This window comes from Coptis chinensis, chromosome 1 (assembly GCF_015680905.1).
Source record: "Coptis chinensis isolate HL-2020 chromosome 1, ASM1568090v1, whole genome shotgun sequence".
Taxonomy (NCBI): Eukaryota; Viridiplantae; Streptophyta; class Magnoliopsida; order Ranunculales; family Ranunculaceae; genus Coptis; species Coptis chinensis.
In genome coordinates, this window is record NC_141456.1 from 24,955,206 (window position 1) to 25,099,384 (window position 144,179).

The 144,179-nt window shown below is 36.4% G+C and overlaps 8 protein-coding genes, 1 long non-coding RNA gene and 1 pseudogene across 39 annotated transcripts in view; 4 read left to right on the top strand and 6 right to left on the bottom strand.

Annotated features, from left to right (window-relative positions):
* The window catches only part of LOC147523108 (protein NRT1/ PTR FAMILY 5.8-like), a 3,175-nt gene extending 461 nt beyond the window's left edge, over positions 1-2,714 (top strand). The window contains exons 2-4 of the mRNA XM_086596939.1: positions 207-424; positions 644-1,158; positions 1,727-2,714. Of these exons, the coding sequence (XP_086453065.1) occupies positions 207-424; positions 644-1,158; positions 1,727-2,555 (1,562 nt within the window). The 3' untranslated portion in view covers positions 2,556-2,714. The remainder of the gene's footprint in view (positions 1-206; positions 425-643; positions 1,159-1,726) is intronic.
* Positions 2,715-11,003: 8,289 nt separating this feature from the next.
* On the top strand, positions 11,004-11,685 carry LOC147523109 (uncharacterized). The gene has a single exon (XM_086561392.1). The coding sequence runs from the start codon at positions 11,025-11,027 to the stop codon at positions 11,682-11,684; it is 660 nt and encodes a 219-aa protein (XP_086417518.1). The 5' UTR covers positions 11,004-11,024; the 3' UTR covers position 11,685.
* Positions 11,686-12,068: 383 nt separating this feature from the next.
* LOC147523110 (F-box only protein 13-like) lies at positions 12,069-13,896 on the bottom strand. 2 transcript variants are annotated; one of them, XM_086596960.1, is made up of 2 exons: positions 13,771-13,896; positions 12,069-13,468 (listed from the first exon to the last, which is right to left on the bottom strand). In XM_086596960.1, exon 2 carries the CDS (start codon positions 13,426-13,428, stop codon positions 12,211-12,213), a length of 1,218 nt encoding a protein of 405 aa, XP_086453086.1. In that variant the 5' UTR covers positions 13,429-13,468; positions 13,771-13,896; the 3' UTR covers positions 12,069-12,210. The 2 variants fall into 2 exon arrangements, with proteins under 2 accessions (XP_086453086.1, XP_086453074.1); XM_086596948.1 differs by lacking the exon at positions 13,771-13,896 and adding an exon at positions 13,611-13,747.
* Positions 13,897-27,086: 13,190 nt separating this feature from the next.
* LOC147523111 (alpha-N-acetylglucosaminidase-like) lies at positions 27,087-40,393 on the bottom strand. The gene is made up of 19 exons (XM_086596968.1): positions 39,904-40,393; positions 39,756-39,832; positions 39,451-39,662; positions 39,223-39,344; positions 37,933-38,018; positions 37,751-37,845; positions 36,996-37,077; positions 36,637-36,743; positions 36,452-36,482; positions 33,579-33,696; positions 33,317-33,364; positions 33,045-33,154; positions 32,595-32,697; positions 31,876-31,974; positions 29,760-29,870; positions 28,710-28,954; positions 27,916-28,153; positions 27,539-27,617; positions 27,087-27,452 (listed from the first exon to the last, which is right to left on the bottom strand). The coding sequence occupies exons 1-19, from the start codon at positions 40,105-40,107 to the stop codon at positions 27,196-27,198; spliced, it is 2,424 nt and encodes an 807-aa protein (XP_086453094.1). The 5' UTR covers positions 40,108-40,393; the 3' UTR covers positions 27,087-27,195.
* Positions 40,394-40,846: 453 nt separating this feature from the next.
* Positions 40,847-46,371, bottom strand: LOC147523112 (protein PTST, chloroplastic-like). 29 transcript variants are annotated; one of them, XM_086597008.1, is made up of 8 exons: positions 45,199-46,371; positions 44,541-44,660; positions 44,027-44,079; positions 42,974-43,142; positions 42,589-42,648; positions 41,771-41,863; positions 41,314-41,486; positions 40,847-41,208 (listed from the first exon to the last, which is right to left on the bottom strand). In XM_086597008.1, exons 2-8 carry the CDS (start codon positions 44,583-44,585, stop codon positions 41,106-41,108), a joined length of 696 nt encoding a protein of 231 aa, XP_086453134.1. In that variant the 5' UTR covers positions 44,586-44,660; positions 45,199-46,371; the 3' UTR covers positions 40,847-41,105. The 29 variants fall into 29 exon arrangements, with proteins under 29 accessions (XP_086453134.1, XP_086453124.1, XP_086453193.1 ...); XM_086596998.1 differs by having other exon boundaries at positions 44,811-46,370; XM_086597067.1 differs by lacking the exon at positions 44,541-44,660 and adding an exon at positions 44,162-44,322 and having other exon boundaries at positions 45,853-46,369.
* Positions 46,372-53,724: 7,353 nt separating this feature from the next.
* On the top strand, positions 53,725-54,114 carry LOC147523113 (uncharacterized). Its single transcript, XM_086569577.1, has one exon. The coding sequence runs from the start codon at positions 53,725-53,727 to the stop codon at positions 54,112-54,114; it is 390 nt and encodes a 129-aa protein (XP_086425703.1).
* Positions 54,115-59,268: 5,154 nt separating this feature from the next.
* Positions 59,269-64,781, bottom strand: LOC147523114 (uncharacterized). 2 transcript variants are annotated; one of them, XM_086561407.1, is made up of 10 exons: positions 64,495-64,781; positions 63,166-64,206; positions 62,286-63,010; positions 61,794-62,180; positions 61,547-61,708; positions 61,183-61,368; positions 60,985-61,071; positions 60,554-60,903; positions 60,344-60,448; positions 59,269-60,226 (listed from the first exon to the last, which is right to left on the bottom strand). In XM_086561407.1, exons 4-10 carry the CDS (start codon positions 61,905-61,907, stop codon positions 60,214-60,216), a joined length of 1,017 nt encoding a protein of 338 aa, XP_086417533.1. In that variant the 5' UTR covers positions 61,908-62,180; positions 62,286-63,010; positions 63,166-64,206; positions 64,495-64,781; the 3' UTR covers positions 59,269-60,213. The 2 variants fall into 2 exon arrangements, with proteins under 2 accessions (XP_086417533.1, XP_086417537.1); XM_086561411.1 differs by lacking the exons at positions 62,286-63,010; positions 63,166-64,206; positions 64,495-64,781 and having other exon boundaries at positions 61,794-62,275.
* A 9,586-nt stretch (positions 64,782-74,367) lies between these two features.
* On the bottom strand, positions 74,368-76,202 carry LOC147523115 (uncharacterized). Its single transcript, XR_015195979.1, has 4 exons — positions 75,843-76,202; positions 75,160-75,744; positions 74,674-74,743; positions 74,368-74,533 (listed from the first exon to the last, which is right to left on the bottom strand). It is a non-coding gene; the product is annotated as an uncharacterized LOC147523115 (long non-coding RNA).
* Positions 76,203-82,731: 6,529 nt separating this feature from the next.
* Positions 82,732-84,107, bottom strand: LOC147523116 (large ribosomal subunit protein uL4 pseudogene; annotated as a pseudogene).
* Positions 84,108-96,893: 12,786 nt separating this feature from the next.
* LOC147523117 (uncharacterized) lies at positions 96,894-97,765 on the top strand. The gene is made up of 3 exons (XM_086561435.1): positions 96,894-97,096; positions 97,178-97,252; positions 97,475-97,765. The coding sequence occupies exons 1-3, from the start codon at positions 96,910-96,912 to the stop codon at positions 97,606-97,608; spliced, it is 396 nt and encodes a 131-aa protein (XP_086417561.1). The 5' UTR covers positions 96,894-96,909; the 3' UTR covers positions 97,609-97,765.
* The last annotated feature ends 46,414 nt before the right edge of the window (positions 97,766-144,179 follow it).

Sequence of the window (144,179 nt, forward strand, 5' to 3'; positions counted from 1 at the left end):
TGGTGAGCTAGAAGACTCAACAGTGCATTAGCTCAAAATCACGTTTGAACATTGTTCATATATACGAAAGATACTCTTTCTGGTTCTTTTATATTCTCTTTTCTGTTTGATTTTCGTCATGATTCACATGGTGGTGAAGTATAGTAGCTAGATCAAATCATGTGTACACATTGTTCATTACTATATCATGTTGGTTTTTTGTGTAGTGGTGGCTGGTGTGGAGAGGTTTGCATTCAAAGGGGTGGCATCAAACCTAGTGACTTATCTAACCGAAGTGGTGAAAATGAGCAACTCATCGGCAGCTAAAACTGTGAATAGTTGGTGTGGCGTGTCGTTCTTGCTTCCTTTGTTAGGAGCATTTCTTGCTGATTCGTTTTTAGATAGATATTCAACGATATTAGCATCTTCTTTTCTCTATGTTGTGGTGAATACTGATGCACCTCAATCTCATTCAAATCATTGTAGAAACTTTTGGCATGAGTTAAGGGAGTTGTACGTTTTAATTATGTTTCTCAAGTATTTTGACTGTTTCAACGATTTTGCAAAACTAAGAGATGAACATGATTTGCTTGTGGACATGCATTTATACATTGCCATCATGGGGCATAGTCCTAATAAAATTGTTGTCCTGTTTTCCTCCTAGGGTCTTCTAGCATTGACTGCAACAGCATTCACCTGGGACTTGTTGCCATCAAGCAAATCAAGCTGTTTTCTTCTGCTTCTGTCTCTCCTTTTAATTTCCTTAGGCCAAGGAGGATATAATCCATGCTTGCAAGCATTTGGAGCAAGTCAACTCGACATTGATGACGAGTTGCCCTGTAGTAAAGACGATCAAACGTCTAGTAAGAAGAAAAATTCCTTCTTTACATGGTGGTACTTTGGAATCTGTAGTGGTAGCCTCCTGGGAGTTTCTTTGATGTCTTACCTTCAGGATACATTTGGTTGGGGACTAGGATTTGCTATCCCTACAATTGCGATGGCCATATCTGTTTTACCCTTCTTATGTGGAAATCAGTTCTTTTATATACACGAGGAGCATAAGGGAGGAGGGAATAAGCGTGTCCATAACTTAATCCAAGCAATCAAGGCAACTGCATCAAAAGTGATAAATGGAAAAATTATTTTATCAGCAAAAGAATCTGATGTCGTCGAACTTGAGTGAGTTCTCCTAAAAGCTTATTTTTCTCTGCTCCTCTTACATGCAATCACTTACTTATTGGAAATTACAACCTACGTACCTGCTAGAAGACAACTATTTATGCTATTTTTTGTGTGAAAAGGTCATTCTTAGTGTAGATCAAATGACAACTGTGAAAAATGTGGAAGAATTGCAGTTTCAGACCAGGATTCCTAGGTACCTAACAATCTAATTTTGCTTTGCATTATTAGGGCCTCAGTATAATCTGCAGAACGATACCAGTGGATCGGAGTTCCATATTTACTTTCTGGAACTTAATTAGTTGGCTGCAAAGTTCTGATGAAATGAAATCAAATTGTTCCATCTATATCTTATACATGCATTTTTGCAGTGCCATTAAGAAATCATAGAGATGCCCTGAACTAGCTAACACATTGCTCTCCAATCTTTCATGATGAACAGGTGCCACCATTACATGCGCCACTACACATTATTTTATAGTTCCCCTTATTTTTACTTCATTTTCACACCATACATGCTACAACATTGTGGATATATTCTTATGCAAGTTATGCTTGATAATAATAGGCTAGAAGAGAAACCGCTCTGCAGTCAGAATTTCAAGTGCAGTGAAAGCTTAGATGAGAAATCTGACAATGTGGCCAATCTGATTAGTGATGCAAAAGCTGTGTTAAGGCTCTTACCCATATGGACAATGCTTCTTATGTTCGCAATTATCTTCCAACAACCGGCCACTTTCTTCACAAAACAAGGGGTGACAATGAAGCGAAATATAGGGAAGAATTTTCTGATCCCACCAGCGACATTACAAAGTGCCATAAACATCTCTGTAATAACCTTAATGCCTTTATATGACAAGATAGTAAATCCCATTTTACGTATTATCACTCGTGATGACAAAGGGATTAATGTAACACAGAGGATGGGGATTGGGATGTTCCTTTCAGTCATTGCTATGATATTTGCAGCAGTTGTTGAGACAAAGAGGCTTGAGATTAGTAGAAGAACAGAAGTTGTTCTACTGCCAGCAGGAACAGTGCCATTAAGCATCTTCTGGCTGCTGCCTCAGTACATTCTCTTGGGCTTTTCCGACGTTTTTACTGTTGTTGGAATGCAGGAATTTTTCTACACTGAAGTACCAAGTAGAATGAAAACTATGGGCATGGCTTTACATCTGAGTGTTTTTGGTGTAGGCAGCTTTCTTAGTGCAATTCTAATATCAGTCATTGAGTTTGTCACAAGTGATGGACAGGGAAGACATAGCTGGTTCTCTGATGATATGAGAGAAGCTCAGCTTGACAAGTATTACTGGTTTCTGGCCTTGTTAAGCACCTTAAGCTTGATGGTCTTTGCACATTTATGTAAACATTACAATAGAAACGAAAACTGTAAATGAGTTCCCTTTTTGAGTTAACTCCAGTCTTACAGAAAGTGAGAGTCATGCTGTTGAGTCACTGGCAAATGTGGGTCTATTTCATGCTAAAATAGTGACTTGTAGAAACAACTGAGTATCTGAGTACCGCAGAGTGTTCAGTGAATGAAACAAGAGTTCATATATGAATCTTCTTCCTTGCGCTGTGGTCTCTTGGCAATTAAACATACATGAAAAACCAATACATGTAGAGCTATAGGTATAACATGTCTAAGAGCCTGAAAAGCACAATCAATACCTTATTCAATTTTTCGATGGAAAAGAGACCTATCAGTTACTGGAATGTGTGTTCGGCATGATAGAATATGCAGTTACAAATTTCATTGACATATTCGATCCACACGTGCTGGTACGGCGGCCCAGACATCTTCCACAACGTTGTTTGTCACCACATCGCGAATGTTGTGATCCTGGCACGACAAATAGCCCATAATCTAATCTTCATGCCCTGCACTATTGATGTCAGGTTAAGTTCTGTGCTTATTCATCTTTTAGACATGTTTCGTGGCAATTTGTGTAACACGTCTCCGTCGATTCTCATCATGCTTGAACCCTGACAATTGAAAAAGGTATTACATCTTTAGAAGAACAAGATGATGAAATTAGAAAGTAGGTGTGGTTAGATACTTAGATGGCACGGATTTGCCATGTAGTCGAGTCCGGTTTTGCAATAGAGTCGCAATCTTAATTAATTCTATGGTTATATTGATATACCCCTCCCACCACTAGTTGCAATTAGCCCCCCCTCTTCAAATTTGACAGTCAAAAAGAGTCAACTAACAGTGGCCGTCAGTTGACTAGTCAAGGATTATGAATTGTCCTAAATATTCTTTTTCTGTGAAAATTATGAAATTTGCCATTGATACTGTTCAAAGCCCAAATTCGAAATTATACACTGTTTAAAGCCCACAACTCGAGCCCACAACTCGAAATTAGACATACAGTTTACGTCCGATGAAAGTTTGCTCTATTCGGTGGTTTTAAACGGGAAGAATGGTGTTGTGCTGCCATTGTTATGCACTGAGATAAAAATACTGGAAAAAATGATAATTGCTTGATGGAAACTTTTCATTGAATTAATACTGGTAAGAAATTATCAAAATTGTATCAAAGCACTTGCTGGACGAGATGCAAATGATCATGCTGGAGATCGATTCAGTATTGCATCTCTGATGCATTCTCAAAAGAACTCTGACCATAAAAAGGTATTGTGACAGTAAAATAAAAACTTCCCTAAAAACTTTAACTAAAAAAACTGATGGTGCCAACAGCTAAGCACCGGCAGTGCTCTCCTAGTTAACAGTGGTGAGAATTTGAAAGGCAAAGAAGGAAAAGAGTTTCACAATTAGTACATCACTAACAAAGGCAAGACATAAAATTTTGGTCATGATTAAGTCGCCAGTGATGATCGTAAGCAACAAGTGAGTTGGAAACAGTAATTTAGGTCTTGATGATGTTTGCAAAGCAAAAGTATCTAACAACACCAAGCTGTGTCAGTTCTTTCCTTTGCAAAAGTTAAGAGAGTGAAATTTATAAAAGTAGTAAAATGCAAAGCCAATCAGACAAGGGGACAACACCTAATCATTATGATATTGACTCCCAACTGGTTCCCAGCCTAGCTACTATCCATTATTTGCATAAATCCCATAGACTAGTCGTTGTTGCCTGAGCTTATGGTAGGTTACTGATTCCTCCACTGGAGACTCCCAACTATATTAAAAACACAATACCTAAAGCGAAAAGCAATTGGGTTGCATCCATAGGATCCTTGGCTTAGGCTGATTGATTAGCTGCTCTTTTTCTTAAAAAGAGATTGGTCATTTTGTCAACGAACATGTCTCAGGCCGGATTGACTAATCTAACCCTTAAGGAGGCTCACAAAGTCATTTTCTAGTTTTAATATACTGTAAACCATGTACATAGACTGCCAAGGAACCTTATCTTGTTATCTCTCTTTCAGACAATAGACAACTCTCTTGAAATCTGAAGCAATAATAACTCTTTCAATAACCAATGCTCTGCACAACCTGACTCAGCTCCTACCAAGATATGATACACTACTGAGACCTTTTTGGCGTTGAACTGCATAAGCAGCACACTCAAAACCATCAAAAGCACTTACAATGCCTCCATGGCCAGATCTTTTTTGGAAAATAAAAGATGTTTCTCAGTTTTAAAGCCAATGGTAAGGTGACTACGACGCATAACCTAGGGGGCCCTAAACTACAAAAAAAATGTGTGTAATCTTAAACGAGGAAACTAGCAATCAACTGGCTCATCAAGGGTGCATGCCGCACCTTTAAGTTCATCCAATATCCCCTGAAGACTAACTATGGCTTCAGTTAGAAGACCTTATACAAACCACCACATGATAGCTGCAGCACCTCAGATGTTTTACTATTCTGCCTGAGTATCTGCTTAATCCAAATCCTTTCTTTTCTAAAATTTTATGACCTTGGGAACACGACGATTAATAACCTTGGACAAACCTCACCCATCTCTCAATGTATGAGCATCATACCAATATTTATAAAGGCGTTTAGGCGATGCATTTGACCGCAATGCCTCGAGAAATAACCACGAACCTCGGGATGCATTGCATTTGACCAAGGAAATGCCACGAACCTCGGGAATAGGAAACAGATGGAAAATTCATCTTTCAGATTCAGTATCTCGCAACAGAAAATGTTCGGTGCGACTGTTAGAGCATTCAGAAACTCCAAAGTTACTACAATCACAAACTCTCCCTTATTCCAATCACAAACTAAACTAGATGCTAGACGTTATTTGGAGTAATCCAGATTGGTGGTGGTAACGTCTGTAAGCATCCATCCTCCAAGCTAAACACTCCCATGTCTGAACCTGCTACTTCTGGAAATTTTAAAAGCTGAGCAATATGCCTGTGGCTAAGGTCATCAGTGAAATAAATACAATTCTCTTTCCATGGACAAGGTGTACTGCGATATGACAAAGCTCTCATTTTTATCTCAGTGCATAACAGTGGCAGCACAACACCATTCTTCCCGCTTAAAACCACCGAGCAAGCTTTCATCGGACGTAAACTCTAGGTCTAATTTTGAGTTGTGGGCTTGAGTTGTGGACTTTGAACACTGTCAATGGCAAATTTCGTAATTTCCACAGAAAAAGAATATTTAGAACAATTCATGATTCTTGACTAGTCAACTGACAATTGTTGGTTGACTCCTTTTGACTGTCAAGTTACGAGAGAAATCCTAATTTCAATTTTTATGGGGGGTAATCCTAATTTCAGCTAGTGGTGGGGGGTATGTCAATCTTTAGATATATATTATAGTTGTACCCTCTTCGCTCTATTTTTTGAGCATTTACAGACTCTCTAATATTTCTAAAACTGTTTGACTAATTACTAAAAAATAGGAGACTAATATGAAAAATCAGACAATTGGAGCATTGGACTCCAGTTTTTTCTAAACTCTATTACTAATTAGTAAAAAAATATGATATAAAGAAGTAAACAATCCCATCTATATTTTCATAGATTCTCCAACTTTTTCTAAATACTATAGCTAATTATGAAAAAATATGAGACAAAAAACTAAATTGCTAAAAACAATAATTTCCACCGAAAACGATTTTCCTAAAATCCTTACGCCACGAAGAATAGTTTATACACTAATCTTAGGTGAAGTTTAACATAACAAAGTTTTTTTTTTAGAAAAAGACAATGAAATAACGAAGGAAAAAATAAATTGAGTTGCCTGAATATTTATTTTCTACATTTGTTAACCACACATGTGACTGGGACAAAAAGGAAAAATAAAAGTCAACTAATCATAAAATAAATAACATTGTACACTCAAAACTAAGCGGATAACAAATAAAATTGTATTGTATGCACTATATGTCTATATGGGCCTAAACAAATAAAGTTGGATAGATTTAATGCATCATCCACTTTGGGATTTAGACAACATCGTTAAGGATTTCAAAAATCACAGTAATTATAACATATTCCAATTAAATTTTTGAATTTATAATTTTTTTTTTCAACACTATAATGTAATTTCTAATTTTATAATATATATATATACCAAACCAAAACAAATTACAGTGGAAAAATAAATTATATAAAAAATAACATCACAAAACATATAATAGAAAATTTTGCATTCATTCTAATGCAAGCTCACATGTATAAAAAAAATTTTAAAAAAATAACGTCAAACCAATAATGACAAATATTTTAAAATATATATAATACTACATGAAACTAAGCTCAAAGAACAATTAATGGAAAACCGAAAACTGGATGCAAATGCATCGAACTAACCTCAAATAATATTTAACTGGAAATTAGAAACTTGATGCAAATGAAAACATTAAACTAATCTTAAAAAGTAATTAATGGGAAATCGGACTATGGATACAACTGCATTAAACTAATCTCAAAGAATAATTAATGGGAAATCAAAACTTTGATGCAAATACATCGAATTAACATAAAAAAAATAATTATTGGGAAATCGAAAACTGGTTGGAAATGCATTGAACTAACCCTCAATGATTAAATTAATGGAAAATCAGAAACTGGATGCAACTGCATTGAACTAACATCAAAGAAAAATTAAATATAAATTGGGAACAAGATGCAAATGCGTAGAACTAATTTTAAATAATAATTAATGGGAAATCGGAAACCGGATGCAACTGCATTGAACTAATCTAAAAAAATAAACTGGATACAAATACATTGAACTAACCTTAAGAAATTATTAACAGAAAATCGAAAACTGGATGCAAATTCATTGAATTAACCTCAAACAATAATTAACGAGAAATCGGAAACTAAATGCAAATACAACCTTATCGAATAATAAACGAGAAATTAAAAACTGGATGCAAATGCATTAAAATAATCTCAAAGAATAATTAACGGAAAATTGAAAATTGGATGCAAATTCATTGAACTGACGTCAAAGAACAATTAATAGGAAATTTGATGCAAATGCATTGAACTAACTGTATTGAACTAACCTCAAAAAATAAATAATGGGAAATCGAAAACTAAATGCAACTGCATTGAACTAACATAAAAAAATAAATAATGGAATTGAAAATCAGAAACTGGATGCAAATGCATTAAACTAACCTTTTTTTTTGCTCGGTAAGTGTAAATTGAATTAAGGAAAGAAACGAAATAAAAGAACTGTACAGGAGTGGTAGAATATGGAACCTCTCATTCATATAGCCATGGGGGGTCTGCCATTTGATACAAAAGCCTCATTCTCAGCTAAGAAAGATCCAAATTTTGCCGCCTGGTCTGCGACTAGGTTAGCCTTTCTCCAGTTGTGCTACACATTCAAGCTTTGCACCTTCGTCGTGCAAAATTTTCGTCTACATAGGAGTTGCCAAGGGATGCCCCATGAGTTAAAAGCTGTGACAGCTGCTGCCAAATCTGATTCCACCCAGAGATTGCTTCATCCTTTTGAAAGGGCAAGCTCCACACTCTCCAATATAACCATGCACTCAACTGTATAGTTGTTTGCAATTCCGATACCTCTTGCTCAAGAGTAAGACAAACTCACCATGAATATTTCAAAAGGATCCACCCAACCAAGCTAAACCTGGGTTCTCTCTAGAAGCCCCATCTATGTTGACCTTAATTTGATCACCAATTGAAGGAATCATTAAACTAACCTCAAAACATAGTTGTGTTATATGTTATAGGAATGTCTCGATAAGTATAGTTTTGCATTTAAAATAGTGTTTATCTTATCTCTTTTCGTATGATTGGGAACGCCATGCTATTCAAGTAACTTCAATATGAACTTCGCCTTATTAGGCAATCTCACAAAATTTTAATCAAACTTCTATTATTAAACAACAAAATGAAGTTGAAGGGTTTTATCAAGGGTAAGTTCTTTTTTTTTTAATGGATAGTGGGGTTTTCACGTTATAAGACATTTGAATGAGTGATCAATATAATATTCATATATAATAGTTTTGCATATATAGTTGCAAATATTTTTCAGAATAATTAATATAACATCACACATTCGTAGATAATCTTTGAAGATCCCACATAGTGAGTAATGTATAATTTAAAGAATAATTAACTGGAAATCGTGAACTATATAATTTTTTATGATCCCATATAGTAAATCAAACATAATTTATTTTTATGTCCTGTTTGAAGTTGATATTACACACCACATTAGATAATTAAAAGGAAATCAGAAAGTGGATTCAAATACATTGAACTGAGCTCAAAGAGTAATTAAAAGGAAATCAGAAACTTTATGTAAATACAATAAACCAGACTCAAAAAGTAATTAACTAAAAATTAGAAACTGGATGTAACTGCATTAAACTGACGTCAGAAAATAACTAACGATAAATTAGAAATTGGATGCAAATCCTTGAAAATTATTTAATCGAAAATTAGAAACAGTATGCAAATACATCAAAAAAACTTCAAATAATAATTAACAGGAAATAAAAAACTGGATGCAAATGCATTGAACTAATCTAAAAAAATAATTAATAGAAAATCAAAAATCGAATGCAACTGCGTTGAACTAACCTCATAGAATAATTAACGGGAAATCAGAAACTAGATGCAAATGCATTGAAATAACCTCAAAGAATAGTTAACAAAAAATCAGAAACTGGATGTAATTGCATCGAACTAACCTCAAAGCATAAATAATCAAAAATTAGATGCATATATATATATATATATATATATATATATATATATATATATATATATATATATATATATATATATATATATATATATATTTTTTTTTTTTTTTTTTTTTTTTTTTATGGTTGATGCATATATATTGAACTAACCTCAAAGAGTTATTAACGGGAAGTCAGAAATTGTATGCAAATGCAATGAACTAATCTCAAAGACTAATTAACGAAATATTGAAAAATGAATGCAACTGCACTAAACTAATCTCAATGAATAATTAATAGAAAAGCATAAATTTGATGCAACTACATTGAACTAACCTCAAAAAATAATTAACGAAAAATCGAAAACTTGATATTGAACTAACCTCAAAGAACAATTAACTAGAAATCGAAAATTGGATGCAACTACATTGAGCTAACCTCAAAGAATAATTAATAGAAAATCAGAAACTGGATGCAATTGCATAAAACTAAAATCAGAGATTAACTAATGGTAAATTAGAAATTGGATGCAATATCTTGAGGAATATTTAACAGGAAATCAAAAACTTGATACAAATGCATTGAAATAACCTCAAAGAATAGTTAACTAGAAATCAGAAATCGGATGTAACTGGTCGAACTAACTTCAAAGCATAAATAACCAGAAATTTGAAACTAGATGCAAATACATTGAACATCGAACTAACCTCTAAAAATAATTAACTAGAAATCAGAAACTGGATGCAGATGTATTGAACTAATATGAAAGAGTAATTAATGAGAAATTGGAACCTAGATGGAAATGCAATGAACTAATCTTAAAAACTAATTAAAGAAACATAAAAAACTGGATGCAACTGCACCAAATTAACCTTAATGAATAACTAACGAGAAATCATAAACTTGATGCAACTACACTGAATTAACCTCAAAGAATAATTAACGGGAAATCGAAAACTTGATGCAACTGCATTGAACTAACCTCAAAGAATAATTAATGGAAAATCGAAAACTAGATGCAATAATTACATTGAACTAACCTCAATGAATAATTAACATAAAATCGGAAACTTGATGCAAATGCATTTAACTAACCTCGAAACATAATTGTATTATTTGTAGGGGGAATATAATGTCTCAACAAGTATAGTTTTGCATTTTAAATAGTGTTTATCATAATTCTTTTATTATGATTGAGAGTGTCTTACTACTCAAATAGTTTCAATATCATCTTCGCCACATTGAGCATTTTCATAAAACTTCAATCAAACTTTAATTGTTAAACCTAACAGCTAAAAGAAGTCAATATGTTTTATCAAGGTTTGGTGTTTTCTTTTTATTGAGAGTTGTGCAAGAAATTTGAATGAGTGATTAATATAATTATCATATATATCTCATAGCTATGTCATAGTTCGTGATTCCGAACGAAACTCCGGATTCCGTTCGGAATTTCGGTTTTCCAAAAAAACGGAATTCCAAATATAGTGTCGAAATAATCGAAATTCCAAAAGAATTCGAAATTCCGAATATAATAGGATCGAAATTTACTGGATTACTATGAGCTATGTATAATTAATAATATTTTTTAGAATAATTTAATATAAGGGTACCCGTTCGTACGGGTTCGAAAACTAGTATAACTCTTAATTCTATTTCGAGAAGATGTCTTATTTGGAAAGGTGTATTGCCCTATATATATATTTATGAGACAAGGGAAAGAGAGGTACACAGACATAAGAACAAAAATAACGCACAGATCAAGCAAACATGTCTGCATTAGTTCTTCGTCAAAAGAGAAGCTTGTTCGAAGAATCAGCAATACCAACTTATTCGAAGAAGAAGAGTAGATACAACAACAAACCGACCGGAAACTACAAAAACCCTTTTTCTCAACCTGCACCCCTTTCGTCTACTGCAAAGCCTGTTGCTTCAGCGATTGATCATGGTGTAAATAATACTGGAGCAGCAAGGGTTGTTGTAAGTTCTGAAAGTATACCACCAGTGAACAACAACAATGTTCCAAAGAATGGTGCAGAGTGGGTCGAGTTTTTTGTGAACGAGATGACAACCGCATCTAGTATTGACGATGCGAAAGCTCGTACGTCAAGGCTACTCGAGGTTTTGGTGAAGTGTATCACTACCGAGGCTAATGGTGCTATGGCAGAGGCAGCTGACAAATTGCACAAGGAGAAAGTGTTGCTGGAGGAACAGATGGAAGAACTGAGTAATAAGTACAATGTGGTTGCCAAGCATGCTGTGATTATTCATAAACGGGTCAAAGAAGCGGATGCCCGATACCAAGAGATTCAGACTTTACAGGAGTTAGTAACAAAGCTCAAGTCCGAGAACTACACGCTCCAGTTTCACTTGAATCAGGCACAGCAAAAAAATCCACTAATGGATCGTTTTTATCCAGATGTTTACTAATACAAAGGGATGGATTTATTTCATTGTAATTTCAAATCTTGATAAAAAAACACTGCATTATCTTCTTTTTCATTTTCTCTATGGTAATGTCACTATTGTCGATGGTTTATGCTGGCTGGCTACGTCAAAGGCTTATTGCACGGTTTTGCATTAGTAATACCACTAAATCACTAATGCCTTTTCCCTTATTACAAATTTTAGCCTCTTTTACGCAAGGCTCTTAACTAATGAATTTCAAGGCCTACTTTCAAGCATGACTGCAGAAGGATGAAGTGGCTATAGATGACCAAACGCCAGGGCTTTTGTTTTAGATGAGGACATGAGGTCCCAACCGCCCAACACTGAAATCGGTCAAGAAGACTAATACTAGAATGGCCCTCAAAGTTTGAAACAATTAACAATGTAATTGATTTGGATATATTACTGACTTACCATATTGAATTGAACTTATAATTAATTTGCCAATTCTTTCTACATTTTATCTTTTCAACCTAAGATCAAAATGCAACACAAGTTCTTCTGTTAGCTAGACATGAGAATGTAGGTCTGGCATAATTGCATACGATTTTACAAAAAATTTGTTATCACCACTTAAGCGATCCTCACATGTAGGCACTTGGTCCCAGACATCCTCATCCATGTTGTATGTCACAACATCATAAAGGTCCTCTGTCTCAGAAAAGATACAGGTCATCATGTAATCACCATATCCAGCACAATTGATCTCAATATCTGTGTCGTCGTAATTTTTAGACATGTCTTCTGGCATCTCAGTTAGAAGTCTCCATCCTCTCTCATGGTCAAGCTCAAAAACCTGAAACGCTACACGACTTTCATGGGCTTCATCCCCACCAGGGGGTTCATCTGCATCACGGGGTACATCCACATCTGCGAGAACTGCAATAAGTATGCGATCCCCACACTCTACCAAGTCAAAAGCACACTCCTCGTGATTGAGGAAAGCTGGTGTGTATGTATATGCTACACCTTCTTTAGTATCACATCCTACTAAAAGACCCTTCGCCGTAAAGTAGTATACCACAACACTTCCACAGTCATTGATACTAGTTTTACCTGCATATTTCTCAAGTGTGATTATTCCACGCTCGATGTCGATGCTGTCCTTGTTGGTGTCTTGACTTTGCACATTTTGAATCACTGTTAGTGACATTGAAGTCCAAGTATTGCCTTCTGATGAATATACCTTCATTTGAAGATCACTTGATTTCTTAAGCACCACAAAAACTTTATAATATGATGCCCAGGAACGCATAGTGATTGCCTCAACAGTTTCATCTATGTTGAAATCTTGTATCAAACGCATTGATCCTGTGAATGGATTGCAAACCATGAGAGTACCTATTCCTGTAATGAAACACATCAAACCATTGGAAGAAGCAACTGGAGTTCTCCGCAACTCCTCCATAATATTATGTAGTGGGAAACCACCTTGACGCCATACATCTGCTTCCATGTCGTAGGCTGCACTAATAGAGGACTCTTCATCGACCATGAAAAACCACGGAAGGCGGTTGACAAGTTGTTGAGATGTGGTTCTAAAAGTAGGAGAGCGGATGATTGTTCCCCATTTCTTACAAACAAGTTGGCAGCAGAAGTATTCAGTCACAAGAAGTCTAGCTAAAATGACCTCCATTATATCATCACCAAGTTTGTCCCATGGATCCATGCCTAAACTTCTCCTCTTAGAGCTTGCAGTCCCGGACTTCCCACCCTTGGCATCCATTGAAGTTACGATGTGAAATTTCCTCTTGACTCAAGTATCACTGCAACATGATAAGAAGATCAAGAGATGCAGTTTACAATTTACATTATAATTGACAGCTAAATCCAACAACATTCAGAGAATGCCATACCACTCATCTTAATACATTGAAACATTACACTATGAAGCCTTAAATTAATTACCACATTTACTAACTAGGAACGGAAAAGATGTTTCAAAAGCCAGATCTACAACACATTAATTTATTATTCAATGGGTGGAGCAAAGCAGTTGGACCAGCTTGTGCTGTTTGGTATTCTATAAATCTATAATGTTGATCAAGAGCTTGAAAGAGAAGTGTACCTACGAGGCTACGACTACCCAAAATATCTAGTCAACACAAAATTTGAAAACAGGGACCAATGGCCCCATGAAATACCCCCACGAAAAAGTGAAATACACATAGTTGAGGAAAAAATTTAAAGAGACAAAAGGTAATGAAATTGGTCGGTATTTATTGGGTGAATTGGCATCTTTTCCCCTTATCTTAGAAAAATTGGCATCTATTCGACTATTCCTATTATCTAAAAAAAATTGGCATATATTCCTAATATTCTGGTATATATTATCGAAATTTACAAATTTATTTAGATATTTCTGGTAACCGGTATATTTTGGCTGCCACATCATCCTTCGTTAAAAAAATTGGATGGTCATGGAATAATAACGGTAGACTAAATAAAAACACAATTTATTTTGATGGTTATTGCAAACATGATTGCAATATTGTAGGTGCCTACTAGTAAAGTTGGTAAAACCTTTGAGTGATTATACCAAATGTTTAGGGTTCGAACCCCGCCACATTAATGAATTATTAATTTTATTTAAAAATAGGCTTGCCAATAAAAAATAAATAAATAATTGCAATATTGTCGTACAAAAGTAGTTTCGTCTAATAATTCTCCAATCATTTTCTATAAGGTATAATTTTATAGTCCTATCACTAAAGAAGTTGCTTGCGTTATTGCCTACCATGAACGCATACCATGACAGCGAGGATCTAAAGTTCGTTGCCAAAAATTGATTTGACTAATAATGTATAGTATGTAGAAATCAAGTCAAGTACGCACAATCAAATTTAGCGTAGTACAGGAGTATTTGATTTTATATTCTCAAGACAAAAAATAACAACAACAACAACTAAAAAGATATGCATAGAAAAAGTGGAGGAAAAGAAAATCAGAACATATGGAATTTTTTTTTTACATAAATAAGCATTTCGTGGAGCAATAGAAATTCAAACCTTTGGAGGATGCACAAGAAAAGAAAGAAAATGCTGATTAAACTGACTGATTTTTTATTTTTTTTATTTTTTTTTTGAAGTTTATGTGATATTAGTTCACATATGACTAAAGATTGAGTAGATTATATAGAGCGGAAGTATTATTATTGGACTTTTTTTTAAAAAAAATATTCAATTTGCGAAGAATATTTGCTTTGGCGTCCTTCATTAATGTTATGAATAAAAGAAGCAAGATATTTACAAGAGATTAAGAGACTTGACAAATTTAAGTTTTATCAATAAATATTAAGTTATGGTATTTCTATAAAACCAGATTGATTAAAATTACAAAAAAATTGGTTAAAAAACATTATACAATTGACTTTTGACAATAGAAAAAAGACTTTGTCTTTTTTTTTTTTTTTTTTTTTTAGCTAAGTTTACATAATATTCCAACTGCTTGATCTGTTAGGGCATCACAAATGCAAGCCCTCAAAATAGAGGGCCACATCAGCCTTTTCAATGTGTGTATAGGGGAGACAATGGACATAGATGACCCTTGTGTTTTGGTTTATAGAATTAAGACCTTTATATTCAATGGTAAATCTGGCATATGTTTTCAACTGATGTGAAATTGGTACGGTGGAAGTGTGTATAACTTGTGACCGTACGTTCTGAGTTCGAGTCCTGTGGTGCTAGAAGTCCATTTTTGTATTGGTTCCTCAAATTTAAAGATAGAGGGGCATATAAAGGACTTTGTAGTGAGTTACATGAATACTCTATGAGTCAAGTTTGAGTTAGGCCTAAAATATCACCGATATTTTTTGAAATATTGCTGATATATATCGTTTTTTGGGTACCCAATATAGAAATATTCGATATATCTCCACCAAGTATTGTAGTTTTTTTTTGCCGATATATATCCCATTTTCCGATTTATATCTTATATATTGGTAATATATTTGATATATATTGTTTGATTTTTTTTTTTTTTTTTTTTTTATTGTTTGACCGATTTGTTTGATTGTTTGACTGATATTTCTAATATATAGTGATAATTTGACCGGTTCACCAAAAAATATATATATCTCCGATATTTTCAATATTTCTAATATATATCGGTTTTTGGGTACAAGATATATAACTTGATAGGAAAATTTCTGCCTTTAGCTTGAGAATGAAATAAAGTTTGAGTAGAATTTGAATTTGACTGGAGCTCTATTAAAAAAAGGCTAAATCTATGATGCGCAGGTCGTATGGTATGCTATCAAATCTGGGCCACTCATACCAAGGGGTGCGTGTGTATTGCATGACAAAAGTACTGATCCAAAGGCCCACATTACCTGCGCACCATACATCTCGCGCACTGAAGACATGCTCTTAAAAAAAACACAGTGTTAGTGGTAGGACAACTTTGTATTGAGAATTCTCCCTCTAACGATCATATTTCTTAGAGAGGCATGTAACTCTTTGAAGTTTAATCAACAGATACGGGTTTGCGTATGCAGTTTTGCCTCAACCATCACTGTTTCAAAAAAAAGAAAAAAAAAATTGAACTGAGCTATTGGAATACTCAATGAGTCAAGATTGAGCACAAAAAAAAACCTTGAGTAGAATTTGAATTTAACTGGAGCTAAACTCTAAAAAAACACACGAGCTGAGCTTGAACACCCCCTAAAACTTGACCTTGATAATCCAACCGTTTAAGGATCAGTCAAGCAAATTGAAGCCCATATAGCCCACCCACAGTGGGCCGAAAGCCACACTTTGTATAGCGCAGATTGATAGTAAGCCCACTTACGTATAAGCCCAAACTCACCACTTAAGTACAAGCCCAAAGTAAGGGCCACCAATCCACCAGGTTGCCCCACTCATCCCGAGTTGCAGTCACTGTGGGCTGAGGGCCCGGGCACCCACTTGTAAGTCCCATATAAATATTTAACTACATTTTCGATATTACGGTAAAATATATGTATTGGGCCCCCAAGTTCCTGAAGCGTTCTTTTTGGCAAATTCGGGAAAGCAAGTGAAGAATTGTTTTGTGTGTTTCCAATTTCCACAGTCAAACTTGGTAAACAACGTCACCAGTGATGAAAAGTTGAAAACCACACACAACAAATTTCCAACCCCTGTATTTAGATGCAACTCGGTCAATAGCCAAGTCACCAAGTTCTCAATAAACTACCTATAGACTATAGTTAATGTATTATAAGTTTATAACAAGATAATCAAAGTAAGGAATAATCAGAGATATACATAGCTCTCAAGTAAAAACAAGAACAAATTCAATTAACTACAAGAGATGTTTCTATGATATTTACAAATAGATAGGAAAAAAAAGTAGTCAACAACAAATCGAGTCCCAAACAATCTATAGAATAAGAAGTAGAGATAAAAGAAATATGAATTCTAGAGCACCCGGCCACTTAATCAATAAATTCAAAACTCTCAGTTCTTTTGGTTCCTCTTGTTATACTTTTCTTTAACCCAATTAAAACCCAAAGTGGTTCCTTCTTTCACCTTCTTCATTCCTGTTGACGCCACTGCTTTGGTTTTATCAAAACCTTCTCCTACCTTCTTTCCATATTTATTGCTTGTACCACTTTTCTTCTTGTTTGGGTCTTCAGTATGGACTGGGTCTGGATTGCTGTAGTCCCATTGATCTGCCCATGAAGCTCCATAAGAGTTGCTTTTCTCCATATATGTAGATGAATTTTTCTTTTTCAAGAAAAAAAACAGTGATTTGTTGATAGGATTGAAAGAGAGACTAGCGGTGTTTCTGAGATATATAATTGGATATCTGTGTTTAACAGAAGATAGAGAGGTGGTGAGCGGGCTATTTATATAGTTCATGAAATTAACACGTTAACTTGACAATATAAGTTTGGGCATTCAACGAACGGCTTCCCACGTGGGCTTCTAATATGAATTGTATATGTCTTCTAGTTTCTAAAAGGACCAAAGTGCCCTTAGTCAACGAAAACTTGTCTGGCCGTGTTAAAGAAAATCAAGATGTTGATAGTTGTCAGAAAAGAAGGGTGATTTAGTAATGTTGTGGACGGCGTTTAAAGAATATTGACTGAAAACTGCATGCCGCGTGACATGTCCATTGTTTATCAAGAAGCATCGTCGAAGTTGCCTTGCCCATCTAGAGAGTTTTGTTTCCTAATCAGTTAGGAATTTGATTATTTCACGACTACAAAAATGGCCATAGATAGCTTTTATTTAATTGCATTTGTAAAAAAATGCTATGCTAAAATAGGCATTGCACTTGGTAAACCTAGCGCTATCCTAACTAGGTACGTTTTCTATGTTTGGTGTCCCAAAATTCTTCTAAACGCTATCTCAGCTTAACACGTGGGTAAACCGGGCACTTAAACTTCATACACGTGACAGATTCAGCGAAGGATATAACCCATTAACCTGATGAAAAAAGAAATTGAAATCCCTAGAAACAAAATCAGAGAAAGGAACTCCGATTGTTCAAGAGATTTGAAGTTTAAACACCACCGAATCGAGTTTGATGCTACAAGATTGACAATGCTAAGCTTGCAAAAGATTTCCAGGTAGTTTTAAAAGAGTTTTAGAAGGCTCAACGTCTTACAGCTGAGCGGGAAACATCATATTCTGTGTCCCATGTACTTCCCTCTTCCAGGTATTCCACCAAGTTTGTGTATATGTTCTCATCAATCTTGATTATAGAGACTGTGTCACTCAATAAGTTTGTCTAGTTCTAGCATTTTATTTCTTTGAGTGGTGGTCTCTCATTTGCATCTTTATGCATTTTACCTCATTATATTCCACTCTTCCAATCTGATTTCAGGTTTTAAATTTACAATTGCTATTCGACACTCTCCATCCGCATATTCTTTGAAATTCATAATATATGTTATTTGGTCCGACAAGGGCTTTAACCCATCACGTTTCAAATAAATATGATACCATAATAAAGAAGTGGTACAACCCGATGATATTGTGGAGGGAAATTTGAAGTGTCAACTGAATTTCTTGAGTTTGAAACAAACGAGCATAGCCCTGTCCGATTAATTAGAAAGTTTTTTTTCTTGCAGATGCATCAATTTGATTGCATCACCTAAATTGTATATTAACATCTTGGTGTTCTTTTGGAGTTCAAATAGGAATAATCACTCCATTGAAGAGGTTAAATTTTTATCATGTATTGTAACATGTTAAGCATTGTAAAAACGAACACCTTATTATTATAGTTTCAAACAGATTGTAATAATGACATTCTCCTTTCTCTGCTTTCCACCTAATCAATATTTTATTAACTGCAATTGTTCACTGTGGTGTAGGTTTAGTTGCTTCTATATGGATGTCATCACGGATCTTTGTTGATTGAAACAGAGTCCCCTGAAGAGCTCCCTTCCCTCTTCAAGCATGTATCATCCAAAGCTATTGATGGATTTGATACGGTGAATCTGTGTCCTATAGATTTTGATCCCTCACCTGGTTTGGCAGGCAGCAAAGTAAGCATTGGTTTTAAGTTTTACCAAAGTATCTTGAAACAATTTTTTTTGTTTTTTATCTGCTTGAGCACATCCTTATTATTTAGCTTTTCTATGTGTCACTCCGACCATGTTGAGCTGTTTCTAGAACTCTATCCCAACTTTTCAGGTGTGACATTAGATTCAGGTTGATATACATATTGCTGGAGATAAGAATTATTAAACATTTTACTTTTTAGAATCCAGGAAATGCATGAAAATATCAAAAAGTGACATTGGATTCAGATCGATATACATATTGCTGGTGATAAGAATTATAAAACATTTTACTTTTTAGAATCCAGGAAATGCATGAAAATATCAAAAATATGATAAATGCTATAATATTTCTTACTAAGCAACAAAAAAGTACTTTGCCTCCCACAGGTAAGCACTATAAACTTTCAACTCTAAATATACAAAATGGAGAACATAAATTTTAAAAATAATGGTTTATCTTATTATAAGTGCTGGAGTGAGTAGAACAGAGTATTTACTTCTTCGTGGCCAAACTTTATTATAATAGGCTTAGATAAGGCAATTATGAAGTAAAGTTAATTTCTAACCTTTAAAAGGGCACCATCTAAATATGGTTGCGATATTTTTTTACTTGTAGTGAGTTAACCTCTAGATTCATACTGTAACCTTTGTGATCTGACTTTTGAGGTCGATAATCGATAGATACAAAGCGATCTGACTTTGAGATCAATTAAAGATACGAAGTGTTCTGACCCTGCTATTGTGGAGTTTCTTTGGACTCTCGTGATTTCCTTCCTTATATTTTGTCTTTTGCTTTTCTTTGTTTCTAAATCTTTGTTATATAAATTTTAACTATTTGCCTATTTTTTTTTTGGAATATTGTGGAGTTTGTAATGGTTTAGAATCTTCGTGACCTAGTTAGCTAGATACCTGAGTAGCTGCTTCAAAGTACTAGTAACTCAATATTATATTCCATGGTAATGGGGGAAACTGTCATAAAAATAACAGAGCCATTGTTGAAGACTCGCCCCAGTTGCGATGATGATCATGGAAGTAAAAATAATAAGGCCGTAAGTACAGATCTGTCCTCCAATAGAATTGAGGAGTATCTTGGTCAGGAGAACTTACCTTCGGAATGGTGGGCTTTGCTTATTGGTTGGGAGTTGAGACAACTATGGAGCCTCTATGGATTGTGCGTAATTATATTTGTTTTCAATTTTATGCTGAGTTTAGTTACTCAAATGTTTATTAGACTATATGGGTAGCCTGAAGCTTGTTGGTGCATCCATGGCTATTCTTGAAATTCAAGGACTTGCTTTCATCATCATGGTAAGTACTTTTGTTCTCATTGATCCCTGTCTCTCTTTACTTTTTGCTGATCCTGCTAACTAGCTTATTGATTCTTCATCTAGACAGGAATGGCAATAGCGGTGCAAAGTCTCTGTGGTGAAGCATTTGAAGCTAAGAAGTATGACTCCCTGGGTACTATATGCCAACAAGCTATTATATTGCACTTGGGAACAGCAGTGGTTCTTTCTTCTCTTTATTGGTACTCAGACACAATCTTGCAAACGTTTGGCCTATGGGCAGCTATAGCCGACCAAAGCCAGATAGTCGCATGAAGATTACTCCTTCAACTCTTTGCGTATGCTCTCAACTTCCCACTACAAAGATTTCTTCAAGCGCAAAACATCGTCAACCCGTTGGTTTTCACAGCTGTAGGGTTCTTTTTCTTACATTTGCTTCTCAACTGGGTGGTGGTTGATGTGCTCAACTACGAGCTCATGGGAGCAGCTCTAACATTGAGTTTCTCTTGGTGGCTTCAAGTCATTGTAATTGGAATTTATATAATTTTTAGCCCCTCTTGTGAGAAAACATGGACATGCTTTTCCACCAAGCTTTTTCAGAGGGCTTTGGTGCTACTCAAAGATAGCATTTTCATCTCTTTTTGTCTTTGAGGTATATAACTTCTTTCAATCTTTAATATATAAAGAACACCGAACACGCACTAAAGTATACATTTTGAACTGAACTGATTGCCGTCAACTTAACTTGATTGTGTATATGCAGTTTCGAGTCATGGTTCAGTATTGGACTTGTGCTTTCAGCTGCTTTCTTTGCCAGTCCAACGGTCTCAATCGCCTCGTTTGCTATATGGTAAACTATTGATCCTTATTTGAACATTCCTTCACACCAAAAATGCACAACATGCATAAAGTAAGATTTGTTATTTGTGCACTTATTTTCATTTTTTTTTCTCATCGGCCTAAATTACTTACATTTGGATCTCGTGTTTATGTTGGGAGTATGTACAGCAGCCAGGTTTGTTTGGAACTACTAATTATGTACCTTATGACCTATTTATGTTGTGTCCAATTCTAGCTAGTTGTTTCGGCATTGTTCAATATGGAAGATGGGGCAGTACGTGTGGATGGTATCAACTATGCATTCTCTTATTCCGTTGTCTCGTCCAAAAATTTATCAAGCCATGACAAAGCTCACAAGTTTTAAGGTATGGAATCTTTTTATACAAATTGTTTTAATACTTTGCTTTTTGCCGCTTTTTCATAGATCCTGACAAAGAAGGTGCTATATGCGAACATGTGCTGCCTACTTGACCTTACAAAAGTACTGAACTTCCTCTGTCTTTGTGTGGAAGTTGTGAAAGGGTTCATACTAACAAAGGATAAGCTGAAGTGGTTGGTCGCTCAACTGAATTTTGTTTTGATGTATTTAACAATGACTCAGGTATACATTCTTTTGGTATATTTCGTACTTAGTCGACCGCAATTGGGTCAAGTTTGTTAGATATTTCACTAGTTCATATGGTGGAATTATCGACGTCTTCTAGCATGGAATTCGACCAAAATAACCAGCAGGAAGGCTGAATGTATGATTTGTAATTAAGTATTTTCCTATCATTATAGGTGAACTATGTAAAATGGCAAATTAGGGGGCTGAAATACAATGGATCCATAAGCTCGAAATGGAAGAGCGCTCAAATAATTGAGAGGTTGATGGTTCGAATCCATCTGGATCCAATTCATTTTTCATTCACTAATTTAATAATTTTAATATGTATTTGAATTTTTTTATTTTATATTAACAAAAACAATAGCATTTTCTTAACGCTATAGAAGTTTAATAGCATGAAAGAAATGCTATCGTTTTGAGGCAAAAACGCTATGGAATTTATAGCATTTTTAACAAACGTTATAAAATACGCTATCATTTTGATAGCATTTGTATCCAAAACGCTATCAAATTAATAGTGTTTTGTCTGAAAACGCTATCTTAAAAAACATAGCATGGCTATAAATAGCGTTTTGTAAATGCTATAAAGTCAAATTCATAGCGTTTTTCCTATGCTATCTATGCACTTTTCTGCAGTAGTGTTTAAACTTCTACAAGTAAAACCCAGTAGTTTCCTATTTGCTTTATCGATCTCACTTAGAACTAACAGTCCTCGTATATATTGTGTACTCGGTAGTCGGTACAGGCCTTGAAGCATCTTTTTATTTTTGTTGTTAAATTCTCATCTTTAGATTTTGGACACTAGATTAGTTGATGTTCTTCTGTTGAATTGAAGTTCGCCTTCCACCTTGAACCTTCTAAGCACGTACAAAAGTCTAAGTAACTCAAAATAATCTCATAAAACAGACCATATGCGGCGACAAAAAGAAAAGCAAATTGGTTGTGTCAAATCTTGGGCTTTGGAACAAGTTAATTAGCAGTTCAGATAGATCTCGTTATCCTAATAAGATTTTACAATTAAATTAAGAATGAAGAGGTTGTAATCCGTGATTTAACTATACTTAATGATAACTATCCAGCAATAGCAAAAAGTAGTTGTAATGGACTAATGGTTTAGTACTACTAGACTTGCAAAGTGTTGGTATACAAATTGTAGGTATGTCTGTTTACAATCCTGTTACTTTCCAGCAGCTCATACTGCCTCGTCCGCAAAGGACTATTACAAATTTGAGTGGCCATGTGTGGAATCACATACAACGATTCTACTGGGGAATATAAAGTGGTACGGGCTGTTATCGACGAAACGGAAACACTTGGATGTGAATTGGTTGCTCTTGGTTCTAGACTTCTAGTACATGGAAATGGGTAAAGTTGCAGTTTGAAGGCATAACAGATCGTTATCACTCCACACGGAATTATATTTCCATTAAAGGAATGTTCCATCTCACGATCCGCACTAAACTAGAATATGTATACGTACTACATGGTTTCTTTTGACACTGTTAGGGAAAAGTTTTACACGTCAAGACTTCAGATTGCTTCGATCTGGCAATGTTACACGAAAAACATGGTTGTCCATCTATGATTGTGATGCCAAGTATTTACTCGGAAAGCTATGACCCTTGCAATTTATGGGTATTGAAAGATCTTTACAGCGGAGAATGGGAGAAGCGATATAGTCTGAATGCAACAAGATTTCCTAGAAATTCATCAAAAAGAAAGAATGCTGTAGCTACTCTTGGAAACGGTAGGTTCTTGATTTTACAGGGATTATGCGATGGATTCGGTACCGTGTTTATGATGTCCAGAACAGCAAATGACATCTCTGGAGATTAATGGATGCACTCCTTACCTCTTTAGAACTCATGTAGACAGCCTCATTTCTTGCTGAGAAAAGCTTTACATCACGCCTAGTGAGAGTGAGAGTAATCCACGGTTTTGATGTACTTGTGGAACCTCAACTTGTAACTGCTCTACTTTATATATATTGCTAATTAATTATCGTGTCATTGTTGTATTGAAAAGTGATAGAAAAGTTTAACTGCAAAAGCTCAGAGGCAGCGTGCAAGTGCAACATCATATGAAATTGACACAACACTCGAGCACACGCACTCGTTATTTCGTATTCATTACAAGTATGCAAACCTTAATACGCATCGGTTTTTTTAAGTCTTGAAACCCGTCTCTCCATATTAATAGTTAACATGATTTCTTTGGATTCTAATTGTAAATGGTAATTTTAATTATATAGGAGAGACTCATTTATTTATTTATTTTAAACAAAATGGGAGATAATTATGTTATTTGAGTGAGATTAGGAAGGTTATTTTAAATTATCAATAATAAAATAGGACTTGTTTTAATTTCAATGTGGAAAATAGGGCCCGTCCCTCCAGGTCGATAGTTAGCATGGTTTCTTTGGATTCTAATTGTAATTATATAGGAGAGACTCATTTATTTATTTATTTGAAACAAAATGGGAGATAATTATGTTATTTGAGTAAGATTAGGAAGGTTCTTTTAAATTATCAATAATAAAATAGGGTTTGTTTTAATTTCAATGTGGAAAATGGGGTAATTATTTAATTTAAGGGACATTAGAGAGGTATTTCTAAATTATTAATAAACAAAAAGACTTTATTCAAATTATATTAATAAAAATAGAATTTATTCTAAATTTAGTGAGGGAGATATTTCTAAATTAACTAAATAAGGAGATTTAAATTTGCCTACTCGAGAGTTGAGGAGGCTTTCGAATGACCCGGCTATCATATAGTGTACAAGTATGTGAACCGTGCTACACATCGGTGTTTTTTCAAGTCTTTAAACCTGTCGCTCTAATAACATCTCTCGGATAGTATGATTTTTTAAATTCTAGTTGTAATCTAAAAAATAATATAAAAACATTAGGAGGAGTTGAATATAATTTGTGAGTGAGGTTTTCTAAATTATTTTAAATAATATGAAACTATTTCTAATTTCAATAAAGTGAGTGAGTTTTTTGTAAATTATTTAAAAATGAGAGAGCTGATTAGAATAATGAAGGGAGGTGGTTATAAAATCTTAAAATAGAGAGATTAGAAATACATGGTTCGCTTGAGAAGTGTGCCTCCTAAAGACCCGGCTATCATATAGTGTAGAGATAGATATTTTCGTAAGAGTTACGAAACCGTCATTCCAACTAATTTCTGTTCGACCTTAAAACATGAATCCATAGTTCGGAATTTCAGAATTTTTGGAATTCTGACAAATCTAAAAACCGAAATTTATTAAATTTCGACCTCTATCACATTCGGAATTTCAAATGATTTAGGATATTTCGACTTTATATTTGGAATTCTTTTTTTTTTAAAACTGAAATTCCGGACGGAATTCCAAAATTTCGTTCGGAATCACGAACTATGCATGAACCAATTAACTATGTTATATCTGTATTAATAAATTGAATGATTTTTCAGAAACAATAAAAACATTCTTTTAACCTTTTCTGCTAGTTCCAAACCATTTGCACATGTCACTTTTTTAGTCTAATCGAAAACTTTGTTGTGCTTTGTGATGGGCTGTAGAGCTAAGGTTAGCAGTATTATCTCTGATGGGTCATGGTCCATTCCTCGAGCTCTTCAAGTCATTCTTATGATTGCAGGTTTTAACTTAAAGGGTTAGTTAGACTTACCCCTCCATTACTAGTTGCAATTAGTGTTACTCTTCCGTTTTCAAAAATATTAGTGATACCCTCCCAATTGCAAGATCCAACGGTTACGAGATGATTTTTTTTTTCAGATGAAGAAATCTGACCATTAGATCACTCAAATGGGGGAGTATCACTAATATTTTTGAAAATGGGGGTAACACTAATTGCAACTAGTAATTGGGGGTAAGTCTAACTAACCCTAACTTAAATCAGCTTTCTATTATCAATGGGGGCAGACCATGCGATCTGGAAGCCTGACCAACAAGGTCAATTTTCGGTTCAATCTGCATTTGAGTCAATTAGAAAGAAAGCATCAAGCTCTTGGTGGTGCAAACATTTGTGGCACAATTGGTTGCAACCAAAATATCTTAGGTACTGCTTGGAAGTTATTGAGAAACTGTGCTGCTACTGATGAGTCTCTCCAAAAAAGAAGTGTTAAATTAGTTTTCAGATGCTACATGGGATGTAATGCGGTTGATACACTCCAACATATTTTGTAGGATTGTACAGAGGCAAAGAAGTTATGGGAATAGGCTGGATTTCAGTTTGGATATAACGACAATTTTGCAAATTTTTCAGAAGCACTCAGGTTACATAGAAGAAGCGGTTCTCTCGTTAAGCAGTTGTGGGTGTCGGCAGTATTAGTAGGCATGGTCATCAACAGGAGAAGTAGAAATCGATGCATCTTTGAAGGGAACAGCTGAGTCTATGTCAAAGAAAAGTACAATTGAGGACTAATATCCATTTCTCTTACTGCCTTGCTACAGGTCAGATGAAAAGAGGGGGTAGTGAGTCTTGTATCTTGAAGAATTGGAGTTTGCAAGACAAGTCACAGAGGGTACCTAGGATCAAGGATTGCAAATAGTACCCACCTGAAGGTGACATCATAAAAGTTAATGTTGATAGGGCCTTTTGTGGTAATCCTGGCCCTTCAGGCTATGGTGTGTGCTTTAGAAATTATGAATGTGTGTTCCTAGCGTTTCTTTGCAGAAATATTGGTCATCAGAGGAATTTCATAACTGAATGTTTAGCAATTTTAGAGGCAGTGGAGTATGCTATTAAGAGAAATTGGAGGAAGGTATGGGTTGATTTATACTCGACACCTGCGGTTAATGCTTTTGGAACTTCAAGTGTACTTTGGTGTATGAAGCAGAGATGGCAGAGATGCATATAACTCTTGGACTACTGCAAATTGACTCCATCCAGTTTGGAGAGAAGCCAATTTCACAGCAGATCAATTGGCAAAGTACTCGGTCAGTTTGCAAGACAATGATCAAGTTATTTTTATTGTAAAACCCTCATGGATAACCAAATGGGAGGTTCCAGAACATGTTTATTATAGGTTTTGTTAAGTTCTTATAGTGCTACTTTGTGCGTAGACTGTAAGTTATTCCTCGCGTACTCTCCCCCCTCCCCAACCACCTTTCATCAATACAAATTTTTGCTTACTGAGAAAAAAAAAATGTTGTGCTTTGTGATAACCTACTTTATTAAGAAATTAACTAAGATGATTGTTTCAAAAAATCAGTACGACCTCGAACATAAGCCTCATTGTACAAAAAAAAATTCTGCTTTTAGTGATCAAGAATGTCTGGATTCCTCAGGTATTTTTCATATAACCAACGGGAGGTGCTGAGAGCGTCACCTGTACTTTTCACTGGATAACTGTTTATATTGTTCTGCCAGTCATTGGTGAGTTTGATCCACTCCCTCCTCCAATCCTTCAACTGGAACCCAACACCAGTTTCTAGACTCTCCAATAAGTGTTTGAAATAAATAGCTGCCCGGGGTGCATAATAATCTCGTAAGAGTCCACTCCAGTATTTGTTTCCTAAAACAGAATGAAGTACACAATATTCAGAAATGAAAGCAATGAGAGGAAAAACTGGATATCTCTAAAAGGCTCTTAATCCATACCATAGTCACGAAGCAAACTGGCTTCCTCTTCCGTGTTATCATACCACATTGTTATTTGAGTTCTTGCATTCCACTCGTACTGCAAATCACAGTTTGATATGATGGATTATGTTTGGTGAAAAAAAATCTCATAGTAACTGGTTAGAACTTTTCTTCTTTTCAATTATCTCATGTTATACATCAAAGCAATATAACTTGCGACATGTAAAATCCTCTAATAATCTCAAATGCAAAGGAAATGGTCTAAGCACAATTGCACCAGAGAGTACTTGACCAACAGGCACACTAGGGAGGATTACACTATGGCTAGTAGCAACAGTCTACTACACAATACTGTAGGTGTTTTAGGCTCAGGTTAGAGATGAGTTTGTAAATACCTGTTTTTTCTGCTCTTGCGTTTGTGCAAGTTGCTTTGAGCTCTCCAACCACGGACCCAGAAGAAATCCTTCATGGCAAGCTAAGAGTGTATCGATATCTGTTACAAGGTCCAGAAAATGCTTGGTGTAGAAAGTAACCCCATGGACATCGCTTAATCGATATCTTTCTATGACCTTTAAGAACACTTCATTTGCGTATTTTGCCAAAGCTTGTCGTGTGACATCAACAAGGTCATATCTGAGGAAATCAATAATAGTTATGACTATCAAATGCATGTTATTTATCATATACCTACAATAATGCAGGGAACCTAGCAATATATCCACTTGTAACAGTGAGCTTAATGGGAATTTCGCCTATATATACCCCAAAAACTCAAATATTAATTCACAGCATTGCTTCTTAACATAACAACACTCAGTATGGATGGCAATATAACAAAGCGACAAATAAAGCATGCATTATTCAGTCACGTTTTAACATCTGCAAATCTTTAGTTGCAAAGATACAACATTGGGGTTGACAAGTCGAGAACTAAAAGAATATTAACGTTTGGGTAATATCTGAAAAGTAATCTATCGTAAAAATGGAGGATAAGCATGTAACTCCATGGGTGTCAAATGGGGGCAAATCTTCTTATCCATATAGAATTGGGAGAAGATATACGGTTACTAGCAATAATAAAAGCCATGAAAAAGGAAAGAAGTTAAAGTTGAAAAAAAAGGTATATGAAAGTGATGCTTCAAATGCAGATAGAACAATGCAAGAAGGCGAAAGCTGAGATAATGCTGACCTGTAAGTGTTACTTTCTGCTACTTCATTTCCACCTGCAATCAGAAGTCCCAGGGCATGTATGACATCAGAAGTTGAATACCATAGATGTGGCTTATCATACGAATCAGTTAATTCCTTCACATGCCATAAGCGTAATACTTGATCCGTTAAAATCTGATGCTTTCCATTAAAAGATACATCTTCTAGTGAAATTGAGAACGGATCAGCATCTGGAAATGCGACGATCACATCTCTGTTCTTGTTCTGTTCAAAAAATTAATAGAAAGAATCATAACCAAGATATTGTATCGTATATCTTTTCCTACATTTTAATTCATAAACCAGATGTAGGTGACTACATTCTCGACTTCCATTGTACTGATGATCTTACACCATGCAATTTTGTGATTCTATTTCTGACACTGCATATTATATGCATCAATTTCCCACAAGAAAAATGAGATGAAGTTAGTTACGCATGGTTGTATTGCATAGATCCTCAAGTACCAAAGACGAGGCATCTGTGATAAACACATATAGCCTTTCCAAAAGATAGCACGAACAACGACATCTATGGAAGAATAAAAAATTGAGTAATTAATGTTTGCAGAGACTCGAGAATTACACTTTGGATTTATTGCTTTCAGAAGGGAAAACATCATGTGTTAAAAAATGTTTAGATCTACTTCTTGTGTTGGAAAACATATAGCCTTTGAGCTGTAGGACTTCAGGACTTCTCTTCCAACATCTTTGATTTGTTTCATTAATATATTAAACCTGTACCGATAAAAAAAAGGACTAAAAGTTTAGCTCATGTCCTGATAGTCTGATACGATGTGCTTAATTGTTTGCATTTGAATAAGGCAAACACATCAATGTATCTTGATGTGAAATTTTATAGTTAGATGACAAACTTGATACAAGACGCTGAAAATTAATTATATTATCACTGGATTATGTGATCGAAAGACTGCCTTAGTAGACAGCTTGCCTAACACAACAGGAATGATCAAGACATTTAATACAAATTGCTTATAAAAAGAGCAAACTTGACAAGATAAGGACTTACATATGCACCATCAGTGCAGTTGTAGAGGGAATGATATAAGATACTCCAAGCGTCTTGTATTAATGAATCAGAACTTCCATAACGCCTCATCGGATAAAGATCAATCCACATCTGAAAAGATAATTTGTATTAAATGATTCACTTACAGATAATAATATCTGTTTCAAATCCCAACACATACCAACCACCACCCAATCTAAATCCATCAGACACACATCTAACCTCTATAAGTCTCAATGAAAGAAAATACTATGTTAAAGAAATAAATATCTTTTTTTAAAGTGAACTTGGCTAAGACAGTACCAAGGAGAAGCTAGGTCCCACAGTAACACAAACAATTATAGAGGTATAAGCGGTTCTATCAAAACTACCAAAGATGTGTAGACTATGAATTGACACTCTTTTATCTAAAATGAAAAATATGTGACAACCCGCTCCATTCTACTACCTATACTGCCCCCACTTAACCAGCTATATGTGAGAAGACACTTTACTCACAAGGCCTCTATGAAAGTAGAGAAAGTAGAGATTCAACGTAGCATAAGAACTTCATGTCATGCACGGAACCTAACCAATGCTGGACTAAACTCCCATCTCAACCATCACCATTTTGGTGCCCTTCCAGCATATCGTTTAGAAGAAAATGGTCCATGAAGCATCCTTGGAGGGCAAGATCTACAATTTGTGGTACTTAATTTTTGACAAGAAGGATGTAATACCACTACTAATACATATCCAAGTGGTTAACAGTTAAGACATCAAAATCACAATGATCACTCTACAAATGCCAACTCACTCTTCAGCTCTCTGCTCAACTCCATGGATTCTTCTTCTTCTTCTTACAGTCTCTTCTCTCTCTCTCATGTTATCCTTCAGCCTCTCCTTTCTTCTGCACACCCTCACTCAAGATATGCATCTAGGAGTCATCTTTGCTCCGGTAATAACTCTCTCTTCACTGTTTAGCCTGCTATTCGTCCCAACTCCAGCCACAATGCCCTTAAACATGGTATGTTCAACCTATAGTATTATACACGCCTGCTTACAATTGGCCTGGCTAGAGAAGCTTCTCCCAACCCAGTCATTGCTCCCGATGGAAATTTTTGAACCACCCTGCCACAATTTAAGACTTCATCAAGGTGACACCAACTAGTCCTCCTAAGCCGTCAGCCTTGTTGAAGGACATAAAGTCCCAATGAGAGTTTCCTCGGAAGGGTGATGAACAGGAATTTAACCAAAGAATTCTATTAATAAGTTCCTATGAAACACGGGCACTGACAGGTGGCACAACTACGATCCAATACAAATAGGAGGATACAGCCTTTTTCAGAAAAGAAGGATACATTGTTAAAAAATGGTAAATATATTTATAATACTGAAAATTAACATTCTCCACCAAATTCAATTAAAATAGCAATTTTAATCATCTAAACCAAAGCATGTCCAGTTCTAACAGATTAAGCAAAAATAAGTAGAACATACATGTCCAGGAGAAGAATGAGAAGGAGACGTGCTGCTGCTGCTGTTTTGTTTTGATCGAGTAATTAAACCCTTATATCGGGTCTGTTTTGTTTTACTATTTTTATAACTTAAAAGCTATAAAATATATTTAAAAAAAAAAATACATGTCATGTCATGGGTATTCGAACGCGTACCCAGTGTATCCCCAAGGTATCCGAAATTGTAAGATAAAGCAGTCTTACCTGGCAGGAGATTCAAGCCCTCATGGGACGAGAGGGAACAAGAAAGCTATCGTCCGCTCTTTAATAACCTAGCCACTAGCTACCAAATGCTAACAATCTGCCGTCCCTCAATCAGCTCTCGCAGCGCAAAAAAAGAAAAAGAAAGACATGGATCTTGTGCTCGTTGCCATTTTATTAGAGCTCCCACTCTCTCTCCACTACAAAGTTCTTATTGCTATAAAAATGGGCCAGGTATATTAAATGAATCTGATATTCCAAATGTATCTGAGGTGTATCGGGCCATATCCGTGTCCGATACATATCAAACACGGATAATATGTGCTTCATAGATAAGTTCTTCAACTTTCATAAAGTAAGAGAGTAGAAGACAAACACTACATGCAAATCTGGGTAAGCAACTGGAACACAGCATTTACCTTTACAACGATTTTTTCATGTTGAAATGCCATTTCCGACATAAGGTCATATACCACAGGATTCTGCTCAATTCCCTCCATGGACATTCCAACACCAACCTTCAGGCAATGAAACAAAAAATTTAGAGAAGAAACACATAACAATATCTGCATTCTGCAAGACTGCAACATAACTGGACCCATTGCCCATTCACCAGAAAACCTTTGTATACAGGTAACCATACTCAATTTTGAGCAAGCTATATTCATAGCGATGCTTTTTCTTATTTTTACTCATACTTAAATCATATGTCAACTTTGCTCTAAGGCTAGCACCAATATGCTCAGTTCTACATATATCTGCATATATACATGAATGCATCTACACAAATTGAGGCATACATAAAGTAGCAACCTTCGGTTGGTAACTTCAGATAACTTGATCTGTTTGCCTTGGGCATTGTTAGGACAATAGTTTGAAAAGTTCATAGGAATAAAATTTTATGCAACAACTGAACATCTTATCCAGCTCATATCTTAGTGCTGCCTAAAATACAGTAAAATGGTCTTGAATCATCATCTTCCATCATTTAAATCTCATTTCAGTATTGTAAATACATTTAAATTGAACTCAAAATACTGCAAAATAAGAATGTAGAAATACAACTTGGCATCTAAAAAATCACACCGACAAGTCTAAAGCGATGTTAATGAAAACAAGTGAAGTTAGATGAACTTGCCATAGTCGAGTTTTCACTTGTACGAGCTTCAACAGGGCCAGCTGCAATTGCATCTAAAATTCCATACATTTCAATGTTCCCAGCAAAGTTGTGCAACATACACCTGTAAAAAGAGACCCACAAAATGGTCAGAAGAAAAGGGAAACATCAGATATTAAAAGTTTCAAGGTTCATTGAACTGGACCTTATATTTTTCACATCACCTTTTTAGTTTTTACCAAAAACAAAAAGAAAAACTGGTCCAAATCAGTAGCTTCTCCACAAACCAAGAGGCTAAATAATTTTATATGGGGCTTGAAGATTCTACTGACCTGAATGTCACATAGCAGATTGAGCTCAAGCCCATGGTAAATAAGTATGTATATTTCTACCTTCTCCGTTATCTTTTAAGTTCACTTATTAAAGCTACCAAACCATTACAATGTAAAAGACTAATGAGCTAGGCCTTACCATATGTAAGGAACGCCATAAAACTGTTCGGAAGTAATCCACAAAGGTTTCACTTCAGCGAATAAATCAAGGACAACCAGCTTCCCGATGGGAACAGAATGCAAGAGTGCCTAAAACATTCGGCAACAGTGAATCAGGAGAAATGCAATAAAAGCATTAGAAGAACATTATAACATGCTAATTAGATGTGCCAGATAAACATTAAAAAAAAAAAAAAAAATCTGTGTTTAAGAGCAATGTGAAAAAGATATTGCTAAACAGTAAACACCTACCTTCATCTGCGCTGGCCTCCAAAATGGATCATATGAAAACAACCATCCCTGTAAAACAAAGGCCAATTTTTCAAAACTATGACCCAAATCAACTATAGTTTAAGTGACAATGATAGGACTTCATGTTCATCAACCATCTTCGTAACTTGTAAGAAGTGATGTGTTTACTGCTCCTACTATGTAACTATAATAATGATGACGATGATATAATAATAATAAAAATAAAAGAAATGTAATACAATAACAGTAACTAATGTTGTACCTGCATCAACCAGACAGCATCGTCATCACCACTTTGTATTCCTCGAAATATTTCAGCTCCTAAAGTAGAGATATATTCTGGGTCATCCAGAGGAGGAGTATTTTCATCAAATGTATCACTGCAAGTTTAAAAGAGGCACAACTGATAATCCAAAGAAAATAAAAAAATAGAAACAAAAAATAATAAGTGATATCAAATTATTGAAGGTGTTGATGTTGGAATAATTAGCAGTTTTTCTCTAATTATTCAAATACTCATAACGTTGATGCCAATGGTGATAAACGAATAGCAACCTAACTATCCTAGTTGATTGGATTCACCACCCTGTGGAGCTTAGGCAACATTATCTAGATGAGGATCCCACGCGTTGACAAAAGATATGGTGCCTAAGGACTAAGGGAGAAGACAAGATTTGGCCAGCGTTTGCTAGCACCTAAATTCGAGCATACTAACAATGTAATGAAGGAAACATAAAAGTAATAGATCACTTCCTAAATGCTCGTGACCTATCACCCAAATGAATAGTTTCAATCCTTTTCGGGCTTCTAACTCTTTCTTTCCTTGCCCTACCCCACTTTAATCAATGTCCCCTCTCTTGCCTTCCAGTTGGACCTGGTGACAGGGAATCTGCTAGAAGTCCAAACATCAACCTAATTAAGAATTTCCCACGCTATCTCAATAGAGTCATCCGAACTATAGAAGTTAAATTATTTAATAAAATAGGAAAGATATATTTACATAAAAGTGTAATAATTAGGCAAATAAAGTAGCGCCATTTCCTTTCTCCTACAAAGAAACTACTTGCTCCATCACACAAAAACAGGGAAAAAAACGGAAACTAAAAAGAAGAAAAGAACAAAGAGAGAGAACGAAAAGGAAACATGATAATGCCAACACAATTCTGAGTGAAAGATGGAAACTTTGAAAGCACCTGAATTTGCTTGCCTTATACAGCAAAGACACTCAATTGTCTAAGACTATTGGTCTGATGCAGCATGCGACATCCATGGTAGATTTGTTTCAACTCTCGAGAACAATTTTCATGTTGCTCTGGACCCATCAAGATTAGGATTGTTCAAATAAACTGGTTTCAAGCCATCAGTGCGACCACCACACTTAAGAGACCACTAATTCTACACTGACACAGAAATATGACACACAGTAACATGGAGGATGATACATGTCATATAGCATCATGTCAAAATGATGTTTCATGACATATATCATCATATTTTCTCATGATATATGACATGTATCATCCTTCTGACACATGATACATGACATGTATCATGAGAAAATATGATGATATATCCTTCTGACACATGATACATGACATGTATCATCTTCTACGTCACTGTGTCGGTTGACTGTGTCAGTGTAGTATTACTCCTTAAGAGACCCTATCTGTATATGCATAAGACTGCATATTTGTGCATAAAAGTGTAGATATGCTGTCCTATGAAGCACGGACACTCCTCTAGGGGCAACGTATCCGTGTCGGACACCGACACTCCCCGACACGCCTCCAACACATGTCCGATACTCGATTTGGAGTGTCGGATTTATTAATTAATTTTTAGAATTTCTGACACTCCATGGACACGCTAGGGAAACATGGGGACACTTCTATATTTTATTCATATTTTTTAAAAAGTGATTAAAATACTTAAAAGAATACACGACTTGGGTAGGGGTTTTATTTCACTCTTGAAATAAGAAAAATGAAGCACAATGCACGACTGCGCTTGATGATTGCCAAGTCCTTTTTATATATATTTGTTACAAATCTTCTGTAATTGTTATTTCTTTCTTTGGCATTAACTTGCATTATTGGACATGTATGTTGTTGTTTAATATTTTAGAGTTGGATATGTTAAAAACTAGTGTTCATATTTTGATTAAAATTTGGTAGAGAATGTTAAATTTCAATTATATATATATGGGCATATGGCTATAATGTGCGCATAAGAATGTGGGTCTATCCCTCCTATATATATATATATATATATATATAATTCTTTTTAACGTGTCCATGACGTATCCGTGTCCTACTTTTTTGAATTATGCCGTGTCTGCGTGTCCGTGTCGTGTCGTATCTGTGCCGCGTGTCAGTGTCAGTGTCCGTGCTTCATAGATGCTGTCCAGGAGTAGGGGGCATATACTTATATTGGATGCATTAAGATAAAGATCATCTTGACAAGAATCCCACAAATGTATAGCCAAAGATGATGATGACGCAATATGCTTTAGGATGATAATCTTCCAAAAAATCAGATATTTAATCATTCCCATTTGGACACAGTGAGCATTAGATATATAACGAGACCATCTTTATTTATTATTGTGTGCATGAACTTGTTTCAGCTATCAACCAAAATATCCGTGCATTTATCTATGACGGATTCATTAGTGCCTAGGATCCAACTTTAAGTGAATTCATGGGTTCTAAGGCCTAATCTGAAGAATAATAATTAAATGAAGCTTACGAAGAAATTGGGAGTTGGAAATATATAAGACATCTTCTTTCTTTTCTTTTCTATAGAATTTCTTATTCATTTGTAAAATTTGCTCCCATTTGCTTCTTCCTGAACATGCAAAGACAGTAATGAAACAATGTAAGGGGTATTGTGTATTTGCATGAACTACGAACTAGATAAGAACATCTGAATTGAGAGTTGAGTATTCAGATTATGGGTAGGAAAATAATTTTTTTATGCCATTCACTTGTAACTGGCAGGGATTCAGGTTAATTCTTTCTGACAAAACACAACAGTAATACATCCTCAATTTATCCAGAATCACTGAAGTGCACTTAATTTCACTCACTAAACGCTTAACTGGGTATAATAGAGCTAAAGAGTCAGATTCTGTACCAGTTGTAAATGTGACTACTCCTTCCATATTCTGACAAAAACGATAATTAAAATGTCAGATAGGCGCAACATGGCCATACATATGGTAACTACACATATATACATCTTTTATTAAGCCCTCCGTACGCTGTCAGAGAGAGAGAGAGAGAGAGCAATGCAAAAACTCTAGAAAGTGGAGCACATACCTTTCAGTTGCATCTCAACAAATGCTTTTCCTATTTCAGCAAACAGGGGGTCTGTTGCATCAAGAAGATACGTGCAGCACCATCTACTGTCACCTCTAATAGTAAACCTTACCAAAAAGAATAATCAGGACACAATTAGTCAGTTATGACCAATTTATGAAAATAGGGACTGCAAAAGCTTCCATTTTGAACTTCTAAATGATTAAACAAGTGACAATTATGATTTATATCAAGGTCAGCATACACCATAGTGCAAAACTACAACAGGAGTTCAAATTACCATGTTTACTATTACAGAATCACGTATCAAACATATGTTCTAGGACATGAATGTGGTATACATAGATAGAATTCGTTACCAATTTCCTAGACGTGTTATATTTGCAGATGGATATACAGTTTTCAGTGCTGCAGGGACATTGCCAGAAAAAGCTGGAAGAACTGAAAAGCACACCGGGAATTGCATCAAAAAGATTTTATCAGTTGTCACACACAATCACTAGAAATAGTGCACCCATTTATATACATCTTTATATTTATGTTTTGAAAGTAACTGCAAAGATCAGGCATATTTTAGTTATACTGAACACTATGATTACGAGAGAGGCTAAGTTACATTGACACGGACACGTGTGTCCATATCCGACACGGATACGGAGTGTCTGACACAGTGAAATATCAAAAACTAAGGTATATCACACACAATATGTGTCCGTGTGTGTCCGATACGGACACGTGGATACGTATCCGACACAGATTATTTTTGAAATATGGTGTGTCCATGTAACATAGGAGAGAAGTAACACCTCTTAATTAAGTATTCACACAGGACCATCATATAACGTAATATACCTTCAGCCAAGAAAATGCACAAAATAAAGAATGTTCAGATCGACATGAAATGTGACATTCAGGTAAGCCAACTTATGGAATCTACTGTGGATTGGAATCTGCTATGCCTTTTAAAGTCGTTTAAAATTGGACGTATGCCCCACTGGAATTCTAAAAGTGGGCTCACACGATGAATTGGGGCTGATATTAAATGGAGATTAAATGCTGTGGTAAAGTAGTTAAGACAAATTCACTAAATATTGACTGTTACAAAGATCAATACCTGGGGTCATTCCTAGTTCATACATTCTTTCAAGAATTTTCCTCTGCAGGCTTAGTTGTTGATCAAACCAGTTTTGTGGAAGAGGTCCACCCCACCTGTAATTCAATAGAGTACGATCATCAAGAACTAAAAATAATGGTTCACTTCCAACAACAAAAATGAAAAATGACTTGCAAGCTCACCCATGCAAATTTCCCATACGCGACCATGCAAGAAAAGCTGGCCCACCAAAGAAATCGCTCAAATCCAAACTGCTAATATTGAAAGTCTGAATGACAATGAAATAGAAAGAATTGTTACAAGACGTGGTTTGCACAGTCCTAATTATACTGTAAAAAGTTAAAACAAGATTTGACAATGTTGTTTAACAATTTTCAGTAAATAATAAATTTAGGACCAGATGATCAGCAGAAAAAATAACACATTAGGAATTTAGGATATCGTTCAACATCTGTTACAAATGTTCAACAAAACTTGCAAATTTAATAGCTTGTTAGACCTTTCCAGAACTAATCGTAAAATTAACTTTGCAGGACCAAGCAAAACAAAAAAGAAATTTATAGATACTCAACTTTTTGCTACCCTGAAACGATGCACCAAGTTAAACACACATAGAACATACTTTGGTTTGCATAAGAAGTTATCGCTGTGTTTGGTTTGGTGAATTCGGGTTCCTTGGAAAGTGAGGAGAGCCAGTGAGAAAAAGAGAAGAATGTGGTGAGATGAAGGAGAATAAGGGGGAAAGAGAGGTCGCATACTCACAGCAATTTGGTTTTCAATGGACCAAACACAACCTATATTCTTGTTAAAGAGCAACCAAAGATTGTTCAAAAAGGGATTGCGTATCAGAAATGGATGGATCCAGGATTCTATACAGATAATGTACTTCAAACTTTGCCAGTTATCTAAAACCTGGTTTCTTGCGAAAAAGGTGTGTTTGTTTTCAGAAGATAAATGGTGGATGAGGTTTAAAAGGGTAGAACATATATCAACATGTTGAAAAAGACCAAATGACAGGTTAGGCACTATGGATATCAGGAAAGACAAGGAACTCCTGAAAGGTTTTGCGAAGAGCTGGGATGACCAAAGCATTAGCAATGAGAAAATTAAATGGTTACTTTGTTGAAGAAGTATCTTGCCTAAGGTCTTCATAGTCACAATACTGCAGAGACGGGTGTAAGAAAAATACAGAGGGGTGAGATTCAGCATGACCTTCCACTTAATGCAGAGTACCTTTTTGGGACATTCTCAGACACCAATTCAAACACAAGTTAATCCATTTATATTTACCGCAAAAGAATAATGCATTTGGATTTGGGAGGACTAACTGATTCGAATATCAGGTAATAGCCTAATGTTGGTTATGTACTATAGTTGCCTAAGTCTTTCTATAGCAGATATCTTAGCAAACAAGAGATAAATACATATCACACTTACCGAAAGGCAACTGGGAAACAAGGAAATGCAGATACCTGAAATACTCTTTGCCAGATAGCCTCTTGCCCAGTAAATGCTAAAGGTAAATTGATGCCTTGAATAGCCATCCAATCAATTTCCTTTTCCCACCTCTCCCAGTTCCACCAGGCAAATGTATCTGTCGTAGGCACAAACACAGTATAAGCACATTTACAAGAAAATCTTAAAGCTTCGGACAACAATGTGAGATAAGTAGAAAAATCAAAAGTCAAAATAGAGCTTACAGCTAGATGAAACAGCATTCTGGTAGTAATTCCAAGGAACAGGTCTCTGAATCAAAACCCCAGTGGCTCGAACACGGGGAAGAAATCCAGGGTTAGGCACAGAAGATAACTGTGAACCACCAGTTATATCCCAAGAAATGTGTGCCCCACACAAATTCTTTAAGTACCAATGAAGTCCAGCTGAAAGTTCCACACCAGTCGAACCACCAATTCTAAGTAAACATTCATACACGTAAAATCAGATGATTTGAACAGCACTCTAAACAGATTGCAACAATGATTTATATTAAAGTAAATTCACATACCGAATTTCTGGAGCCCCATTTCTACCAAAAGAAGGATGGTTAGTGATAAAAAAGCATGCCTTTCCACCACATTGCTCCTAAAAAAGAATTGCCCAACAAATATTTCTATGCTGAAAATGAATTTGAGTAGAAAGGTTAAGACTATTACCTTAGAGATGATATGGAAGTCAAAGCTAGAAGAATGAGAAGGAAGAAGTCTACTCAAAACACCATGAGCAGCATTTACTTGAACTGAAGTTGGTGCACGTTCTTTATCTTGGACATCAAGTATCGGAGAAATGTGGGCAACTCCAATAGTAGTACAACGAACACTGGGTAGAAAGAAGAAGCAGAAAATGACAAGAAAAACCATTGAACTAGTTTTGAAAGGAGGACAAAAGATGGGTTTAAGAAGTTGGAAGTTTTAGTTTTAGACATGGTGTTAAAAAGAAAGAAGAAGAAGATTCGATTTTAGAGTGTGTAGTGATCAGGCGATTAGTACAAGAGAGACAGAAGAATATTATAAAGGCCGGCTTGGATTTTTTTTGCAGCTTTCATCTTGAAAGTGAAGTACCAACTGCCAAACTACTTCTGGTGTAACTTTAGAAAATTATGTAATGCCACTTAATCACTTAATCGCTGATTTAATCGGTTACTAGCCAATATGCCGGCCAATTATTATTATTCAAGTTATTTTGATGATGAACTGATTAAGTAGTCAATGTTTTAAAAGAAAAAGTTTAACCCTATTATTACTAGTATACTGCTATGCAGTGAGACATTGAAACATGTTGGACTTCAGGTTAAATTCTAATCGTTCTTTTACTTCTGGGTAGGGCATTTGGTTCATTTGCCTCTTACAAGTCTAGGATGCAGATCCATAACTGTATGGTACTTCGGTAGATGCTTCAAGAAAAGAAGGCAATCATCCTCATAAAAAGGAGTAGATGAGAAGTAGCAGGACCATTTCTCTCCCATGTAATTCCTGGACCAGCTTTTATTTTTTGCAAAATTTTGGACCATTGCTAAACGAAAAGAAAGTGCAGTGGTCGTTCCTTCGGTAAGCATCAGTTTGTATTGCCAAAAAGGTTGGACAAATGTATTCCATCATAAAGTCATAACCACTAACCAATATCATTCAAAGCATCGAGCGATTGCAGGAGAAAGTTCCAATCCTTCATAACATAAGCTTTTCATATATCTAAATGTAATAATTATTACGTGCAAAATAAGGCAACTGTCATGCCTATCTCAACATGATTTTGGAAAAATAGAACATTTCAGCAATGAAACAGTCGTTACGTAGCGCTCTCACGCATTATTAGCTTCTCTGACTGTATCTTTGCCTTAAGTCATCCATTAGACACCAAACTATTCAACGATCAACAAATTGTTGATCATCATTCCCTCACCTACAATAGGGAGCTCTGGTGTTAGATGCCATTCTCCATCCACCAAGAATTTGATCTCGTACCTTCATGACATAGAGACACGCAAATAAGATATGGTGTTTATGTAGTGGTCTGCAAGAATGTGGGTGAGAGAGAGAGAGGGGCAGAGAGAAAGAAAGGGAGGGTACCTTCCAGGTCGAAGCATTAATGTTGCTGAGAATTTACTAAAAGAGCCAGTATATTCAGGGGATAACTGCTTTCCTTCACTCCACCCATCAAAGGAACCCATTACTTGTACACTCTGCTCCAGAGAAGAGAATGAAACTTCAGAGGTTAACATTTGTTTATACATCCATTGCCACTGAGAAATAACGGATCATAATTAAATATTAACAACTATACAGTTCTATGGCCTTATCCCTACATAACATTCCCACACTTGAGGTGATGCATGCTCACCTCAGCCATGCCAAACCAATATAAAGGAACCTCCTTGGACTTCCTAATTCCTATTCCATCAAACTAAAATTAAAAGGATAATGGCAAAAGCAGCCTACAGACCACATGAAGGAAGTGTGGGAGTTTGTGAAATGTGTTTTTGTTCAACATGCACTAAGAGGTCTCCATGAACGAACTACTACGTACCAGCTGTCGTTTGAGAAATCGATTCTGCTGATTAGCTTCACTCAGTTTATTGACAAGCTTAGATCTCTGAGAATCAGCCAGCAATGACTTCAGCTGTCAAAGGAAATTTATCAGGTTGACATTAAGGCCTTCCACGTCAAAGTATTCTAGTTTCTACAGGAAAGGTGTCTATCCTAGCAGAAACTGGCCTCAAAAACTTCCCAAAAATAATAATTATAAGATCTTACCACTGGCTAGTGAGAATGGTATAAAAATTGAGATCATAGAGAGGTTACTAATTGAGATTGCAATGGGCCAATGGCCAATGTTGATTTTCAGCAAGTCATCCTAATCTCCATGGATCATTTATTTTCTCTGATGTTACTCTCCTAGAGTACCAGGATTGAAAGGGCGAGTAATCTCATAAAAGGTCATGGAGGCAAAAAAAAAAAAACAATGGGAAGGGGAAGGCCTACATCAATTCAAAGAATGACTGAAAGAGATGCGAAGAATCGCCTGTAGCTCACATTTTGCCTAAATTCTTATTTAAAGTTGTAACATGTAACTCTGTTACTGGCTTACTGAAGATGTGATAACAAATAAGTAACTGAAAAAAATATATAATGTCTAAACAAAGCCATGCTTGCAACCAAAAACATAAAACATGGTATACCCAATTAACCCAAACAAAATTTGTTGCAATTCACATAGACTTTACTTGGCTATGCACATAGCAGATACAAAATGTTATATGAAATCTATGAACAGATAGAAACATGTAGCCTTAGTTAGTTTTTGTTCTACAGTAATAATATATGTGAGGTATCGGATCTACTCACTAAGAAATGACTATTAGAGATGCAGAATTGTTTGCCAAAGGCAATGAACAAGATTTGGACCTATAACATAGTAAAACCAAAGATTAGGGCATCTTAATAAGACATTCTCAAATTTGGTCATCTTACAAAGCCTATTTGAAGGCCAAGATTAATGCATGAAACACAATTGACCTAGTTAAGACACCCTACGTTTTAAATTTTGTTTTATAATGTTCAGTGTCTAGCATATTTCTTCATCATATTCATTTGATCGTAAACTGCAGGCAGTACAATGTTTAATAAACCTCTTTATTCAAATCGAAAGGGTTATCAACTAGTCGCTCTATACATTAATTTATTACAGACAAAAGTATATAACAGACACCAGTGAAGTTTTGTGCATTACCTCATCTCTGGCCAATTTTTGTGACAGAACCCCATCGGATGAATCTTCGGAGGTAGCTTCATCTCCATCACTCGAGTATTCTTGTGCTGATGCTGAAGATTTGCGTTCTAGTCTGTGTTGCATGGGTACGAGTGTTAGACACGGGTACGGCGGTTTGGCACGGCGAGGTCTAAAAATCAAGACACGGGGACACGGCTAATATTTTAATTTAATATTATATTTTATTAAAATATAAATTATTTTAAATAGAAAAAATATGTATAGATTTTGATAAAGCCCATTAGCTATTTAAAACAGTTTTTGTTAACTTTAGATCTTGAATATAACTATTCTAAAAAAGCCCAAGTCCACATTGCTTATTAAAAGCCCAATTAATCTTATCTAAGTATCTATGGAAAAAAGTAACAAAATAGCCCAAGCCCATATCCCCTATTAAAACAAAGTTAACAAACAAACCCTAGATCTTAGATCTGGGTTGCAGCCGCCGGCCATAGAAGAAGATGGTCTGTCCACATCAATCCACCACCACTTTCCAGGAATTCAGGTTAGTCTATTCTATTTCTCTCTTTCTTCCTTCTTTCTTAATTTTTTTTTTTTTTTTTTTCTTTGAAACTGAAAATAGATTCAAATGCGAATCTATGTCGTGTCGGTGTCGGTGTCGGTACGACACGGGACACGCCGGAATAATAGGCGTACCCATGCAACACAGGTTCTAGACTAATTGGAAGAGCAAACGTTCTCCAAGATGACTGGCTTCTAGGATATTTCCCATTTGAAACATGACGAAGAAGTGTTATTTTTTGGGAATCCCTCCTTGTATTACATAAACCCACCTTAAATCTCCGTCTATGTATATTTCCATGTATATTTTCATGAGCATTTTTTGGTAAAAACCATGAGCACTTTTTCTCCAAACACCTATAAATTAAATGCTATGAGACATGTAATAATACGCTGAGAGCACCTAGCAAACACTATTCATGAAGTAAAAGACTAAGCCTATAAGTATCCACCTTAATTAAACAATAGAAGAATGCATATTCAAGATAGTACCTCATAACACCTGCCATATGACACTCCATCGTACAGTGAGCGCCTCCTTCTACCTAAAGGAGCCGCATAGAAATATCAACAATCAGAAGCATCAAAACCACATAATTAAACAAGGGGTGTAAAAGAGAGACTTACAAAAAAAAAAAAAAACAGGGGGCTTTTTCTTCTTTCTCAAAGTGATTTTGGAGTTGGGAAACGAAGAGATTACTAGATGCCTCACTACTATTATATTCTCCTCTTGTCTGTGCTTGGTCTCCGCATCCAAGAAACCAGGGAATTCTTATTTTTCGTCCTACCTTCCACTCATATTATGAATATACTTTAGAGTCAGCCAAAGCAGTAGACAAACAGAACACCAGAAAAGAACAAACATCCAAAACACGCTTAGACACCTCGTTCCAGCCATAGGAAGTAGATATTAATATAACCTGCTAGAATTCCCAACCATCTGCGGAAAAAGAAACCAACCTCTAACAAGAACAAAGGAAAAAAATCGACTTATTGTAGTCCTTACCAAGTGCAACATGCAAAGAGAGGAACATGCAACATGCAAAGACATTGCCTCTCCTTATCCAAAATATTGGCTCCATAACAAGAATTCTCTCAACACTCAACTCCATCTAAATCTATTCCTCTGACAAAGAGTTGTCAATAATAAGATATTTATGTTCATTAAGAATATTTAATAACAAGACAGGGCGAAACTTCATTTAATTTTAGAGAACTGTATAGCATGTATGCTTAAAAAAAAGGTCACAGGTTCTAATTAGAATATAATTATTACCACAAACTTCACTGGTAGCTCTGTCACACCTTCAACTTTGAATCCAACCGACCAAAAATCTTGTTTTAATAGTGAGTCCATGACCAAACAACTTGATTATTTCACTTTCATATTCCCTGTTTTGTTTTTCCACATACGTTCACAAGTCGCAACCACATACTTCTCTCCGAATTACTGCTTCATTGCATTCTTTACCAATTAGAAAATTCCTCATTGTTGTCGATACACTAAAGCTTTGTAGACATCCCATATCTTAGGCAAAATGAAACAAACATGATCCAGATTTTCTATAGAGGCCGTTGACAGTTAAATAACTGTTTGTTCTATGATAGTCACACATGTTATGATGCCTTAACGTAGAACAAGATTCAACAGTATTTGAACGAACCTTTATACCATTGTCTTCCTCGGGAGAATCTGCAATCCACAAGACAGAACTTGGAAAGCTCATATGAACTCTCTTCACCATCCACATAAGTCATCCCTGGAATAAACTCTATTCGATTAAGTTGACACAATTGGCATTTTAGGGGCTAGCTGCCACAGCTCTTAGACACATTCCGGTGATAAAATTTACAGTTTCCCCAAGCCCATGATGTTAGTAGCCTCTATTGCCACCATTAAATTCTTTTCTTCCATCCAATTTTCAAACTCAGTAAGGCACCAAGCAAAGGGCTCAGGTTCTCAACCAATACGGATCATTCTCATTAAGAATTTGCTTCCTAGTCTCTTTTTTTCTTTTTCTTCTTCTTTTTCATCGTTCTAGGTTCCTCTTTCTCCTTTTTCACTTGATTCCTAACAGGAGTACTAAGAGCTGATTTGATCAACCCAAACACATTTTTATCCCTGACACCCTTATCCAAACAAGAGCTGATTTGATCAACCCCAAAACTTTTGTATCCCTTACACCCTTCTCCAAACAACCCATCAACATATCTACTCTAACATTCTCAATCCAAACCTGGGAAATGCATCAACCACCACTATATCTCACCAATAGTAAGAGAAGTTAACAAATCGAAGACAAAAGCCAGTTGAGTACCTTTTTGCGAGCAGATGGTGGGTTGCGAGACAAGAAAACATCCAATGTGGAAAGGGGAACTTGTTAACAATAATCAAGCAGTAAAAGTTGTTGAGATGAGAAGTGAGTGGAGTTGAGATGAGAAAATCGGGAACTTATGAAGTCAGACAGCGAGAAAAGAAAAAAAAACGGTACCGAGTTGAGAGAGAGGAGATATCGAGTGAGGAGAAAGAGAAGAGGGCGCGAGTTCCTAGCGCGAGAAAAAGAAAAAGAGACTGGCGCGAGAGAAGAGTGAGTAGAAATCAGTTTGCGAGAACGATAATGAGGACAGACTGAAACCAACCAAAAGACTTTTTGGCCACTACTCCCATCCGGCTTAAAATCGTTGGCTCCGCTCACTTGATTATTCAAGGGAATTGGGCTTTAAAATTAGTTTGGGAAAGAATAGAACGTCTGACAACACAAGTTTTTTTGGGCAAACACAAATGTTTTTAGAAAGAAGAACATGTATTGCCAAATTACAACATCTGTCAAATGTGTTGTTGCTAGATAAGATTTAAAAGAAAAAGATACATGTTAGAGGCAGAAAACATGTTAACATAAACCTTATAAGCACGAAAATGTTTTGCTTAAGTTATAACTAGTATACTGCGTGGCAGTGGGGAGTGAGCGGAGCTGCGGCGGAAAGAGAGAGTTGGGTGATGCGGGGGGAGAGAGAGAGATGGGTGAAGGAGAAAGGTATTCGGGCGAAAAAAAAATAAGAGAGAAAAAGAGGACAGACAGAGTTGGTTGGTTTTTGTCTCGCATAGCCCCCCTTCTCCCAAAATCGTTCGCTCCGCTCACTCGAATATTCCAAGCATACCACAATTACATCTACAGAGCTAGATAGTCAATCTAGACTTTGGTATAACAATTTAGAAAGTATGTGCAAATGCAAAGCAAATGTAGACTTTAGTCTGAATGTTTAAAAGATTAATCGGCTCAAGTCCCCAGTCACAATCCCTACTTGATATGTTAGTAGAAAGCTTAGTCAAATTCATTCCTATGATGGCCTCTGCATAAGAACAATGTAAAAGAAATATCATGTAAGTAGGAAAAATCTAAATAAAGATCATATTACCTCAAGATTGGGTAGCTTAAGTGCTTCAGCTGGGGGATTATGTAAGCTAACCTCATATATGAATGATATTATGATCATAATGGGCTTCGACAAAGTTGCTAAGTATAGGTAAAAATAACCTACTATTGCCCAAGTTCCACGTTAGTTTCAAACACATAGGAGAAAATATTAGCTTTTTCACTAATAATGTGTTGTACTCAAATTTGAGATCGCCTTATATGTTATAAAGTAATTACGTATGATACTACTTGTAATCATACATATATTAGCAGTTGGGTATTTTCTAAACGGAGCTTGTATACTTCATTTTATTGGTCCAGTCAAACCAACCATAAATTTTTATACATTGATAGAAACATTGATAGAAATGATAGCTAATGATACAAAAGCCCAAAGTCTACTTAAATTAATAATATATGTACATTGACAGTTAATAAATAATGATTCAAAAGCCCCAAATCCACTTGAATAAATAATATATCTATTGGTTTTTTATTTAAAAGCCCAAAGCCTATTAGTTTGAGTTATTAAATTTGATTTGGGTCTGTTTTTTTTGCATTTGTTCTGTCTTAGCCCAATAAAAATGAAATTACCTTTTATCGAGGAAAAATATATGAAATTACGGGTCTGTTGGTTTATTTCACATGTTTTTGTTTTTAACCACACCTGGTGCTACTTGGTTTTGCCGTTTTATTTGTAAAACAAGTGCTGATTTTCTTTCCAAAGTAGTAATTGAAAATAAACATGAAAAAGTTATCGAAAAAAATAAAAATAAACATGAAACTCATTGGTAAATATAGCAATGCTCAATTGTTGAAGGCAGTGACAAATATGATGTGCAATTTTTGAAGGTAATTGTATACCAACTCTATATTTCGTGAAGTGAACTTCTTATTTTAGTTGTTGAATTAAAGCTTCAGCTTTTGTGGCCCTTTTTTCGGCTATTTTAGCTTTCTCAAGTTCTTTTTTCAGGAATTTTACCTCGAACTTCAGCTCTTTCATCAATTCAGTGCTCTCATTGGACTTAAACTCAACATTGGAATCAAGTAAGGCCTTCACACAACACAACTCCGCAAAAAGCAATTCCGCTTTCTCAGCATGAATTTCTGCAATCTTGGTCGCATCATCGGCATGGTTCAATGCTTGATTCTTTGCATCACTCGTCATGGGCATCTCATGTTTCACTCGTTCGAGCTCCTCTGTAGTGGACAGAATGGCTGTGACATCAGCAGCATGTTGGAGTAGGACAACAGTGATCTCGTCCTGCCATTCCTCTTCCCTCTTTTGTGTTGCCTATACTCCTATCAGTTCCAATTCATCAGCCCAGAACTTCTCAATCTCGGTAGTCTCCTCCACTTGCTTTTGAGAAACTAAAGCTTCCCAACCTTTTCAATAGCCTCCTCAGCCAATTTCTCCGTGCCCTTCAACTCCTCAAGAGCTAAAGCCTTCTCTTTGTCCATAGATGCTTAACTGATCTTTCGATTTCTTAAGTTCCTCCTGAACCTGACTCAACTGTGCCTGCAGATCTGATCCTTCTGACGTGCGAGGTTGTGTTTTCTACACAAAACATAAATGTACAAAAGTATACCGAAAAATTAGGCAATGGAAGACTAATAAAGTATCAGGATTGTAATAAGTACTTTCATCAACTTACATCACGTGTAAAAAGTAAAACTGACCTTGGGGATCTACAAGTATATATACAGACCCCCTTAAAAGCAGTTAGTTTCATAAAGTAATGTGTGCTATGTTATTAGCATGCCCTCAAAGCTACTACTGCTTATTCACTATTTGAGTCATTGGTATATGAATATACAGACCCACTTAAAAGTAGTTAGCTTTATAAGTTAATGTGTACTATGTAATCACTTGAATGGACAGAATAAACTATTGACTCATAACTTAAGCTACTAAATCTGGATGAGGAAAAACTACTATGGACTAATAATCTACAAAGTAATGTGCCAATGCTAACCACTAATAATCTACAAAGTAATGTGCCGATGCTAACCGTGCATATATATCTACATAAGCTATATGACTAAAATTAATTAGGTGAATGTGTTATTATCAAATAGAGGTAATACAATTAAGCTTAATTTATAATTGTTTAAGACCAAGAATAAGTAAATACATCTCATTGCGAATGTGCTATTATCTAGCGAATTAATTGTGTCGAATCACAATGAGATCATTAATTAATGAGAGTTAATACACCTAGATATTAGTAGTTGTATATGGATAGGAAATTTCAAATTCTAATACAATTCAAGAAGGAACTCATTCTTGCTATCTTTTGAAAATAGCCTTACTTTTACAATTGGTACTAAGTCGGATACAATGGGTGCAAAGGGCTTAATCAGACATAACTTGATAAAATCAACAACAAATAATCAAAGACTTTTACTACACAGTTTACATAATCAAAGACTTTTACCACACAATAACATAGTAAACACAAAGTCATTATACTATGTGAATAACTTAACACCACGCAATAGCATTGTAACAATCAACAATCTCAACATGGCATATTTTAAAATCAAAATAACTAAAGAGTAGAAAACTCCAATTACAAAATTTTATTTACTCGCTTAGTTATCGTAAAAATAATATGACAATTGACGACCTCCCAACATTAACTGAAGAACGGAACATAGCAGATTGCAGTTAGCATAGCAAAATATTGGAGGCAACTTAGTGGCTAAGACCATTGGAGGGGTCTATTGAACCCTCTCACAAACGATATGCGGGCATACCTCCTTCACTATGCCGCCTACTTTCTTTATGGTTGGTACATGTTCTGTCAGAAGTACAATATAAGCATTACACGACACTATGTAATTAAACACTGTGTGTATGTTTTGGACGATAGTTTACAGTACACTATTGAAACGTTTAGGAGCTAACTTGTGCAATGAATAAATTGTTGTGCAGTTCGCATTATTGGAGATGAGAAGCTTCAAACTCAGTTTGGAGAAGCATCCTGTGTAGCAGATACTTATGGGGGTAAGTGAGTTATTGAGGACTGCGACATTATTTTGACTATAAAAGACCGAGGTGTGTAAAACGGCACTAAACTAGCTGATTGTGATGCTTCCAGATGGTATTGAAGTTTCAAGAGTGCCCGAAACATTTCTTGCAGAGTTTACCTAGTACGGGCCTGACAATTGTACTGGAGTAGATGTTGAACCTTCTCAGCACGTGCCTGAAACAAACTTATCTAAACTTCCCATACGATGCCATACAACGACTTTCACACCTGACCAAGTTCCGAGTAGTCTGAAGCTAATTATCCCCGATATCCCAACAGACAGAGTTATTATAACTAGTTTCGGTAGCCAGTGTGCTCCCTTAGAACTGCACAGTGAGTCTGAAGAGGAAGGTCATGTGTCGGGAGGTCTAGGAGAAAGGAGAATGACTCGTGTCAGCTTTACTTCCCTTTTGGAGGAAGTGGTGAGTTGTAGGGATAGAGATCTGGGTGCAAGTACATCGAATTGGAACGATACAAATTGGGATGATATTATTGACACGTCTAGTATGCGTGAAGACACTGCTCCTTTGTTTTGGGGTGATAGTCCATGTGATGACCCAATTGATGAGTCTGGTGGGGCTGACCTTGAAAATTATGTTCAAATGATAGGTGGAGATAGAAGTGGAGTTACTGATGGCGCGGCGGGTGCCCAAAATAGTAGTCATGGTGCTGCGAGATGTTCATACAATGACGGTGGAATATTATACCAACATGACCTCGGAACTCCACACACCGGTCCTGGAATGTGCCCATTTGGTCCAATATTTCGTCCACTGTCAAGACAAAATTAAAATAGTGGAGGTAATACTTACAATGGCATATCTGACAGGGAAGACAACAGGGGACATAGTCAGCTAGGCACCCTCTTAAACAAAAGAAGAGAGAACTTCCAACAGTACAAAAAGCCTGCGGTTGAGGACGGGCGTGTTGGCGATGATGGTCCAAGTAATGATGAGTTCAGAGATAGTGATGATGAGTTTAGTGATAGTGATGACCCAATTGATGAGTCAGGTGGTTTTGCACTTAATAATAGGTCTGTTGATAATAATGTTCAAATGCCAGGTGGTTTTGACCTTAATAATAAGTCTGTTGATAATAATGTTCAAATGGCAGGGGGAGATGGCAGCGGAGTAACTGGTGATGCGACGGGTGCAGAAAATAGTGGTCATCGGGCGGCGAGATGTTCAACGAATTACGGTATAATATTATACAAACACGACCTCGGAACTCCGCACACTGGTCTTGGAATGTGCCCGTTTCTTCCAGTATTTCCTCCAGTCCGTGGGTAGCATTATAATGCCAACCATAATACTGAAAATCACGCCCCTGACGCACCAGCGGGTGTTGCACCAGCATCCGGAAGTGCAGCTGCTGGCAGGGTAGGATCCCAATTCATGCAAGATAATGGGAGTAGTATTGAATGACTTTCCCTCTTAAAGGAAAGAAGAGAGAAATCCCAACGCTACAAAAAGTCTGTGGTAGAGGATGGGCATCTTGAAGATATGATTCCAACAGAATTGGAGGCTCCTGAAATAAATACACTCACTTTGGGGATGGTGTTTCCTGAAAGGTGGTTGTTTACATTTCACATGAAGACTTACGCCATTAAAAACAACTTTGAACTAGCAAAAATAAGGACGGACTATGAAAGGGTACACAGTATGGATGCAAGGGGTTTGAATTGAGGAGTCAGGGGTCCAATTGTCCGTTTCACGTGTATTGCAACATTAATGGTTCGTATATGTGGATTGTGAAAACTGTTTACAACGTTCACACATGTGGCAGCCGAACAGCTGGAAAATTTAACTGTGAGGTGTCAAGTGGTTATATCGCCTTATGCTGCAAACTAATTATGCGGGACGACAAAACCTTAAAGGCAAGTCATCTGTTGGCGATGGTGAAAGAGTGGACTTCAGTAGATATGAAGCACAAAACTGCGTGGCGGGGAAGGGAAAAGGCTCTGGAAGAGGTTCATTAATTTCTGGCTTTCACAGGACAGCTTATATAGTGTGGTGAACAACTATTTAATTTAGGATTATATATCCAACTATCAGGCTTTCTCTTAAACGGACGACATGTGTCTTGAACAGTTTATATAGTGTCGTGAATAATTTATATAGTGTCTTGAACAACTATTTTAATTTACGCTTATTAAGTTTTTAATTTATGCTTATATATGACACTATATACATTGTGTAAGACATTATATAATAAGCTGAGCACGACACTATAGAACATGTCCGTAAACGGACAATCCGTTTAAGAGAAAGCCTAATCTAACTATATATCATACAGGCCTTCTCTTAAACGGATTATCCGTTAACGGACATGGTGTCTTAGACAACTTCTGTAGTGTCTTGAACAACTTATATAGTGTCTTGCACAACTTTTTCATTTACGCTTATTACATGGTCGACGACACGACACTTAATAAGCTCTTCAAGACACTAAATAGCTGCCTCAAGACACTATATAACATGTCTATAAACGGATAATCCATTTAAGAGAATTCCTCTCCAACTATATAAGCTGTGCAAGTTACTATGTAAGCTTAGGTCGACACGATATTACATGACCGTAAACGATAGTCGGTTTAAGAGAAAGCCTGCATTTTCCATACTTTTGTACAAATACTGCACTGACGATTAATATTTGAACTAATATAGACCCACCCCATACGACATTATATAGACCTCATAGATCCTTATTAGTAGTGTAATTGAATTTGACATGTTATGACATAGTCTAATTTTACACGTGTCTGAAGATTCAAGGAAGTTTGAGGACGTCATTACCATCTTCTTGGCGATTCTGATCAACAACTGAGGAAGGTCGATCCCTTCAGCTTTACTGAGTTGAGAAGAGTGTGAAATAGTGACTGCTTCAAGTGCTACTTCTGGAGCTATGAGATTACAGTTAGGAGTTTCTGTAACATATGTAGGCCACATATATAAATTGATGGAATGCATTTGAAGGGTAGATCAAGCGGATGTCTTCTTTCAGCTATTGTTGTTGACGGCGACAATCATGTTTTCCCAATTGCATTTGGTATCATTAGCGGTGAGGACAACGAAAACTATGATTGGTTTTTGCGTTGCCTTGGAGACCAAGTAGTAGGGTACGAGACACCCTTAGTTATCATATCTGATAGGCATGCTAGTTCGATTATCAAAGTGGCCGAGGTGTTTCCACGGGCAAAACATGTTTTCTGCATGAACCATATATGTAAGAACCTGCACAATCCATCAGTCAGACTTATGGCGAAGATTAAGACCACAACTAAGACTACTAAAGAATGGTATTTCCATTATGTTATGAGAGATATAGAGAAAATGAGCTAAGCAGCTCACGCTTTGCTTACTAGTATTCCTTTTCATCAATGGGCATGCCACGCATCGGTAGTTAAGAGATACGACATTGCTTACACCAACCATGTTGAGTGTTGGAACAACATGATTAAGGACGACAGGTCTCTTCCGGTTGCAACTTTGGTGGAAGAAATCAGGCAGAACATTAGTGACCACTACTTCAAGTATAGAAATATAGCGAATGAGTGGGCTTCCAGGGGTGAGATGTTAACACCTCGTGCTACTGGCTGCTTAGAACCAACATCGACAAGTCGGTGAAATTTACAGAGTCATGGGCTGGGAAATGGAAATATATAGTCAAGACTGACCGTTTACAAGCATACCATGTAAATCTAGCCGCTAGGCAATGCTCGTGTGGGTATTTCCAACACATGGGAATCCCATGTGCGCATGCCTATAAGGTAATCAGTGTCACCCAGCAAGGTAGTCATATGACATATGTTGATCCGTATTACCTTACTGCTAATTGGCAACAGACGTACTGTGAGGTGTGGGTTGGAATTCCTAGTAAGGAGCAATGGGACATTGATGAAACGGATGAGCGTGTTATGCCCCCAAAAGTGAGGCGCAAACCGGGCAGGCCACCAACCAAGAGAATACAGAGAAGACCAGAGCATAAGGGACCAAAACAGAGAAGAAGTTGCACTTTGTGCAACATGGAAGGGCACAATAGGTGTACATGTAAAAATTTCATTGATGATAAAGGAGCTGAGCACCGTCCTGTGAACCCCGAAGATGTCGACAAACGACGCCGACTCTGAGTGGTAGTAATGTGATATTCTCGCCACTGAGGAGGGATATTTAATTTATTTTGTAATTTTGGTTATTATATCAGGCTTTCTCTTAAACGGACATGTTTGTTGGGCAGCTTAGATAGTGTCCTGAACAGGCTATTAGAATAAAACCATTAAGGGAATTACAGAGTTATAGGAGCACTCAGGTAGAGGTCCTATACCAGCATACTTAAGAGCCCATTTGCATAATTTAGCAAAAAATAAACTTGGAGTTTGCAGAGTTAACAAAAGCAGATTTAAAGAAAACACAACTATCTAGCTTTAAACTGCCGTCTAGCTTCAGCTCCATCTCATGTTACCATATTCATCAGATACTTGCTATCTCCTAAAACAAGAACTTGGTGTAGCTTGAGAAACTTTCAGACACCATCACTTGAGAAACTTTCAGACACCTCCTCAGAACATCCATCATATCCATCAGAGCTATTCCCAACATCACTTGCAGTTTCTTCAGATTCAGTGCTAGGATTCCCATAGGAGAAGGCACTTGGGTTACTAGTTGAGTAGGCTTCAATAGACACTCCATCCTATAGACTTCCACCACCACTTCCACTTGTATCAGATCCGGAGCCATATCCACCACTCAAATCACTATTAGCCTCTACTGTTCGACCCTTTTTGTTTGCCTTTGATTCATTTGCATCTTGGTATGAGACCCTCATCCTCTCTCTCTTCATAGCCTTTAATTTTCCTCCTCTCTCTCTGCACCATAGTGTTAATCTTTGATTCCTCCTTTTTATCCAATCCCTCTTCCCAGCGCCTATGTCTCAATAACTTTTTTGGCCTGTTTCTTTGGACTTGACAGCAAAGATTTCTTTCCCTTCACCATTTTTCTTTTATTTTTTTTTATCTCGCTTGATACTTTCTCTCAGTTCCTACAACTCTGTTTGGTTTATAATTGGTCTCTTGAATACCTGAGTCTTCACTTCCGATTTTCTCTTCTTCCCAAAAAATCTCCTTTTCTCTTTCATAGGGTATAGGAGCACTCATAGTGCATGTTGCATGGGAAATTAAAAATGAAAATCTTAGCAGTGGACCGTTAGATGATAAAGGGATACACATGTGATGTGATGTGGGGAAGGACTGTTGAAAATCGAGTGATGTGGCAAACGTGGGCTTCCCTAATATCCAGGCCCAAACCCTTTATACAATGTCGTATGGGCTAAGGTTGGATTTTCGATGTTGATTTTTGAGGCGTGCAGAAGAAGGTTGGGGCATAGCTAGTAAACGAACAAGATGGCGAATATTTGAAAGATGTGGTTTAATACGCGAATTTCTTGGGTTGGGCTTATTATTGCCGAATTATAATGTCCAAATTATTGAAATTAAAAAAAAAAAACATGGATTTTATTATAAAAGTTGGAAATTGAAAATGGAAACTCTCGTACTTTAATACTTGGAAAAACTCAACCGACTAAAAAAGTAAAGATTAAAGAACCCCTAAATGCTTAGACTAAAGAATAAGAAAAGCATGTGTTTAGTTCTTGAAGGCTTTAAGCCATAGCTAGAAAACAGATGACACTATTGTTTAGTTCTTGAAGCCATAACATTGAAGATCAAAACTCAAAAACAATCTTGAATTGTTTACCAGGAATGGATGTGTTGGTTGTACGTTTTTAATTTTGTTTGTATTAGTAATAGTAAGTAGAACAAAAAATTTTACATTTGTATTATTTTTTCATTAATAAAATTGTAAAAATAAAAATAAAAACGTTATATACTTTTATATCAAAGTTTTAAATGTAAAATATATAGCCGAATTTTAAAGGAATGCATTCGTATTATACTCGTTTAAAACACATATATCGTATTTTTGCCTTTATTGGACCGAATATTTAAAAGTATTATTGTTAAACATTTCTAATCTTAGGCACATAATTTCCGTATCAAACTTTTTCTATCCACGAATTTACTAGCTATGGGTTGGGGTAGAAAGTTGAGACAAAGTTCATGTACATTGTGTCACGAAGTGTAGTTATAATGACATCCTTTATGTAAGTCGATGAACTCGGTGGACATTAAGAACTTGAGATTTGGCGGCTCAGATGAGCCCCTTGAAAATGTTTGCTTTTAAGATACTGTAATAACCCCAAAATTATTGATTCTAGCCGTTCTCAATGTCAAGTTCGTCACTGTCGTCTCCTTTGCCAAATTTGTTGGTTGACTTACTGAAAGACATACTAACTACAATCAAAAGACTAAAGAAAGATGTGAATCAGTCAGGAAGGAAGGAGTTGGACATTCTCTATGGGAAGATGGATAATTTTATTACGGAAACTGATCTGCTGATGAAAAGGAGGGAAGCAAAATTAGAGAGGACAATTTCATCGTTGCGGGTCTCTAGCAGTAACAAAAAGCATAACTTGGAAGTCATCCAATCTGTTTTGTTGAATGTGTCTGATTTTGATTCATCAGATAGCAGTTCTTGAGGGACTCTGATTTCATCAAAATCATTCTCGAGGGAGTTTCTTTGATTTCGTTGTAATCATCTTGGCATGTATTGCTTTGTTATGTTTCTATGAATTTGATGTATTTGACGAAATGCTTCTATGAATTTGATGTGTTTAAGAAAATGAGCCATTTATTTATTTGTTTGCTCTAAATAATTGAGCATAATAATTGACTACAACTGATTACAATAATAACTAATGCGTCCAATTTGTTTGTTAAAGAAGCCCTAAAATGTTTTAAGTGATGCGTCCAAATGTCCAATTAACTGAATACTGAATTGGTTGTTATATAATAGTTTTTTGTTTTAAGTAAAGAAAAAGAAACTTTTATTTGGTAACTAAAAGAAAAGGGAAATTTGTTTTGAAGCGATGCGTCATTTGATTGTTGAACGGCGGAAGTGATATGCTGCGTTCTTTAAACTGTCGTATATAAGAACTGTTGAAGGTTACGGTTTCACAAAAAAAAATGGTGAAAATCAAATTTGTGTCGAGAGATTCTTCTGTGTGTTGAGAGATTCTTCTCATTTTACTTGATAATATTTGGAGTAAATCTGAAAGGTTTGACTTGGTAAATTTGTATGCCGAGGTGGTGTGATACAATATGACTACAAATAAGGTTTTGGCTGTCAAACCAATCCCAAAGATAGTTATAACTTTGTTGGAATTACAAGATTGTAACCCTAAATTGCCACCACTATAAAATATAATCAGACCTTCTCCTAAACGGACATGTTTTTAGAACGCTTACAATAGTTAGTTTTGCTCTTGTGTCAAATTGGGATTGTAAGACACTACAATAAATATGCACCAACATTACAAATAAAAAGAACAAGCCTCCTAAACAACGGAAGTACTCCCGGTGTATAAAAGCTACAAAACTCAGGTGAACTATTTACCTCTGTTTTTTATATTAGTCTCCATGTCGAGGAACTTGTGTTCAGTAAAACCACATTCTATAAGGTCCTTTGCCACGGTATTTCGGATGCAATCTCCCGGTCTTCCGAAGTCTAGGTGTTCACTTCTGATTAATTGGTCTACATATGCAAGTACAAAGGCTTTACAATTCCACCCATCATTTTGTTGAGCACAATCAACACGTTGGATTTTCCATTTGCGCTACAAGAATGCACGCGCTATGCAATTTTTGTCGTGCAATAGGAGTCCGTACGGGAGCAAAGCACAAAGCTTATTGATAGTCGGCGTAGGGTCAATTACACTGGATTCCAAGGAATCGTAGACATAACATGTCCATATTTTAAAGTTGAAGACAACAAGAATCCAGTGCTGGTTGTTTCCCACATTCAAAGCCATCATCAATCCCTTGGATTTTGTTGCGTGCGGGATGTGACTGTTATCTTGAACCAAATCTTTTAAGGTCATGCTTAGGTCCAATGGTATTACCAAACTAGTTTTTGAAATCTTTTCTTCTATTGTTAAACTCCAATTATTTAGGGTGCACTCCTGTGTCCCATATAACGCCTCAATGGAAACCTGGATTAATTGAGACATAAGTAAGTGGCACTACAAGAATTCTCTTAAATGGATTATCCATTTATGGACAAGTTATATAGTGTCTTAACACATATATGTAGTGTCTTGATCAGCTTATTTAGTGTCTTGCCCACGACCATATAATAAGCGTAAATGAAAAAGTTGTTCAAGACACTATATAAGTGGTTCAAGACATTAAAATAAACTGTCGAAGATACCATGTTCGTTAATGAATAATCCGTTTAAGAGAAAGCCCGAGTGGCAGGCACTAATGCATATGGAAATGTGTTACAAATTACCGTGATGAGTGTTAGTGAGGATAGTGTATCTGCCATAAGGTAATGAGTGGAAATCTGGATCCGCAGTTTCATTATTCCACCTGTTCAATAGTTCCATGTACACAGAAACAACCTGCGATAAAAAAGACCAAAAAAAACAAAAAAAAGTGTCTGAGCGGGTTAACGGATTAGTAAATTGTCTTAATGTGTTTTCAAACCTCATCATTCAGCCATGGTTTGCCAGAAAGCAAGTAGAAGCTCCTTAGATTAATGTCTAAGCTTCAGCCATAGCATTTGACTTTTATATTGTGTGCAACAGCTTCCACATTCGGCTGATCATGCTCCCACCAGTACTGTGCAGTGAGATAGGCAGAATTGGTCCATTTTGTAGGATCATAAGTAAGGGTTTCTAGATTCCATACTGTAGAGTTTCTCCTTATTAACGGATTATTTTGAAATGTCTGGCGAATCTTGTCATTGCACTTTTTTGCCACTTCTTCTTCTAGTACACTATATTTCTTCCACTGGGCCTCCTTCAGTGCTTTCCTTTTGTCAACTGGTCATCAGCTGTATTGAATGAGCACAATACGTTCGACTGCAATCTGATAAGTTTAGTTAAGTTAAGTGCGTCCCATATTCGGACAGCGCCTTTGAGTACATTGTAAAGAAAGTTGACAACAACTTTCTCTTAAACTGACTGTCTCACGAACATGTCCATTTAAGACACTATATTGACTGTTTATAAACTATTTAGTTCTTCAAGACACTATATAAATTGTTGAACAGTACACATTATACTAGCTCAAGAATTCTCTTAAACGGATTATCCTTTTACGCAACTATGTAGTGTCTTGAACAGCTTATTTAGTGTCTTTCCCACGACCATATAATAAGTGTAAATGAAAAAGTTATTCAAGACACTAAATAAGCTATCTAAGACACCATGTCCGTTAACAGATAATCCATTTAAGAGAAGGCATGTAGGTAGTATACTAGCTGGCCCACGAACTTGTCCATTTAAGAGAAAGCCTGACGGTTGGAGGTAACATAAAATAGTGCACATACATTTTCGGTTAAATTCAAAGCACCCATAGGATCTTCAACCTTCTCAGCTTCCTGACAAAATATGGCCAGTGTCAATAAAATAGACTCAAAATAAGACATACAGTAAACATAAATATATACACTTCTGACGAAACTATATGATCTGTCCATCTAATAGCAAGTCAGCAGCAACACATGTACAAGAATCTATCAAGGTTGACCACGCGCCTTTCCAGTGCCATCCCTATTGTCATTGAAGTCCAGTTCTTGACCACTGGAACCCATAAGAATGTATAGTTCTAACAAATCCTTGGCAATTCTTCGTCGGATGTACAGTTTGTGCTTGGGGTAAAAAACTAGAGGCATATTCCTCAGAAGACGGTCAGTAAAGGCCAACACAAATGCCCCACAACTGTTGTCATTAGTTTGTTTTGCACAATCAGCAAACACAAACTTCCACTTTGTAGACAATTTCGACTGTTTGATTATGGCTCTGTCGAAAGCCAACACACCGTAAGGCAATATGGATAGCAGCTTCTCCAAAGTCGGTCTTAGGTCAAGCTCGCGCTGCTCAGCACTATCAATAATAGAATAAAAAATCTCAACAGACCAGTCTCTAAAGTTGAGTACAACAAGAATCTAGTGCATGTTCGCGACGTTAACCGTCATCATCAACCTCTGGGTATGGGCTATGTCCTTAACTAATGAAAGGAAAACCCTTGTCATGTTACCCGCCATCAAGGAGCCTCCCAATAGAGCGTCTTTGACATTTTTTTATTTTGTCCTCCAAATTGATTGCCTCATCATTGAGTGTGGCTGCCAAACAGTTGTGACAATTGCAGAAACAACGTTGTAGTAATGATAATTGATTAGTGGAGGACCTCATAATTGCTGAGAGGAAGAAGTACCAAATAATAAAGTTATGTACATTACCGAAAAGAATGACACAGATACAATCCTGTACTTTGGTTCATGTCCGCCTGGACCATCTTTGTCAGTGTACCAACGGCGTAACAATTCCATGTACATATCCACAGCCTTCAGACCAGCAAACAAAACAATTAAGCAAAAAATTAAGGGAAGATATTAGCAAATAACCAGGTGTAGAAGGTACCAAGATTTATGTCATCTCGATTGCCATACCGTCTAACAGTCTGTACAGGGCTCGTTTCATCTTGATCATGCAGTCTCCAGTAATATGTCACCCTTTGCGCAGTTGTAGTCAACTTCAAATAGTCATTGGGTAGTTTTTTCCTACTCGCAATACTAGATTGTCTCTCTAGTAATCCTAAGCCTTGGTTGAAAACCATGAGAATCTTTTGTTGGCAAATACCGGCGACATCCATTTCATGTTGTGGTATGTTGGATTTGTCAAATGTTCTAGCAAACCTCACCATATCTTCCTGCCCTATGGAAGCAGACACTGAGTTTCCTCCCATACCCTCGTCATCAGTCAAGTAACAATCTTCGTCTTCCCGTCCAATCATTGTCACCTGAATGACAATATGTTCAATCAAACAACTAAAAAGATAAACAAAGAAAAAATAGTAAAATAATTTTGAACAGTTATATACATCCTCAAAGTGATACAGGCCGCCTAAATCCTCAACATCATCTAGCACAACCGTAGAAGATTCAGCAATACCCTTCCCATGAGCAGGCTGGAAAAGAAAAAAAAAAGAACAAAACAAAAAGCTTCTCTTAAATTGGACCTTCACATGCTAAAATTTCACAGTTCAAACTGGAGATTGACTATTGTAAACAAATTTCACCTTTGGAGAGATTTCTTTCAGAATCCCACTATTTATATTCCCGGCATCATCATCCACATCAAGCTGAACATCATCCTCTACTGTCTTCCCTGAATCATCATCCATTGGCTTCCCTACATCCTCATTAGCAGAATGCCAAAGCACATCATCCCCAACCATCTCGTCTCGTTCTCCACTCACCATCACCTGCATAACAATATGTTAAAAGTTCACAGTTCAAATGCTAGACATTAAAAAGGCAACATAAGACATTATATATGTTCAAACTAGAGATTGTCAGTTCAAATGCTAGAGACATTAAAGCTTCCACATAAGACATTATATATGTTCAAACTAGAGATTGACTATTGTAAACAAATTTCACCTTTGGAGAAATTTCTTTCAGAATCCTAGTATTTGTATTCCCGACATCATCATCCACATCAAGCTGAACATCATCATCCATTGGCTTCCCTGCATCCTCATTAATAGAATGCCGAACCACATCATCCTCAACCATCTCGTCTCGTTCTCCACTCACCATCACCTGTATAACAATATTTTAAAAGTTCACAATTCAAATGCTAGAGACATTAAAAAGGCCACAGAAGACATTATATAAGTTTAAGTACCATGTTTGGAATGTTCGGAGTATCTTCACCAGTAATGTCCATGTCTTTAAAAGCTTCATTTTTTTCTGCTTCCCTCTGTCTGGAGTGGTTTGTTTTCAAGAAGTCCTTGTGCATGTGACTGTTAGATATGCCTTTGGTTAAGTGATCACCTGCTCTTCTCTACAGCTCGGGTTGACTCTGATTTATATGGCAATCTAGGTATTCGGAAGGATTGGATAACTGAGGCACCAAGTCCGGGTTCGGTTGGCTACCATTGACTATGTTATTGTTCACATAGTCATCAGTTGCGCTGCATAGAGATCTCAGCTTCAACCCAAAGGTGGTGTTAATTTCATGCACAGTGTCCATAACATTTTTTCTAGCTTCCACTTCATTTTCATCATGTGTCTGAAATTAAACAATTGAACAATGCGAGGGGTAGTTGCTACTTTAAGTGTCTGTGCATATCAATCAAATCAACTAAGCCCAAATATAAAAATATGGAAAACATACCAGTCCTTCCATGATCCCAGCAGGATCAGCAGACAGAATCGCTTCATCTAGAAGTGGTAACAGATGTCTCTGGCCCCAATGAAGATCAGCATCCCTTTCGGGCAACTCACGCAAAGAAGCATAAGGACCTGTTAAAGACTCTGGTTTCGTGCCCCCCACACGGCTCGTGACAAACTGGTTTGCTGGATCCAACTTTTTCAGACTCGGTTTACGTGGGACCACTTTCTCGTTGACATTACTAGTGGGGTTCTGAGTAGTTTGACTGTCCTCAAAACTTACACGTCGCTTGGTCCCCTTGCTTAGGGGAGAACTCCTCACTTTTACTTCGGTTGGCTTCTTTTTCAAAGCTCCTGACTTCTTTTTCAATGCGGCCACGACTTCTTCTGGTTCTACCTTCTTCTTAACAGGTGGCAGCCTTGTTACTGCTGCGTGCTTCTTTTTCAAGGAGGCAACCACTTTGACTTCGGCTGGCTTGTTCTTCAAGGAGCCCTCCCCTTTTTTTGATGGTCTTATTTCATGGTTGAGCACAGCTCTAGCTCTCTTAGGAGGTGGCGGGCTTTCAAACTCATCCTCGCCATTATCCTTGGTTTCGGACTCATCATCACCTTCTTCTTCAATCAAAGTTGTTTTTGTCACAGAAGCCTTAACAATACTCTTGTTCAACATAAGCTGTTAAATAGAACATCTATGCTAAGGTTCTGCTCAATTTCTTCCTTTTCCTCTACCTGTACAAAATACAGATGATCAAAATGCTTTAATCACATCAAATAAAAAAAAAAAAAATCAATGTGTAAAACTAAATACCAACACAGAAGACAACTAAAACCAACAAAGGTTAATCCAAGGCATCATGTAAGAGTGATGCGACATGACAATTTACCTCGAACGCAGCTTTAATAGCAAGACGAGCTGCCACATCCTCTGGTACATTTAGCACTTTCCTCACATATAGTTTCTTCACTTTCACCAACTTTAACTCCTATGTAGTCCCACGGGTACTTTTACCAGGGAATTTAGGCCAGCCTAGAAACCATGGGAACTTGTCCTGATGTTCTCTTCGCGCTCCCAGCCTAGGGAGGTGTAGATAAACCCAAAGGCTAAAAGCAAGAGCCTAACCATACAAAGGACAGCTGAACAGTTCATTCGGGTTTTTTTTCGCAAGTGCGCTTTCATTCTCATGGCTACATCCTCGGTGCTTTCCTTGAAGCACTGCTATGCAAACCATCCCCAAGGGAACTGATTAAACTTTTATAAATTTGATGCAATATCAATGTGTATAACACTCAGTCCTTTGTGTCCCATCGGGAAAAGAAAATCCCCAAGGACATACAACCTATTCATCCGAAACACATCCTGTAGTTTATTAGGATCTTTCTTAGCCTCCTTCCTCACTATCATAAGCTTATCTAATGAAACTGAACCTTTGAACGACTTCCTCTTCTTTTCCAAACAGGGAAAAACTTTTCCCGCCATTCAGTTGGTTCTAGCTCATTCATATCAAAATATTCCTCGTTCAGATGAGCTATTGACATGCCCGTAAGTAACATGAAATCCGACTTCTTAAATGTCAATATCTCATCCTTCAGCCTATATGTCATCTTACAAATCCTCCTTGACAAAACAACAATAAGCAGATTGTCTATGGTGACCATAGGCTCTTCTATGCCCAGCAAAAAACCAAATGGTGATTTACTAAAATCATCAATCTCATCCTGACTGAAATATGAAAACAGTTTCTTTTGGAGTGTTCCCAATGAACTGCGGGTCATTATCTTTACATTATTGACCTTCGTCTTGGCTTTTCTCCTTTTCTTCTCTCCCATCTGAACCTTCTGGCCCCCCTTGTGCCTTCCCAACTGTGGTGGTTGGTTTCAGCTTCTTCTCTGTACCCACCTTCTTCTTTGCAATCCCTTTCTTCATCCTAAATAACCAACAATAACATTTATAAGTATGATAACAAACAACACCAACAATAACATTTATGAGCATGATAACATAACAACACGAGCATGAATGACTACAAGGCGTAAAAATAAGCTCATGATTTAATGAGTAACAACATAAAAATCCAACACATTAAGATCCCCACAAATAAAAAATACAAACTGTACATTACCATAATTTCATAATACACAACTGCGAAATCCTTCAAATGCACAATTTCATAACAGCAGATGAAAACAAAACTAAAATAAAATACAAACTATACCTTCAAATTACTTGTTTAAATAGAGAATTAGGATTTTGTTGTTGTGCGTTTTTGGAGTTGTAAACTGTACCTTCAAACTGTAAACCCTTAAGCGATAAATTATGACTTTGGGTTTTTGGAGTTGGGCGTTTTTCGTTTTCTTACAGTTGAACTAAAAAATTTGAACAAGGATAGAGGAGAGAGAGGACAGAGATAAGGGTTTATAGAGAGAGGTGAGAGATTAGATTTGGCTTTAGATTTGACCTTCGGTCTTTACCCAGTTAATTTTGTAGTGATTTAACTAGTGTTTTAATGCACGTAAGCTTCTTCCCAAAAACATTTGGGCAAAAAAATCTCCCCCCAAAAAAAATATGATGACATCAAATATTTATATCATGCATTATATGATCAAAACTATGTTGCACTAACGCGGACGCGGACACAGACGCATCGACTTGGTTATATATAAAAAAGGCCGGTAGGACGTAGACACGGTAAAGGACGCGGAAATTAATTAATATTTATAATTTTATTTTATATAAATTGAACATTAAAAACTAAATTAAATGTATCAACATTTATAAATTCAAAACTATTAAAGATAAATAGCCACAAAACTAAGTTTAATATTTCCTAATCAAACTTTAAAAACATGTCATAAGTTTTAACAAAACAAAAAATGAAAAAATTGAGTTTTTTAATATTATTTTTATTTTTATTTTTATTTTTTTGGGTCAAAATCCGTGTCCTGACCATGTTGACCGCGTCCTGACTACGTCTTGACCCGCGTCCGGCTTAGTTGATTGTGTCTTGACCGTGTTGACAGCATCCGACGCGCGTCCATGCCGCACCCGTGTCCGTGTCCACGTCCGCGTTCGACGCGGACACAGCCCATTAGTAAGTGCGTCCGTGTTTTAGAGGACCAAACCATATTTCATACCTAACTATTAGGGCCTGCTTGATAACCGGTTTTCTGGCTCGCAAATCAATATTTTCTCATTTAAAAGCCCATTTGCTGCTGCTTGTTGAGAAATACGGGTTCGGCAAAAAGAAAAAACATTTGCCGGCAAATCTACCACCTTGTTACTTGATGCTTTAGAAGCACTTCCTAACATGGAACCTGACATCATGTTGAGGGCCTTTGATTTGTTGGGAGAGAATGAGCAGTTGCTGAAGGTCTTTTTGGGGATCAGTAATCCTTAGTTTCAGTATGCATGGCTTATGAGAAAGCTTCAGCAATAAGGGAACTAGATCGAGCAGTAGAATGTAGGACTTGAACTTGTGTCTTTTGGATATTAGAATGATATTTTGAATTAGAATTCGCTATATGTATGAATGCATGTCTTTTATATAGATTAACGTTGGTTATTGTGTTTTTTTTTTATATAAGGCTTGATGTCTGGGAAAATTGGTTATCAAGCCGACCCTAATATTGGTCCGCCTCTGGGTGTAGTTTTCATGGTCTGATATCCGATTTTAGAGAGAGAGAGAGAGAGAGAGAGAGAGAGAGAGAGAGAGAGAGAGAGAGAGAGAGAGAGAGAGAGAGAGAGAGAGAGAGAGAGAGAGAGAGAGTTTTTTAAAACAATAATTTATATGAACAAGGTGTAGTTTTCATGGTCCGATATCCGATTTTATCGAGAGAGAGAGAGAGAGAGAGAGAGAGAGAGAGAGAGAGAGAGTTTTTTTTAAAACAATAATTTATATGAACAAATTTTGATAACCTAATTTGTATAACCTAATTTATATAGACAAAGATGGAAATTAATTTGAGAAAATTAATAATACAATATGCACCCTACACAGTCAAATAACCACTAAGATACATATTATCCTCAAATAACCAACCGTACCTATAGATCCTTAGAATGTTCAAGAAGCTTTTGTTATTCGAGGACACTATATAAGACCCATAAGACCTTATATTGGCTATCCATAAATAACATATTGTACCCAAAAAATATAACGTATAAGCTTTCCAAGATACTTGTACTATATAGGCCTAAAAAACATACAATTCTGTCCAAATGGAAACATGTGCCCAAGGATCCGCATCTTCTTCACCTATTCAAATTAACTTTCGTCATCTGTACCTTCAGTATCCTCATCTGTACCTTCAGCTTTTTCTTTTAAGGGTCCAACTTTGATAGGCTGCACTTCAACACTCCAATCCTCACTATTAGAATCTTCATCATACGGAACTAGTCGCACCGAAGGCCTCCTACATTTGTATTTTGCACGTCCAACTTTTGTACCCTGAAAATGGCACATTTCATACGTTAAAAGTTCACTATAGAGTCATACGATGATACTGAAATAATTCAAAATATAATGCATGCTACGACAGTAACATCTTACTTCATGTTGTGTTGTCAACTTGATGATGTCTTCGGTCGGCTTCGGATCAATAGCGGGAACCACTGCTACAAAACCCCCTCCATCTTCCTCACCTTCATAGTCAACTTCTTCAGACCTGGTGTTCAATTCAAGCATCAAACTTTTATAATATTCTGCTTCAGTAGCAGTAACTTCATCTCCACTTTCTTCATAAGAACCAACAATGACACCACAGTCTTCATCGTCCCTTACTTCAGTACACGCCTTCTCAGAAATACTAACCCCACATCTTGGACTTTGTGGCACCAAATTTGTTTCCAAATAAACCAAGTGAAATAGTGAAATAGTGTACCTATTGAACTAATTATATCAATCGCGAGGATGAAGGAAAAATTGCTTACTTCCATATCGTCATTATCACGTGGAATATCTTCAAACCTTAGAGCTACTAGAGATGCGCTCGGGACTTGGTCAGTATCCTCCTCCCCAATGCTAGGTACTTGGTCAGTATCCTCCTCCCCAATATTCAACCACCCACTCCTGTTTGCTGTGCTAGGTTTAACAACGACAACATTATCGCCAGAAAGCTCATCATCGTCCACAATCATCAATCTTCTGCTGTTCCTACCACTCATGTTTGCTGTGCTATGTTTAACAACCGCAACATCATTGTCAGAAACCTCATCCACAATCATCAATCTTTTGGTCCTCTTACCAGTCCTTTTAGCCGTGCTAGGTTCAACAACAGTAACATTATCATCACAAACCCCATCATTATCCACAATCATCAATCTTTTGCTCCTCTTAAATGGAGTGCCAAGGCTGGCAATATTTGACCTTTTTATGGGCTTCTTACTAACTAATTTCTTACTAGTCTTTGTAATAGGGACAACATTTTCCGAGGTAGTTACAAGACATGCATGCTTCTTCAAAGGCTGAACATTTTCCACCTGAGTTCTACCCTCGTCAGTCTCCTGATATCTAACAGATCTCATACTATGCCTTGTCACTTGGATAGCTTCATTAACAGTACTAGTCTGCCTCAAAGGTGGTGTCTTTTTTTGGTGTGTTCTAATTCCATCTGACACATCTTCCACCTCATTTTCCACCTCAATTTCCACCTCTTCTTCAAACTCACCATCATCACTCTCCTCCATCGCTTTCGCCTATCCTACTCGTCTGGTGGTTAGTTCCATAAAAGGTCGTAACGCTTAAATTGAAAGTCATAATTATACAATAACAATGCAAAAACAATGTGTACAACAACCACTTACAAAAGCTCACGGGCGAATCATGACCGCATCAATCAGGTCGTACACCCATGCTCTATGAATGACAAATACAATTTTCAGAACTCTATATAAACTGTGAACAAATCTATATTAGCTTCTCAAGACACTGTATAACATATCCTTAATATATGTGACTAGATACCTTTAACAACTTATATAGTATCTAGAAAGGCTTGTTAACAGCTTAGATAATGTCTTTATCATTTAACCTTATTAACTTGTTCAATTTACAAACTAACCTTGAGCGCATCCCTTACTTACATGTTCTTTTCTCTCTCTCAGAAATGGAAGTTCGACCACACGCTTAACTCTGCAATTTCTCTTTGACAACTTTATTTCTCTCCCAGGCACATCCATGGGTGGTTTTGCCAGAAATCTTCACCCACCCAAGCAGAAAAGGGAAAGTGTTAGGATCCAGTCGGCGAGGCTCCAAGGATGGAATATGGAGGTAAACCCACAGGCTGAAGATAATTGCACAGCCATGAAGGCAAAAATGTAAAGTTTCATGTGGAGTACGCTTGAAGTGATGGCTAAGTTCAGTGTAGAGCGACTCTACCCCTTCCTTGATAAATTCAAAGACAAGGTATCCCCAAGGGAAACAATCAAAGGTCTGAAGATTGTCAGCAAGGTCAATATGGATTACACTTAGACCCTTCAGCACCTTCGGAATCAAGAAGACTCCAAGGGCATACAACCGGTTCAGTCGGTATAAATCTGGGAGTAAAGTTGGGTTTCCTTGGGATCGGGTCTTCACCCTATCCCTGACTTTCAATATGTCATCCAGAAGAACCCCTGCTTTATGCGTCTTGCGTTTTTTCGCTTCTTTATCTAAAGGAAAATACTTCCTCATGAAATGTGTGGGATTATCCTCCTTCATCTTGAAGTAATAGTCAAGAGGTTCATTGGTGGCAAGTACAGTGAATAAAGTGACATCAAAATTCTTGAAATTCAAATAACCATCTGTAACTTTGTATGTAAGCTTAGAAATCCACCGGTTCAAAATGGCAACAATCAAGTTGTTATGGGTGATCAATGAATAAGCCTTGTTATCTTCTGGATCTATTTGCTCTTGGGTGCGAAGCAAGAAACCAAACGGAGACATTCAGAAGTCCTCTAATTTTACTGCATCAAACTTTTCAAACAACATTTTATGAAGCCTACTGGGGTTGCATTGGGTTGTTATGTCAATCCTCGTTCCACCTTCTTCTCCAGAATCTTCCTCGTGTAAAACTTTCATTCTCATCCTATCACTACTGGAAAAAAGTCAATAGATAGCACTAAAAAAACGCTATGAAATCAAGTCGATAGCATTTCGACAAACGCTATCAATCGCCATGCTATCCTTTTTAAGATAGTTTTTATGAATAAAACGCTATAAAAACGATTGCGTTTTTAGATAGATGCTATGAAATTCAATCGATTTCCACAAATGCTATTGTACTTTTTATAGCGTTTTTGAGAAAAACGCTATGGAGCCTAATAGCAGTTTTTCAACGCTATTAAATATTTATATGATTTTCTTTTCTTTTAAGCTTAAAATTGGATTTAGATGGATTCGAACCACCAACCTCTCAATTAAGAGTGCTCTTACCATTTAGAGCTTATGAATCCATTAAAGAACACGTATTGACAACTATAATTTTTATCATTAAACAAATCTTTGAGAAATGAGAATAGAAAACGCTTGTATATTGATAAGAGCCCAAAACTGTAGTTTTAACCCCTTAACAACATTGCTTTTTGACCAATTATGTGATTAATAAGTAAAAGTTAGTACTGTTGTCGCGTTCTTATGTATTTCAGGCATTGGAGTAGAATATGTACATAAATACGTCCCTTTTGCGAGATAAAGGAGCAAAGGTTGGTTGCTAAGAAGTTCTATGATTAAAGGCCAAGATTCAAGGAGAAAAAACCTTTTTAAAGCCCGGTCAAAGCTGAAAAGTCAAAGTCAACGCGGGCAGAAATAGTGCACAAAAGTCAGCTGAACTTTCGAAGGCCGTATCTTTGGACTCAGACCTCAACATTAAGCCTACCTTACATCAAAACGACCGGCTCAGAAAGAGCTTTCTAATGGTCCAAGCCTTGACCCAATCAGAGGAAAACAAGTGGACGAAAAGGCTATTAAAGTCATTTCTAACTGAAAACCCCTTTGTAGACTGAAGTAATGAGGTTTTGGGCTCGATTTTCCAGCCCAAAACATGGCTCCTCAGCCCATGCACGAAATTGTGGATCTGGTCTCGTCTATATCAAGAGACTAAAGTTTAGCTATTAAGTTAGTTAGTTTTTACTTAGTGGATTATCAAGTTACTTAGTTTTACTTGATAGAAATTAGTTTCAGAACAATAAATTAGTTTTGTTAGACTTAGTTACTTAGTTAAGAATCAAATACTTAGTTTATATTTTAAGTTTTAGTTTCTAATTCAATATTTAATTCATAGATTTAGTTTGTCTTAAATTGATAATTAGTTATTCATAATCTTAGTTCTAAATTAGTTTTAAATTCAATTTTAATTCATTTTGAATCTTAGACTATTGTTCAATTAGATTTATAAAGTTTAATTACTTATATTAAATAACTTGTTCTTATTATTCTTGTGTTAGAAATGATAGTGTAATGATTCAAGGCTAAACCCTCCATTAGAGGGGTTTGAGGAAGCCTTGATGAAACTTGATTTCGATTAGCATGGATATAGTTGTGATGTTTTATTATACTCTAGAAAGTAATTAGTTCACCATGAGAATGAGTTTGATTATTTCACATGCTAGTTATTAGTTGGTAGAGATTACCATGAATAATTAGGGATTAGAAACACCCAACCTTTACGTGAAAACGTAAAGATTAGGATTACAACGTATTTTATACTAGTTGATTAAGTCGAATTAAGGTGGAATCAAATCCCCGTAATTCCTCCTCATATTGTCAATTTAGTATTTCCATAGTTTGATTTATATCATTTTGATTATTGATTCACCATCGTAGTTAAAATTCAATTCCATTACTCTCATGACTTTGTTAGCTTACACGAACTAGGAAACATTAACATCTAAATGACTAGGAGTGGAACTAATTCTCTACTCTAAACGTATTGCATTGATAAAGAGAGTAGAAAATTTTGATACTTAAAAACGGAAAATAGTTCTAGTTTTACTTACATTTGAGTTTCATCACTTATTCGTAGGTAAAACTGTCGTTTTCCCTATTATCAAATGACGCCGCTGCCATCTTAGTTGTGTTTAGTTTCATTTTCTTTAGTAGTGTTAATCCTACCAAAGTCTCATTAAACCCACCCACCCTTGTTTGGTTCTAACTGTGGTTGTTGGCTTTAGAACTGATTTTTTTTCGCAGAAATACACTGAGTGCGCCCCGCGCCCCATTTGCCTAACTTCAGAGCGCACCCCACGCTGAAGCCCCTGGAACTCGAGATAGGCACGAGCGCGCCTTGCGCCCATCCAAAGCCAATTCAGAGTGCACCACGCACTAAAGCCCCTGGAACTTGAGATAGGAAAGAGCGCACCCTTTGCTCTTCCTGGGCAATTTCTAAGCGCAACCCGCTCTTTCTTCTGAATAGCTCGATTTCCACAAATTAGTACAAACTTCCATTTCTTCAAGTTATTCAGTGTTTCTAACTTGTTAAATACATTGAGCTTGCATATACAAGACGCTATTCATAAGCGAAGCACAGAGGCATTCAGGTACTTCTTTCTTCAACTCCTCGCATCTCCTGTTAGAGGATTTATACTAGCATATCCACCTGTAACAACTACACATCCACAACCAGATCATTTCGACACCTTTATGCAAACCCAAAAACAGATTTTACAGTCCATCCAACTTTTCTTACATCAGTTGACCCAAGAGAAAGTACAACTAAAAGGCACTACACCAGAAAAGGTGTTTACTAACGGTTATATCCGTTACTTATATTTTTACTAACAGTTATATCCGTTAGCTCTGGGGCGTCACTCTCACTTAGGCCAAAATTAGTAACGGATATAACCGTTACTAATATTATTATATATCCGTTACTAAAATTCTTTGTAACAGATAGCTAACTGTTGATGGCCCGATTAAATTTGTCATTTCTAACGGATATATCCGTTAGTAATGGATGTACTATTTACTTAACTATTGCTTGTAACGGATATATCCGTTAGTAAGCTGTAGCCACTAATTTTTTTTTTCCTTGGTCAAATGATGTCCACCATGCACATCTAGTTCTAGCAAATATGATATAAAGATCACATTCCACAAACTTAGTCAACAAATGAATAACAAAAAACAAAGCCACCAATCAATTAAACATTATTATAAAAATATAGTCATCAATCTAAGACAAAAACTTGATAGTGCCATACATATAAAAAAACACAGTTACCAGCAGACCTCATATTGACTAAGAAAAAGAGCAACTAACAATCTAGTTTGTTCTTGGCGCAGCCCACTCTACTCTAAGGTTGAGGTTGTCATAACCATAACCATTGAGCATTGCAATAGCCTTCTTGGCATCACCTTTGTGTTCACATTTCTAAATGTAGATTGTGTGTTCCAAGTTCCAAAGTATGAAATTAAAATCCGTCAGACACCACCCACTTTCGGAAAATTCGATCTGCTAGCACATGTGTTTCATCAGAATATCCTACTATGCCAATAACCTCTTTATTTGCTTTTAGGTTGTTTCCTGCCACTATGTTCTTTGAGTCCCTGAAATTCATAGATCACCAAGTCCAACTATTAGTCCAGGAATTTAAAGAACAGTTATAATGAGACTTCTACGAGTGGATATAGATCTCCATACAACTAGAGAAAACATCAATATGCTACAAACAATTTCGAATATAACTAATAAACTGTTGATTAAGTCAAATCACAGAGCGTGGGTCAAAAGCTTTTGATTCCCTTCAGAGAAATTTAAGTTTAATCTAGCTTTAGTGAGGATACTGAAGATATCAATGTTACACATATGGTTTGGTAGGAAAATCCTAGCCTACCCAGAATTCAAATAAATGGTTTTGAGAAATACTTGCATTAAGGTATTCAGCTTCAACTATGAATCTCAGAAGTCAGAACCGATGCTAACCAGTTAGATAGACTACAAGGACATGCATGGAATAAATGGTTACCAGAAGCGTTAGTCGGGATGTTTATACCTCAGCTGGATGTTGATGATCTCATTGCCAGCTTGATTTACGACAGATGTCCAACTCTTACCATGAACTGGAAAGAAGCAGGAACTACTTAAAAACAGGCGGGATCGGACCATGTGAAGCTTGTGGGGAGCTGGTGCTGGAGGAGTGACAGAATCACAATGCCGATGCCACACCGGGAAGCAACTCTTTGAAGTAGGAGTTGCACTCTACTTGCACGAGACAGAACGCCCAGAGGAGTGATCGTAATCTGAAAGAGCATATGAGTACTGTCAATGATAAGCTGCCACACTTTGATCAAAATGAAGAAAAACCTCATAGCCAAATATTGGAAAATGGACATACATATCCTTCTTGGAGAGCGGTAGTCTGTGTCGTCCTTGTCAATCTTTGCCCCTTTTACCTGAAAAGGAAGAAAAACAGATGATGTTTCAAAACTATTTGAAATTTGTCTATAGGAAATGGAAACTTACATATCCATTAATTAATCGTATATAAAAAATACAAGATAGCAAGGTTGATATCATTGAATAAAGTTAGGTATATACCAGAGCATAAGAACCTTAGTTTCCACAATTATTTGGCACACCAATTATTAAAGAAAAATCTCTTCATAAATGAAACACAAAGAGCTTAGAATTGTAAAAGGGTTGTGTAGGGAAAAAAATTAGTTCCACATATTTACAAAGTGAAGAAGCAAAGACATATATACCATTTTGTCCAAATACTATTTGGTTTTTCCAAATAAAGACACATACTATATGTGACCTAAGGCAATACCATCTTTGAATGTTTTCAAGCTTTGGCAGATAAGGGAGAATGTACTAGCCTTAACCACCGCTTCAGGAAAATACTTGTTTGTACTTTTTGTATTTTTAATCTATTATTCCTTTGCAGTCTTAGACTAAGCACATTATCGGGTCATAAAAGGAAAAAGGCTTAAACATCACTTTCGGATGATTCAATATATCAAGCACTTTCGGATGAGCAAAATGACAAAGTATTAACAGAGTGACTAACAACTAATAGTATTCTGTGTCAGTAATTGCCTAAATGGAACAACATATCAAGGAAAAACTGAAACTAATATAATGATTGAGAGAGAGTTTTACCACTCTTTGAATAAGAGAGTCCCATCTGATTTAGTTAAAGCTCCATTTGATTCTACGCCTATTGAGGAGTTAATCTCCAGTCATTGTTGATAGCATTTTCCATCCTTCTGTAGTAGAAGTGGCTTGTTTCCACCCCATTTTTATCATACTTGTACCCTGTTTAGTCACCTTATATCCCTAATGGAGCACGAGGAGGAAAAAAAAATAACAATAGGATCAGTAAGTCTCCTGATAAAAACTGATTATGAATCTTGAAGTATATCTACATTTAGAAAACATGTTTGAGGACAAGTTTTAATCTTGATCTCCGTCAATACCACGTTAATGAGAGGCAAGCATGCTTCGGCACAGAGTTTGAAGTCATGGATACTGCTCTGACCTCCAACCCTGAAAGTTAACCTTAGAGTAAGTCATGAGACAGAATAGAAGAAAGTTCATTGATTCATTCTGAAGTAGATAAAAATTGAAAACTTGGGTCCTTTATCTAAGTTCATAACCCAACACTAATAGATTCAGAAAGTTAGGCGCGCATGAACGCAGACATAACCTTAAAGTCAATAATATGAGAGGTTGACCCTAACTTCAACATTTCTTAATCTCAGTTGCAAAATAACAAGTAAAACAAAACAATGTAAAGTTCTTCTCCCAGTCTCCAGCTGAATTGTTCAAACAGTTCACAAGAGCAAATGACAGAAACATGGGGTGCTTGTAAGTACAAGTAAACTAACATAGACACAGACTGAAACACTACTCAAGTTCCATAACATGTGCAGGTACTTCAATAATAAAATATCTTGGCATACCAATCATATGATATGGACAAAGAAGGAACACCATCGAAGAAAGCCTCTTGAGCACCCGTAACAGTACCAGAGTAAATACTGCAAATCCAAAATGGAGGAAGGCCATCACTAGTGTAACAAAAATCTATGTCCAGTGACTGGGCGCTTTTAAAACTATTTAAAATATACAATATTAACTCAAAGCTTTGCATATAGGTATTTCTAAATGTAGATTGTGTGTTCCAAGTTCCAAGTACGAAATTAGATATAAAATATTGTTGAGGTCTTAATTGATTGCTTATTTTCCAAGTGAGAAAGTTCCAGAACTCACATTATCGTTCTCTTGGTTTCCACTAAAGGGCTGCAAATCAAGTTCTAGTGGGAACTCCACATACTTGTCGATCTTCTCAACATAAGAGCCATCATTTTTGAATCTCTTTAAATGGAAAGTTACTTACTTCTTTAGGAAATCAAGGAAAATGTTTTCTACACGAACAACCTTCTCATCAACGAAGAAATCAACGAAAGCTTCCATTTTTTTTCTTTTTCTTTTGAGATTCGCAGGAAGAAAGATGCACATTAGAAATAGTTCTGTGTTTAACTTACCTACCCCAAATTGAAAAACCCAAAAAGAAAAATAATTAGAATTTTGTGCGCAAACAAATTAGAGGAGAGAGAAATCAGACTGAAAAAGGGGGCTATACCTGATTTGTCTTCCTCCTTCAAGCTATCCTCCTCGATCTGGTTTGTCTGATTCGTCGTCCCTAAACCATAGAAGAAAGAGAGAAATTTCAAATTTAACCGGTCGCCTTCCTCTTTTGACAATTAGATTTGGAACCCTAGACTTCAGTGCTTGAGAGGAGGAGAGTGAAGGAAGACGAGCTTGAGAGAAGAGAAATGTACCCTTCCGGATTTTAGGCTTTATTTAATTTCTTTTAAGTGTATTTTATTTCCACTTACGGGCTTTACTAACGGATACAATTGTTACCCAAAATTAGAAAATAAAGAAATTCTTAAAAAATAAATAAAAAAAAGGGAAAATAGATGTACAGTAACGGATACCATAATGCCTAACACTTTTATCCATTAGAAAGCTAGTAATGGATATAAGTGTTACACATGGAAAATTTGCCCTGTTACAAAATGGCCATTTTGGTGTAGTGAGGTGTGTTTCCAGGTCAAACGATACCTAATCCTAAAACACCAAACACTACCTTTAAGATAAACGGTAATACTAGTAATGAAAATGAAAATGTAGGTGAGCTAAAAGCCATCACCACTCTCCGTTCTAGCAGAGTGGTTGATAACATCGTAACTATGCCTATAGTTACCCCACCAGTAGTCCCTACACCTGATATTTTACTAGATACCGAAGTAGTAACTGAAGAGCCTACCTCTGTAGAAGTACCAGTTAAACCACAACCTAAGAAACAAAAGGCCAAGGTTAAATATCTGGTTGATCCATATGCTAAATATAGAGAGAAACCACTGTTTCCCCAGAGATTAGCCATGTTAACCAAGTATACGAATTTCGATGAGATTAGGGATGTTTTCAAAAATCTAACTATAAACCTACCCTTTCTTGAAGCGATTAAAAAGTTATCTCACCATGCTAAGTTTCTTAAAGAGTTATGCACTACTAGGCGTAAGACAAATATTCCTAAAGACGCTTTTTAACTGAATAGTCTCCAACTTTAACCAAACATAATGGAATCGTTAAGTACAAGGACCCTGGTCGTCCTACTGTACAATGCACCTTAGGAGATTCTCACACGACGACCGCTTTATTAGACCTGGGGGAAAGTGTTAACTTACTCCCTTATTATCTCTATAAACAAATAGGTCTACAAGAGATGCAACCCACTAAAATGATGTTGCAATTAGCTGACCGGTCTATTAAGTATCCTAAGGGTGTTGTTGAAAATGTGCTTGTTAAGGGTCAAGATTTCTACTATCCTGCTGATTTTGTTACCCTCGATACAGAAGTCACTAACGACTCTGTTCCTATCATTTTAGGGTGTCCTTTCTTGGCTACTGCCAATGCGCTCATAAACTGCCGCGATGGTTCGATGTCCTTGTCCTTTGTCCATCTTTCTGTTGAGGTAAATGTTTTTAAAACGATACAATAGTTCCCAAATATGACTGTCGATGGAGAGGTTAACATGATTGAGAGCTTAGCTCACAAGATTATTTCGACAACACGTTTCCTGATATTCAGATGCACCAATTTCTTTCATTCGGAAGTTCCAACATTAACGCCATGATAGAAGAATAATTTTTCACTCACTATCCTAGTGATTCTTCTAACCCACCTATTGAAGAATGTCTTGCATATCTAAAAGCTTCTGATGATATAGACCTGAGAGCTCTAGCTGAACACCATTCACCCACCACACATTATCCTGTCACTCATTCACGTTCTATCAATGTTCCTTGCCCTCCACCTTTTCAAAGGAACCTTGAGTTTGCACTTGACCCTCTTGTTTCTCCTGTGCTTCATGATTTTCTAAATTCTCCTAGTACGAAATTACTACCTACAGAGCCACCAGATACGTTCATTTTAAGTTGTGTGATTATACCAACCCACTCCACCAATGAATTTTGTGATAAACCCACTCTCTCATTTCTTCCATTTCTTACTTCTACAATTCATCCACATCCACCATATCTTCCACAACCATCTATTGTCTCACAATCATTCATTTGCACACCCTTTCATTGGAAAAAAAAGAAGACTTTGCATGCTAGGTTAGATTCTAGATGCATCAGTATTCTCTCTCATTCCGTTATGCCACGTCATGGGAAATCATGGTACTTGATTATGTTTAGATGTGTTTTCAGTGAAAATTATTTATGGCAAGATCCACAACTATTTCGGTTGTTGATATATGGCAAACTACAGGGTATGTATATATATATATTTTTATTTGTTAAAGTCTTGAGTATCTAACTATAAACGGGTCATTTTATTCTTGGTGTACTTTCTTTCACTTCCATATATTGGTGAGTGCACTATTCAGGTAATCGGGCCCTCCTATTAGAGTGTGTGGCTGTAAGTACCGGATCCTAAGTCCACGTTTAACGTAATTCACGCTTTCCACTCTCGCATGTTTTTTCGATTTTTGAGTCATGTTTATCTATAGAGTGATTTACATCTTTATTGCTTATTGTGTTCCTTATATTAATCTGTATTCATAAAAAGTAAAAAATATTAAAACCATAAAAATAGTAATCTAGCAAGTCTCGAGAATCTGAATTTAAAAGACCCACGTTTAAAACAAATTTTCTAAACTCTGTTCTATAAAATTTGTTTAGGGGGTGGGGTGTTGGTCTTTCCATCTTTGATTGCTCAACTTTCCATTTTTGTTGCTTATGCCGTTTAATCATATTTTGATTCGGGTTGACATTATCTATGAATTTAGATTTCATTTGTTCGCATAACTTACGTCATTCACGCACTTCGAGATATTTTCTACCTTTTTATATGTCAACCACGGTTAGAATAGAGTGTTTTATGGATAATTGGATTGGAAATTCTCTCCTGATTGTTTTCATATCTCATTCGCAAAAATCGGACCGGTAACGAGTCGGGAATTTCAATTTTGAATTTTGCGCACATAGGGACAAAATGGGTATTTTCAAAATTGTTTGGGCTTGGGCCCAAATCCCCAGTAAAACCTAAGAACGCATCGTGTTCTTCTTCTCCATTCTGCCTCCTTCCACCTCCATTAAAGAACCAAAACCTAAAAAAAAAAAAAAAAAAAAACACCACTGATTTGAACCACCTCAAATCAACCCACCCACACCAAATTTCTCCCCCTCCAGTTCACTTCTCTCTTTAACAGTTCGTCCAACAATAAAAATAAATAAAAAAAAAAATTGCCCAAATCAAAAGACCAATCAAACCAAAGTTTGATTTATTGTTCCATTTACTCTCTCCCACCTTATTCAAACCCACATTTCGAATTCCAATACTCAATGGCCCAAAAATGCAAAATCCTTCCGGAACAAGTTTTCAAAACGGAACAGCTAGTTTGCGTCGTTTTACGATGACGAGATGAAACAAAGGGATTGGCAATGGTTGTGGTATACGGAGGATGATTTTTACCATGAGGATTTTGTTTTAAATTTTTATAAGAAGCAGGAAATTGTGGGTAGGAAGATTTTTGTGAAATCGAATGGTGTGAGGAGAGAAATGTGTGCTTCGTAGATGACTAATGTTCTGGGCATTATGCCAAAATGCCATCTTGTAGCCACCGTGCAGGAATCCCAGTATGGTGGGGGCAGAGGCATTGTTGAAAGACACTGTGTTGGAAGGAAAGTACAATGCGAAATCGCATTGCATCCGACAGTTATCTTTGAGGACCAACCAGCTAACTGTAGCTCAGTGGGTTGGTAAGAATATCATTGCGAAAGAGAAGTTCAGTGACATCGGTCTGAACTGTCTGCACGTACTCTGGGTATTACAACAACAGAGGTATGTTTTTTGTATTGTCGACTTCTTGTTAACTATGATTAGAGGAGTTGGAGTAAGTACCGCACCCTTTCTTGCTTTAATTACTAAGATGATGATGTCTTTTGGTGAGAAACCTTAAACTGAGCGGACTATGTTGAAGTTGCATTCAAATGCAATTGCTTATACGGACTGTATTCAGAAGGTTTGGAGATTGCCTGGAGAAAGGGATGTGGAAGAGGGTGATTCAGATGATGAGGAGGAAGACACGGCATGTTTTGATGCCAATGCCTTGGAGAATTGTAATTCAGATATGGAAAACATGTCAGTGCTGCATCGTGGTTTGCATTCCCTGAACCATATTTGTGAAGACTTGCGGAATAGGCAGGTTGCCATTCATGATGAAAATGTGAACTTGCAGAAGACGGTGGAGACGAACGTCCAGCGCCAGGATGAGCGTTGGGAAGAGATGAGGGCATTTATGGAGGCACAACGCTGGTTCCGAGTGGAAATTCTAGAACACATGCCACCCATAGGGGGTTCTTTCTCAGAGAAGTTTGTGAGGCACGAACGTCGTCGCCGAAGGACGAATGACTCGGGCCCATCTTCATCTCATGGCTAGTGGTTTAGGAAATTTGTTGTTTTGATGTTGTTTTTATTGTTTTTAGTAGATTGGATATCGAGTTGTTAAATTTGAATTCTGTAGTTAATTGTTATTTGAATTTGAATTTCTATTTGAATTTAATTTGGTTTTTGTCTAAGCATGCGATGATTTTTGCGTAAATCCCACCTTCCCGAATTGTTTGGGGGTGGTATTATTATTTTTAGCATTGCTTTTATCTCATCCACCATTTTAGACGTTAATTTTGCAAACTGTGGAAATACGAGTGTTAAGAATGTTGCCGATATTGGTGTGGCTAAGATTACATATTGTTGTAGAATGGAATTTCAATGAATAGAATTAGGAAGTTGCTATTTTGAATGTAACCAAAAAGCTATTGGTTTATATTCGGAATATGCACCTAACTTGTTTCCGCTTTGGTTTTAGAATATTTTGTTTCTGGCAATTGCCTTAAATTTTTTTGGCAACTTGTTGATATTCATTTTAGAAACTAAAACCCTATATATACTTGATTCACTCTACACTCACAACCCATACCTCTCACTTGCATCTTTCACCTTGAACCTCTAAATTTTTTCTTTTGTCTTTCACTTCATCCTGCTCAGAGTACACAGAGCGCGCTCTGCGCCTTACACACACCAATTCATAGCGCACCCTGCGTTGTCTTTTCTGAACTTCAAGCAAGACCAGAGCGCGCTGCGCGCCCTACCAAGGCCAATTCAGAGCCCACCCTGCGCTGTCTTATCTGGACCTCGAGCAAGACACGAGCGCACCCTGCGCCCTTGTAGGCCAAATTCCAAGCGCACCCCGCGCCTTGACCTTCGTAGCCACTAAAATTTCTGAATATTTGTGAGTTGTTCCAAGGTTGTTTGCAGCAATTCTAGAGTGTGTTTATTGTGATGACATCTCCTACAATCATACCGGAGCAGTCTTTCGAAGACTTGTTAGGAAGCGAGACCTATGGAGGATGGTTCCACGACATGATCGTGTAGTTAGGATGGCGGAATCTACTGACCGAGTAACACTTGACAGGTTAGCACGGGTTGATGATACACGGCGAAGGGATTAGCAAGTTATCATGGCGTGGCAGGACACAAAAGAACCTCATTTTTGTGTAGACGAGGATGATGACGCCTAAATGCTAGATAAGAGGTAAGTTTTTATTTTTGTTCGTGTCTACTTATGTCCCAAGCAATTTACTTCTTGTAACCCCATAACGGGTGGAACTCATATAGAGTTGCGTCTGTTTTTATTATCTATATTAATATTAGTATGTTTTAACTTTGTTCTGCAGATGTTCCAAAATTTCACGCGTTTCCATGATATTTTTTCTACCCTTTTTATTTCAATACTTTGAGGACAAAACATGCTTTTTTTTGTTTGGGGGTGACATAGAAACACGTGTAATTTAAGGCATCTGTTAGGATATAGATATGTACAATATGCACTTATTTTCTAGTAAAAAAATCAAAAAAATCAAAAATATAAATACAAAGTTATGTTATACACTTAGGAATATTGGTATTGTTTCTTTCTCTATGCTCTTAATAATCTAGAAGTTTTACGCTAGCTTTTGCATTAGAATAGTTTTTAGAAACTTAGGTTAATATTTAGGTAATAATCTTTGCATCTTTCTATAAATATATTGCATAAGTATCTATGATTGTTTGGCAGTAAGTTTCTGAAATCTAGGCTAGAGTACTTATTCTACAAATCCTGTGAAAAAATAGCCTAAAGCCTTATATGAGTGAAATATTTGAGAAATGACACAAGGGAGAAGTAAATTCCGGATAGAAAAATCACACGTCCACTTGCTTGATCACTATACCATATCCTAAGCGAGAATTTAGACCCTCTTTGGATCGATATAGCCAGAAATTCAAACATTATGAAATTATTTTCCGTTAGTCGCCCCTTTGAACCTTTCTTTAGCCTTTCATAAACCGCAAATCCTTTACCCTTTTATAAAACAAAATAAAAATAAAAATAAGCCTACCCATTCTTTGAATGAGTCTGAGAATAGAGATGAAGAATAGAAAAGAGAAAGACCTTTGAAATCAAGAATTTGTTAGTTGCTTCAAATAAGAAAAGAAAGTTCCATCCAAATAAAAATAATAAAAATAAAGAGTTAGAACTCCAAAAACAGAATCAAAGGAGTCAAAAGCCAAATAAAAATAAAAAGAAAATAAAATGGCTAAGGATTGATACAAAGTGTAGAAGCAAAGTAAGAATAAGGTTTTCTCTAGTTACATAATATGAAGACTCTATTATCTCAGACTGGTTCTTTTTGAATATCTATTTTCTTCATTCTTAAATCATCACCTAATCCCCGCAACACCTAATAAAGACCTCTAGCTCAATTAAGAATAAATTAGTGTGATAGTAAGTGGCGGATGTGTTTGATCGACTTCGGCTTCCTTTTTTTTTTAACAGTCTCAACAGAATTATAAACCAAGTCACAACCAAAACAAACAAAAGAACCACAAAATAGAGGGGAATGAGTCAGGCCAATATGCCATAAAACATCACTTGATCCATTGCACCTTCCCTGCCTTCACCTACATTTGTCCAGGCTAGAAAATTTCTTAAAACTTAACAGATCCATAACCTCAACGAAATCTTTCACCATCTCTAACACAAAACAAATGTTTTAATACCACAAAAAAATCACTGGGAAATGCCTAGCCACTTTGAGAAGTTGTCAAGCTCAGTGTAGTCACTGTCAGAGATCATTGTCTGATACCATGCTTTTCCTGCAGCCTTAATAGCAGCAGCCTCCTCCTTGGGTATAACCTTCCTTTTCTTATCAAGCTTCTCCTTCTTAGCCTTAACACGCTCCGCCTCGGCAAGAAGTGCCATCCTCCTAGCAGTTTTAGCATACGGGTTCAACTTGAGAAGAACATTCAAGTTCTTCAATGGGTTCTTCTTTATTGGAGCCCTCTTCACTTCATTACTAATTGGTCTAACAACAGATTGAACCTCATCGGAATTAATAATTCTCGACAAATCAGCATTAACCATCTTAGACCTTGGTAAAACATACCCCTTCTTCTTCTCCAAAGCCTTATAAAAGGATCCATAAATCGAATCCAACTTCTCAAAAGCCGATTTAGTCCAAATAATAAACCTACCAAAATGACCACCAGGAGCAAGCTTCAAAAGATTAAGCCTCTCCACATTAGCAACCTCAACTCCAGGAATATTCCTAAATGCCTTAACAATCTTACTACCCCGCATACCATAAAAATCAAAGGACCCTTCTTAGAAACATACCTACGGTTCCTCATTTTACCTTTCCCCGGTCGAATCTTCTCACTATCCTTGGCCTTCTCAACATCAGTATAAGTACCAATCTGCTTCAAAACCTTAATAGAAGAACTAGTCTTCTCAACACCCTCAGCAGAATCCCCAACAACAAGTGGAATCTCGTGTACATTCTCAATCTTATGCCCACGTGCCAAAACAAGTGAAGGAACGACCCGGGCGGCTAAAGCCTTTAAAACCACATCATATATCTCTTCGATTAATGTTAATCTTCCTATTCCAACGCCGCCAGATTTGCGTCGGAGCAAACATACGTCCACCTCTACACATATTACCGAAAGCACCTTGACCAGCACAATGGGTACCACCACCAGGGACACGTGGGATACGTGAAGCGGCACGACCTGTACCCCATGACTCAACAGATGTTTGGTGACCGGCACGTCTGCTAACTGCATAAGGCCGACGACTATTCTTTGAAATGTTGGAGTGAACGTAGTTGACTATGTTGGGTCGGATTGATGCTTTCATGACGTCAGGGAGAGGTAGTGAGTTAGATCCACCAGTTTCCATTTCTCCTTCTAGTTTTTGGACTGTCACTAAGGGACGTGCAACCGCTGTGGTGGCCATTTTACCTTTTTAGGGTTTTGATGATGAAAGAGAAAATGAAATTGTAAGGTAAAGTGTCATTGATGACTTCGGCTTCCTTGTGTGTCATTCAAATTGTAAGGTAAAGTGTGGCCACTGTACACTGGAGTAGCGAAACTTGAGCGGAAAAATCAGAGTGTTTTTGTCTTGACATTTATGTGAGGACCTACTTAAAGACGCTATTCCAAGGTTTCAGAAACGGACCTGTTAGTGCATTACATAGAATTACTCATTGTATATATGTTTATTCATATATGATTTGATTATTATGCATATATTAGCTTAGGTTTCAACTTGATTATTCTGTATTCATTGCTAGTGAGATGGATAGATATTGAGAATAAATAAGGAAACGATAGTTTTATTTCTTAGTCGTTGTAGTATAGATGAAGTTTGTGAGTACCTTCAGTGGAAAACTCTCACAAGGCTATAACTCGTCCACTAGGGAATTCCTAGTGGTTTAAGACCTTGTTGTATATGGTCAATGCAATCGCACTCGGCGAAACGAGATTAGTTAAAACTCCAATTTTGGTCACTTATTTCTAATTTCTCATATTTGCTTGAGGACAAGCAAAACGCTGTTTGGGGGTGGTTTGATAAGAGCCCAAAAATGTAGTTTTAAACAATATTGCTTTTTGAGCAATTATGTGATTAATAAGTAAGATTTAGTACTGTTATCGTGTTCTTATGTATTTCAGGCATTGGAGTCGAATATGTGCAAAAATGCGTACCTTTTGCGAGATAAAATAGCAAAGGTTGGTTGCTAAGAAGTTCTATAATTAAAGGCCAATATTCAAGGAGAAAAAGCCTTTTTAAAGCCCGGTCAAAGCTGAAAAGTCAAAGTCAACGCAGGCAGAAATAGCGCACAAAAGTTAGTTGAACTTCCAAAAGCCATATCTTTGGACTCATACCTCGGAATTGAGCCTACCTTATGTCAAAACGACCGGCTCAGGAAAGAGATTTTTAATGGTCCAAGTCTTGACCTAATAAGAGGAGAAAAAGTGGACAAAAAGGCTATTGAAGTCATTTCCAACTGAAAACCCCTTTGTGGACTGAAGTAATGAGGTTTTGGGCTCGATTTTTCAGGCATAAAACATGGCTCCTCATCCCAAGCACGAAATTGTGGATCTGGTCTCGTCTATATCAAGAGACTAAATTTTAGCTCTCAAGTTAGTTTGTTTTTACTTAGTGGATTATCAAGTTGCTTAGTTTTACTTGATAGAAATTAGTTTTAGAACACTAAATTAGTTTTGTTAGACTTAGTTACTTAGTTAAGAATCAAATACTTAGTTTATATTTCAAGTTTTAGTTTCTAATTCAATATTTAATTCATAGATTTAGTTTGTCTTAAATTGATAATTAGTTATTCATAATCTTAGTTCTAAATTAGTTTCAAATTCAGTTTTAATTCATTTTTAATCTTAGACTATTGTTCAATTAGATTTATAAAGTTTAATTACTTATATCAAATGACTTGTTTTTATTATTCAGGCTAAACCCTCCATTAGAGGGGTTTGAGGAAACCTTGATGAAACTTGATTTCGATTAGCATAGATATAGTTGTGATGTTCTATTCTACTCTAGAAAGTAATTAGTTCACCATGAGAATGAGTTTGATTACTTCGCATGCTAGTTATTAGTTGGTAGAGATTACCATGAATAATTAGGGATTAGAAACACCCAACCTTTATGTGAAAACGTAAAGATTAGGATTACAATGTATTCTATGCTAGTTGATTAAGTCGAATTAAGGTGGAATCAAATCCCCCTAATTCCTCTTCATATTGTCAATTTAGTATTTTCGTAGTTTGATTTATATCATCTTGATTGTTAATTCACCATCGTAGTTAAAATTTCAATTACATTACTCTTATGACTTTGTTAGCTTACACGAACTATGAAACATTAACATCTAAACGACTAGGAGTGGAATGAATTCTCTACTCTAAACGTATTGCATTGATAAAGAGAGTAGAAAACTTTGATACTTAAGAACGGAAAATAGTTCTAGTTTTACTTACATTTGAGTTTCATCACTTATTCGTAAGTAAAACTGTCGTTTTCCCTATTATCATATATGGCTGAGCAAATTACTTAGGCTATAAATTAGGTAACATGCATGCAAACAAATTGGACTTGAGCAACATACACATTTAAACTGCACCCTCGTCATTAACATAAATTTTTTCCCTAAGTATTCACTAATTTTATAGCATGTCAAGAGTAAACCCATCAGAAGTAACTCACTCCTATAAAAACTACTTCCTTCCTGACAACTATAATACTAACCTAAGAATGGTGAAGTGAACGACCACAATGAATAACTTTGATCTAGCCTCCTAAACAAGACCCAAGTTCTATGAAAATGGCCTATTAGTACAAAGCAACAAGAATAATATAGATAGAAATGTATAGAATAAGCTTGCAGACCAACATTCAATACTATATGCAATATCACAAGTATGATAAAAAAATTAGAAAATACAAAAATCAAGATGAGGAAAACAAAAAACCTTGAAAATTTGGCCCAAAGGAGCCTCAAATAAGAACTTCAAATTCAACTGCCTTAAGTTTATATCGTAGAATTTGCTCATTAATAAATTCTTGTGCAACAACCTATGCGAGCTTAAGGATTCACTGACAAAAACTGTCACTCATAACGTCAATGAAAAATAAGTATTGGAAAACAGTTCGTTGTTTCACCTGTTTACTAATGTTGACTAAAGGTAGTTCCAATGAGATAAACTTATAATATACACATTATATATAAGAAACTAGTACACATGATGAAAACTTATACATGTCGTAAGTCGCTCTAGTCAATATGATCTTATACATGAACAACATACTAGTTACATCTCAAATTTTACAAAGGAACTAGTAAAAGAATAATTTTTCCAATCACGAACACTCTTCCATCAATCTAAAGTACCAAACAAAATAAAACAACCCATACATTCAACCTTCCTGCTAGTTAGTGGTCAAATTCCACACTCACAGAAATAGATAACTCGATCCACACTACTAGAATCATATGGACTAATGAAAATATCTAACTACTAACCGCAATAACTTTCAAACAAACTTGACCTAGTTAAGGTTGGAGTGCAAAATATATCAAAACATTGTATACCTATTGAGCCACCAACCACTTAAGTGCATTTATCCTTTACTAGTGAACCCTTTCAAAACTTCTGCATAAATCTCGTACTAGAAGCGATATCTAGCAATATATTCCTCCCTAAAAATAAACACACATAAAAACATACAACTCTTGATATTGTTTGCTTAAAAAAACTAGTTTTGAAACGAAGACAAGTTAAGAAAAATATATAGAAGAATTACAGTTCAAGTATTTTTGCAAGGTCAAGTTGGCACATCATTCCCATAGAGCAATTCCCATAGAGACAATGCAGATTCACTACAATGAGAATATACTACAAGAAAGAGCCATGAAATTGCTAACTATTAAGTGTACTGTGCACTATGAAGGTTAACACTAGTGGAAGAGTCACCAAGATAACATAAGGTTATGGGGTCATTCTCAGAAACCAGGAGACAAGGTAGGCACTACAAAAGGAAGTGTCCATTTTCCTTTGATAATTCCCACATTGCTTTGATCTATCGTGGGAACTTCCACTTCTAAAATAGATTTTCATTCTGATTTTACATGGGCTAACAAGCCATTTCCACCCAAAGATCAAATTCGTTGTCTGTTTCTTGGAATAAGGACATCCAAAGTAACCTACTGACTTGCTAGCTTTCTATTCACATACTAGTTTTGAGGCCAACCTAACGTAAGGGAGCATTGGTGAACCCTATCCCAGTAGCCATACAACTACAATAATTAAGTATATCTACCACCAAATTAAAATAATAATAGTTTACACCAAAAATATAAATAAGTACCAAAATCTATGTTCTTTTAGTTATTGATTGGGCGCACTAACAGACGCCACTATCGATTTCCATACCCAACAGTAGATCTAACAATGTTGTGTTCCTTCCATCTTCATGAGATCTAAGAAGAAGAATTGGAAGGAGAAGAAATAAAACGGAGAACCAGAAATATAAAAATATTTATGACGATTATTCTAGAAGATATAACTTACAAAGAGCTGGTCAAATAAGCCCTTCAATATAGTCCAAAGCTTGCTAGACATTATCTTCCACCAAGGCAAACCTAAATCATAAAAAAACACATTTAGTGATCCAAACATTACCTTTCCTTCTTACAATGGTATGTGGTCTATGGTTAAATTCTAAATGGGGTTAGGGCACAAACAAATGCAAATAATTGTGAAAAGAAATGATCCCCATACTGCTTGACAAGATTAAACTGTTATAAGCCCATTCACATTAAAGCGATAACAGTTGCATGATGCTAAACAGAGACAAACCAGAAACTACTAAAGAGAATCGTAGTTAAAACAAGCAAGTTCAATTATGTACTAGCACACACAATCTGAGTTGAACTTGTTAACACAACATACATATACAAATATGACAAATAATTAGACTAAATTAGATCAAACGAACACATACTAAATTAGATCTCAATCACCTAACTGTAACACCCTTGGAGTTAATACAAAGTGGAGCACACACACTCAAAAGATAGAGCAAAATAGATTAAAGGGATCAAGAATAGGCCTAGAGAAACACATAATTTGTTCAACAGTCATAATAAAATAAGTTTTTAGCTAGACATACCCCTATCCTATATCTTACAAACTCTAAATAAATTAATCATATGCACATCGAATTAATAAGTCCTTAAATTCCAATTAAAGGAACATACTTGGGCCAACCTTGTGGAATACCATAAAAAAAAATGAATTGTAGTCTGGGCATACTGATGTAAGGGCGTAAGGTTGTATTTCTGATGCCAATTTCATAATTAATTTTGAGCTTCAAATTACTAAACATGAAAAAAATAGATAGAGCATACGTGAGAATTTGCACATTGATATGCAAGCAAGTCGATCAATCACAAATGAAAATATCATTCCCAACTAAAACATAAAAGAAAAAAGAAATCAGCTCCTAAACAAGCACGATAATCATCTTAAGTCTACACTACATACAAACAATCCCTGCCAAATAAAATAAAAAGGGAAAAAGAGATTAAAAAACCAATTTACACGAAGTCCTAACCCAAGAGATAGCCATGCTTCCCCGCTAATTTCTTCAATTGATCTTTGTCAAATAGATCTGGAAAAATAAGAACTTGACTTCAATATATATCCTCAAAAAAAATGGAATTTGTGAATTTAAAAAGAAAAATAACATAATGGAAATAAATATAAGTATATCTAGATCGAGATGCGTCACTGGATATTCAAAAGATTAACCATCTCCACTTTTAGGTTGCTCGGATTTGAATACGCTTCGGGGAGGAGAAAGAAGAGAAATAGAGAAATAGACGAGGGCAGGATAGATTGAGGGTTGTGATTTGGTTACGCTCACACGTGTGAAGTTTTTAAGTGCCCGTTTTAACCACGTGTTAAGTGGAGATAGCATTTCCAAAAAAATTGGGACAGGTTGCGTACACCAACCACGATTGAAAAGGGAAACACACCAGTCAATGATAGCGTTAACATTGGGAAATGCAATGCATATTTTCAACATAGCGTTTTTTAAAAAATGCAATTGAAGAAAAATTATCTATGACAATTTCTGTAGTAGTGTATATACATAACAAAAGTAACATAAGGTGCGATTAAAGTGGCCACAATGTATGTTTTAATGTTTTTTCCCTGTTCCGTTCTCATAAACACCAACAAAATCAAGAAAGGGCCAAATCAAACCAAAAAATGCCTAAACAGACATTGTAACCTAACTACTCAAAACAAGAAATCGCTAAGCACACAAATTATAACCTAACTACTCAAAACAAACAAACAAAGAAACTAAAGTAACAATTATATATATTTCAAAATAGAGTAACAAACTAAACTAACCTTCAATTTGTGGAGCTCCAAGCTTCGCTAAACAGTATGTGAGAGAGTGAAACGGAGGGCGAGAAGATACCTTCGAAATGGAGAGGAAATTAGGTTATCAAAAACTGATATTTTCAGGAGTAGCTATTGAGGTGCCATAAGTTTAGCTTTGGGTGTTGTGTAGACGAAACTTGAGATTTGGATGAATTTAATTCGTGAACTTGACCAATTTGTCATAAGTTGACTATAGTTTTCCCCCTTTTCTAAAGTATTCTAGTACACCGTGTTGCACCTATTGTACATTACAACTGTTCGCATTGTTTCCACCTATCCACAATATTTATATGATTATATATCGTAATGTAATCGAAATTTCCTAAAAATAACTGAAAACCTTTTCAGTTACAACTTTTTAAAAAACTGATCAAATAACTGAAAAACGAACCTGTAAATCCTATTTGAACAGATGCGTCCTTTCCATTCAAAAGTAAGCAAACAAATGCATTACACAATGGCTTGATAGCCAGAAACTTTTTTCTCACACAATGGCTTGATAGCCAGAAACTTTTTTCTCACACAATGGCACTACCTCCTGAAGAAGAAGACGCCAACCAGAGCCTTTACATCCCCCCTGAATTATGCCAAAAGATACTTGCACATGGTCCACTCCAATTTCTTTAGAAATCCAAATTTGTATCCAATGATTGGGAGTCACTCGGTTATGAGAGTTCATTCATAACCGATTTTGTTCTGAAGAACAAAGCAATTTTGGGCTACGTGATTCAGACCAAGCACTTTTCCGAACTCTATACTTCCTTCCTTTTAAACATTTCTCACATTCCACTAATTCCTACTCAAAATTTGGATTTCTGCCCAAATGGTGTTCGGATCATGACATCTTCTAGTCAAGGTATTATTTGCCTGTGTGAAGAGCATTTTCAAGACACCAAATTTTATGTATGCAAATCCATAACTCATCAATTACGTGAGTTGTGTAGGCCTAAGATTAAATTCTGGACAGAGTGTATGGGAATGTCACTGCATTTAATTGAACCTTTACAATTCACCATAGTCCGATTGTCTAAACCAAACCACCATACTGTAGTTCGAAGCCGAGACAATAAAAACAAGAGTGTCATTGTCCATTTTGCTGAATTTTCAACTCCAACATTTTGAAGTGGAGAAGGTTGGAAAACCTATATTTGTCCTTCAACACTGAACACATTCAGATGTAGCCTGGAGTTTTAGCAAAGGGACATCTACACTGGTCTCTTTGGGACACTGAAATTTTGGCATTCCATATTGGTGCTGAAGAGTGGACAAAGGTGGCGCTTCCCCTCACGGCCTCCACCCTAAACGGTTACAAGCTCTTTCACTTTCAGGGAACTATTGCTATCATGTACACCTTATGGAATTGTCCAATTTGTGCTAGACAAATCGAACTCCACATATTGCAAGACTACAATGCTAGGGTGTGGAGTCGACCGCTGGAGTTTCTCTTGGATCACTTGTATCAGACATTTCCTCACCTAGAATTTGTTGACCTTTTCTCCATTGATGTTGCACTCTTCAAGTGCGACTCCTGGCTAGTGTGGTATAACTTACGTACTAATAAAGTTGTGTTGGTCGAAAAAATCAAAAAATTAGGAAGCAGCACAATCCTACTGACCACTACCTCTTTTTGTGTGTTAGATGTGGTATGGTCGTTGAACAAAAGAGAAGCGTATCAAAACCTAATTATCCCTCAATAAGTAAAGGATGAGTAGGGTATCGTTCCACTTTTAAGTGTATGTTATGTGAAGAACAGGACTGGAAAAGGGGTTTGAGGGATTAAAAACTAATATTGTAGAGATTGTAGATTCTAATGCTAAACTAAGCTAAATTAACTAAACTATTGAGAATTTATAAGAGAGAGAATTCAAGAGATTAGAATCCACCAATACTTTTAATCTATGACCTTCTGCTTCATGGTTGTTCTTACAAGTAGACTACAATTAGGCAATCGAGCGAGTGCCGATGCCCTTTTGGATGAAACATCGTTAACAATTAACTCTACTTAAGGTTGTTCTTATGTTTATGCTATTAATATCTTCTTTCCTTTTTTGTAAGCTCGGGCAGCCATTCAATGTATTACCAAGAGCAACATCAAGGAGTACTTCCTAATAGGGAAGCCATTCAATGAATCACCACTTAAGGCAAACACAAAGAATACTTCCCCTAGGCAGCCACTCCCTGAGCTACCCCTTCTAAGGCAACACAAAGAATACTTTCCTAACTCTAAAGAATTACACTACTAGAAGAAAAGTAAAGAACACTAGCATGATATTAATATTGCAAAACATAAACCCTATTCTATACTTCCATCCCCTGGTGTGGGCAATGGAACTAATAACTACAAACATAAAGAACTAACCTGATTGAAGAACACCATGAACCAGAAGAATCATTAAACCTTAAGCATTGGCTTCATCTCCTCCCTTGAAGGAGAAGATTAGCCTTCCATAAAGAAGGAAGAACAAGAAGAAGAAGAGTTGAAGAACATAAGACTAGAAAGAATAATTTATTAAGACTCTCTGCCTCAAGTTCTGGAGACAAGAATATAAGTGAATTCGCCCCTTACATGAGGCACTTAGGTCCTCTATTTATAGGGGTTACAATGAGTTCTAGAAGCATTCCAAACCGTCATTTGTTTTCTAATACAAATAGGTTTCTTTCAGAGTCCGACTTCGTCTTGAAACACTACACCATAATAGGATATTTGCAACACGCACCTTTTTTGATTTGCAATGGTTATTTAGCGTTAGTAAGTTTCCAATGTTAAATAAGCGTTGACAATGTTGTAAAGCGTTGCTTTATTTGGGTGAATTTCCGGAATTAATTGCTAAGGCTTAAAAAAAGGTTGGAGATGTGTTACAAATTAAAAACTTGAAAATTTCGCGAAAGAGGAAAACGAAAAAAATCGAAATATAAAACATAACTTTCTTTCTCTCCTTTCTCTCTCATCACCCCATTTCAAGATCCCTAAAATCATCATCTCGATCCAACTAATTTTCGCACTCCTCAAAACTAATTTTTGGTGGATTAACTTTAAAGTTTAATTTTCGGTGGATTAATTTGTCTTTCTTTCTTCAAAACTTTAAAGTTCCAGCTGTTATTCAATTTCTAGAGAGAGGATTCTAACGCAGTCTGAGTTTTTTGAGGATGAGCCCCTTTCAGTAGTTGTGATGAAGGTAAAGTTACATTTTGTCCTTCAACTTTGGGTTATGTGATAAACGCATGGTCATATACTGCTCAGAAACAAACATCTAGACTTAGTATGTCGTAGAGATCGAAGAGAGAGAAGAGATTGAGGAGTATCAGGAGAGAAATCTCAACTCCTTACTACGACAAACAAGAAGCCGCCAAACTAGCGTTCAAGAAGCCGCCTCCAAAGCTCCAAAGCTTCCTTTCGACCTTCCTCAATAACAACATCCACCATGGGTAAAGTTTGTCTCTTTTCTATTTATGCTATTGTTTTTTATCTACTTGTGTCAAAATTGGGTACCTACAAGTGATTATTTAAGCTTATTATTATTATTATTTCTGTCAAGAAGAGAAGAGATGTTAGTTGATACACGTTTCCTTCCTTTGTGTCTGTGTGTGTGTGCAAACAAACAGTCTTAACTCTTGATTTAAATGGGAAGAAAGTTAGTAGCTTTTTCGTAGAAAGCACCTTTACCCATACAATCTGCAGCTCTTGAGCAACACTGGAACATAGATTAACAACTTGAGAATCAGATTTCATGATAATATTTGAGATGAAGAGTAGTATTAAAGTCTCCACGTAAAATAGACAAGCACAAATGCTACTATAATGAAGGGCATTAGGATGAATGCTGCTGTAATTATGTTTCTATACCGACATTGCGTTTATACTTATAGCTTATGTTTTTTGTCTCGACAGATGTGGATGTGTTTGAAGATGGACCCTCACATGATCACATTTTTTGCTCTCTTCTTTCCAACTATTCGCTACTTTCTTGACAGATTCATTCTCGAGGTAAATTTTCATTCTTTTTTTATTTTATGTAATGGGCTTGTTGGATTTAGTGTTTATTTGGTTGTTTTATCTTGTTAATTGATGTGGGTAGTTGTTTGTTTAGTATAGGTTTAGGGTGTAGGGTTTTATGAATGATATGCTACTTTTTGATTGTGTAGCTATAGTAATGTTTAGGTATTACATCATGATTTTGTCTCCTAGTTTAGTAGAAACTTTGGGTACTTTATGGTATGGTGAATTTCAGCTATAATGACTATACTTTGAGCTGCATTGTGTTTGATTAGAAGTTTGGTGAAATTTTAATTGATTTATACCAACACTTTACTTGGGGAAGTGAAAAAAGAGTATGAACTCATAGCGAGCTTCTTTAGAGGGGCAATGTATTGGGTGGGAAGCAACTGTGAATTTACATTAGTCTGTTATGGAGATAATTAGGCAGTACAATCTTACCAGGAGAAGCGGTTTACTTGAGGGAAGATTTTGGGATGACAAAGGTGAGAAAGCCTCGTGCTATTGAGATACGGTAAACAGATGTACTTTGTATGCAGCATTAAATAGGCTCATGAATCAAAATCCCTATTGTAAAAATTGGGGGAAGCTTCACAAGTATGATTTTGGTCAATTCGGTTGCAATCTTCTTATCCTTTACTATCTTGAACCTTCTTTTAGTTCCTTCTAGATATTCTCATCTTCCAACAAGCAAAGAATACCATTAAACTTCGAATAGCTCTTACACTTACAACTAGTTGATGGATTTTTCCACACAAGCTTGTTCTATCTTATAAAAGAACCATGTCATACCAAAACAAAATTTTTGCTTGCCATATATTTTTAATGAGTTTTGTCATATCCTCTCCTTAAGAAACATATTCATGAAGGCAAACCGGGATCCGAGTGTAGGGTGTGTTAGTTAAATTTTTGAAAAGCAATTTGGGTGGTGCAAATCGTTATAGTTTCTAGCATTCTTCGTTGAATCATTACTTATGTTTTGGTTGATTGAGTACTAATGTTTTTCCTTTTGATGTTTAGTTGTGTGCTAGACAATGTAACTTTTGAAGTGAATTCTTCCACTGCGGGTCTTCAGATGGTCAATGCCTCCCTATTTTTATTTTTATTTTCATTTGCACCTTCCCCTTTTACTGCCAGTTTGTGTGTTTTAAATTCAAGCTAGCTTAGTCTTGTATTATATCTTGCAGCTTATTGCTTTAAATTCAGATGGTATGATGGCTAGATGGCTAGCTTGGTTGACACTTGCCAATTGTGTTATGGTTTCAATTGTGTATGTCTTTGTTCGTTTGCAGTTTGATGTTTTTTCACTTTAAGAAATAATAATTTAACTCTTTGTGTTATCATGGCAGAGGAAGGGTTGCGTGGAAATAGTGACCAAAAGGTTCTTGTTGGGTTTTGTGATGAGCAAAAAGGTAGTTTTCTTTGCTTTATGATTCTTATACAAGTGATATCGTTTTCCTGATTATTTTTAATAATTGCTCTGTTTTTGTTTTTTTTTTTCTGGAACTTATGTAGATCAATTTACTTCGGAGAACAACATACCTTTATCTCCACAATGGCTGTATGCTAAACCAAGCTTAAACTAAGTTGGGACTTTCGGGCGTCGGGGTAAGAATTCCTTCAAACTTTTTTTTTTTCTTTGTTGTTGAATGAACATGCATCTCGAATCGCTCATCTTGTTTTATACTTGAGTTTAGAAATATGCTTCTAGATACTGGTTTGGTCTGTCTAATTTGGCATTATTTTTGTATTCAAAGTCACGTGGCAATGCACTTCTATTCTTTAATCGCCTTTAAACGAGGCATCATAAGCATGTCTGTTTAAATGCCAAATGAAAATAAGTTATCGACAATAGTTAACTATCTAATAGTTCATTTAGTTAAGAGAAATAGGCCCTACAGTTAATTGCCACTCTACCTTGGCAAAAGGTAGACACCTGATTCTTTCCAGTGGTATTTTCCTTTCGGCAACATTTGACTTGACTCTGTGAAAAAGTTGTAAAGTGCATCAGTAATATATGTCTCTAAACTTTTGAGTTGTAGTGGTAATAAAAGATTGTTTTCTATTGATATATTGTTTCCATGCTTATTTGGTTGTTGCTCAAAATTTTCCCGGATCATTTCGATATTGTTATTAGTTTTAATTGTTGTATATTTCATTGGAGACCATAAATAGTTCATTGCATGCTTTTATTTTACAATCTAGTATATGTTGGAGAATATGTTTTTAATCATACTTTCTTAGTTGATTCGTATATTTTTTAAACATAGACTTGATGCTAGCTGGCAAGTGACTAAGATGGGTTACTGATGTGTCAATGATATCCGTAGGCGTTTGGTCACTCTTGGGATGGTGTTTACTGCTTTTTTCCCTTTTCGTTGTTTGAAATTATGTGCCCCTAAATGATAGTATTTAGGCTTTGATTCAATGCTCCCAGAGTGGTGGACATCTGGTTTTTCTTTGTGGTGTTAATAGATATTGTTCTCGTGTGTTAACCTAATTTCTTTTTACTATAAAATTTTAAATTATCGTAAGATCATTGTCTTACTTTTTTGAAGCAAAATAATTATTTGGATAATGTTATTGCCTTACGAATGCTGTAGAACTTCAGTTTTGTTAGTATTAAAAATGGAATAGGATGACTGATTTTGTTTTATGATTTTCGTAAGTAGTATTCTTGAAATTACTCGTGCAAGTTTTGTTACGGTTTTATAGTTTACTAAGTTTGTCTAATTTCTTTGTACTCATGATACTATTCTAATATGTACTGCAGGACATGCGTGCACCAAATTCTATGCCCCTGGGTAACTCCATGGATTCCCTTCAGAAAGGTTTGGATGGATCTCAGGACAAGAAAGAATGGAAAAGAGCTACTCCTGAGATTGAAACCAGTCATCGATGGCGTGAAGAGGAGAGGGACACTAGCCTGTTAGGTAGAAAAGAGCGCATGAAAGATGATCGACGTGCTGACAGTGGCTCAGGTAGAGAAGGTACTGAAGTTACAGTTGTGTTACCTGTGATCCCTTGGATTTAGACATTGGTTGTGATTGCAAATGTCTCAGATAAATGCTATAAATGCTGCAACAGAGGCAGCTTGCCTAATTCTAAGTGTGGACGAGACCGTGAAGAACCCAAAGGTAAGGTTTTCTCCAGCTAGTTGTATGGCGTTTGTAGTGTTATCTATCAGACGTGTTACACTCGGCCAAAAGTTCAGTTTCTTCAGATCCCAAGAGTTTAGTTGTTTAGCTTTCTGTTATTTCTTTTTTCATTCCACTGTGCCATCCTTGGTAGTCACGGTGTTTTTAATTTTTCTTTGCATTGTTATTTTCTATTGGCTATTCATTGTATTGATAATCCAGACGGAGAGTGCATAAGGAGATGCTGCTGTTGGAGCGATGGGTCGAGGGCATGGCAGGGCAGGTTTCCATGGCCGTGGAAGGGGAATGCGAAGGCGTTGAGCTTTTGGGGTTTGAAGATGCCAAGGACTTCTTAGAGTGAAGGGTAGATTTTGAAAGCAAGGGTGGTTTGTTTCTTGGGAAGTTTGCTTTCTGTCCTTAATTTTGTTTGCTTCAGTTTGGAGTGAGTTTGTAGCTATATATATATTTGTGTAAACCATCATTGTATGTATTCATTGTTTATTGTAGGTTTAGCTGGCCTCGCTACAAAATATGAGATTTTTTTTTTCATCAGCAACCCATCAGCGACAGTTTATAACCGTTACAAACAAATTTTAAATTATTTTTTTTAAATTAAATAACAACTTTGCAACGCTTAGAAACCGTTGGTAATATTTTTAACAACTTTGCAACGCTTAAAAAGCATTTGTGAAATAAAAAACCATTGCAAAAGGTTTTAAATTTGTGTACGAAATATATAATAAGCGTTGGAAAATTCTGTTTGCAATGCTTAATAACCGTTGGAAATTTCTGTTTGCAACGCTTATTAACCGTTGTAAAAATTACCAACACTTTACCCACGCCATATTTGTAACACTTAAAAAGCGTTGTGAAAATTATTAGCAACGGTTTTTTGCCGTTGCAAATAGCCTGTTATGGTGTAGTGAAAACTGAGAAGGAATTGGCTACAGTGTCGATTCATGCGTCTGGACGCATTATCCATGCGTCCCAGACTTAATCAATGCGTCGGGCTTTCGATCTATCGGCCCCGGATGCAATCAATGCGTCTGGGCCGCCGATCCATCGTCCGGGCACGATAAGCCTATTTTTCTCTTCTCGCTTCTATCATTCTATCCTCTTTTGCGGGCTTTGGTCCAAGCAACGAATCCTTTGGCCTTGGGCTTCCAAATAGACTTTAAAATAGGTCCAAGTCGCATATTTAATAGCTCCAATTCCTTGGCCTTCTTCATGATTGTCCACGGACTTCCCATGTGATCATTGATGCTCCGAATTGCTTCGTTTTACCCCATTTTCTCTAATATTCTACAAAACTCTCTTTTTCACCTGTAGAATCTTAAAACACAACTTATAAACACTATTAGTCCACTAAGATGGCTAAACAAGAGGCATAATCGAGGGTTAAATAGCACTTTTTGAGCACTTATCACCTACCCATAATGTCAGACTTCATTCCGTATGGAGGAGTTTTCAACTAACCAGGGATGGAAACTTGTTAGAAGTCTACAGCTAGTACTACAAAATTACTATATATTTTAGTTTGTTCCCAGTCTTTATCTAATTATGTATTTGTCTTTATGTTATCAATCATGTCCGCATATTAACCATTCCACACACTGTATAATTATTCTATGTTCTATTGTCAGCGTAAGTATTTTATCAGGCCTTCTCTTAAACGGATTATCCGTTAACAGACATGGTGTCTTGGACAACTTATTTAGTGTCTTGAACAACATATATAGTGTATTGAATAACTTTTTCATTTACGCTTATTACATGGTCTTGCAAAAGATATTATATAAGCTGTGAAAAACACTAAATAGCTACGTCAAGACATTATATAACATATCTTTATGTGTATTACATATCTTCATGGTACGTGTTATATCTTCACATTTTTTTTCTTCTGATAAGCGTGTCATATCTTCATGTTACATGTCTAAAAATGGTTCTATTGTCAGACTCAACCTTGATACGCTTTAATTTTCAATTTGATAGATGCCTTGAACAGTTTATATAGTGTCTTGAACAACTTTTTAATTTACTCTTATTAGCTTGTTTGTGGCCAACTTATATATATATGACACTACATAAGCTGTGTAAGACACTTTATAACATGTCCGTAAACTGAAAGTCAGTTTAAGAGAAAGCCTGGTTTTTTAGCCCATATCTTCTTTTGTAGTATATTTGAAGCACACTTACACAACATTGCAGTTAGAGAAAGGTGTCAGCAAAATAGCCAAGTAAATAGCGCAACGAATTACATAGCACAACATGCAAATCAACCTAGTACGTACATACATGGTGAAATACATAACATAAGCAAAATATCCATATACATAGTTTTTGCATCTACAACAGGAAAATCAACCTAACCATTAGAGCAATAAGAACAACAAGTAGGCCAATAATGATGAGAGCCATGTTCCAAAGTAAAACTAATTGGCTGTTGTGCTCGGTTTGCACGCAAGTCTCCCCTGTAGTAGTGCTGACCGTGGGTATGGGTTGTACAATTGTCTCTTCTAATGTCTGATTGAACTCATTGTAGTAATTGTTGATTCCTTTCTTTCTAAGCAGTAACTCCGCCTCTTCGATAGAATTACATCCAATGTAGTCTTGGCCAGCAAATTTGTGTACCTGTTCACGAAATGGTTCACAGTCCCGTGTACTAAGGGATTTAGAAAGTAAACGGAATTATGAGAAAAGAATATCTAAGTTTCAACGCTACTATTTGTGGTAGATATAAACAAAAAGAATAATTCAAACAAAAATAAAATTTCACAACAATCTGAATGTGTAATTGTAACGTCAAAGGAATATGGGTGTACTCAAATACAGTAATGTATACTCATCATGCAACATCATCTTCCATATTGATAGACTCGATAAGAAAAGGTACATGCAATAATAAAGGTTATCAAAATTGTCTACTATCATTACAAGAAGCTGTATGGAAGCGTAGTTGCCTTAAATCAAAGGTCAAATCACAACCACAAATTTTGCAATTCAGGCTAGCATGTGCCTACACGGCTATATGATACAAAGACCTTATAGCAAACTAAATTTTATAAATAAGCTTCATAGAGGGATTCCCTCCAAGCTGCAATTCGGCAAAACAATATCGAACGGCAACAAGATGAAGTTTGTTTTATTGGGTTTTTGACTTCCATACTAGCAATAGGGCCCTAGAGGTCATCCTTGACTAACCCTAAATATGATACAGCGAATGCACAAAGAGCACACATAATAATAAACTAAAAGATCATGATAATTTCGAACCAGAATTATGAGAATCCGGTTCGAAAAACATTGGAGGGAGAGAATTTCAGTTACCTGGTCCCTGCAGCTACTCCAGTGCCTATATATACCTGGTTGCCACCCTCTAATGACCGCGTAGCAGAACTTTGCCATGAGATTTAGAGAAACAGAATGTAATGCTACTGAAAAAGTAGTGCAGAATGAAATTCGAGTATAAAGTATGAAATTTGAGATTTAGTATGAAAGTAAATGAGATCTGAGGTTGTGAGGGGAAGTTAGGTCTGAGGTTGGTTTTATATGGTCTGAGATTGGCTTAAAAACAATGGAGCCCTAATAATAGGATGACCCATTTACACAGGGAATGCCCATACTCTTAAATGGATGTCCGTTTACGGAAATGTTATATAGTGTCTTGCGCAGCATATATAATGTCTTGCACATCTTACATAGTGTCATATATAAGCATAAATTAACTAGTTAATAAGCGTGAATTTCAAAAGTTGTTAAAGACACTATATAAGTTGTGCACGACACTATATATGATGTTCAAGACACATGTCCGTAAACGGACTAGTCCGTTTAAGAGCCAGGTCCATACCGGTACCGGTATATACCTGCAAAAGAAACAAATGAAAATTCGTTTCGGGTGTCTTGTGTACAAACGATCTAACACATGAACCTCAAGCTCTTCGGTTCGAATGCCATTCCCCCAATATGAGTACGTAACTGCAATCTTTCCTGCAATCCAAAATTTGGCTTCTGTTTGTTTGTTTCACCAGAATCGACATACTTTGACTCACTCCACGAGGGTGACAGTGACAATTGTTGTTGTTTTGGCAGTGACAGTGGCAGTGACGATGAGTTCATTCAAAAATTTTCACTCAATTCAGCAGAGGAAATCGAAGATTATCGGACCTCTTCTACATCAACTCATTAAAGTTTAATTAAAGGTATAGATCGATTGTTTGTTTTCCGTTTTCCCTTTTAAAATTGCTACGTAGTAATTTGCAGTTCCAGTTTCTTCTTTCTTCAATGGAACAATATCCTTGATATGTACTATTTTGCAAATTCAAAAATTGGAGTACAAAACAAAAAACAACAAACAGTGCTTTCAACATTAAATTGTTGTTTAAACATGAACGCTCTGATCAAAACTGGTGCTTTCAACAACTGAAAACTAGGTTGCCATATGCACATAATTCAACAATGCTTACTAGTATGACATCAAATAGATAACCCACGACACTATACTAGTATTTTGATTATATAATGACAATAATTACATTACAACATGCGGATTACCAAAACATTAAGCTTAAACTTCGTTTACGATGTCAATCATCTTTTTAAACTTCAAACTCGTTGTACAACTCCACTTCCACTGTTCCACAGGAGAGAACATAACTTATGCACGACTCCTTTGGCTTCCCAGGATACCAAACACCTTCCACACTTCCTAGTCTTGGTCTTTTCGAAAGCAAAAAAGCATCACATTCAATCTCCTCGGCAATACTCATCTCTGAATCAGTTTCACAATATTTTCTTTTCATCGACTACAAGAATTAACAATAAATTATAACAATCACAACCAAGTGCAAATTACAACAACACATGATATTGAACCTATACAATGTGACTCTGTAATCTCACAAGGGCATAGAAATTACCATCCTTCCAGCAGGGGGTGGTGGGAGATATGGTTTTGGTATATGCTCTGGACGGGGTGTAGAGAATGAAAATTCTTCTGGACTATCGAAACCACCAAGAAAGCTAAACGCCGAAACAAAATCTAGGGAACGAAGAAAGTTCATTGTCAATACCATTCTGACATTTCGGGCCACACAAAATAACTCAAATCTAATAGAATCTGCTTTTGATCTAAAACGACCGACATGACATTTACTTTCGATCTTGCTAGACCAAACATCAAACCCAAAAGAAGGTACATTTAGGCTCCGAAGGTTCCTCTCTATACAAAAAATGTACCTATCAAAAACTTCTTCACAATCGCATACCATTTCCCACAGATATTTTGCCATGAAATTCACGTCAAATCCCTAGGACCTCAACAAATCTATGTCCAAAACCAGCTTGTAGAATTCTTTAGTAACTACCGCCTCCATATCTAGCTTGAACTTGTACAACTTATTCACCGTCACAATGAAAATCTCCCACACGTGAGCCAAAGTATCTATATCTGGGCACTTTGGTGACTGGGATTGCCATTTCAAGAAATGCTTAAAACTATGACTATTCACATAAGCCACTAGTGCCACAGAACTCTTGCCTACAAGCCAGTATTCATCAAAAGTTCCACACTCTACATGCCATCTCCACCACTTGTTCGCCTTCTCCCTTTTATAAAAATCCCTCACAGAACTCTCCCTTTCGCGAAAATCATCAAATTCTGCACACAAAATCTGAGATAAATCAAATCGTTGGTACTGAATAAAAAGAAACAATTGATCAATCAGTTCGGCACTATACTTCCATTATTAGATACCACATAAGCCATACAATGAAACTGAATTGAACAGTCTCATGAACACTGACAATAGGAGACTATATTGTACAACCTATTTTAGACATTAAATAGTATGGTCCAACAACATCTATATATATATTTTACATGGAACAACTTTTTAATTTACAATTATTAACTTGTTTGAAAGGAGCTTCTATACGACACTCTATACGCTGTGCACAACATTATATAAGCTGATAACGACACCATCAAACATGTCTCTTTCTCAAATGGACATGTCGTTGGGAAGCGTATATAATGTCATTCACAACTTACACAAAGTCTTACTACACTTTCTAATTTATGGCTTATTAATAGATTTAACGTACGCCTTTATATTAGCTGTGGTAGACACTATATAGGCTTTCCACGAACGTATTCGTAATTCAGGTTGTCTCAGAGATATATCATAAGTTGTTCAAGGTACAGGACGGAGAGTTGCAAAAGATTACATTTGAGAATCAGATACTGGCGCTCCTAAAGAAAGGGTCAAAGGACTGTCAGAATAGTATATCCCTCTAGCGGATGGGGATGTTACCAGAACTGTGCCAAGGATTGTGAAAACCTATATATGCTAACAAATCTTTTATCTTTTTTTGCATACTAACACCTCTGAGTACATCAGTAGGAGAGATCAGGTGATGTCCAATACCAAAGCTACAAGATTTATTAAGTGATGTACGAAAACATGTACTAGTCTTCTCACACATCCATATCTAAAACATGATAATCAAAACCAAAAACATTATTTACTCAAACTTCATTATCAAATTGAAAACTTAAAACTTGTTATCAACACCTTTAAATGATTGAAAATTACTATACTAGGAACACAAAGAAATTGTTTCTCCTTCAAATGACTCTCTTTATCTTGCTCCATGCCAACAACATTTTTGTGGGAAAGAAACCGATGGCATTGTAAGAAATTTGCAGAGAAAAGATTGATGGGGTAACAATTCTGATTCTCCAAGAACAGATGTGTGGGAAAATAAATAGAGATAAATATAGGGATAATTTGGCGCAAACTATAGGGAAAAGAGAGGGAAATGAAATGAACTTTATTGGAATGCGTAGAAAGGGAGATGAAGATGAAGTCTTCTTTTCTAACCAAGTACAGAAGATGACTAGAGAGAAGAAGAAGATGAAGTTTTAATAAGAAAAGGTATAAAAGGTTCAACAGGTAATTACACTTGTTGGAAAAAAGGGGTAAAATGATATTAACAAGAGAAAGGCAAAAGGGGAGTGATTTTTTGCTCCCAGCATTGGTTCCTCCAAGCGCTCCAAGGGAATTATCAGCCACACACGTTTTATTTTTTCCACACAAAAAAGTAGTTACACTTGCATAAAATCCCCAATTTTTTTGATTTTACTAGTTTGTCCCTCAGTCATAACTAGAAAGGAAATAAAAAGGAAACAGAAACAAAACAAAAAATAGGAATCAAAATATGAAAAACACGATAGGTTCATTAAGAACAAACTAACAAGAAGATGATATTATTGTGATTAACACGTCTTTGCAGGAAAAAAATGAAAAAGAAATACACACGTTTGTTGGTTTATTCCACTTTATTTATTTTTTATTTCCTTTATGAGGGACAAATTAGTAAAATTGGAAATTTTGAGGATTTTGTGACGGTTGTAATTCCCCTCTTTTTGTGGAAAAGATGAAATGTGTATGGTTCAAAATTCCCTTGGAGCCCTTGGAAGAACCAATCCCGGGAGCAAAAAATCACTCGCAGAAGGGTATGTAGCACAGTAAGTATATGTTTTTTGGATGACATTAGCAAGTGGGTCCAACGTCCTATTGTGGAATAAATTAGTGGTCAACATTTTCAACGCCCTAAACTGGTATGTTCACTAATTACACGTCCAATTCTGTACTTTCCCGTTTTAAAAAATGGGACACTTCAAAGCCCATTCTGTTCCTACGGTAGTTCTTTTGTTTTATAGCTGGTGAATGCAATTCAACGGAAATGACTCAGCTATAAAAGCAATGACTACTGAAAAAACCGAATAGCTTTGCCGTGTCATACACTCATAGTTAGCCGAAATTTCAACCCTGGAATGCATATTAAACTTAACAGTGAACTTGATGTGTACCGCTGCTACTGCATGAGAGGTTTCTGTAGCTGCAAATCTGGATGTGGTACAAGAAGTTCAATATATGAAGTGCTTTTGTGCCTCCTTGAATGTCTGAGTAAAACTATACTCCTATTTTAATTGATATCGTGTGAAGACAAGGATGATGGGAAACTTTTCCATGAATATCTTCTAAAAAAAGAGTTAAAGCACTGGCCATACGCGGAGGCAAGGAACTAGAAGATCGAGAAAGTACCATTTCATCATTCAAAGAATTGGAAAACCATGTCTTGCACTTGGTGTTGCGTTGAAAGGGTTGGCGTTATTCAGGACGTCAAGCTTGGAAGAGCAAAACTGTTTATAAGCAAAAAGCAGAGTGAGACTTCACTTGTTGGTTTAAACCGCCTGCAAGAGGCTAAAATGATGACCATATATCCCTCCTGCGCTTACAGTACTGACTTTATTTTAGCCACAGGAGAGTGCACTAAGCGCCTAAAGGGCATGCATGGTTTTGGTTATGAAGCCGAAATTTGTTGCTTCCATTTTTGACGAATTTGGAAGAAAGAATTATTTTAGCCATTGGGTTCTGGTAGAGAACGTTTAGCGTTTTAGTTAGACATTAGTAATACGTTGTTCACGTTTCTTGTAGTTAAAACGTTGTACAGGGTTGCCCTATATTGTTAGTTGCAACATCCAGGTATTCAATTATCAGTTGATCAGGAATTTTTAATCTAATTTGCTAATATTGATCACACCAGTGCACCACTATGGGCATATTCATTACGCGTGACGTAATTATTCTTATTTATTTAGAGTTAAAAAAAAAACAAAAAAACAAAAACAAAACTTCAATTCCTGTATAGCAACGAGCTCTTGGCCAAAATCTCAAATGAGATATCATACAAGCATAGGTCCTTCTGTAGTTCACTACTAGTTCTGTGTATAGTGACAGCAAATTAACCCACCTAAAGAGCATAGAGTTCCGAAATTCGCCTAAAGAGCATGCATGCATGCATGGTTTTGTTCATGTAGCATAAATCCAACTTTGTTGCTTCCATTTTTTTAACTTTGTTGTTGAAAGAGACAAGCATTTTAGCCATTCAGTTTTGGTGGCGAATGCATGAAGATACAGTTAGACCTTAAGACGCATTGTTCATTTGTTCTTGTGTAATTATAAGTTGTACACTTAGGCCCTGTATTTAGTTGCAACATTCTTGTCTGGAAGAGAAATGATCAGGTCATCAGAAATGATTGTTGAGTGTTTAGTTACGAATGAAAGTGAGGGGCGGGTAAGGGCCTACTTACTATGAAGCTTTGAACCAGTCCGGCCCATCTGAGTATCTGACATGGCCGACTCTTTTTTTCTTAGGTCAACTTAAAAAATAGAGAACATGCCCATAGGACAGAATTGGGGATTAATTTAGCTTCTAGTTTGGGTCGGCAGATAATTATGGCTTAAGGACAAACCAGGTTGACCACTGCTTAAAGACAATATTACCCTCATTTAAGTTTTTATCAGTTCAATCAAAATCCCACGTGATTTTTCAATTTTGTTTTTGACTCTTAGCACACTCACATTTTATGTTAGGACTAACATGAGAAATTTTATTTATTTCATGTTGTACACATGTATAGTGGTGTTTGCATATTTGTTGGACACATGCATACTGGTGCGTGCATATGTGGTAGTAGTGTTTGTATGTTTGTTGCACACATGCCTAGTCGTGTTTGCATGTGTGGTACACATGCCTAGTCATGTTTGCATGTATGTATGTTATGCACGTACATGTATACACATGTATAGTAGTGTTTGCATGCTGTGTACGTGTTATACACATGCATAATGGTGTTTGCATGTGTTCTATACACATGCATAATGGTGTGTGCATGTGTGATAGTGATGTATGTATGTTTGTTCTACACATGCATAGTAGTGTTTGCATGTGTGTTATATACATGCATAATGGTTTTTGCATGTTGGTATACACATACAGTGCATATTATATATGCATAGTGGTGTTTGCATGTATATCAGAGAATGTCATAATTGGTATTAATAAAAAATAATTTGCTGACGTTAGCTTGAAAATGTCCTTATAGGGAAATTATTAATGATAGATGCTGACGTCAGTCCGTTTTTGTCCCAAAATCGTAATTATTGGTCAACCATGCCTAAGACCAAAATTATTGGTCAATTTAAGTGTTTGGGCCTAAATCTATGCTTAAAAAATCAGACCTGAGTTAACAAACATACCAAAATCCGACCCACGCTAATTTATTCCACAATAGGACGTGGAACCCATTTTTGAAGCCCACGTAGATTCTCATCTTTGCCTTTTATTGATAATGTAAATTGTCTATATAGTCCCTTACATTAAAAACAAAAAAAATAGTCAAAGCTAGTTTAAGTGAAATCACCCATTTAACCTCTAGGAACTGACATTCCAATTGTACCCCGGCCTACATGACACCTCACTTCCATGTATTAAATGCATATGAGAGATTAAATAATTTACTTCGGATTGAGCAACCTAGTATTTGGTTTGTTCTTCTCAATTACTGGTTGCACGCGTCCCAAGGGCATAATATCTTCTTCCTTAAAAGTGCACAATTTTTTTCCTCCAACCAACTGATCCTTAGAAGGTTCAATGAAGGTGTGCTTTAAAAACTCATAGTATTTGGATTTGAAGCTTCTTCTAACAACAATGTGTGCTTTTAATTCTATTATTCTTTATTGTTTGTGATTCATAGCTTCATTAATGAGGTTTTGGGTCATTAATGTGGTTCATTTATGTGCTTGTAATATACAAGCACTATAATCTCAAGTTTCCACTTTCTTCATTCATGGCTAGAAATTATAATCTCAGGTTTCCACAAGTATTATAAGCTAGCTTCTGTTAATCATTCATGACACGAAATTATAATCTCAGGACACTTTAGTGGTTCTTCTCCACCAGAGTAACCTATTGCTTATTTTATTTTTTAAGTGTTTTAGGAGTAAAATTCTAAACTTTAATTGAAGTTTCCACATTGGAGTTGTTTTATCTTTGCAAGTTTAACTCGGCTCTATATAACATTTCTAAGACACTATATTAGACTTCGAAAAACATTATCTCTACATTGAACAATAAGATAAGTCATGTTTAACAATAACTAAAATGAGATGATGGATGCGCACAAAATGAAAACCTATGGAGAAGGTAGTGTCTTGATATTTAGAAAGGAGAATGAAGATTTGATGGAGGAGCATGTCCCACTATCATGCTCATCACTTGTTTACGATAATAGGTTAACAGAAGATAAGCTTGCAACGCCTTATTGAATGGGTAATTTTGAAACTAATATGTCGATTGACTAAATCACTTCGCAGATATTCCCGAACCAACTCAATTGCCTGAAACCCAATTGGGCGAACCATCCTTTGTGCCCAGTGCAAAAGAGGTTGGAGGTGGTAGTAAGTGCAAAACATTGGTTTCCTGCGTTACGTAAGACATATAAATCAAAATACAGGATGAACACGACACTATATGGTATTGCCATCATAAACTGTTAAATGGGGATTTTTCATTTTTCGAATCTAACCATTGCTTGAAACAGTATACGGTATTGCCATCGAACACAGTTTGGATCCTGTGCAGCAGATACTTATGGGGGTAAGTGAGTTATTGTGGATTACGGCAATGTTTTGACTGTAAAATAGGTGTGTAAACCAACATTAAACTCTCTGATTATGATGTTTCCAGATGGTATTGAAGTTTCAAGAGTGCCTAAAATGTTCCTTGCAGAATCTACCTAGTATGTGCACGACAATTGTATTGGAGTAGATGTTGAACCTTCTCAGCACATGCCTGAAACCAACTTGTCTGAACGTCCCAGACGACGCCATACAACGACGTTCACACCTGACCAAGTTCCGAGTACCCTGAGGCTAATTATCCCCGATATCCTAACAAACAGAGTTATAACTGGTTTGGGTAGCCAATGTGTTCCACTAGAATTGCATAGTGAGTCTGAAGGGTGTCAAGAGGACTAAGAGAAAGGAAAACGTCAGCTTTACTTCCCTTTTGGAGGAAGTGGTGAGTTGTAGGGATAGAGATATGGGTGGAAGTGCATCGAATTGGAACAATACAAATTGGGATGATAATATTATTGACACTTCTAGTATGCGTGAAGACACTGCTCCTTTGTTTGGGGGTGATAGTTCGAGTGATGACCCAATTGATGAGCGAGACTGGTGGTGTTGACCTTGAAATTAAGTGCAAACAACAGGTGGAGATAGAAGCGGAGTTACTGGTGGCGCAGCGGGAGCACAAAATAGTAGTCATGGTGCTGCGAGATGTTCGCATAATTACGATGGAATATTATACAAACACGACCTCAGAACTCAGCACATCGGTCCTGGAATATATATGCTCGTTTGGTCCAATATTTCGTCCACTATGCGGACAAAAATACTTACAATGGCATATTTGACACACAAGCAAGTGTTTTAGCAGCATCCGAAAGTGGTGGTGGTGGTGACGGGGAAGGAACCCACTTCACGGAAGACAAGAGGAGCCATAGTCAACAAGGTTCCCTCTTAAACAAAAGAAAAGAAAACTCCCAACGCTGCAAAAAGCATGTGGTCGAGGACGGGCGTGGTGGCTATGATGGTCCAAGTGATGATCAGTTTAGTGATATTGGTGGTGAAGAGTGGACAAAGATGGCGTTTCCCCTAACCACCTCCACCCCAAACAGTTACAAGCTCTTTCACTTCCAGGGGACTATTGCTATCATGCACACCTTCTGGAATTGTCCAATTCGTGCTAGACAAATTGAACTCCACATATTGCAAGACTACAATGCTATGGTGTGGAGTCGACCGCTGGAGTTTCTCTTGGATCACTTGTATTAGACATTTCCTCACCCACAATTTGTTGACTTTTCCTCCATCGATGTTGTCGTCTTCAAGTGCGACTACTGGCTAGCGTGGTACATCTTACGTGCTAATAAAGTTGCGTCGGTTAAAAAAATCAAAAAATCAGGCAACAACACAATTCTACCCATAATGTCAGACTTCATTCCATATGGTGGAATTTTCAACTAACCAAGGATGGAAACTTGTTACAAGTCTACCCAGCCAGCTAATCAATACTACAAAATTAGTATATATTTTATTATGTTCCCAGACTTTATCATTCCTGACATATTGAATGTTCCGAGTCTTTATGTTATTAATCATGTCCACATATTAAACATTCCAGACATTGTGCACTTATTCTATGTTCTATTGTCAGAGCATATACTTCTAATATCTTCAAATGTTGGTGTATGAACTATAAAAATGACTCATTTTGAGAATAGAGTAAGACTTGATATGCTTTAATTTTCAATTTGATAGATGCCTATTTTTTTTTTTAGGAATTCCTTGTAAATAGGAATTATTACAAATAAAATTAGTAGTAATTAGGTACGGTAGTGATCATCCAAAAAAATATGGTTCAGTCCTGAGCAGGTCTTCTCTTAAATGGACATGTTCTTGGGAAGCTTATATATTGTCTTGGAAAACTTATATAGTATTGTCCAAAACTTTTTTTTTATATATGTCATATTAACTAGTTTAACGGATGGCACTATAAGTTTTGGAACACACTATATAAGTTTTTTAAGAAGAAAGAAGGACTGTTAAGAGTTATTTTACTTTAGTTTTTAAGAAATGGAGGGAAAGACGAATCATACTTATATTGATATTTGATATTGATATAAAAGTCATGCATGACACTGTATAAGTATATTCCAATAATAAACCATTTTTTCAATAAGTATATAGTGCGTAGAAATTTGTATAGTAGCTAAACTGCAAAAAACAGGCATAGTAAATTGTTTACGATAAGCAAATTAAAACACATTTCCATAAAATAAGAAGAGTGTTGATTTCATAAAACACATTTCCATAGTTTTTTCAGCTAGAATAGAAAAATCAACTTAACCATTGATAAAACATAGATTTTACACACGAACGTTTATTGGTTTTCAGTTACTTATTTCCTTAAGTCCGAGGTCCGCAGTCCAAAGTCCGAGGTCCACAGTCCAAGTCCAAAGTCCAAAGTCCAACGTCCGTATAGTCGTACGTTTTAGTCAAGTTACCTTACTCACGTGGGATTGGTAGGATAGGTCGAGTAAGGGATCGTCCAAACCTTAGGGCTCGGATAGGTTCACAACTGGAGTTACACTTTAAGTGAGTAGGATTTTTAGGTTTCTTTTTTAGTTGGTTTTTAATTAAAATAACGGTAATGCAAATAAAATAAATTACTACGGTGATTATATATAGGTAAACAAAAGTAGAGAAACAGGGAGAGAGTTAATCATGCTCATGCAAGAATCATTTTTCAACAGTTTTTATTACTAAATCACTACATCTCTAATTCGTCTCGTTTCGGAGACGACGTCGAGTATTGATCCCTAGTGCATGCCCACATCTCTAGGTCGATTTCACTAGCATAAGGAGTTTCGATAATACCTCATCTCGGTATATTATTTCAGCTCTCGCACAAGTTCACATCAATTTGGGACGAATTGGAGAGTCAGTTCGACACCTGCAGAGTCGCTTGCGAGACATTTTGGGTCGCGACGCGAGGCTTTCGAGCATCAAAGACTCCAACTTTTGTACGATCTCGATCATTTTGGGACCGGATGTTAATTCTATGCCTAATTCCTAAGTAGTGATTCTAGAATATTAACGAAGTCAATCCAGATTTTCACACGAAGCAAAGATAACCCTCCCCCGAGGGGATTAGCTCATCATCATAGAAGGAATAATAAAACTTTGTCAGATACATTAAGTAAATAAATGCAGGACAGAAATTAAACAAGAAAAGAAATGACTGTTATTAAGGGATAAAATAACTTATTGTATTAAGCTTTGAATAAAAAAATGGCGTAAGGTAAATCTTGAAGAAAAACTAAACGTAGCTAAAACATTAATATGCTGAAGACCTTATAATGAAGGCGAACCCCTCATATATATATAGGCGGATGTCCGGAGGATGATTTAATTCGGTTTTGGCTGTTACTCCATTTGAGACATTCAAAACTTTGAATGTCGAGGTTTTGTTTTCACGTGACCAAGTTTTGTTTACTTAAAACAAAACTTATTTAATGTTTAGATCGCTTGCTTTTATATTTGTCCCTTTGCTTAATTTCATTTCCATCTTGAACAGGTACGTGTCTTCTTTATTGCAAGGTGGCCTCCATTTGAAACCAATCTCGCCACCTGCCCATGCGGACTCATCATGCCTTCTAGGCGCCCGCAGAGTGTGTCCACTTAGTGTCCAAAAGGTGGCGTTTTACGACTTTTGTCCTCATAGCAGAGTTCGTTGCCCGGGTCGCTATGGCAGCTTCACTAGCCAACGTCGGCACCTAGATTTATCCGATTTGAGCTTCGGAAGTTCCCTGCCTCTTTATATGTGGGCCCGTCTTGTACTGGTTCTGTTCTTTTGGAAACTTCGGCTCTAGTCAGGCTTTGTTGGGCTTTACGGGGATTGAGCGGGATTTCCAATATTCCCGTATTCTTGTACTTGGCAGCTTCACTAGCCAATGTCGGCACCTAGATTTATCCGATTTGAGCATCGGAAGTTTCTTGCCTCTTTATATGTGGGCCCGTTCTGCACTGGTTCTGTTCTTTTGGGAACTTCGGCTCTAGTCAGGCTTTGTTGGGCTTCACAGGGATTGAGCGGGAATTCCAAATATTCCCGTATTCTTGTACTTGGCAGCTTCACTAGCCAACATCGGCACCTAGATTTATCCGATTTGAGCATCGGAAATTTGCTGCTTCTTCATATGTGGGCCCGTTCCGCACTGGTTCTGTTCTTTTGGAAACTTCGGCTTCACGGGGTCGAGTGGGAAACTCCAAATATTCTCGTATTCCTGTACTTTGATGCATGTTTTATCACTATATTCATTTTAATTGCGGAAACCTGCAAAAGTACGAAAATATAATTATTACATGATTATTAAACACATAATCGACCAAAATGCTATGTCTCTCGGGGTTTAATATTACAGTTTTGGGTGCTTATCAACCATTACAACAATAAAAACAACTAGTAGGACAACAATGGCGATACCCATGTTCCATAGTAATGCCAATTCACTGTTTTGCTTGGTTTTCCCGGAAGTCTCCCTCGTACGGGTGTTCACTGTAGACGTGCTTGCCACATTTGTCTCATTACGTGGCTGAACAAAGTCACTGTAGTAGCAGACTCCGGCAGCTCTAAGTAGGCCCTCCGCCTCTTTGACAGAATAACATCCTTTGAAGTTTTAGCCACGAAACTCGAACACCTGTTAAGGAAATAGGTAATAGTCCTTGTTACGAACAGATTAAGCAAGAAAACTGAATTTTTAGGTTCCAGTTAAAATTAGATGTGAGGAAGACAAATACCTGGGCTCTGCACTAAGCCCAGTTCCTGTATATTGGCTACTGCCCTCTAATAACCACATAACACACCTTTCTAGGAATTATAAAAAATTTTGAGAAGAAGAGGAAGGTATACCTAGCATTTGGATAGATAGATGTGACCACATCCGAAGCACCCAAATTTATTCTTATAATTAGACGTGAAAGTATCATGATCTAAACATCTACCTAAATTGAACTGGACTTTAGTTCGGATACACATATTCTCAAATCTAAGCACACGTTGCCGAATATAGTATTTGGGACATGTTTTCAATAGTTGGTTTGTTCATGGTTTGATGTCTGTCATTGTAATGTTATAAACCAGCGTTATCAAAAAATATGCGACAATGTCATATTGTTCATATGTGATGTGGATAAGAATATGACTCCACAATACATTATACAAGCCTAGTAAAACACTATATAAGTATATGCCAGTAACCACATCAAGAACATCAATTGTGTCATATACATTCCACTATATGTATCATACAATGACTAATAATCAGTCCACTGTTTAATGTCGTATCTAGTTTATTTGACGTCTTGTTTGTTTAAACATCATATCATGCAATTCCTAACATAATTTAGGGACTTCTTTGCATTAAATATCACATTATGAACACACAGAATCTTTGTTTATCCACATGCAATGGTGGTAGACCAACGTGAATGCAATTACAGGGCTGCGGCCCGAATACCGTATGTTTTGATTGGTTACCGTATATACTTGTAAAAGAATCCAATGAAAATTGGTTTAGGGTGTCTTGTGTACAAACCATCAAACACATGGAGCTCAAGCTCTTCGGTTCGGATGCCATTCCCTTAATACGAGTACGTAACTGCAACCTTTCCTGCAACCCAAAATTTTGTGTTTATTAAAACTATGAAATTCAATTTTATAATTAAAACAATGGTACCCTTAAATCAATTGTGAAAGTTACATGGTGAATTTATCAACCAAGTGAATGTATCATCCAAGTGAATATGAAAGAATTAAGGACATTAAGGACAATAACAAAGGAGGAGGCTGAAGGTAGCAGCAGGGTTGTGAAGGCAAAGGTAGTTCATAAGGGGGGAAGTGGATTGTGTCAACAAGTGAAAGGTACTAAAGTGGTTGCTGAAGGTTCACTTCTGTCTATTTCATCAGAATCGACATACTCTGATTCACTCCAAGAGTGTGACCGTGACAATTGTTTATGCTTTGGCAGTGACAATGAGGATGAGTTCATTCGAGAATATTCACTCAATTTAGCTGAGGAAATCGAAGACGATGGGACCTCCTCTACATCAAGTCATTAAACTTTCATTAAAGGTATAGATCGGTTGTTTGTTTTTAAAATTGCTACATACTAATTTGTGGTTGCTCTGTTTGCAGTTCCTGTTTCTTTTTTCTTCAATGGAACAATATCCTCGATATGTACTAATTTACAAATTCAAAAATTAGAGTACAAAAAACAACAGTGGTTTAAACATGAACGCTATGATCAAAATTGGTGCTTTACACAACACAAAACGTTGTTTCCAAATGCACATAATTCAACAATTATTACTAGTACGACATCAATCAGATATCCCACGACGCTATACTAGCATGCTGATTACATAATGACAATCATTACATTACAACATGCGGATTACCAAAACATTAATCTTTTAAAAACAAAAAGCTTCAACTTTGCTTATGATATCAATCATCTTTTTAACCCTTCTCACCATACTCGTCGTACCACTCCAATTCCAATGTTCCACAAGGGAGACGATAAGTTATGTACGACTATTTTGGCTTTGCTGGATACCAAACGTCTTGCACGCTTCCTAGTCTTGGTTTTTTTGAAAGGAAAAAAGCATTAAATTCAATCTCCGTGGCAATACTTATCTCTGAATCAGTCTCACAATATTTTCTTTTCATCAACTGCAACAATTAATAATAAATTGTAATAATCATAACCAAGTGCAAATTACAACAACACATAATATCAAACCTCTACAACGCGACTCTGTAATGTTACAAGGGCATATAAATTACTATCCTTTCAGCAGAGGGTGGTGGGAGATATGGTTGTGGTATATACTCTGGATGGGGTGTAGAGAATGAAAATTCTTCTAGACTATCAAAACCACCAAGAAAGCTAAACGCCGAAACAAAAGCTGGGGATTTAAGAAACATCATTGTCAAAACTATTCTAACATTTTTGGCCTGACAAAATAACTCAAATCTAACAGGATCTGCTACTTATCCAAGACGATCGACAGGACATTTACCCAACAGACTCTATGTTAAAAGTTGTAGGCATCACAACTTCTCTAATGTCAAAGACTTGTGCTTACTTTCGATCTTGCCAAACCAAACAACAAACTTACAAGAAGGGACATTTAGGCTCTGAAGGTTCTTTTCTATATGAAAAGTGTACACATCAAAAACTTCTTCACAATCGCATACCATTTCCCATAGATATTTCTCCATGAAATTCAGGTCAAATCCCCAAGACCTCAACAAATCTATGTCCAAAACCAGATTGTGGAATTCTTTAGTAACCACCGCCTTCATACCTAGCTTGAACGTGTACAACTTATTCACCGTCACAATGAAAATCTCCCACAAATGAGCCAAAGTATCAATATCTGGGCACTTTAGTGACTGGGGATGCCATTTCAAGAAATGCCTAAAACTATGACCATTCACATAAGCCACTAGCGCCACAAAATTCTTTCCTACTAGCTAGTATTCATCAAAAGTTCCATACTCTACATACCATTTCCACCACTCATTCGCCTTCTCCCTTTTATAAAAATCCCTCATAGAACTCTCCCCTTCGCGGTAATCATCAAATTCCATGACTGCACACGGTCTGCGATTAATCAAATCGTTGCTACCGAGTAAAAAAGAAACAATCTATCGATTAGTACGATACTATACTTCCATTATTAGATACCAAATAAGTCATACAACAAAACTAAATTGAACAGTCTCATGAACACTAACAATAGGAGACAACACTCTACAAGCTATATTAGACACTAAATAGTACGGTCCAATATATATTACAAAGAATGGACATGTTTGTGGGGAAGCTTATATCGTGTCTTGCACACCTTATATATTGTCGTTACCAGATTTTTAATTTACACTTATTAACTTGTTCGTGGGAAGCTTGTATAAGACATTGTATAAGCTAGGAAAGACATCATATAAGCCTTCCAAGACGCTTTATAAAATTATCTGTTAACGAACATTTACGGTTATTAACTTGTTTGTAGGCAGCTTTGATACGACATTATATAAGCTGTTAAAGATACTATATCAGCTGCTAAATACATGACAATTGTAGAAATTGGGGTTTGTAAGTGGTTTTGTTGTTCATATTGAATCCTTTGTTTGGAGGAATGATTTGATGGTTGGAAAATTCTCTCTAAACTCTCTAAACTTTCTTACTCTTGTTCATACGGTTTTAATGGTGGGAACACTAGTTCTTTATCTAGAATGGGTTTAAGTCTTAAACAAACTATTGATTAGATAGAAAAACATGTATAGAAATGGTTTTGATGGATATCTTGCTCACAAGGTTATACTCATTTGAACTTGTCAAATGAGTATGACTAGTGTTTTTGGGGTTGAATCAAAGATTAGAGAAGTAATGAAAACTTTGTATTAAAGACAAGACTGAAAACTTGTATTGATTGAAAACAAGAACTTGATTCATTAACTAAAGCTTGAAGAACATGAAAATAGAAAGTGCAATAAAGTAAATAAAGGAAAATAGAAAGACTTGAAATTAAAATGACTTAAATGAAAATTAGGTTACACTACTCCTTGATAAACACCAAAAAATGTAGTTTAAACCCCTTAATATTATTACATTTAGGCCAATTATGTTTATAATAAATAAAAGTTAGTAATGTTTATGTGTTTTTGTGTATTTCAGGTCTTCAAGATGTTTATGTGCTTAAAGATGTAATTTTTCGTGAAAAACGAGTCAAGATGATTGCTAGAAGAGTTCTATGTTTCAAGCCCAAGAATCAAGAAGAAAAACCTTTTTCAAACCCAGTCAAAGTTAATTCGGGTAGAAAACGGATGAAAAGCCATCAGAACTTCAAATTGCCGTATCTTTAGGCTCGGGCCTCGGAATTGGGCATACTTTATGTCAAAACGACCGGCTCAGAATAAGCTTTCCAATGAACCCAAACTTGCTCGAATAAAAGCTATAAAGTGGATGTAAAAGGCACCAAAGTAATTTTCAGCAGCTGTGGCCTCTTTAGACTTGACCTAATGGACTTTGGGCTCACATTAGACGCCCAAAGTCCCCATTTTTGGCCCATGCACGAAAATATAACCCTAACCCTCTCCTATATAAAGAGGGTTAAAGATAAATTTATTCTCTCCTTCTTCTCCTCTCCCTCATTAGTTTAGCTTAGTATGATTTAGTATTTAGGGTTATAATTAGGGTTTGTAGTGTAACCACCATTAATTCCCATCAATAAAAGCTTTAGTTCTTCAATTAATTTATTGACTTTTCAATTATGTCTTATATTAGTTGTTTAGTTAGTATGATTCCGATGAAACAAGGCTAAACCTCTATTAGAGGAGGTTTATGAAGCCATGTGAGGATAAATAGCCATTAGTTTATTTATTGTTTTGCATAAAGAACTTCAAGTTCTTTGTTGTGAGTGTCTAGAGATAGAGCTCATAATGGAGAACTAGAGTTTAGAGCCACCACCAAAGAGATTTGTAGGAGAGCTAAACTCTCAAGCTAGTGAAACCTCGATCCGAGACGACTTGGTATTCACTAGTGATCAACAAGCAATTCGATAACCAACATAACGGTCAATCGAATTGTGTGGTGGATTAAGCCCCTTTTATATATTTTATCATCTTATTAAACACTGTTTTTCACTCTTGAATCTACTGTTTTTATCATCTCATATTACTCTCTCATTAGTGCAATAGTTGGTTTAGTCTAAATTCGTGTTAAATACGTACAAGTAAGAGTGGTTTGAACATGACTGCTATCCTCTTTATCACATGATTAGAGAGTATTATAAAATAACTTGATATGCATGATTTAGTATTATTTTAACTACTGTTTTTGCATTATTAAAACTTAGTTATCAAATGGCGCCGCTTGTCATCTTGCTTTGTTACGTATTGCGTGTTTAGAATAGAATACACTGTTCACTATTTTTCAAAATCAATACTGTTTTCACTGTTCGTAAGTTTCCATATTATTTCTACTACTGTTTGAGTGCATACGAGTTATGATTCCAACTATTGATTCTCCTGTGACCTTCCCCTAAAAAAATCACCCTTAGTTATTAATTTGAGAGCGCAAGCGCCCCCTATATTTGCCTTCACAAAGCGTGCCCTGCGCTCCCTTGTGACTGCGGAGTAACAGTAAAGAACACTGCAGTAAAAATATTTGTAAATTTTAGAAAATTTTGAAATTTTGCAGGCATAATCCTTAAGGTGTTATTGATTTACTAGAAATTTTTCAGATTTTGTCTAGTTGTTTTACCTAGTGAACTAATACTATCTTTACTGTACTATATTTTAGCTTCCAAACTGTAAGTTTTCGAAAAAGCAGACGAGTAGGGTTACTTATGAAGTTCCAAAATTCTAAGATTTTTACAAGAGTATCTATCATAAGTCAGGAGTTTGAAGTAAATTTTTAAGAGTTTTTGACTTGTTTTGACCACATAACTAGTAGATTGTTTCCAGTGTGTTTTTGCAGTTTTGCAACACTTAATTTCTGAAATAACAGCCGATAAGGAGGCTTTGTAGAATTCCAATTCCTCTAAATGTTTTACAGAAACATACATGATTTGTCAGGAGTCTCCACTAAACTTTTGGTGATTTTTGACTCTGTTGTGATTGGATAAACATTCATTTGTTTGTATTGTGTACCGAAAACTGTTTCACGATATTTACAGGGCAGTAAAAAGACTTTCCTAACTCCGATTATTCTATAGCTTTACAGGCTACTTGCTAGACATCTTAGCAAACTACTGTAAAAATTTTAAATTTTTTAGAGCACGCACACGCCCTTAATTTGCTTGTCCAAAGTTCGCACCGCACTTTTTCATACTATACGGTGTCTAGAAAACTTGAAGAATTGGGGTTCTCTAATTAAGGAACGTGCATGCACGGACAACCTCCCTCAATTCTTAAATGGTTTGGCCGTTGGTTTGACAAGTTTTTAATAATAATATTAATAAGCCCACCCACTGCCAAAGCCCATTTCACAGGCCTGACATCCAGGCCCAACACGAAGCCTATAGTAATTAGCTTAAACCTTATTCTTAAAACACTAGCACTAATCAGGTTAAACTTTTTATAGGACTTCACCATCCACCTCGTGTACCCAGACCAATACTCGTATAATTACTCAAGCAACTATAGACGTGTTTCAAGGCTGTTGAAGGCGATATTTATACGTGTAGCAAGGACGCTCCAGGTAACACCTCTATACATCCTCGAATCTACTGTCAGAGGATTCTATTTCTAGTAATAACTAGGCTATTTCATAATATTAATAAGCCCACCTACTACCAAAGCCCATTTCACAGGCCTGACATCCAGGCCCAAAACGAAGCCTATAGTAATTAGCTTTAACCTATTCTTAAAACACTAGCACTAATCAGGTTAAACTTTTTACAGGACTTCACCATCCACCTCGTGTACCCAGACCAGTACTCGTATAATTACTCAAGCAACTATAGACTTGTTTCAAGGCTGTTGAATGCGCTATTTATACGTGTAGCAAGGACGCTCCAGGTAATACCTCTATACATCCTCGAATCTACTGTCAAAGGATTCTATTTCTAGTAATAATCAGGCTATTTTTGCATACTCGCTAGGAATTGCATATTAGACTTAAAACTTGCATGAGATTAAGATCTGGTACGCATAAACTTGCCTTATTAGTTTATCATCGATGCAAAAATAATCGCCTATCTAAAAATTTACACAGCACCACACACACACAGCACCTACACACACCACAACTACATTTGTAGCAATGGGTGAAGAAATAGCAGAGAGACCCCTCTCTGATTTTTATAAAGCTTTGGACGATGGACCTGAGTCCTGCATAATTCTTGCAGATACTACAGGAGATTTTAGAATCCCCTTCCCCCCTAATATATTTAATCTGTTACCTGTTTTCTATGGGTTAGACCATGAGAAGCCTTATCAACACTTACGTAGGATACAACAAGTTATTACAACATTCCATCATCCTAACGTAGCACCTGAACAAATAAACCTTAGGGTGTTTCCTTTCACCCTAGCTGACAAAGCGGCTGCTTGGCTAACAGCACAAAAGCCGAACTCTGTCGAGAGACATGTGAAAAACTAGTTGAATTATTTATGGAACAATTTTACCCACCACAGAAGACTGATGAGATGTTATCACATATTCATTTCTTTCGCCAAAAGCCTCCAGAATCTTTTTATGATGCTTGGAATCATTTCACTGATCTTCTAGTAGAATGTCCCCATCATAATCTTGGTTAAGACACACTTGTTCGTGCCTTTTTCAAAGGCCTATCCTAACACCATAAAGAGACTTTAGATATCATGAATGGAGATAATTTCTTAAGGAGCCACAGATGCATATAACTTCTTAGATAATCAATCCAAGAAAAGTAACAACTGGGGAGGTAACGATTACTCCCGCTCCATCCCTTCTACTTCTATAGCTAAGGCAGCCAATATGTTTGAAGTTAAACAAGATCCTGAACTTAAAACTTTAATTGAATCCCTCACTCGTCAGGTGGATGCCCTCTCTGTACATAAACAAGAAGCGAAACCCACTCCAGTCATGAATATAAACTCTCCTCGTTGTAATTTATGTTTTAGTCCTGAGCATTCTGACTTTTATTGTCCTCTTGTCCATGAACATCCCACAACTAGACAATGTATGCGCTTTTAATAACAACCCTAATACACAATGAAGGCAAAACACTATTTATAATCAACTAGAACAAGCTACACCTCCAGGTTTTAATAATCAAAATGTTAGGCCCACTATAAACTTCCACCAATTTAACCAACATCTAGGACAAGACGATTTAGGTGACCAGAACAAAGGTTTAGTGCCTATTACTCATAACTATCAACATCTAGACATGAATGCGTAATAAGCCTTAATTCTAGTCACCCCTCCCTTGACCACTCCAACAGTTAAACCATCTATAGAGGACGTAGTAGTTACTTTGTTACAACATCAAAATCAAATTATACAACAAAACTCCAACTTGATGAAGGAACAAAATGAACAAAACTCTAAATTTTTGAAAGATCAGCATGATCAAAACTCTAACATGCTACAACAAACGATGCAAATGATGCGGTCTTTGTGCCAAAAGGTTATTGACATATCTCCTAACCAAAATAATAACCAAACAGGTGTGTTTCCAGGTCAAGTAGTGCCTAATCCTAAGTATACAAACACATCTTTCGAAGTAACCGGTAATACTAGTAAGGACAATTTTATCCAGGGTGAATTAAAAGCCGTAGCTACTCTCCGTTCAGGGATAGTGGTTGACAACAAAGTTATTATGCCAGAAGATTCCCCACAAACTGAAAAAAAAAATGGAACCTTACTAGATACCATAGTTGAAATTGAAGATCCTACAACTGTAGAAGTACCAGTTAAACTTCAACCGAAGGCAAAAACAACAAAAGTTAAAGAAAAGGGCAATACTCCTATTGACCCTTCTGCTAAATATAGGGAAAAACTCCCGTTTCCCCAAAGACTAGCCATGCTAAAGAAGGACGATAATTTTGATGAGATTAGGGAAGTTTTCAAGAATCTAACTATAAACCTATCCTTCCTCGATGCCATTAAACGTCTTCCAAAACATACTAAGTTTCTAAAAGAGTTATACACCACAAAGAGGAAAACCAACATACCCAAAGAAACATTCTTAACTGAACAATATCCTTATTTATCTGAACATAACAGAATTGTTAAGTACAAGGACCCTGGTCGTCCCACCATACAATGCACCTTAGGATATACTTTCATCACAACTGCTCTTCTAGACCTGGGGGCGAGTGTTAACTTACTCTCATTTTAACTTTATAAACAACTAGGTCTACATGCACTCAAACCTACCAAAATGACTTTATAGTTAGCTGATCGTTCTATTAAGTATCCCAACGGTGTAGTTGAAAATATTCTCGTTAAAGTTCAAGATTTTTACTACCCAGCCGACTTTGTCATTCTTGACACAGAAGTCGCTCATGACTCTGTTCTAATTATCTTAAGGAGTCCTTTCTTGACAACTGCCAATGCCCAAATCAATTGTCGGGATGGCTCAATGACTCTTTCATTTGGAAATCTTTCTGTAGAGGTTAATATGTTTAGACTCAAGTAGGGACAACTAGGTTTGCCTGTTGAAGGAGACGTGAAGTCCATTGAGAGTTTTGTATATCACATTAGTGCTTCAGATGACCTCGTCCCCACACTAGTAGATACACCTCTTAGGGAAGAAGACAGAGATCACAATTTTGACTCCCTGAACATACCTGAAATAGAGGAAGAATTTTCCACCCTGCCTTTCGACCCTATTGGAGATGGAGTCAATCTTACAATGGAAGAGATAGATGAATTCCTCAAAGATGCAGATGAATACCACAATTATGTGGATGCGAACAACCTAGATGAGAAATTCTATGAGTTTCTAAATGCCTGTGATGAACCAGTCCCTCAAAAACCACCTCGAGCACCACCCAACCATCATCCACCAGAGCTAATCCCTCATAAAATTCAATCATTTACCACCACCTCGATTCCCCACTCTCCACCTTTTCAAGAGAAACCTGAGTTTGCACTTGACTTTCTTGCTTCTCCCATGCTTCATGATTTTCTAAACCGATCTGGTGAAGAAATAATACTCAAGGACAAGCCACCCGATCCCTTCATTTTCCTCTGTGAGACCGTACAACCATACCCTTTCAAAACTTATCCATATCCCAAGTATCTGCCACAACCATCCATTTTCTCATGAACATTCACTTGTCCACCCTTTCGTTGGAGGGAAAGGAATAAGTTGCATGTTAGGTTAGGTTCTAGGTCTATTAGACTTCACTCTCATCCCGCTAAGGCATGTCATATGACATCTTGGTGTTTAATTTTGTTTAGGGGTGCATTCCGTGTTATTTATGTATGGAAAGATCCACAACTATTTCGGTTCCTGATTTATGGTAAATTGCATGCTGATATCTGTTGTTAGATAAATAGTAATTTATGTTCATTACGTTTTAGTTAAGTAGTTAATATCTCTTTTACATGTGATTTCTCGTATGTGCACATAACATTTAAATTTTATGTATGAGTCATCACATTATTTTATTTTAAGTATTAGGATATTTAGTTAATTCATTATGCTAACATGTTATTTCAGGAACCCCCTTCTCCCAAATTGTTTGGGGGTGGTTTATTTAATTTAGCACAGTGTACATTCACATATTAAAATTGTTGATTTAATTCGGATGCATAATGTAATTAGGTACCTTAATTTCATAAAATTTCCCTATTTCACGGAATTTCCGAAGCTAATCTTATAGGAGCCATGATATGCGCATGCTTGATTTGTGAACGTAGAATATTATTTTATTTTTGCTAGAGTCTGCTTATGTCCCAAACGTTATTTATTATTTCATGTTATCCCCATAACAGGAGGAACTCATGTAGGAGTTTCGTATATTTTTATTTCTTTATGTTAGTATAGATTAACCTTCTTTTTCAGATGCTCCCATTTACAAACACATTTCTACAGTACTCTTTATCCTTTATTTTCATTCCATACTTTGGGGACAAAGCTGCATGATTCTGTTTAGGGGTGGTATAGAAACATATTGTAAATGTTTACGCACATATTAGGTTGTATGTTACACACTTTTCTTTATGAAAATGTTAAAATCATAAATATAGTTTATACTATGCACTTAGTGTGGTATTGTTCCCTTCTCCATGAAGATATTAGTCTAGAAATCTCACATAGTACTTGAATTAGGATTTAATTTTTGAAACTTAGATTAATATGTAGGTAATAGTCATTGCATCTTTTCATGAACATCTTGCATAAGCATCTATGATTGTACTTGGTAGTATTTTTCTGAGACCTGAGTTAAAGTACTTAATACATATCCTGTTAGCATCTAGCATAAAAGCCTCATATGAGTGAAATATTTGAGTGATGATACAAGGGAGAAGTAATTTCAAGTAGAGAAATCACACATCCACTTAATTACTTGATCACCATACCATATTTTAAGCGAGAATTTAGGCCTTCTTTAGATCGATATAGCCAGAAATTCTGACCTAAGTATATTTTCCTCTAGTCGCCCCACTGAGCTTTTTCATTAGCCTTTTCACAAACCACAAATCCTTTACCCAATAAAACAAAACAAAAAATAAAATCAGCCTACCAATCTGGATAAGTCTGAGAAGTATGATGTGTGAAGAAAAGATAAGAGAAAAACCTGTGTAAACAAAAATTAGTTAGTTGCTTCAAATAAGAAAAAGGAAAAAAAGTTTCCATCCAAAGAAAAGAAAAATAAATAAATAAAAATAAAATAAAAAGTTAGAACTCCAAAAATAGAATCGAATGAGTCAAAAACCAAAACAAAAGGGCTAAGGATGGAAACAAAGTGCAGAAGCAAAGTAAGGACAAGGTTTTCTCTAGTTACATATTTTGAAGACCCTATTATCTCAGACTTGTCTTTTTGAATATCCATTTTCTTCCTTCTTTACCTAACACCTACGCCCCGTATCACCTAATAAAGACCTCTAGCTCAATTAGGAATATGTTGGTGTGATAGTAAGTGGTAGATATGTTTGATCAACCTCGGCTTTCTTAGATTGTCATTGAGATTGTGAGGAAACGTGTGCCCACTGCACACTGGTGTTAGCAAACTTGAGTAGAAAAATCAGAGTGTTATGTGTCTTGACACATTCCTTATGAGAACCTACTTAGGCACGCTACCCAAAAGTTTCAGAAACGAACTTGCCATTGTATTTCATAGCATAGTTCATAGCATAGTTCATTATATAGTTGTTTATCTTAAGATGATTTGATTATTATGCATGTATTAGTTTGGGAGTTAGATTGATGATCCTTGTTTAAATGATAGTGAGATGTATAGATATCTGAGATAAATTAGGGGACAATTACTTTTATTTCATAGTCGTTGTAGTATAAATAAAGTTTGTGAGTATCTTCTCTAGAAAACTTTCAAGAGGCTATAACTCGTCCACTAGGGAATTCCTAGTGGTTTAAGGCCTTATTGCATATGGACAATGCAATCGCACTCTGCGAAACGAGATTAGTTAGGACCACATTTTTTGCCACTTATCTATTTTTATTTCTCATCTTTGCTTGAAGACAAGCAAAATGTTGTTTGGGGGTGGTGTGATAAACACTCAAAAGTGTAGTTTAAACCCCTTAATAGTATTAAATTAAGGCCAATTATATTTATAATAAATAAGAGTTAGTAATGTTTACGTATTTTTGTGTATTTCAGGTCTTGAAGCTGTTTATGTGCTTAAAGATGCTATTTTGCGTGGAAAACGAGTCAAGATGATTGTTAGAAGAGTTCTATGTTGAAAGCCCAAGAATCATGAAAACAAACCTTTTTCAAGCCTAGTCAAAGTTGGGAAGTCAAAGTCAATTCAGGTAGAAAAAAAATGAAAAACCATCAGAACTTCAAATGGGCGTATATTTAGACTCGAGCCTCAGAATCGGGCCTACTTTATGTTAAACGACCGGCTCGAAATAAGCTTTTCAGCAGCTGTGGCCTTTTTAGACCTGACCTAATGGACTTTGGGCTGATATTAGAGGTTCAAAGTCCCCCTTTTTAGCTCATGCACGAAAATGTAACTCTAACCGTCTCCTATATAAAGAGGGTTAATGATAAACTTATTCTCTCCTTCTTCTCCTCTCCCTCATTAGTTTAGTTTAGTATAGTTTAGTTTTTATGGTTTGTAGTGTAGTCACCATTAATTCCCATCAATAAAAGTTTTAGTTCTTCAATTAATTTATTGTCTGTTCAATTATGTCTTATATTAATTGTTTAGTTAGTATGATTCCGATGAAACAAGGCTAAACCTCCATTAGAGGAGGTTTATGAACCCATGTGAAGATAATTAGCCATTAGTTTATTTATTGTATTGTATAAAGAACTTCAAGTTCTTCGTTGTAAGTGTTTAGAGATAGAGCTCATAATGGAGAACTAGAGTGTAGAGCCACCACCAAAGAGATTTGTGGGAGAGCTAAACTTTCAAGCTAGTGAAACCTTGATCTGAGACAACTTGGTATTTGATAAGAGTAAAATTAGTTAGTTTTACCCACGAATAAACGATGAAATTCAAACGCAAGTAAAACTAAAACTGAACTATACTCGGTTGTTTATCAAAGATTTCTACTCTCGATACTATCGAAATAGAGATAGAATAGAAGATTCGTTCCACTCCTAGTTCTTTAGAATTCGCGTTTCCAAAGCTAATTAATCTATCCAAGGTCCATGAGAGTTTTACGAAAAGTATACTACGATGCAACTTATACTCAAATGCTAACTATGATAATTCAACTACGGAGATACTAAATTGATACTATGATAAGGAATTAGGGGGGATTGATTCCACCTTAAGTCGACAATTTAATTTACTAACGAAAAATTGTCGTAATCTGAATTGAACTGCTTTTGCATAACAATTGGTTCTTCCTAATCCCTAGTTGTTCATGGTAATCTCTACTAACTAACATCTAGAATGTGAAACAATCAAACCTATTCTCATGGTGAACTAATCGTTTTCTAGAATGAAAGGGAAATCACGACTATTCTACACTAACACAAATCAAGCTTCATCAAAGCTTCTTCAACCCCCTCTAATGGAGGTTTAGCCTAGAATCATTATACTGTCATTTCTCAATGAAATTAAATAAGACATGGTATAAAGATTCTAACTTTACTTGTTTGAATTCAATTGGAAACTACTCATGCAAGAATTGATTGAAACTAATAATGACAAATAACTAAATCTATGAATTGAAACTAAATACTTAATGGAAAATGAAACTAAATTATCAAGAACTAATTAACTTTATTGATCTAATGAAGAAATAACAATTTCTTTAGAATACTAAATTAAACAAGATAATAGAAACTAATTAATTAATGTAAAAACTAGATCTAGATCTAAAACTATGTTCTAATGGCTACTTGCTACCTAACTAATTATTTTTTTTAAGAGCTAAGTCTTCTCTTTTGAAATGGAGGAGACCAGATCCACATTTTCGTGCATGGGCTGAGGAGCCATGTTTTGGGCCGGAAAATCGAGCCCAAAACCCAATTTCTTCAGTCCGTATAGGCCTTTTCAGCTGGATTTGACTTCAACAGGCTTTTTTTCCACTCTTGCTCCTCTGATTGGGTCAAGACTTGAACCATTGGAAAAATCTTTCTGAGCCGGTCGTTTTGACATAAGGTAGGCCCAATTCCGAGGTCTGAGTCCAAAGATACAGTCTTCGGAAGTTCTGCTGACTTTTGTGTGTTGTTTTTGCCCGCGTTGATTTTGACTTTTCAGCTTTGACTGGGCTTTACAAAGGCTTTTTCTCCTTGAATCTTGGTTTTTAATCACAGAACTTCTTAGCAACCAACCCTTGCTCCTTTATCTCACCAAAGTGACACATTTATGCACCAATGCCTGGAATACATAAAAGCACGTAATCAGCATTAACTCTTATTTATTACTCGCATAATTGGTCTAAAAGTATTATTGTTAAGGGGTTAAAACTACAGTTTTTTGCTCTTATCAAACCACCCCCAAACAGCATTTTGCTTGTTCTCAAGCAAATATGAGAAATTAGAATAAATGACCAAAAATGGAGTTCTAACTACTCTCGTTTCGCCGAGTGCGATTGTATTGACCATATGCAACAAGGCCTTAAACCACTAGGAATTCCCTAGTGGATGAGTTATAGCCTCGTGAGAGTTTTCCAGTGAAGGTACTCACAAACTTCATCTATACTACAACGACTAAGAAATAAAACTATTGTTTCCTTATTTATGCTCCTAATTATCTATATATCTCGCTAGCAATGAATACAGAATAATCAAGTCAAAACCTAAGCTAATATATACATAATAATCAATCATCTATGAATAAACATATATACAATGAGTAATACTATGAAATTCACTAGCAGGTCCGTTTATGAAAACTTGGAATAACGTCCTTAAGTAGCTCCTCACATAAATGTCAAGACAAAAACCACTCTGATTTTTTCCACTCAAGTTTAAGCTACTCTAAATTAATGCAGTGGGCACACTTTACCTTAATCTCAATGACACACAAGGAAGCCGAGTCGATCAAACACATCGCCACTTACTATCACACTAACCTATTCCTAATTGAGCTACAGGTCTTTATTAGGTGTTGCAGGGATTAGGATATGGTTTAAGAAGGAAGGAAGTGGATATTCAAAAAGGACAAGTCTGAGATAATAGAGTCTTCATATTATGTAACTAGAGAAAACCTTGTTATTTACTTTTGCTTCTACACTTTGTTTCCATCCTTAGCCATATTTTTCTTTTTCTTTAGCTTTTGACTCCTTTGATTCTATTTTTGGAGTTCTAACTCTTATTTTCTTTTATTTGTTTATTTTTTTTTTTTAATTTGGATGAAAACTTTCTTTTCTTATTTGAAGCGACTAACAATTTCTTGATTTCAAATGTCTTTCTCTTTTCTATTCTTCATCTCTATTCTCAGACTCATTCAAAGAATGGGTAGGCTGATTTTTATTTTTATTTTGTTTTGTAACAGGTTAAAGGATTTGCGGTTATGAAAGGCTAAAGAAAGGCTCAAAGGGAAGACTAGCGGAAAATAATTTCATAAGGGTTGAATTTCTAGCTATATCGATCCAAAGAGGGCCTAAATTCTCGCTTAGGATATGGTATAGTGATCAATCAAGTAGACATGTGATTTCTCTATCCGGATTTTATTTCTCCCTTGTGTCATTTATCAAATGTTTTACTCATATAAGGCTTTAGGCTATATTCTCACAGGATTTGTAGAATAAGTACTCTAGCCTAGATTTCATAAATTTACTGCTAACAATCATAGATACTCATGTAATATATTTATAGATAGATGTCAAAAATTATTACCTACATGTTAACCTAAGTTTCTAAAAATTATTCTAATGCAAAAGCTACGTGAGACTTCTAGATTATTAAGAGCATAGAGAAAGAAAACAATACCAATATTCCTAAGTGTATAACATACTTTTTATTTTTATTTTTAAATTTTTGAAATTTTTGAAATTTTAACTAGAAAACAAATGCATATTATACATATCTATATCCTAACAGATGCTTTAATTACACGTGTTTCTATGCCCACCCCTAAACAAGAAGCATGCTTTGTCCTCAAAGTATTTAAATAAAAAGGGTAGAAAAATACCATGGAAATACGTGAAATTCTGGAACATCTGCAAAACAAGGTTATAACATACTAATATAGAAAATAAAAACTGACGCAACTCTATAAGAGTTCCACCCGTTATGGGGTTAATAAGAAATAAATTGCTTGGGACATAAGCAGACACTAACTGAAACTAAAAACTTACCTTATCTCCTGCTTAATCGTCCTCCTCCTCTTCATCCTCTTTAAAGAGATGAGGTTCCTTCGCGTCCTGCTATGCCATGATAACTTGCCAGGCCCATCGCTATGTGTCATCAACATGTGCTAACCTGTCGAGTGTTACTATGTATGATATGGTGTATGGAGCAACCAACTGAGGTTGCACCTGCTATCCCGGCCAAGTCATAACTCGAAATGAGCGAACCACCCAATTGGTGGGTCTCATGACTTCAACCTTTTTCCAATCCGTGAACTGGGTACAGAATTCAGGTAAATAACCATGCATGATGCGGCAAACCAAAACAGTCATAAGAAGATACTTATGCCTCATACTATGGGCACTCTTAAGACTAGACACTAATACTCGGGGAATGTCATAGCGGTGACGTCCCTCAGCTAAAGCAAGGAAAACATCACCAGTTGTACTATTTGTAGAAGTAAACTGCCACTCCCCTAAAATATTCATCATAATGAATAACATGGTTGTGCCTACATTCAGGGATAGGCTGCCAAGGGCTATGATATATCGCCCTTGGTCCATTACTCGTAACACCCCTCCCCTAAATACTCATGAAAGTATACATAGTTATAGAGGTAAGCATTATCGGTCATATATCCCCACGTGTGCATAGGGTCAGGCAGGGTGATAAGAGCCCAAAACTGTAGTTTTAACCCCTTAACAATCATACTTTTAGACCAATTATGTGAGTAATAAATAAGAGTTAATGCTGATTACATGCTTTTATGTATTTCAGGCATTGAAGTCAATTATGTGCAGAAATATACCACTTTGGTGAGATAAAGGAGCAAGGGTTGGTTGCTAAGAAGTTCTGTGATTAAAGGGCAAGATTCAAGGAGACAAAGCCTTTGTAAAGCCCGGTCAAAAGCTGAAAAGTCAACGCGGGAAGAAACAGTGCACAAGTCAGCAGAACTGCCGAAAACCACATCTTTAGACTCAGGCCTCGTAATTGGGCCTATCTTATGTCAAAACGACCGGCTCGGAAAGAGCTTTCCAATGGTCCAAGCCTTGACCCAATCAGAAGAGCAGAAGTAGATGAAAGTCTGTTGAAGTCAAAGTCAGCTGAAACGGGCTCTGTGGACTAAAGAAATTGGGCTTTGGGCTCGATTTTCCGACCTAAAACATGGCTCCTCAGCCCATGCACGAAAATGTGGATCTAGTCTCCTCCATTTCCATACAAAAGACTTAACTCTTAAGTTATCAAATAGGTTAGGTAGGAAGTAGCCATTAGAGCATAATTCTAGATCTAGATTTTAGATTCAATTAAATTAATTAGCTTTTTATTATCTTGTCTTAATTTAGGATTTGAATCAATTGTCATTTATTTATTAGATAAATAAAGTTAGCTGTTCTTCATAATTTAGTTTCATTTTCCATTAAGTATTTAGTTTTACTTCATAGATTCATTTATTTGTCATTATTAGTTTCAATAAATTCTTGCATGAGTAGTTTCCATTTGAATTTAAATAAGCAAAGTTAGAATCCTTTTATCATGTCTTGTTTAAATTCATATAGAAATGATAGTTTGATAAATCAAGGCTAAACCTCCATTAGAGGGGTTTGAGGAAGCCTTGATGAAAACTTGATTGCCTTAGTGTAGAAATAGTTGTAAGAGACTATTCCACTCTAGAAGGTAGTTGATTCGCCATGAGAATGGGTGGAACTACCTCACATGCTAGTCATTAGTTTGTAGAGATTGCCATGAATGATTAGGAATTAGAACAAGCAATTATTATCGTAAGAACGTAAGAATTGGATTACAACAATCTATGCTAGTTTATTAAGTTGAATTCAAAGTGGAATCAAATTCCCCTAATTCTTTATCTAGGTTCAAGCCTTAGTATTCTCGTAGTCACATTATCTTGTTAGTATAATTTGCATCGTAGTATAATTCGTAAATCTCTCATTGACTTTAGTAGGATTGATAAGCTAGAAAACACGTATGCTAAAGAACTAGGAGTGGAACGAATCTTCTATTCCAACTCTATTTCAATAATATCGAGAGTAGAAATCTTTGATAAGTATAGCATAAAGTTTAGTTTTAGTTTTACTTTCATTTAGAGTTTCATATCTTTATTCATTTGTAAAACTATCAATTTTACGTTTATCACAAGGGCAATCCCGAAACTAACGCTACCAAAGACTTACAGAAATCAAGTGGCGTGTCATCGATTACGATGGAGAATTTTTGTTCTACATCTTGGTTATAATAGAAATTGACATGGTCATAGAAATAAGCAGTTAGCTGAGGTGAATATGAGTCATCATCACTTACTAGTAGATGGCGCTATCCTAACTGCAAGATCCTGCGCAAAACCAATGTCCATAAGACTCGCTTCCCAACAAATCTTCGAAAGATTGTTCAGGTATGACTGTAGGAGATGTCATCACAAAACTACCCTCTCGAACAGCTGCAAACGATCCTAGAACAACCCATAAAAAATTGGAATTTTTTGTACCCACAGAGGTTTGGGCGCGGGGTGCGCTCAACTAAAGCCTTGTATGGGCGCGGGTCACACTTCGAAATTTTTTTGACTTACAGTGTTTTGGGCGCGGGTCGTGCTCAACCTATGCCTGGGTAGGGTGTGGGTCGTGATCAAGAGGAAAACTGGAATTCCAGTGTTTTGGGCGCAGGTGGCGCTCAGGTTTGGGCTTGGTAGGCTGGTCGGAATTCGGTGGTAAACTGGATTGGCAGTGTTATAGTGGTGGTGGCTCCACTGAAGCCTTGAGCGCACTCGAGGTTTGAGTCTTTGAAGTTAGAAGGAAAACTTGGGAGTGAAAGGTGAGAGATGAATGTGAGAGATGTGAGTTTTGTGTGGAGAATGAATGAAATTTATATAGGTTTGAGTTTCCAAAACGAATCGAGAAAGTTTCCAAAAAGTTTTAAGGCAATTGCCGGAAACAAAAATTTCCAAAACCGAAAACGGAAACAACCCATATTCTTGATTCTAAAACAAACCTAATATCTTTTAGACTGAATTTAGAATAGTAACTTCTAAACTCTTTTAGATTTCATCCTACCACCACATCTAATCATAGTCATGCCAATAACGGCAATATTCTCAACAATCACTCCAAAACAACTTCTAAAAATTAGGATCATATAAAAATCATGCTAGAATAAATAATACCACCCCCCAAACAATTCGGGAAAGTGGGATTAACAATAAAAACAACGCACAATTTGAAAAAAACCACATTATATTAAAATTGAAGTTCAAACAACATTTAACTACCAAATTCAAATATAACTATGGAATTCAAAAATTAACATCCGAACTAAATAAAAACAAATACAAAACAACATCAACTCATAAGATCCCTAAACAAAGTGCTGTTGGTAGTGGACGACACATGCTCAGGAGATGACTCCTGAGCTCCCGATGGGCCAGAGTCATCCGTCCTTCGGTGACGACGCTCGTGCCTCATAGACGCCTCCTCAGAAGAAGAACCACCCTGGGGTGGGAAGCATCCAAGCATATCTTCTCGGAACTTGCGTTGTGCATCCATCTCTGTAAAATGCGCATCCTGACGCTGAAGGAGAGTCTCCATGTTACACAAGAGATCCTCCTGACCCTTTTCGATCATTTCAAAACTCGTCTGAAGGTTCTTTTGTTTATTTCGAATTATAATATGCCTATCTCGTACATCTTCACAAATAGCACAAACGCAACGCACGCCAGTATGCAGCACTGACATGCGTTCTAAATCAGAAGTGCACCTCTCCAAGGCATCTTCATTCAAACATGTCATATCCTCCATTTCCTCATCCGAATCAACCACCCTATCCTTCGGCAACTTCCAAGTCTTTTGGTTACACTCCATATAAATTAGTTCATTTGAATGTAATTTTGACATAGTCCGCTCAGTTCTTGGTTTCCCCCCCAAAGACAACATTATCTTCATAATTAAAGCAGGAAATGGTGCAATACTCTTCCCAACTCCTCTAATCATACTAATCAAAAACTCGAGAATACAGAATACATACTTCTGTTGCTGGAGTATCCATAGAACGTGCAGACATGTCAAACTGATGCCGCTCACTTTCTCCTTCCCGATGACATTCTTACCAATCCGGATTTCTGACCCGGTTGGTTGGTTTTGCGAAAGATGATTGTCGAGCACAATGAGAATTCGTATTGTATTGACCCTCCATGACAGTGTCTTTCATCAATGTAGGAACTCCAGTATACTGGGATTCCTGTAAGGTGGCGTGCAGGCAGAATGCCTAAAATCTCAACCAGCAACCTCCTAGATACGTCTCTCCTCATCACTTAACAAAAATTCTATTCACATCCAACTTTCTCTTCTTATAGAACTGTTCCACCAAATTGGAGTGGTAAAATTATCTGTTGAGTACCACAACCTACTCCAATCCCTCCTAATCATCTCGTCACTATAAAATGGTGCGAAGCGGTCGGCCGTTAGCGCTTGCTACGGCAAAAGTCTCCGTCTTTGCGACATTGAGGTTTTGGAACAATTTGAGGGTTTAAAATCAATGTGGGGATGGAGTTGGAAATCAAACTCTCTAAAACTAATGGGAGGAGGCGCGGTGGTGGCGGTGGCAGTTAAATTTTTTTGAATTTTTTTAATGTTTTCGGTGGTTGAAATTGCTGGAGATGGTGGTGGGAATGTTTGGAGAAGATTTGGAGTGGGATTGTATTGTGGGCGTGGGTGTAGTTAGGTTTTCTTTCTTTCTTTCTTTTTTATTTTATTTTTTTATTTTGGTTTCTAGGTTTTAAGCTTTGTTAATGGTAGTGGGGGAAAAGGAACCTCGTGATCTATTGGTTTGAAGGAAAGGGACGCACGTGCGGGGCACGTGCATGTGAGATTTTAGGCCCAAGCCCAATTCGATTTTTGAAATTTGTCGTTTTTTCGCGCAACTTCAAACTAAAATTTCCGCTTCGTTAAGAGTCCGATTTTTGCGAATGAGGTATGAAAATGATCAGGAGAGAATTTTCAATCCAATGATCTATAAAACACTATATTCCAACGGTGGGTTATATATAAGAAAATAGAAAATGCCTCAAAGTGCGTGCATGATGTAAGTTATGCGAAGAAATGAAATCTAAATTCATAGATAATGTCAACCCGAATCGAAATACGATTAAACGGCCTAAGCAATACAAATAGAAAGTTTAACAATCAAGGACAGAAAAACGAACACCCCACCCCCAAACAAATTTTAGAGAACAGAGTTTAGAAATTTTGTTTTATAAGTGGGTTTTTTAAAGTCAGATTCCCGAGACCTCCTAAATTACTATGTTTGTGATTTTAACTGTTTTTAATTTTTTTTTATGAAAAAGATTTAATATAAGAAAAACAATAAAGCAATATAGACATAATTCACACCATAGAGGAACATGACTCAAAAACCGAGAAAACATGCAAGAGTGGAAAATGTGAGTTATGTTAAACGTGGACTTAGGATCCGGTACTTATAGCCACACACTCCATAGGGAGAGCCTGGTTATTTAAATGGTGTACTTACCAATATATGGAAATGAAAGGAAGTACACCAATAAAAAGGTCAGTCCTCATAGACAGGGTCTTGTAAAAGGACTTTCTCTACATCAGGGGACAATAGCTAGTGAAAATGTTTTAACCGTTGGCCATTGACTTGAAAGGTACTGTTGTCCTTGGGATTTACCAAGGTGATTGCCCCGTAAGGGGTGACTTCAGTAACCAGAAAAGGACCAGACCAACGGGTATTTAATTTTCCTGGAAAAATATGTAGATGGGAGTTGTAAACTAAGACCTTTTGACCTACCACAAACTCTTTGTGCTAGATTTGCTTATCATGAATTTGTTTCATGTTAGCTTTATAATCTTTCGCGAGATCATAAGAATCGTTATGGATTTCTTCAAGCTCATTCAATTGCAACTTGTGCTTGACACCCGCCTCATAAATATTGAAGTTAAGGCTTTTTATAGCCCACATAGCATGGTGCTCCAATTCAACGGGCAAATGACAAGGTTTCCCAAATACAAGTCTAAAAGGAGAAATACCTATAGGAGTTTTGAAAGCAGTCCTATACGCCCATAAGGCATCAGATAGATGCTTTGACCAGTCTTTCCTATCAGGATTTACAGTTGTTTCTAAAATCTTTTTGATTTCCCTATTAGAAACTTCTACTTCTCTGCTAGTTTGTGGATGATACAGAGTTGCTACCTTATGTGTAACTCCATACTTTTTCACTAGAGATGCAACAACTCTGTTGCAAAAATGTGTTCCTCCATCACTGATGATGGCTTTAGGAATGCCAAATCAATAGAAAATGTATTCCTTAACAAAAAACATAACTGTCTTATGGTCATTGCTACGACAAGCCATGGCCTCTATCCATTTAGACACGTAGTCCACGACAACTAGAATATATATAAAACTGTGGGAAATAGGAAAAGGACCCATGAAATCAATGCCCCATACGTCAAAAATTTCTACCACCATGATTGGAGTTAATGGCATCATATTACGTTTCGTGATTCGCCCCAGTTGTTGGCAACGAACACACGTCTTATAATGCACTTGGGCATCTTTAAAGAGAGTAAGCCAATAAAACCCACATTGAAGAATTTTAGCAGCTGTTTTTATACCACTAAAATGGCCACCACACTCTTTATCATGGCAGAATGAGAGAAACTCATTATATTCCCATTGGGGAATACAACGACGAATAATCTGATTCGCACAATACTTAAAAAGGTAGGGCTCATCCTAGTAGTATAGCTTAACTCTAGCCAAGAACTTCTTACGTTCATTTCTTTACCAATCATAAGGAATAACATCAGACGCTAAACAATTCACAATGTCAACATACCATGGTGCAGAAAAAATAGCATATAGATGCTCATCAGGAAAATAGTCCGATATGGACCCAGAATCACTATCATCGTCGTTTGTAAGTCTAGATAAGTGGTCGGCAACTACGTTTTATAATGTGAACTCTTGCAGGAGAAGAATCCATTGGATTAATCTCTACTTAGCATCCTTCTCTGCGAGAAGGTACCTAAGGGCTGCGTGGTCCGTGTAAACTAGAGTCTTAGAACCAACCAAATAAGGACGAAACTTATCTAAAGCATAAACGACAGCTAAGAATTTTTTTTTCAGTAGTTGTATACTTTCTTTGAGCATCGTTTAAAGTTTTACTAGCATAATAAATAACAGTGTACTTATTATCTAGTTTCTGTCCCAAGACAGCACCAACAGCATAATCACTAGCATCACACATGAGTTCGAAAGGTTTAGACCAATCGGGAGGCTGTATAATGGTTGCAGAAGTTAAAGTGGCTTTTAAAGTTTCAAAAGCCTGTTTTCAGTTAAAATTAAAATCAAAGATGGCATCCTTTAAAAGCAGATTAGTTAAAGGATTCGAAAAATCTTTGATAAAACGCCTATAAAAACCTGCATGGCCTAGAAAGGCTCTAATATCACGGACAGTCCGTGGTATATGTAGAGTCGCTATCTTATTTAGTTTGGCCTTATCTACTTCGATGCCATCACTAGATACAATGTGACCTAGTATTATGCCTTTTTTCACTATGAAATGACATTTTTCCCAATTTAAAACCAGACTCTTCTCTTCACACTGTGTCAAAACCTTAGATAGGTTAGACAGGCAGTCAGTGAAAGAGTCTCCATAGATAGAAAAATCATCCATGAATACTTCCATGAAACGCTCTACCATGTCACTAAATATATAAAGCATACACTGTTGGAAGGTACCAGGAGCATTACAAAGGCCAAAAGGCATTCGTTTATAGGCGTATATTCCAAAAGGACATAAGGTAGTCTTTTCTTGGTCATCAATATCAATAATAATTTGGAAATAGCCAGAGTAGCCATCCAAAAAATAGTAAAAAGCATGACCAGCTAGACGTTCTAGCATCTGATCTATAAAGGGTAAAGAAAAATGATCCTTTCGTGTCATGGCATTTAACCGTCTGTAATCAATACAGATCCTCCATTTCATAGGACCATGCGTGGCAACATATTAACCCTTGGCATTACGTACCATGGTAATCCCTAATTTCTTAGGAACTACATGAATGGGACTTACCCATTCGCTATCAGAGATTGGGTATATGATACCCGCATCGAGTAACCATATGACTTCTTCCCTGACCACCTCTTTCATGGTAGGGTTCAAGCGACGCTGAGGTTCACGAGAAGTCTTTGCGTTATCCTCCAAATGGATACGATGAGTGCAAACATTAGGGTCAATACCCTTAATGTCACCTAGAGATCAACCAATCACAGAATGATGTTCCCTAATCAAACGTGCCTCTTCATCCTGAGATAACAGAGAAGATATAATTACCGGATGACTACCATCCGGATCAAGTTGAATATATTTTAACTCAGAAGGAAGAGGTTTGAGCACCGGGGTAGAAGGAATGTCGATAAATGCTTCTGGAGGGTCCTCATCTTGAGTAATGAATACTTGCTTAGGCAGCAGGTCTTCAAACTCAGTAAATGGAGCAACATAAGGGTCTACGATAGGCGTAGACTCAAAGATGGTGTTGACCTCCTCTAAGTAGGAGTCATCGACAAAATCTGAACTTCCAAAAGAAAGGAATTTATGCATTTGGTTTTCTGGAAACGTGTTATTAAAATAATATTGAGCTAAGCTCTCGATCATGCTAACCTCCCTATCGATAGTCGTATCAAGTAACTGTCTTGTCATTTTAAAAACATTTACCTCAACAGAAAGATGACCAAAAGACAAGGACATCGAACCATCGCGACAATTTATAAGCGCATTGGCAGTTGCCAAGAAGGGACGCCCTAAGATGATCGGAACAGAGTCGTTAATGACTTCCGTATCGAGGATAACAAAATCAGCAGGATAGTCAAAATCCTGAACCTTAACAAACACGTTTTCAACCACACCCTTAGGGTACTTAATAGACCGATCCACTAATTGCAACGTCATTTGAGTAGGTTGCATCTCTTGTAGACCTACTTATTTGTATAAATAATACGGGAGTAAGTTAACACTTGCCCCCAGGTCTAATAAAGCGGTCGTTGTGTGGGAATCTCCTAAGGTGCATTGTACAGTAGGACGACTAGGGTCTTTGTACTTCACGATTCCATTATTTTATGATAAAGTTGGAAACTGTTCAGTTAGAAAGGCGTCTTTCGGAATATTTGTCTTACGCCTAGTAGTGCACAACTCTTTAAGAAACTTAACGTGGTGAGGTAATTTTTTAATTGCTTTGAGAAAGGGTAGGTTTATCATTAGATTTTTGAACACTTCCCTAATCTCGTCATAGTTTGTATCCTTGTTTAACATAGCTAATCTCTGGAGAAACGGTGGTTTCTCTCTATATTTAGCATATGGATCAAGTGGATGTCTAACCTTGGCTTTCTATTTCTTAGGTTGTGGTTTAACTGGTACCTCTACAGGGGTAGGCTCTTTAGTTTCTATTTCGGTATCTAGTTTAATCTCCGGTGTAGGGACAACTGGTGGGGTAACTATAGGCATAGTTACGTTGTTATGAACCACTCTCCGGGAACGGAGAGTGGTGATGGCATTTAGCTCACATACTTTTGCATTTTATGTACTAGTATTACCGTTCACCTCACAGGCTGTGTTTGTTATTTTAGGATTAGGTATCGCTTGACCTGGAAACACACCTTTAGGTTGTACTTTCTCTTATGCTAACTGCTGTAAAGAAAGTTGGATGGCTTGTAGAATCTATTATTGGGATTGCATAAAGGTATCAAAATGATCCGGTTGTGGAGTAGGATTAGTTACAGGTTGTGTGACAGGAACCATGTCACGTTGATTATTAATGGGTGGGTTGTGATAGTTATTATTATTAACTGGAATGATACCTCTATTAGCATTATAATTATTATTGTTATAATTATTATAATTTTCCTGACCTTGTCCTTGTCGCGGTGGAGCTTTGTTATAATTGTTTGTTTGCCTAACATTTTGATTATTAAACCCTGGAGGTCTTACTTATTGATTATTTCTCCAACTGAAGTTGGGATGTTGTCTCCAAGGGGCGTTAGGAATAGGATAACTATTAATTGAGCAAACGTTATCTTGTTGTGATGTTTGTTGTTCGTAAGCTAGAGGACAATAGGAGTCGGGATGTTCAGGACTCAAACAGAAATTACATAGATTAGAGTTGACATTCATGATGAGGATAGGCTTTTGTTGAACAGAAATGGCCTCTACCTTTTTAGTGAGAGATTCGATTATGTTAAGGACTTCTTTATGGTGGTGTAAAAGTCCTTTGAAAAAGGCACGAACTAATATGTCTTTCGCGAGGTTATGGTGTGGACACTCTATAAGAATATCGGTGAAACGATTCCAAGCCTCTAAAAATGATTCGTGAGGATTATGTCAAAAGAAATGACTCTTAGAAAGCATTTCATCTGTCTTCAGGGGTGGGTAAAAATGTTCCATAAATAGTTGAACAAGTTTGGCCCACGAGTCCACAGAATTAGGCGCTTGGGCAGTTAACCAAGACGCCGCCTTGTCGGCTAAAGTGAAGGGAAATACCCTCAGTTTAATTTTGTTCAAGACCAACCGTAGGATGGTGGAATGTTATAAGGACTTGTTCAATCCCTACACGATAGCCGATAAGGTTTTTCATGGTCTAACCCATGAAAAACGGGTAACAAATTAAATATATTTGGGGGGATTCGGAAATCCCCCACTGGGTTTGCTAGAACGATGCAAGATTTTGGGTTATCGTTCAAGGCTTTGTAAAAGTCAGAGAGAGGAGACTCTCTTTCTTCAGCCATTAGTTCAGGTGTTGTTTGTGGTATATTAGCTAGAGGTGTAGTGAGTGGTATACTAGAAAGGCGTGTTTGTCGACGTTGCCAGTTGATTACGTTAGGTGTTTTTCTTCGACCTGACCTTAATCTCATGCAAGGCTAAGACCAATCTTAACTAAACACGATAACACTCCAAACAATCCTGATATACTAGTATAAACCTCTAACTGGAGATGCGAGGTGTGGAAGAAAGGAATACCTGAATGCCTCCTTGCTTCACTTATAAATAACGTCTTGTTACGCGAGCTCAGTGTGTATAACAAGTTAGAACACTGAATAATTTGAAGAAATGGAAGTTTGAAACAAACCTATGGAAATTGGGCAGTTTCAACAGAAGGCACGGGTCGCGCTCAGAATTGGCCTAGGTAGGGCGCAGTCGCTTCTTCAGTGCAGATGGAGATCCAGCGCCCCAAGCGTTAAGTTTATGCCTAGGGGCGGCTAGCTTCAGTCTGAATGGAGGTCCGGTGCTTTGGGGAGGGGGGGGGCTTCGGTTTGCCTAGGGAGGGCGTGTGCTCAGTGCAGATGGAGGTCTAGTGATTTGGGCGTGGGTGGCGCTCCAATTAAGCCTTCCTAGGGCGCGGGTCGCGCTCTGTGTAATCCTGCGAGGAAAATTTCAGTTCTGAAACAGACAACCACAGTTAGAATCAAATAAGGGTGGGTGGGTTGAATGGGACTTTGAAAAACTAATTATACTAACGAAAACAATTATAAAGGGAACTAAGATGGCAGCGGCGCCATTTGATAAGAGTAAAATTAGTTTGTTTTACCTACGAATAAACGATGAAATTCAAACACAAGTAAAACTAAAATTGAACTATACTCGGTTGTTTATCAAAGATTTCTACTCTCGATACTATCGAAATAGAGATGGAATAGAAGATTCGTTCCACTCCTAGTTCTTTAGAATTCGCGTTTCCTAAGCTAATCAATCTATCCAAGGTCCATGAGAGTTTTACGAAAATTATACTAGGATGCAACTTATACTCAAATACTAACTATGATAATTCAACTACGGAGATACTAAATTGATACTATGATAAGGAATTATGGGGGATTGGTTCCACCTTAACTCGACTTAATTTACTAACGGAGAATCGTCATAATCCGAATTGAATTGCTTTCGCTTAACAATTGGTTCTTCCTAATCCCTAGTTGTTCATGGTAATCTCTACCAACTAACATCTAGCATGTGAAATAATCAAACCCATTCTCATGGTGAACTAATCATTTTCTAGAATGGAATGGAAATCACGACTATTCTACGCTAACACAGATCAAGCTTCATCAAGGCTTCTTCAACCCCCTCTAATGGAGGTTTAACTTAGAATCATTATGCTATCATTTCTCAATAAAATTAAACAAGACATGGTATAAAAATTCTAACTTTACTTGTTTGAATTCAATTGGAAACTACTCATGCAAGAATTGATTGAAACTAATAATGATAAATAACTAAATCTATGAATTGAAACTAAATACTTAATGGAAGATGAAACTAAATTATCAAGAACTAATTAACTTTATTGATCTAATGAAGAAATAACAATTGATGCAGAATACTAAATTAAACAAGATAATTGAAACTAATTAATTAATGTAAAAACTAGATCTAGATCTAAAACTATGCTCTAATGGCTACTTGCTACTTAACTAATTTTTTTTCAAGAGATAAGTCTCCTATTTTGAAATGGAGGAGACCTCCACATTTTCGTGCATGGGCTGAGGCGCCATGTTTAGGGCAAGAAAATCGAGCCCAAAACCCAATTTCTTCAGTCCACAGAGCCCGTTTCAGCTGGCTTTTACTTTAGAAGATTTTTTTCGTCCACTTTTGCTCCTCTGATTGGGTCAAGCCTTAGACCATTGGAAAGATCTTTCCGAGCCGGTCGTTTTGACATAAATTAGACCCAATTCCGAGGTCTGAGTCCAAAGATACAGTCTTCGGAAGTTTTGCTGACTTTTGTGTGCTATTTCTGCCTGCGTTGACTTTGACTTTTCAGCTTTGACCGGGCTTTACAAAAGCTTTTTCTCCTTGAATCTTGGCCTTTAATCACAGAACTTCTTAGCAACCAACCCTTGCTCCTTTATATCACCAAAGTGACACATTTCTACACATAATTGACTTCAATGCCTGAAATACATAAAAACACGTAATCAACATTAACTCTTATTTATTGCTCGCATAGTTGGTCTAAAAGTATTATTGTTAAGGGGTTAAAACTACATTTTTGGGCTCTTATCAGTATTCACTATGGATTAACAAGCAATTTGATAACCAACTTAATGGTCAATCGAATTGCGTGGTGGATTATACCCCTTCTATATCTTTTATCATCTTATTAAACACTATTTTTCACCATTGAATCTATTGTTTTTATCATCTCATATTACTCTCTCATTAGTGCAATAATTAGTTTAGTCTAAATTTGTGTTAAATATGTACAAGCAAGAGTGGTTCGAACATGACTGCTATCCTCTTTATCACATGATTAGAGAGTATTATAAAATAACTTGATATGCATGATTTAGTATTGTTTTAACTACTGTTTTTACATTATTAAAACTTAGTTATCACTCCTAACAAACCAAATGGTTTGGACTCTAAAACATTGGATATCTAATTATCTACATCTCTTTGGTTTATATATGACACCATTTACATTTATGCCCATCCTTCTAGAAATAACCTTGTGGGTTTTTGAGCTAAGCCCATTCAATATAGTTCTTGATTTTTGCTTTAAGTCCCTGAGTCCATAGCTTTTTGCTTTAAGTCCTTGAGTCCATAGCTTTTAGCTTGAAGTCCTTGAGTCTTGGAGAGTTGACTTTGACAGTTGGCTTTGACTTTTAGGCACCTTTGCTCCTAAGCTGGAATCTTCCCAAGCAGCGTCAATAGCAAGCCTTTTTACGCTAAAATGCACGTATTAAGAATATACATCCTAAATGGCATGTATTCTGCAAATGGTAACAAAAGCTATAAGTTGCCTGTTCGTTAAGCATAAGAAGGGCATATTTGAAGCATTGTAACGGTAATAAAATGCATAATTGGGGACTGATGAACTACCCCCAAACAACATTTTGCCTGTCCTCAAGCAAAAGATGAGAGAGAAAAAACTAATATCACAAATGTGTGATTTATTATACTAGTCTCGTTTCACGGAATGTGATTGCA

Excerpts from the sequence above, each read along its gene's own strand:
- LOC147523109 (XM_086561392.1), top strand. The coding sequence starts at position 11,025 with ATGTCTGCATTAGTTCTTCGTCAAAAGAGAAGCTTGTTCGAAGAATCA.
- LOC147523110 (XM_086596960.1), bottom strand. The coding sequence starts at position 13,428 with ATGGATGCCAAGGGTGGGAAGTCCGGGACTGCAAGCTCTAAGAGGAGA.
- LOC147523111 (XM_086596968.1), bottom strand. The coding sequence starts at position 40,107 with ATGGTTTTTCTTGTCATTTTCTGCTTCTTCTTTCTACCCAGTGTTCGT. Across the intron at positions 39,833-39,903 it reads ACTTCCATATCATCTCTAAG|GAGCAATGTGGTGGAAAGGC; the intron begins GTAATAGTCTTA and ends ATTCTTTTTTAG. Across the intron at positions 31,975-32,594 it reads CAAGTGAAAACTCGACTATG|GTTGGTGTTGGAATGTCCAT; the intron begins GCAAGTTCATCT and ends CATTGCCTGAAG.
- LOC147523112 (XM_086596978.1), bottom strand. The coding sequence starts at position 45,285 with ATGTGGATGGTGAAGAGAGTTCATATGAGCTTTCCAAGTTCTGTCTTG. Across the intron at positions 41,864-42,588 it reads TCTCTAATAGTCATTTCTTA|CTGAAGTCATTGCTGGCTGA; the intron begins GTGAGTAGATCC and ends TTCCTTTGACAG. Across the intron at positions 41,487-41,770 it reads GATTTCTCAAACGACAGCTG|TGGCAATGGATGTATAAACA; the intron begins GTACGTAGTAGT and ends GTTATTTCTCAG.
- LOC147523113 (XM_086569577.1), top strand. The coding sequence starts at position 53,725 with ATGGGAATCCCATGTGCGCATGCCTATAAGGTAATCAGTGTCACCCAG.
- LOC147523114 (XM_086561407.1), bottom strand. The coding sequence starts at position 61,907 with ATGCACAAGGACTTCTTGAAAACAAACCACTCCAGACAGAGGGAAGCA. Across the intron at positions 60,904-60,984 it reads GCCTGTATCACTTTGAGGAT|GTGACAATGATTGGACGGGA; the intron begins GTATATAACTGT and ends ATTGTCATTCAG. Across the intron at positions 60,449-60,553 it reads CCTGTACAGACTGTTAGACG|GCTGTGGATATGTACATGGA; the intron begins GTATGGCAATCG and ends GCTGGTCTGAAG.
- LOC147523117 (XM_086561435.1), top strand. The coding sequence starts at position 96,910 with ATGCCCCTGGGTAACTCCATGGATTCCCTTCAGAAAGGTTTGGATGGA. Across the intron at positions 97,097-97,177 it reads ACGTGCTGACAGTGGCTCAG|ATAAATGCTATAAATGCTGC; the intron begins GTAGAGAAGGTA and ends CAAATGTCTCAG. Across the intron at positions 97,253-97,474 it reads AGACCGTGAAGAACCCAAAG|ACGGAGAGTGCATAAGGAGA; the intron begins GTAAGGTTTTCT and ends TTGATAATCCAG.